The sequence below is a fragment of the Patagioenas fasciata genome, chromosome 1, assembly GCF_037038585.1.
Source record: "Patagioenas fasciata isolate bPatFas1 chromosome 1, bPatFas1.hap1, whole genome shotgun sequence".
NCBI classification, from domain to species: domain Eukaryota; kingdom Metazoa; phylum Chordata; class Aves; order Columbiformes; family Columbidae; genus Patagioenas; species Patagioenas fasciata.
In genome coordinates this window covers 63,586,716-63,730,894 of record NC_092520.1, presented here as the reverse complement: position 1 = coordinate 63,730,894, position 144,179 = coordinate 63,586,716, and the positions used below count along the sequence as shown (strand labels likewise).

The following is a 144,179-nucleotide window of genomic DNA, read 5'->3' as shown; positions in this document are numbered from 1 at the left end:
CTCACTGTTACCAAGCATCAGTTTGAACATGTACATTCTGAGAGGTTTTTTTGTTTGTTTGGGATTTTTTTTTTTTAATGATAACTGAAAAGTGTCTTGGAAACATTAAGGACAATAGCATGAATAGAAGGTGAAACTCCACTTGATATTTCCATTATCAATTGGTCTATCTAAAGTGAAAACCTCAAAGATGAAAATTTAAAAAAACAAACAATAGTGAAAGGCTTGGAGATACCAAAACAGAGCATAAGCAACAACAAAAATGTTAGCAGATGACACTAATGAAAGAGGCTGTTATTGTACCAAGAAATCAGAGGCTGTTTTATAACATTTATCCTTTGACACAGTACCTGAGATCTGTCATATACATGTTATGTACCTTATTTGAATGGTCCCTTGAAATCATTTGTGCTGTTTCATGATGTAAAATATATATTAAAAAAAAAAAAAAAGAAAATGAAAAGGGAATGAGAAGTCCGCATAGCACTACTAACTGAAACTAATTTTTCAGGATATTACAGGAGAAGACATGGCACCTGAAGTTGAAAAGCTATGAGACAGTGCAAATTAGTTTTGAAACAGGTATCAAGAATAAAATACTTGTTAGACTATCTAAGCCCTGGAAAGTGAGTTGATTAGTGCTAGCGTTGACACAATGAAGTTATTTTACCAAGTTGATAGACTGTAATTATTATCAAATGCGTTCACGGAAATTGAATCCTGTTTTCAAGTCAAACCCATCCAGAACCTGATTAGCTTTTAGAGCTCATGCTTGATTACCTTGACTTGATTAGGTAAAAAAGCACCACAAAACTAATGAACACTTTGGGCCATCAAATGATTTTTTTTTTCCAAGTGGTCTCAGTTAGAGTGGATGTCACATGAGAAAGCAACATAAGACTGGCGTAGACATTGATTCTTCTTGATGAGATTTACACAGAACTTGTTGACCATCTTTTGCCTGTGAAAAAGTTTCCAGATACACCTTTTTTCTTGAGCTTCTATCTATACGAACATGTGAAAGATGGCAGTATACTGATGGAAATGGTTTAAACATCCTAGGTAGACACAAGAGTTTGTGTACGTGGAACTGCTGGTGGTGCTTCTCAGACTCGGACTGCTTATAGATATTCTCATTAGACTGCGTGTGGTACCCTTCCAAAGAAAGAAAGAAGTATTACGGTCTAGTGTCAAGAGCCTGTGTTGTATCCACATTTCTCTTATTTCCCCAGGTAAAAATTGTGTTTTCTCTGAGAACATTACCTGGTAAATGGATAATACCTGCTTCCTGCTGCTAGTTGTCATATTGAACGTACAGCTGGAAGACTACATGGATTTATAGGCAAGGAGATGTTAAAAATTATTTCTAAATAATGAGATATTCAAAAGCTGTCTGAACATGGTCCTGCTTTAGGTGTCCCTGCTTGAGCGGTGGGGTTGAACAAAGTGATCTCCAGAGGTCTCTTCCAAACTTGACCACTCTGTGATTCTGTGGTAGCATCACAAAAGCTTGTCTGATCATTGTCTTCACTCAGAAAACAACAGCTCATGATGCAGTCATTTGATGGAAATGCTAGCCATTTTTTGACATAGATTCTTGCAGATAGAAGTTACTTGATGGTGGTTATCAGTTCAAGAGGTGTCAGCAGATACAGTCTGGGCTGATATTACATCTCCATGAAATTTAACAAGCTCATTTCTCATTTACACCTTGTACATCTGACATGGCTTCACAGAACTTTGTGAAAAAATCATATTTATGTTTTGTGCAGATGCCCTTTGGGAGCCAGTGTGTCTCTGCACTGTGTGTAAGCTTTTGAAAGGGTAAGCAAGCATTCTACTTGCGTACCACTAGGTCTGCTGGTTTGCATGGCAGCTGTGGAGACACTGTGGTGGAAAGATCAACCCGTCTTTGAAGGGTCTTGTTCTAGTGTCAGTGTGAAGCTGGAGCTCTGCCAGCATCTGTGTTGCCCCGAGGGCCGGTGAGGGCTGGAGGAAAGCAAGATCCCTGAGCCTCTCCTTCCCACCACTCTCCCTCATGGGTCTTTGCAGAGCTGACCGCCAACCCTTGAACCAGTGCACTTTAAACAATACTCTTTGAATAACCATTTTAATGCCTGATATTGGCAGATATTGATCGCAAAAATCCTCTCATGGAAGCATGTAGTGGAACTGGAACTGAATTCAATCAGATATAACATTTTACGTATAATGCATTGGCAGCACAGTTTTGCCCATGGTGATTTTCTCTGTACTTCTGCATCTGATATTTGCAAGCTGGAACTCAAAAAAGGCAATAGATTTCAAGCAATCAGCATATCCTTTAAATTGATGTGGCCTCCAAATTTTTAGAAGGTATAATTCACTGAGGTTTCACATTGCAAAGGAAAATGGTCATAGATTTCACAAACATTTCTGCAAATAATTCTTCCCATTTTTCTGCTACCTATCTTGTTGGTTAAAAATGGTCAAGTCTTTCACTGTCATTGGGGAAAAAAGAAGCAGTATTTTAGGATTTTTGTCTGGAAGTGTTCTATTTTGTTCTACTTCTACATTTGTGGGGCAAATTAATATAAATATAAGTAGGGTTTAGAACATGAAGATATTTAGATCTGTGAATGTTGGCTGAACTTGCTCCAGGTAAATTCTGCATGACCTTTACCACCTTGGAATATGGGACTTTGGCAAATTGCATTAACTGATTAAGTTGGAGGTTGCACATGTTGCATGTGCCTGAACTTTGTCACTTAACCAGAAAGAGGAGAAGACCTGACCCCCACATTATCTTACATTTGAAATCTGGTACCTCAGAAATACATGGATGTCTGCACAGTGCTGGTAGCTGCTAAGTGTTTCTACTGTGTTTAAACACGATCTTCTTGGTGTTTGGGGTTGTTTGGGCTTTTTATATGGAAGAAGAGCTTAGTTTCAGCATGGCCCTATGAAACCATCGTTTCTAGGAATGCTACTGCCTACCCCTGCTGTAAAGAATGTAAGAGGAGGATGAAGCAGTGAAGGGGTTTATCACTAGCAATAACTGCTTTTTATTTATATTTCTGAAACCTAGCTTGCACACTGTTTAACGTAGTGGTTCTGATACATATTCCAACTCCCACGTGCAGATAGCTAGTCCCAGTACAGTTGCACAGAACAGTGAGCTGCCTACACTCAACAAAGTTCCAGGTGAATTCATGTTTTTGTACAAGCTCCTTTTAGTAGGCAAGAAGAAATATGGTGTAGACTTGTCATAGGCTTTCTGAGAACACTTCTGTATCTTCATGGCTTAGTATGGTTGTTTGCAAGCCTGTTTCCAGCCTGATTTCTTGTCTTACATGTAGTTTTGCCATATTTCTCTGACCAGTGGGCAAGGAGGAGCCTTTTACAGGCTCTCAGAACACCATTTAAAGTAATTTCTAAGTAACTAGCAATTGGTTTCCGGAGCTGGAGGTGGTCTAAACTGAGCTCCAGAGTGACCATTAACTTTTTCTCTTTCAAGTAGAGCCAGTGATCATTTTTTCCCTCTGGGTGCACACTTGCATATCTTTACAAACAGGGTACTGTTAGATTTCTACCCTGCCATAAACTCTGACTGCAATACCTCATCTGTTACTGACCTGAAGTGAACTCAGAGGAGAGGGAACAGTAATAAAGCAAAACCCAGCAAACAGTGTGAAGCTTTTGTAAGATCTTATATAACTGAATTGGCTATATTGGGAACTTGCCTTCGGTTTTAATTATAGATTTAAGGGTGCACTTATCAGGCTCTGTGCCATCTCTTTGCTCCCTCCCTTCACTCTTGATTTGCTTTATATAATAAGCAGCAACTACAAAAAGGATGTTTTTCCCCTTTTCTTTCAGGAAGAGGAGAGGCCGACAAAAGTTCACTGGGGGCTGGGGAGGTCTAACGTGTTAATTGTCTCATGTGTTTCTCTGGTCTTGGGCTTTAGCTTGGTCCCTCCAGAAGGTTTCAAAGGTCAGCTGTGAGACCCCAACAAAGATCTGTAGTGTCCCAATACTGACTCAAGTTTCTTCCAAAAGCCAGGGTTGAGTGACAAGTACGTCTTGGAAATTCCAGGAAAATGTCAAGAGAACGGCAATCCTCAAATCTACCCAAATCTATCTCTTACTCACATCTGTTTCCCAGAATACACAAAAGTTGCTCTCACAGAAGCAGATGCAAACCAATGAGGTCTTCTGAGGGTCTCATGAAGCATTAACAAAAACTCAGTAGAGATTTGAGGAAACAGGACTTGGATGTCCAAAAATTACAATATATCTAAGTCAGTTTATGCTGCTTGAACCTCACTTCTCAGCTTAATCTTTAACTCAATTTGTATTCATCTTCCTGATGGCTTCTACCTCTCAAAGCATCTGCTGCATCAACTGTTACATGTGTATAGGGAAAGTGGCTTGTAAAGCAATAGGGGAGCTGCCCCAGCAAATTATCTCAGCTGTGTCTTAAAAGATAGACACCTGCTGCTTCATTTGAGGGTTTCCAAGCTCAGAATTCAGGTTTCTGAATCTGTTATTCATATCAGGAGCTGGTGCCCTGAAGGGCTACCTGGAGCTAACTGCCTTGCCACATCCAGGAAGGTCATGATGGAGCTGGTGGCTGTTTCCTTGCTCTAGCTTAGATGTTTCCAGCTTTTTTTTTTCCTTCTTGTGAATGGCCAGTGGTTAGTAAAATCAGCACAAAGGTGTCACAGGATGAGCTGGATTCCTTTAAGTTCGTGAACTGAACAATCTTAATCTCCAGTTTTCATAGTAAGTAGAGGGGAACTGGGATGTTGAGATAATAAAGATACTGGGAAGGAGTATCAAGGGGTAATGGGTACAAACTGGAACACAAAAGGTTCCACTTAACAGAGCACTGAAACAGGCTGTCCAGAGAGGTTGTGGAGTCTCTTTCTCTGGAGACATTCAAAACCCGCCTGGACACATTCCTGTGTAACCTCATCTGGGTGTTCCTGCTCTGGCAGGGGGATTGGACTGGATGATTTTTCGAGGCCCCTTCCAACCCCTAACATTCTGTGATTCTGTGATTCTGTGAGGGCAGGATACCTGGGCAGCTTAACACAAAGTCCATCCAGATCCACTAAGGCTGATCCACAGCCTAGAGCTAAAAAAACTCTACTTGTCTTCCTGCTGCTCTAAAACTCAGATAAAGCATAGCAGGGGAATTAAAATTTCATTGGATTAATAGCTTTTTAGGTCCAAGAAGGTTCATAACATTGTTCAGCACATCTCCTGTATTATAAATGCAATGTCATATCTCCTGGTTACCCTTTCACAGTATCACAGTGTCACAGTATGTTTGGGATTGGAAGGGACCTCAAAAGATCATCTGGTCCAATCCCCCTGCTGGAGCAGGAACGCCTAGGTGAGGTCGCACAGGAACATGTCCAGGCGGGCTTTGAATGTCTCCAGGGAAGGAGACTCCACAACCCCCCTGGGTAGCCTGTTCCAGTGCTCTGTTACCCTCACTGAGAAGAAGTTCTTTCTCAAATTTAAGTGGAACCTCTTGTGTTCCAGCTTGATCCCGTTACTCCTTGTCCTATCATTGTTCGCCACTGAGAAGAGCCTGACTCCATCCTCGTGGCACTCACCCTTTATATATTTATAAACATTAATAAGTTCAAGTTAGAAATATCACTAAGAAGGACAGCAAAACTTTAGGAAGATGGTGAACCTGATTCTTCCTTTCAGCAGACCACTTCACAATAGCCCCGTGGCCAGGTTTCTGCAGCAAAATATGTCATACCAGCAAAGTTGTAGATTGTGCTGAGTTGCGACATGTGAAATTACAAAGAAGACTTCTCCTCACAAAACTCCTGCTGAACAGACATAAAGTTTAAATCCTAAGACCTCACAGAAGCCACTGCAAAACATAGTATAGGCTCTTTGGCTTATACAGGTGTGTGTCCTCTGTCGTAGAGTAGGTGTGCTCATCCTTGATCCTGGCTCTCAGCTGATATTGCTGCATCCAGTTTTGCTTTCTTTTTTTTTGCTTTTTCCTAGGATGTGACTCAGTGCTTTTCAGAAAACAGAGCCTTTGTCTGCATCTTTCTCCCTGCCAGTCCTTCACATCACCTGCTTGATCCAGAGTTGGGAGTGACTCATTTTTCTCATCCAAACACATGTGCACACAATGAGCTGTCTCCCATCTAATGGCCCTCCACAGAAACTTATATGTAGGGTCATGACTGTGTTTTGTTGCAGATGCCCAGTGCCCATCTGTAGAGGACAGTCTCTGTCTGTCTCAAGATTTATATTGTTCTGAATGCTTTAAAAGCTTTGCAAGTGAAAGCAAATGATCTACGTTGGGTTTTTTTTTTTTCCCTTCCTCCCTCACTAGCTAATTTTGTATCTATTATTTACTGTGGGAAAGCTATGCCAAACAAGCAATCTCTGCATTTTGTTCTGAGACTGCTACAGAAGTGAGCTTGGACCTGTTTATGTAAAATTTTCACACCTCTCACTCACCACCTTATCTTTGGTGTTTGCCCCATATGTGAAGATGTGTTTTTAATGGGTTTTCTTAAACTGCATGGAGATACTTGTGGTGGGGTTGAGTAACTCAAACTTAGATATGAATGACTGAAGTTCAGACAACTACAGTACAGACATCCAAACTAGCTCACCTCTTCTTTTACCCTGTTAGTGTCAATGGAAAGATAGAAGCACTTCCAAGCAGTAGTTTGGTTCATCCTAAATTAGATAGCTCCTATAGGTCACATGCCTTGCAATTAAGAAAATCCAAGGACTAACAGCTTTGATGCAAATACCTGTGTTATGTAGATGTCTAACATTATGCTGCCTTGTACAAACCAGAAGCAGTAAACCAGCTGGTGAATAGAGCAGAGATGCTGCAAACCAGAGATTCAGGAATTACCAAATAAACAGACTATAACACTGCCACAAAATGGTAATGTTTTAGTTTTAGATTTTAATTCCTCTGCTTAGAGTTCACTCAACCTTCACCTTAGCTATAGGCATCTCTATATCTGGACAGTTACACAGCCAAGTGCAAAGTTACACACTGTTGTCTCATGGATTCCTCCAACAGCTTCTCAGAGCTGCCAGTAGCATCAGGAAAATTGTAGACAACTGCATTTACCAGTTGCATGTGATTGCACTGGAAGAACTGAGTTAGTAGTACTCAGGTCGACCAAAGAGGCTGAATGTATCTCCAAACACCTATTCAGATATCCAGACTGGAAGTGAGATAGCAGTGGAGTAATGGGACAAGATGATGGCAAGAACTTTACTCCTGGGCTCACCAGGATATTGAATGGCCTAGTAGGATGGCTGTGACCCTTTCTATTGGGAAACATACCCACATCATGTCACATAACTTCTCTGTCAATCCTTTGCATCAGTGTGAATTACTTGTAATATTTGTGACACTGTACTGTGCTCAGGACCAGTAGAGAGGACCCAGCTTCTGGACTCTAAAATGTTGGCAGTAAGTATAGGAAGATCTGAGATTTTCAGGACTCCAGAAAAACTAAGAGAGAGAGGTGAGGTTTTGTAAAAATATTTAAGTGACGCCTTAGAGAGCTGAGAATATTTGTTTCCCTCTTCTGTCTCTCAACAACCTGAGGACAATGAGCTGAGAGCCTGGCTGTAGAAAACAAACCTTGACAGTTTATCACACTTAGGTTGAATTTTGATGATACGCTCAACAAGGCTGAGCCAAACTTCTCACTGCTTGTTACGTAAAAGAACCTATTTTTCTTGTCTTTGTGCTCTAGGGACCTTGGAAAGAGATGGCCTTGGAGAAGCCCATTTCTGAAGACAAGCAAAAAATCCTGATGCCTTTCCGGGCTCTCTTGAGTGAGACATCGGCGATGTGTTTCGGTACAGTCCTAGGAACAGGCTAGAAAGCATATGACATTTCAGAGCATGACAGTCTTGCTGCCTTATTCCAGAAGTGGCACATCCTGTGCTGGCCTGATGACAATGTGTCCTCCTGCTGACTCGTTGGGATAGCAAGGATGGGCAGGGCTGCCAGTGGGAGGAATATCCTGGCCAGTTGGCAGTGATTTCCACATCTCACTCTACCCATCCAAGAATGACCAGAAGTAAAAGGCACCTTTCATTTTCTGCTGCCCGTTGTGCAAGGCAGACCACAGACTGCTGCTTGTGTTACTTAACATCAAAATATCTGCAGGCAATATTTTTTCTCCTGCTTAGAAGACTATCTTTAATCCACTTATTCCTGATCTGCCTTCTCCCTAGTCCTCACACTCCCTGAACACTGTAACAAATCTGCCCTTATTTATTGTTAAAACAATGTCAGTTTTTCATAAGACAAACCAGAAAAGGGTGTCACAGAGTTATCCAGCTCTTGTTCTACCTCTTTTTTTTCAGGAAGCATAAAATATCTCAGCAATTCCTCTATCTGACTAAAAGTAAACATTAAAGATGGTGCAAAAGAGAGCTTCACCTTTTTTTCTTTCAGCAAAAGCTTTTTTTCAGTGATAGCAAGCAAGAGGTACCAGAACTCTCTCAGTAGAGTTTCTTTGGAAGAATGAAAGTAGACATGATTGAAATGAGCCAACATAACATGGCCTTTGTTCATTTAATGTCACATTTTTCTACTTCAAATTTTATCCTTTTTGTGATATGAAAAACGATATTTCTCTCTTGAGTTTTGATTGTATCTCTATTCCATGCGGATGTTTTCAATTATAAAATAGGATAATGTAAACCCCCATGAATAAATCTAGTGAGTATTACTATAAGATTGTTTTCCCTTTCCTTTTCAAGCAATAAACCGATATTCTATGAGGAGGGAAGATGAGAGAGACATGAAATGGACTAATAAAAGATGAATTTTATGAATCTCTGTTCTGTTTCAAGACATCTTTTAGGTTTACAATATAACACATTGGTACTGAACTCCTGGGGATATTAACGGATGGGAAATAATTTCTGTAAGAGGCCTTGGAAACAGAGCTCAGCAGGAAATATTGCTTCAGTTGCTGTGGCCCTTTTTGGAAGTTGCTTCTTGCTAATAACTTGTTCTGTGCCATGTTTGTGACATCTTTCAGTGCCATTTCTCCAGACTTTTGAGAAACCTGAACGCTGCTGAACAAGACCGTGTCAGTACTGTTGGATACTAACTTTAACAAGCTGTCTTTGCAGTTCAGGACAAGAGAAATAAATACCTTCTGTCTCTGTCTGTTTCGATACCAGTTTCATCAATCTTATATTTTACAACCATGCACAAACATGTATGATCCTGTTCTGAGAAGATGGTAATGCCTGCACTTAGCACATGGTTTGGAAATCAAGTCCCTGAATGGCTACACCATTGAATTCTCACTTCCACTCCCTGAGACTTCACTACCAGTGAAAGTTTCCCAATTAACCACAAGCTGTAAGAGTGCAAGTCGTCTTTTATAAATTGGGAAAGAAGAGGAAGGATAATTTCTCTAGAGGCCCTGCCAGTGTACCTGGCCCAAACAAACCCCCTCTGCAGGGGTTCATTCCCAGGATGTGCCCATGGGGTCTGCTGACCACTGCATTGCCACCTGTGGTAGTGTGTGGATGGGGACATCTGTCCTTCAGAAATGGAGTGGGACCACCAACTGTTCCCACAGGTCAATGAACACAAACCTCAAGATAGCCAGAGGTATTCCTCTCCGCTGACCTGCATGATTTGGTCTGGTGACCTACTGCTTTTGTTTATTTTTTTAGGTTATAAAATATGCTTATCCAGCCTCTGTAAGCAAGTGTGCAAATCCGAGAGTTGTAGTTCAAGAAATTCACTCAATTAAAGGACTACTAGCCAGCCCTCTCCTGCCTTTAAGTACCTGAACCCTTTCAAACATACTTAGAGGTGCAGGATTGCACATCCTGTTAGGAACCTGCTAAGTCAGCCTGGCATACTAGCTGAATTTTTGAGGTATTCTGTGAAGATTATAATCCTCTTCTCTCTGGGAGCAACTTTATTACCCCAGGGAAGCAGCTGAGTCAAGATTGTGCCAATATTTCCACCACAGCATTAGCTCTCTCTTTTTTTTAAGTCTTCATGAAAAATAAGTCATTTTGTCCCATAATTAAGAACCAAATGAGTTCTCATAGCAGCAGATTTTGTTTATGACTTTCACACAAATATTTTTGACAGCGTTGACATTTTTACAAGTATGACTAACTACATATTTACTTGGTTTCTTTTTTTTTTTTTTCTTTTTTTTTTTTTGGCACTAAAATGTGCTAAAGATAATGTAAGCTAAAGAGTTCCTAAGTCTGGTAAGCAGTTTACTACATGCCAGGGAATGTTTTGATTTGTTTTAAAATAATAGTAGATCACCAAGATACTGAATTTGAAATGCACCTGCTGAGCTTGCATTGCAGTGACTATGATAAAGGATGTTCTTGTAGAAGACTTCCTTGGTAGCTGGTTTCATTCAAGCCTTTGCCACATTCTTTCTTTGTGGTGTTTAGTATGGCACAAATCTTACAGCTTTGGTTTCTTTCTTTATGAAAGGAAGTTCGCTACCTACTTCACAGGACTATTTGCAGCTTAAATCATTAGTACTCATGCAATGCTGAGGGAGGAAGGGACATTATAGCCTGGAAAGAACAGGAGTGTGACTGCACACAGCATGGGTACGCACAGTGCTCACAAGTCTGCATGTACATGGCTTTACCTGGCATGATTCTGTGATCTCAATCAGCCGAGGAAATACCCTGTGCCATGCAAATCACACAGCAGCACCGTCGCTAAAGGAATTGTTTCTCAAGACTTTGCTGCCCATGCCCAAGGGGTTTCTTCAGCAGCAGTATCATACTTGCAGCATGTGTGCTCCAGAGGTAATACCTGCCAGCGCCTCCCACACAGCAGCCAGTAAGATACTGGTTTATTGTTTAAGTATTAAGGAGATGAGTGGTGTCTTGGAAAATGTTGTGTGCAAACTGCAGGCAAATGCTGACATTTATGATGGCATCGCCTAATGGTTTTAATGAGTGTGGTAGCTGTGTATTACTGACCCCACAAACCCTCTATCACTGTACCCTGGTGCCACCTTTAGCTCTCTCTGTCCCCTCCAGTAGCTTCTGCTTTTTAGTATGCCAGTACTACACTCCTGCCGAGCAGCTGCCTGTTTGGCATGACTCATGCCAGACATTTGGCTATTTTGGACAAATGGGGATATGCTATTTATCCCAAATAGCTGCCTGCCTTGGATAGCACATTGTCCTGAATAATGGAAGTACTATCAGCCTAAAAATCCTTTAGAATTCTTCTGCCTGCACCCACATATCGCAGCAAAGAAACCAGGAAATAACATGTAAATAACTATTAATACAGCAGATGACGAGAGATACATTTTTGAAACGATAGCTTGATTCAAATTGGTTGTATGCCCGCTGAAGCCAAGAAGAAGACCTTCCATGGGTGCCGTGTCTGTCTGGCAACTCCTCCAGAGCCATGTGCTCCAACCTGGAGGAGCCCTCAGAAAAGGTGCATATACCCAGGTGGCTTCCCTAGAACCATCACTGGTCCCCGGCTACCCCCTGGCAGGCTTACCATGAAAACTTTTCTTAATATTTTTTTAAGCTGTTGATTCAGAGAGAAGAAAGAGCAACTTCAGGTTTCAAAATCTACAGGAGATACTCTGCCCAGAGAAACAAAAGAACAGACAGTTTGCATCGAAACAAGGACTTTCTTTGCCCCGTTTACCTGGGGATGTCATGTACAGGATGTGAAATCCAAGGGGTGTCCTGAGAGTTTATAGTATCTCAGGCACAAACCAAGGGGACTTGAATGAATTTTCTGTCTTGACACAGACCCTCCAGGGAGAGCTTTTTTAATTTTTTTTTTCTTACTTAGGTTTCACAATCTTTTAATGGACCCGTTGTAATTTATAGTAGATTGTTGCCTCATGATGAATGATGTAGTTTACTAATGATGGATTTGGTTACAGTGTGTGTGTTGTAGAGTGAGAGATGATTTTATCTTGTTCTGATGGAGGACTCAGGTTACCCAGAAGTCTTTATAGCTCTTTATCAATCCACCAGAGCAGCCACCAGTTTAAAACATGGGATTTTTCTACTTTTTCCTCTAAAACTTACTGAATTTTCAAACAGCTTTTAAACCTGATTATTTCAGAACATTGCTGCCCTATTGGCCTGTTTTTCATCATTTGCATCGGTCAAATTTCCATCTGTTTCAATGTGTGGAGTGGAAAGGGTTGGGTATGCAAAGAATGTGGGGTCAGACCCAGATAAACAGATACAGAGATGGACCCACAACAGGGCCAATGCCCTTGGTGAACATAAGGGTGAGCTGGTGATAGTGGCGGTAGCTAGCAGAGGAAATCAGTCCTGAGTGCAAGACTCTTACATGGATTAACCTGCCAGGCTTGTTTTTGGAATCTGTTCTGCATTCACTTCAATGACTCATGGGCATCCCTTCCCCCTCCCTGTCTCGCTTGAAGAGTTTTCATTTATTTTGCTTGTGTTTGGGAAAATATGTTTTACATTTCTAACATCCTTTATCATTTCCTGAGATGTAGCATGTTATTTTACATGTTAACAAGTAGGGTTGGTTTTGTTGTTGTTGTATTTGTAATCTAATTGGGAACTATGCCAATCTCCTATCAAATTAGATCCATATAATTTGGATACATGTATATGTAGCTAATTCACTGTTGTTCACTAGTACTATTCTGTCTATCGTTCTTTTCTTTTGTAGGCACTTTTTAAAAACCAATTTTAATAAAATGGGTTAATATTTCTTTTTTATTTTAAAGTGACAGGAAAATAAATCTTTGCCAGCAAAATCCTTTAAAATTTTAGCCTTAAAATATGAAATTAGTAAATGAAAATGCGGCATTCAGAGACACTGTTTTGCAAAGGTGTGTGAGCTCTGCCACAATCATCTGTTTGCCTGTGACAATAACCAGAAGAGTTCTGTATCTCTCATCACTGTCTTTTTCTGCACAAAGGTTACCAGTACACTATACTCAATATAGAATTTTCAAATTTTGAAACATTTTATTATTATAGTAATGGCTATCACCATTCCTAACACATACCCTGTCAGAAGGTTTAAAAAATTTATGCCTTGCTTCATGCAAAAATAGGGGGGGATGGGGAGGGGAAGGAAAAAAAAAAAAAAGGTCAAAACTTTTAAAATGTCACTTCTTCTACAGTTTTGCATAGAAAATACATTGAAGCAGTGGGAGGGCTCCTTGCCCATAGAAACAGGCTGTAAGAAAAGAATGTTATCCTGCTGCTGTAGTTTCCACTTTCACTGGCAGCTGCGGGCTGAGCAGAAAAGCACTGTGGGAGCCTATTGTTACCCCAGCTGGGTAATAGTTTTCTTATTTTACAGTCAGCAACCAAGGGGGGTTGGGGTGTCTCAGCAAAGTGCCTGAAAATATAACTCCTGCAAACAGATCACTTTCGCCTTTGCTATGAGAAAGAGGGATCCATAAATCTTTCATTTCATTTGATTCCTCTAGCAAGGTAATTAACTACTTCAAACAAAAGATCGACTTATTTTCCAAACAACTTTACTCTGCGTGGAAATGTTGCTCTGAAGGCTGTAAAATCCCAGATCCCTAATGGAGAGTTCAATAATATTCATCTCTCTTTCTTTGTATGAAATTCGATTGTTGAAGAGCAGATTTCGCAAGAGCAAACCTGAATGGATGATAACTCAAAATCTTACTAGAACAAAGTTTTGAGAGGAAATGGTAGGAGTGAGGAGGTAAACTTTGTAAAGCCTTTCTTTTCCTGATAGGGAAAGAGTGAACACCCCTACAGAAGTGTCATACGTGATTCTATGCGGTATGGTTATAGCTCACCAGTTTAACTCTTATAAGACTGTAGATTTTATGTAATGCTGCTTTACCCAAGCAAGGGCAACTATTTCAGTCACCAGAGCAACCTAAGTTAAGCTGTGGGGGGAATGAGAAAACCATTTAGCTCAGCAGACTTTCGTGATGTCTTTCATTACAATTTGCAAGACGAGGTGCAAAAAGAGACGAATCTTGCCTATGGTAGGAAAGCTGACTAGCTGAATGATTTATTGACACAACTTTTTGATAGCCTCAGGTGTCACCACAGTCCCCACAATGAAGTCCTGCCAAGTGCTCCATCAGAAACATGCAAAAATGAAACACACCCCAGCAGAGGACATGAGCAAAGATGCAGGGCCCAGTCGATGGGCAGGTGACAGCTAATCAGAAGACTGTTTTGATCTGAGGATTTACTCACTCACTAGGGCTTTTTCCTCTTGCAGAGTCTTTGCAGCCCTTTGGATGGCAAGGAAGACCTGCTCCAAAATAGGGTGGAACTGATTGTAGCCATATTCACTAATTAGGAGAACCAAGTTGGGCCTGGGACAAATCTCCCTCTTTAGAAGTGGTGCGGAGGATAGGCAGGAGGAGTATTTCCCTACCACAATCCCTAGCCTCTTCGAAGGACTCTTTCTCCATGTCAGGCTCATGCCAGAGGAATGACTTGACCATGCTCAGGCTTCTAATGTTGATGTACTTTGCTTTAATCATGTAACTGGTGGTGGTGGTAAAGTCTCAACATCGCTGGGTTCATGCTGCTGAGCCTTGACTGTTGTTTTCAGTTGGGCAGGTGGATTACAGCTTGCTTGGCTGCATTTTCCCACCCCTCCAGACCTCAGGGTAAACAGCTACAGTTTCTCTCCCTGATTTCCCTTATACTGTCTCTATCTGTGATGCTCAGTTAGTCAGATGCTTGCTTGACTGACCTGGCTGTTTGGGTTCATGCGATGAAATACAGAGGCACAAGTGATACAGAAAATCAGGTCTGATGTTCTGCCATTCCTTTCTTGTCTTCAATTAGTGCATCTGTGATTTTGGGGGTTGGTGGAGACACTACTGCCCTGTTCTGCAGAGAAAACTCCTGGGAATCACATATACTGAGCATAAGTGAAGCTGGGTTACCCTCAGCTATTTGCATCATGGGAAGATGATGCAATGCTTGGTGGGACTCCCTGGAGATGGCCTTACACTGCCAAGGTCAGAGCTCAAAGCCTTGGGAAATCTGTGGCTGTGCTAAATTCATATACATACCCGCTGGCACCCCCCACTATGCAGGGGATAAACCTCTCACTCTCTGAAGTGGGGACCTTATATCAGGCTGTCCTGCTTGCCAATACTGAAGGTGTTCCCAGCATCTATTCCTGGATCCCATGGCTGAGGTATAGATGTGTTCTCTCAGTTGTGGAGGGAGAAAGAAAGGGCTAAGGCTTTGAAAGGAAAAGAAACCAAACTCCACACATTTTTTGGATCATCTTGGACAAACACAACAGGATGGACATTCCAGGAAAGAATACTTCATTCTTTGCTTTCGATGCTTCTTCTGCAGATATTTGCAAGGGAAAGAACAAGCAAGGTTAGAGTTTGGCATTTAGACACGTGACAGTAACATTAACAACATACACTTGTTACACCTGTCAGAACAGAGTCTTTGATGAAGCTGTGGCTTGTGCTTACGTTTACAAGCCCAGTTCAAGCTCGGTTATTAAACAAGCAGGGCTTGGGGAGGAATATTCATAATAATGATGTTGGGCCAGAACTGAACAGGTCTTTTTGCAGACCCAAGGGGTAGACTTTCAAACCCTCACTCTGTATTTCAAGCTGAAGAGATTCTTGTCCTTTTTTCCACAAACTCCTGGTTCAGTTCTAAGTCTGACAGACCAGCAACCACTCTGTGGCATACCATACACAGGAGGAACCCACTTTGGCTTTTAAATCAGCCATGCCCAAATTGCGTGAACCACCAGGAGCAGGAGCTTGAGGCAGCTTGATAAGTAGACCCATGAGCTCTTTTCCCCTTAGAGAGCTGGACCAGTTTTCCTACTCAAAATCTCCCTCCTGTATGAAAGAGAAACCGGAACCTCACACCTGCAGGCATCCATTGGGTGGTATAGGGTAGTGGATTATGCTCTGCTGAAAAGACATGTAGATCATGTACCCCATAGGAAATTTGGGAGGTCTGGTTTTTGAACAGCTACTCTAAACTGGCCTTTTAGGGTCCAGTTTATGCAATTCCTGTGAATCCTCCTCAGCAGCATTCATTTAACACTCTTTTGAATGTTTGAAAATTTGTTGGAAGACTGAAAGCCTGGAGTGTGATGAGAGAGTAATATTTTAGATGAGGTCCTTCAGTGCAAATATGCACAGTCATTATTGTAAAATTGTTTGCTATTCTGCTATGTTTAGTGGATTTTAGGCTAGTTCTTTCTTTCTAAGAACATTTCCAGCTAGCTGAATAAATGATTGAGAAGCACACGATTCCTGTATATTATCTATTTGTAGTAGTGCTTCAGATTCCAGTGCCTCTGTGACTTTCATCCTAGGTAATAAGTGAACTCATTCATTTCAAAGACAAAATTGTTGTATTTCTTGACTGAAATAAAATTTCCAAATGAAAGCAGGGGACACAGAAGGCAAGACAGGAACAAGGAAGTTCATTGTTTCATCACTTCAGGAAACAGGGTTAAATACATCGTGTAAATGTGCACAATTACATGCACAGGTATGGACATGCACAATTTTCCATTTATATTATTAATTTAAATTTAATCTTCATAGTTAATTAAAACCTTCTTCTACTCTTTGTAGGATGTCAAGGATTAATTAGAAATGCCACCATCCTAACTGAATACTTGCTTTTACCCCGTGGGTGAGTGAACCAGGTGGCTAGCCAGAATGATGGACTCACACATGCAGTCGGTGCTACTAATCTCTAGATCAGAGTTACAGAGCCCTTTGTGCTGCCTGCTCTACATACACAGAAGAAAAGACACAAGATTCCTGTGAGAAGGTGCTTGCAGTCTATGGATATGTCTACCTGGACTTGTACTCTGTTGATGCCAGCAGCTGAGCAGCAGCAGTTTCACTACGTCTAAGAAAGCACAAAGATGGAGCTGAAGAACCTTTCTGAGGTTCTCCGTATGTTACCCCAGGCTTGGCATCACATCACCTTGGTCATGCCCTTTTGGGTCAGAGAGTGGAGAGAGCTTGCTTGAATTTGACTGCAAAATGTGCTGTAGGCATCCCCAGCACATATAAAAGTGAAGAAACAAATGGTGGAGCAGTTTGCCCATGGCCACACTGAAGGTCAGCAGGAGAAGCAAAAGTGGAGCAGACATCCCTGTGTCCCTCAACAATGACTCATCTCCTGAGCTTAGAGTCTGGTGCAGCTTCACTAAGCATATTTAAAGTCTAGGCAAAACTCCATCTGTTTCTTCCACTGCCACCTCTATGTGAGCTGAGTCGTTGGGTATTTGTGTTTGGTAGAACATGGGAACATTGTGTAGACTATTCTTCGGTTCATTAAAGTTTGAAATAAGTCGCTCAATACAGAAAAAGTCCAACATCATCCAAAGTAGGTCTAACTTCCACTGAAGGTTTCTGAAATGGTTCTATATTCACATTACCTTAATACCAAATCGTAGCCTCATGAGAAGCAGGCTTCCTCTTATCTGTCTTCAGCCATCTAGATGACCAGACTAAGCTAGATATCTATGCCCCTGCTATAGCAAATGGGGAGAAATGGGACCATATATTCTAGACATCAATACGAGGATGGGGTGTCCTTCGGTTATATAAACAGCTTAGGCAAGTAGTTTAGTCTAGTTATCCAACTTTCAGACAGAAATTATGCATTGAAAATAATCCTACAACTTCAGTAGTGTCGAAGTTTCACCCCTTGTTTTTATTTGTTTACATGACATCTTGATCATCAGTATAGAAACACTATATAAATAGATGAAAATCTGACATGTGACTCAAAGAGCTTGCACACAAATTTTTCACAGACTTGATCTTGTGGAAGCCCAGCAATTCAAGTGGAATTTGCCATCAGTCTCACTCATAAAAATAACTTGTCTGGTTATGTTTTGCTTGTTCATCAGGTTCTTAATCCTTAAAAGTTTTGTTTTAGCAATGGGAAGTATTTAATCAAATTTAGTAAAAACTTCCTTTAATCCATTTTTCCTTTTCAAGGTGAATTACAACATAGATATGATGGTAAGTCCTAGTACCCCTTTTAAAAACATAAGGAACCCTGTTGATTTACAGAAAGCCTTTTCAGTTTGGTAAAGTTCTGCATGTGTGCAAAGCAGAAAACTAGTTTCAGAAAACAGCAGTATCATGACTGAGATGTACATTGTCTACTGCAATATATTATTACTTTGATAACACTTGAAAACTGCTAAGGTTTTGCATGGATTTCATGTTAGGTATTATAACATATCTATTTTGTATATTAGAAAATCACCCTTTCTTCAGGAGCACTTTTTAATATGGTTTTTGGGTACTGTTTACTGCCAATTCTTATCCTTAGCTATAAGCCATTTCCCTTGATTTACAGGGAACTTTGTTCAAGATAAAGCAAATAAGTTGTTGATCTTTAGTCCAAAGGTGGCTCAGAGCTATATTGTGGTAGCCTTTAGAGAAGAACTTTATGTTTGACAAGTTTCAGTCATTTTATGCCTTTGGGACAACTGGATGGACTCAATGGTCTCCCAGCAGAGTGTGAGCTCTACTCAGAAATTTTAGTGAGAAGTAGACTCTGACAATGAAAGGGCCCCTTGAACAGAGTTCCCATATTACTGATTACATAGTTTGATCGACATGACTAAGGACCTACAAACATTTTATGGCTTTCTCCCTTTTCCACATTCTTCATAGGCACAAGTCGTCTTTAAAGCACATCTTCAAAATACATATTTAAAATTATTCAGAGAAATTGCTACCTAGATATGTTTGTTTTTCTCCATTGCCTAGAAAAGGAGTCTTTGTTGAAGAACTGCTGATGTTCAGGTTGGGTCAGTTATATCCAGGCCACACCACTGGATAAGAAACTTCCAAGAGACTTTCAGAAAATTTGGAGAGATGTTAGCCTCTCAAGGAGAAGTTGGATATGATTTTTGTGTATCACTCCATTACATTGAAGTGTGACTGTTCAGAAATATGCCTTGACAAAGGCCTGTAACCTCCAGCATTTTTGTCTTTTGTTTTATTTTGTCCTGAATCTACTTTTTCTCTTTATTAATCATTCATATGCCCAAGAAAATAAATGGAAATTTTCTAGTTTTCCTCTTGAATTTAAACAGATTTCATTTGCTTTCAGAACTAGTTTGAATTTCATGTTACTCTTTTCCTGTTTTCTCATATACTACCATGGACTCCATAGAAACCTCTCTCCCTGCTGATCTTACAGGAATATGGATGAAGAAGAAACATTTTTTTTTTCAAATAGAAACTGATGGAAAAAGAAATTGTATTAATTTAATATTTTTTAAAAGGATCTGATATCAAAGGCAAAAAGAATCAAAGCACGGGATTCATTTACCTAAATGGAAATGTTTAGAGCTACTCTAGTCATGTAAAATATCTCTTTAGTTGTCTCTATCTGCCACTGCAGGGGGGTATAGGTATGTCAGATACTTTCTAACATGTCTGCCAACATCTGACACTGGCATCTAAAATGGTTAACCAAATACTAGGGGGAATACCTTGAAGCAACACTGTGTGCGTATGTTTGGAAACTGAATCTTGCCTTTTCTTTTCAGTTTCCCTTGTGGAAATTTGTCATAGTGCCTTTTTTAACATATCATGTTATGCTTTCATCATGTTTTTCTTCAGGGAAATCACGTCTTTAATATATGTACAATATTGGTTGGTCTCAGGTATTTGTCAGGAGAGCTTGCACAGAAACTGACCAAAGATGTAACTCCCAACCATCACTCACATGTAAAGCTCCAGATATACACATTCTTTTAGCAATTACTGGGGAAAAATATCTCTTGAGATAACTTTTTCTGCTTGCTATCTTCCTGCTTGAAGCACACCTGGCTACAGACTGGTGATTAAAGAACTGGTAGGAAGAAGATCTGAGCCTAAACACGTGCAAGCTGAGGGAGTCAATGAACCCTGACATATGGTGTCCTGAGGGAAGATTCTTCCTACAGCGAATGATAAGGAAGGGTCACCACAGTGTCTTCTCTAATGTCTGTATTTTGACAAGAAGTAGCAATAAACTTTAACAGAATAGAATAATGGCTTTTATGAATGGGATAGAATAATTCTTTTATAAGAAACATGCCTCACCATGGGAGGATTTTGGAGACAACAAGGCACCTTCACTGCAGACACCAGTAAGAACCCAAAGTTTTGCAGAGGGCTGAGCCCGAAGATGTGTTCCTCTTTTTAGTGTTTCTCTTGGGCAGCTGTCAGCAGTGTCCTGCCTAGTAGGCTGGTTGTGCTCAATGTCCTTGGTACTGACTCTTCCCTCTTCTGTGTAAAGGCCTGGGAGTTCAGCCTAAATTCCTCTTAAAAACCCATATGCCTCAAATCATCACACCATCTAAGGTGTACGTGCTGTTTCTTCTTTCCTTCTATTCCTCCACTGTAAAGAACCAATATTCTATGAGAAGATTGAAATCACCACATTATTTTTATACAGACACATAATGACTAACATACACAGTGGATTTTATAGTCCTAATATTCCTTTGATGACTACCAGCCTGAGCTAGTAAAGCCCCTTAGGCAGTTCCAGTTGTCATCAAAGATCAGATGGGACTGTGCAAACTAAAGGTGATGAAAGTGTTGTATGAGATTGCTCTGCAAAAAAATCCATCTTTCATCCAAGTCGTTTCCTGACAATACCCCTGTGAACAGCAGTGAGAATTTTGTGTGAGCAAGAATTGGTTAAAGATAGCAATGCTAGATCTACACCCTGGGCATTGCTACTATACTCTTGCTGTAAGAAGAAGCGCTGGGATGGATCACACCCTTCATCCATAACAGCTACTAAGTTGATGCTCTTTCTGGCCTTAGTTTACATGAAATATTTCTCCTATTGTCTCTTTTTACTGTTGGAATATTGCTGAAAGAGAGAGTTTGCCCCTTTGTGGAATGGATAGTCTGCTCTGCCAAGGTAATTCTTGTGTGCAGGAGACCTTTGCTTCACAAGAACAACTATGGTCTGGTACAGCCACTGATGCCACCTGCCTCATGTTTAAGTCCCTCCTGATGTTGCAGTTCCCTAATGGTGCAGATCTACTCCTAGGAGTAGCTTTACCAAGGCTGCTGCTTCAGAGCCACATCCACTCCCACCAACCTCTGTTTCCCCAGCTTTGGCATGAGTCAGAGCAGAAGGCATCTTTCTGCTGGCTGTGTGCTGTTCTGGGGAAGGATGAAGCCAGAGAGCATTGCTTGGGCTCCTGCCTTCAGTGTCCTCCCAGGGGGAACTCCAGAGCTTTCTGGAGTGGCTGGGGGTGGCAGCACAGCTGCTGACTGCTCTGCACACCAATGTAGACCTACATGAGTAAGTGACCTCCTGCTTGGTTGCTTCCCTTCTGTAGATGAGGCTAATGCAAATACTCTTCTGTACCAGAGAGAGTTGCAAGCACTTTCCATCGCAGAGGTGGGTCCATAAGAGTTTCATGAGCCTGACAATTCTGCGGGTGGTACAACACCGACAGACATGTCATGTTTTTGCGGATGTATTTTTCCATACATGGAAAAATTCCTTTAATCTTTGTAAAAATTGACTTACAATAGAACATGAAAAATGCACTGCTTTTCCTATGTCTCCATTTTTTGCTTCCTTAGAAGTAAGAAACCAGAAGAATGTTTCCTTAGGCAGAAGCTTTAAAAAGATTTTATGTGTTAATAAGAGCAAAGATGCAGGTAAACAGGACATGAGTGGAGGGAACAACAAGCAAACCGGCCAAAGAACTCCTTCTCCTTTGCAAAGTTAATGACGACTGAATAGTAAATTGGTTTTTAATAAGTTTTGTATTCTCCTGGGATATGGTTAAAGGGTTAATTTAACGCTTGACCCATTAAAACTGCTGAGTGCAGTGAGAACCTTGTAAGGCTGATCAGATGATTATTTCTGGAAGATAAGTGGTTGAAAACTGAGCCTCACTAGTTCAGGTAATCAAGGGAAATCGGCATAAAAGAGAAGATGCGGCTGAGTAAAGACAGAACGGCTACCTGAGATTCTATTACTTGTTGTCTTTCAAGCATAATAATGAGATTATAGTAACCCTAAACTGGCTGAAAACAGAAATCTGGCTGTCTGTCAAGTTCATTGTGTTGAGTTTTACAACACTCCAGATCTGGTTCCTCTGAACCTAAAATAATTATACCAGGAAGACAGGCTCAAAGAAACCCTTTTCAACCTTGGACCTTTGTCAGGTTTTGGCTTATGACCAGAATACCTTTGTTAATCTCATGGGAAAGAAAAAAAAATTGTTAATGTTTATTATTATTTTTTCATCGTGTAATTCTTGAGAAAGTATTGCCACAAGTCTTTCCTCACTCCAGCTGTCATACTGCCTTGTGATTTTCTGAATGAACTCGTTATTTATCCGCGAGCCTTTTGGCTTCTTTGTGGTTATTTTAGTCAGAGTCTTTTCCTGTAATAATTTTTCACACCTTCAACTGACACATGCCCTCACACCCCATACATGTGGGGTAGGGATCCTACTTTTCAAAAAATAGTAAATGGCATGAGATACAGAAACAAGGAGTCTATTACATTAATCTCAAATGTAATGTTTCCGGTCTGGACTAGTCCCAAATTCAGATTATTTCGGTGTGGAGAGAATTGTCTGGGATGTGAGATCCTGTTTTGAGATAGCAGCTGTAAGGTTGTAGTTCAGGAAGGTTTTTAGGCATGTTTGAGGTCCATCTGGCTTCAGCTCTGTCGGGTGCATCATTCCTCCTGCTCGGTGGGAGGCTTTACCTGCCCTTCCTTCTGTCTTGATTCACGCTTGTATAAATGCTTTTCCAGGTTGACGTAGGTTTGGGCTGCTGGTATAAAGAGATGTTTGTATCTGCACCTCACTTCAGACTGTGAAGAAAACAACCAACTTTAAAGTTTATATATATCGTGTAAAGAGCTGTGTCAGGTGAGGGTGTCACCAGCCTGTTCCTGAAGGTCACGGCTGTTGCCATTCTGCAGGTAAAGTTTCCTGAGTGGGCCAGGAGTTGGGCATCTGACATGAACCTGGCTGCACCGATGTCCCATGATGGTCAGGGATCAGTGTTTCAACACAGCTCCGCTTTTACTTAGCATGGCTGGAAGAGCAAACATCTTACGCAAGCTTCAAGTCTCTGTGCAGCAGATGCTGATCTTCTGGCCCTTTGCGCTGGCAGATCAACTCTTTTAGCCCTATGTGTTTTGTGGTCTTGTGAGCTGATTCAGTTCAGCCTCTGGGGAACCATTTCCCCTGGTCTGAACTGTACCTTCTGGAGGGAGCCAGAGTGTAGGAATGTCTGCTTGCAACTTCAAAAAGTCCTTGAGACACGGATCAGGCCTTAAGCAGAAGTATAGACTTAGGAATGTTATTAAAAGCTTTGTTGAATGGGGACCTGTGCTTGTAGTAAGTATCCTTCAAGCAGACACAGAGACATTCAGTGTTTGTTAAGGGCTGTGCCCACAGCAGGCTCTCTCACGAGTTTTCATGGACTATGGGCTTGAGACATTGTTTATAGGCTGCCTTTATACCCTTTTTCAACTCCCGAATACTCATGTAGAAAAAAAAAACCCACTGGTCATCCTGCAAGGTCAAATTAGAAAATATTTACAGATTTTGAGTTTCCTTTGAAATGTATTTTAGCAAGTATAAGCAGCATTGCTATAATGGGAAAATTCTCCAACACACAACAGTGCTAGAATTGCTATTAACTTACCAGGTACTACTGTTCGTGGAATAAGAATAATAACTATCACTGATCTGCCTTCTGTGGTTGCCACGAAGTAGCAACCACTACTAAATATTTTTATGTCCAAAATATTTTTTAAGTCCTTAACAATGGACTTAGGAACCTAATTTTAGATGCAGCTGTTTCTTAAATGTGTGGTTTGTATCTCAGGGCTTTTCTTGGAAAGGCCACATCCTATATGGCTTTCTCATGTGAGCAATACAAAATAGTGCCATCACCCTAACCTTAAAATTGAACATATTTACTGACAGCAGGGAGTTTGATGAAGCACACAGTGGATGTACTTATAGCAGTTTTATCTTTCAGGTTTGTTCTAAAAATCGAGATTATGTTCCTCATAACTAATAACCGAGGCCCACAGAACTACCAAGTTTATGTCAAAGCAGAGCTAAATTATTAACAGCCTTTGTGGTGTCAGGCATGGCCTGGTTCTTATAAGCCGAAATCTATTCAGTTGTGGCTCTGCAGTTCATAAATCACTGACTGTGAGAAATGGAAATACACTGTACTATGGTATGTGTAATTAATACAGGGTCTGTGGTGCCAAACCTTCTGAGCCCTCCAAAAGAGAATTTTGAGCTGCTTCTTAATATAGTTCTGTGCAGAACCAGCTCAGGAAGATGGAAGACTGAAGTTAAATGGATTGGGGATCTTGGCAGCAAACCAGATATTTTTCACTGCAAAATGGTGGTTCATCAAAATGGAACCATTTCATGGAAGTGTATGTTTTAGCAAAGCTGCCCTGGGAAAGTTTAACCGACATAAGAGGGGAGTGCTGGTCATTATGGAGAGACACAACAGCTACAACAGCTTAAGCTCAGGGAGTGAGCAGAGCTTAATGCTTGCAAACGGAGCTACTAGCACAGGCTTCTTATCTGACTACACCTATTAAATTAAAAAAAAAAAAAAAAAGTAGTATTCATAAGAGTTCAGTTACTCAAGAAAAAACAAATTAAACCAAATTAAACATCTTGGGTGTGCAATCCTAAAACTCCTTCCCTTCCTGGGTAGTGCAGAGAAAGATGAGAAACATCACAGCAGAGCCCAAGCTGTCCAGAAGGCAGAAGGGTGCAGGATTTGGCCAGAAGGCTGCCCAAACACTGCCATGCGTGGACTTAGGAGTAGCTCACAGAGCCCACACTTCAGCCATTTTTGTTGTACATGCCTGTTAGATGAAAGGTTAATGTCCATCTGCATGTGAAATAGCAGGTTCTACTAAGGTAGAACTGAGAAACTCTTTCTTTGTTCTTCTTTTCTATAAATATACTAGTTTATATATGCCTGAAACAGTTCAGTTACTATTTTACACTAACATGGACGTAGGACCTCATCTTTATATATTTCTTTCTACAAAAATCTCGCTTGCATAAATAAGTGAAACAGGAATGTGAAAAGAAACAGGAAGACTCAAAGACCAGCCAGAGTCCTGAAAGTGAAGAGTTAAATATGCTTCATTTCAATCACCTCAATATTAGCAACTCTGGAAAAAACAAACAAACAAACAAACAAACAAACAAAAATAATGTTTGCAATATTTAGTAAACCTCTGCAGTGGTGTTGTGGCCAAATATTACGAAGGAGTTATGAGGAAAATGCAGAGTTAATAGAAGCGAACAGGAGCAAGGATTTTCAGAAATGACTTAATCTGAGGCTTGAAAACTGAAAGAACTTTTATCCTTGTTGAAAAACTGCTGGCTCCATTCACCCAAACATATTTATATAGATATTTAACTGATTTCACTAGTGAACAAGCTAATGTATTCTAGAACAATTTATTTTAAAACGTGAACTGTAAAATTATGCTACAAAGTTTATTAAACTTTCAGGTGTTACATTTTGACATACTCAGATCTTTCCTTTAACAATGACAGAATGCTACACAAAAATACTGCATTTCGTCTGGTGTAGGTCTTTATCTTATCTTGACAGATTATTGCTGGTTAAATTGTAGAGCTGACTTAAAGGCAGGACTCTTCAAGGGAGTGAGAAATTAAGGCTTCACCAAATGGTAATAAAGCTATTAAAAATGCAAACAGCAAACAGCTACCCTGTACAGGTTAGACAGCTAATCCAAACTAGCAGTTTAAAAAAGCAGAGCAATTACACTTTTATTTAAATGCAAGGAATATGAGCAAGAATAGAATGAGGTGCCTTGTTTAAATGCATTCTTTTGAATATTTATTAGAAATAATACATGTAGTTAAGCCACTTATCTGATTTCAGTGAATAAGTAAAATGCAAAAGATCAATTTTCATAATTATACTAAAGAAGTCTGTCTTTCATAAAAATCTCATTAATAACACCATTATTACTGAAAAAATATCTCAGTATTATTATTGTTATTCTAATTATCAGCAAAATGCTACTGATAATGTTGTCATAAAATTCCTTTTTAGTATCCTATTAAGGAAGATAGACTAAGTAGTGGTTTAAGTTAAATCTAGATCCTAAGTGGCATTTTAAAAAAATCTTCTTTGTGTATTTGGCTAAAATACACTATGTGTATAATTACATAAATTACTTCAGGTTTAGCAAACAAGAGATATATAGATAATGCATGCATGCATCTCTATTGTTGTATCTATAGGACTACATATCCAGCTCAGTCGGAAACACACCAAGACATGCAAGCAGAGTAACAAAATGTTGTCTAAGGACAAAAATAGTTTCTTAGGAAAATTTTAGCAAACAACCATTTTCAGTTATTTATTGTTATCAGAGGGCATATCAATACTATTTTTTAGTGCCCACCTGGATTTACTAAATTGCTAAAGAACTTGGGATCCTCTAAAAATTAATACTAGAAAGGGCACATTATCTTACACAGAAAGGAAATTTTAGCTGCTCACATTATCCAGCATGTTTCAAAACTAGGCCAGCGTGGGTTGCAGCACAGAGGAGGGAGCAGGAAGGATTTTAGGAGTTGGAACCTGACAGTTCTTCATCCTCATGTCAGACAAGGACCTGGAGAGCAAATACAGCTAAAGAAGAGAATTTGTTCCTGCCGTGTCATTCATGATACATGGGTTGGCACTATGTCCAGGAGCTCCATGCGTGGACTAGAACCTCGGCATGCAAGAATACATGACAGCTGGTTCCCCACCTAAAAAACTGATTAACAAATAATAGTTACAGTAGTCACCAAAGTCAATCAAAAATGTGTACACAGGCTTCATTGGGATGTCCAGGGTAGTGAACAGCTTTCTGAAGCAGGAGGTACCTGGAGAATGAAGAGATAGTTGGAAAAGTTGCACAAGTTTTTGTGGGAAGGCAGTCTGCCACCCTGCTGTCCTCTCTGAGCTTCTACACCATACAAAAGGAAATATGTCACTGGCAGGATAGCAATCCTATAGCTTATCTCTGGGAAGATAATATTGCAGGATATGTTCAGGTATCTTGAGCAATAGATTTTCATTTATTTAGATGGTTCTGACAGTTTCTGGTTCTGCCTTCATAGCCACAGCAACTTAAATAATAGAGGAAACGAGCTATTTTGATAGTACAAGAAGAGGCTAATGTCTGGGAGGCGATGAAAAGAGGAGGCTGAAGGTCACCTTTCTGCTCAGATCTTGATTATTAATAAATTTATGTCCTTTTACCACAGTGCTGATTCAGCAATGCCTACAGGCATGATTAAGAAGGTTCTAAGCAAGAGTTCAGGGCTTTTCCTGGACAGGGTTAGAAACAAGCACATGCCTAAGCAGATCACAGGCAAATTTTCTGTTAAGACATAGTATTTTTTGTTAAGTGGTATGATGTTCTGAAAAAAACTCCTGGCAAGTGAAATTTATTTGTATCTATAACTTGACTGCCTTCCCCTGTCTTAAAACACTTGAAGAAAATTAAGTTATCTAAGTAGAGAGAGTCAGGTAACTTTCAGAAACACCTTTCAGTGTATTGCAATTACTAGATGCAATAGAGATAGTTATACTTATCCCAATGTGTCACAGGTGGCATTTACCACTATGCATGAGTGTTAAAGCAAACAGAAACAGCTTTTATCACAGCAGAATGTCATGATCTGCACTTAGGGTTCAATCTTTCCATCCACTATGTGGGCACAAATTGACAGGTCTCAGAGAGTAGGATTGAATTCTCCACTTATTTTAGAAAGTGTTCTAAAAATACAATCAATATAGGGGGTTTTAAAAATAACCTTTTTTTTTTTTTTACTTGCTAGGGAGAACTGTGCATAAATTATGGATTTATTTTCTTCTACTTGAGAATTATGTAAGTTGTACGAAAAGCTCAAAACCATTTAGTACAACCATTGTGCTTTTACATCTGCGTATCTCTACTGATTTCTTTTTTCCTCCCTATTTCTTTTCTGCCCTTTCTCTTGTTCTCTCTCTTCCACTCTCTGTCTCTTGGTATCTCTCCCCGTGACTTTCACGCACACAGACACATACACACACACACTCTCTGGTAGTAAGGTTATATGCAGTAGGCAAACCCGTTTTCCCACTTGAAAGTGTCCCCATGGCTTACAGTATAATTTTTCTCAAGCTTTTATGGGTAACCACCTACCTCTGCAAGACAAATTGATTTCTGTTGATCTCTTGGGTGCACACTTAGGGCAGGTTTCACTTAGTCAATCTCTGCCTCTATCCCACTGTTTGGATTTATTGTGAATACTGTATGAGCAGTGGCTAATTTTAAGGAGGAAGAGTGCAAATAAAATAATAGTTGGAGTGCATGCTCTCCAAGACAAGAACTGCCTCTTTTTGTCTAGCACTATTTCTGCTACTGTAACAAAGTAGATCATAATTGACCAGGGAGCCAAAATTCCTCACATTTGGGCTAAACACTGCAATTTTCCTGTCCAAAAGCCCTCACTGGGTTTTCTTCGTAAAACCATTAAAACTTACATAACAGTGAAGTTTCTGTCCCCAGTTTGCCTGGGAACAGGGGGTTCCTGGGGCTGCGTGAGCAGTTAAACTTGGGCTCACAAAGCCAGCGACAAAACTCATTCAAACCCAGGTGTGCTCAAACCCTCTCAGTCCTTAATTTTATGATCACAAAGTGTCCCCCAAAATTATACGGATTTTGTCTACAAATTTGAGCACATGTGGCATTTTACAATATCTTTTTAGTCTAACTCAACTACTTCAATCTACATGTCAGAAGCTTTATTGCTGTAATCTCTCTTCTCTCCAACATTCACATTAACAAATTGATCAGCCTTGATGTGCTATGTACTTACTGAAAGGAAAATCTTATTTTCTATTGGAGATGGTACTTTTGAAATGTAAGCGCTTAGAGATGTCTTTTAATGAGTTGAGTGTCTTGTTTGTGACTGCATCTTCTGCACAAAGCCATAATTCCTGTTTTTCCTGCGACCAGTCCTTAGGCTGTTTTAAGACTCATATTCACTCTTCTATGTGTTCGGTCTCTTTTTCTTCTTTTTCTTCTTTTTCTTCTTTTTCTTCTTTTTCTTCTTTTTCTTCTTTTTCTTCTCCTTTTTCTTTTCCTCTCCTCTCCTCTCCTCTCCTCTCCTCTCCTCTCCTCTCCTCTCCTCTCCTCTCCTCTCCTCTCCTCTCCTCTCCTCTCCTCTCCTCTCCTCTCCTCTCCTCTCCTCTCCTCTCCTTCCTTCTTTTTTTCCTTTTCTCCTTTTTCCTTTTCAAACGAATTTGCATGTTTGTTTGTTGCTGATTTGTAAGTCAACAACATCTCAATAAGTCAGAAAGAATAATTTGAAAAAATATTTTCCTAGAAAAAGCCTAGAGTATATGTGTACATTCAAATGTTACCTTATCATGTTTTAATGAGCACAAAACCAGAAATAATATTTATAGCAGATATTAATCTGGCAGTGAACTCCTGAAACATCATCTTTTGTATTGAAGTGCCACAGCTTCTTAAGGCTACTTATATGCATGAGAAATCAAGTTTGGACACTTAGACACTTTTGAAGACTTGAAACAACACACTAGTGAAATAACTGCTGAATCCAGGAAATTACAGTGCAGTGTATGTGACACATAGTATCTGTCAGTGTTGCTGCAAGTGAATGTACTTCAGGTCAGATCGTGGCCAGCTACCACGCATGGCAGGAGAGACAGAGCAGGCTTCAGCAACTAGATAGTGTTTTTCTTTCTTAAAATAAACTTTTTGTGCTATACTGTTGATCTGGCTGCTGTGTCCCTATTATCAGGATGGGACCAGACAGAGACTTGAGGAAAAAGAAGATTTTATTGGTACTCTATGTTGTAAATTGCGGAATGTTAGGTTCGGTCAAAAAGAATACTCCAGCCAGTGTAAGCCAGGGCAGACTCATGATTGCTCTCGCTTTGCTCCAGGGAGCAAAACCAGCCCTTGGGAATATGAACAGAGCACCTTGGATGCATAAAAAGAAGCACTCACTTCTAAATACATGTCAGGAACTATTTGACACACCGCCCATTGAAAGTTACAGGAAAATAATGTCCATTAATGCTCTCCCAGCAGTCCTTAGACCAGTGGTGTCAAAGTCATTTTGACCAGGGACAACATCAGCCTTGCGGTTGCCTTCAAAGGGCCAAAAGTAATTTTAGGACTGTATAAATGTAACCACTCCTACAGTCCTACAGTTTGACACTGCTGCCTTAGACGCACCTGTAGCCCTTTTTCCACCTCTATTATCATGAACTACAATACTTACTTCCTTCAATTTCTAAATGTGATGTAACCTTTTAACTCCAAATCTATTATTTTCTCTCTTATGTATTTCAGGTTCTCCACAACAGTTCCTTTAAATGTCAGCATGGCTCCATATGTAATTTCTCTTCACTCCTAGGTGTGTTAACATAGCATTATGCAGAAAAACATATACCCCATCTCTCCAGGCCCTCCATCCCAATTTCTCTCCTGATATTGAAGGTCTATTATGACTTATATTTCTATTTGGCACTTTAAGGGAAGGGTATGTTTATAATTTTGACAATGCATATGCTTATGTTTAAAGCATATTTTCTGTATCCAAGTAGGAAGGCAAATAGCCATTATCAACCACTACTTATTAAATAAAATTGTACCTAGTAAACAGCCAACTTCAACCATTTTCAAGTCCAGCCATTCAGTTAGTATGGCATTTCCATCTAGAAGATATTTACCTTTAAGAAAAATTACAATAAGAAAGGTTATATGGGAAAGGGAGAGGAGGGACAGAATGATTCATAGGAAGAGTCATGGCTCCTGTGGAGCTATTCTTTGTTTCACAACACAATTTGTGCTGTAATCCTGTCTGCTCAAAAAAACAGTGTAAAAGAATCTGTTAATTCACCCCTCGTTCACATGGTAAGGGCACGTTGTGATCCCCAGCAGCTGAAGAAAGCAAATACAGTAGCCCATGCTCCTAATTTGACCTCTTTCTTTATGAAAAAGCATGTTATTGTAAACATTAACTCTGGCTAATAGGCCTCAAAAACACTGGCCTTTGTCATTGTTGTTACAAGCATCAACCTGCCTCGGCTGTGAGATTTGCCCTCACTTGATGGTCCATGGCTCTCTTAAAGCTTCCTCTCGCCAGGCCAGTGTAGCTGGCTAGCTGACCCAGCGTGTTCAAAACTGTGCTGCACAGATGTACTGGTGGCATGTCATCTCTATTGGCTTGGGATTCCACATACCATTAGGAGTCCTGGGGGAATGTGGTTCTTTTAGCTGCATAAACTTCACAGAATCACAGAATGGTTAAGACTGGTAGGCACCTTTGGAGGTCATCTGGTCCAACTGCCCTGATCAGGCAGAGACATCTGGAGCCAATTGTCCAAGACCACACCTGGACAACTGGCATATCTCCAAAGATGGAGACTCTACAATCTCGCTGGGCAACCTGTGCCAGTGCTCAGTCATTCTTATGATAAAGTATTTTCTTACATTTAAAATGAACCTCCTGTGTTTCAGGTTGTGCACATTGCCTCTTGTGCTGTCACTGGGCACTACTGAAAAGAGCCTGGCTCCATCCTCTTTCTACCCTCGCTTCCGGTATTTATATACATTGATAAGATCATCCCTGAGCTTTCTCTTCTCCAGGCTGGACAGTCCCAGCTCTCTCAGTCTGTCCTCATATGGGAGGTGCTCCAGTCCCTTAATCATCTTCATGCCCCTTCATTGAAGTTCCTCCAGTATGTTAATACCTCTCTTGTATTGAGGAGCCCAGAATTGGACACAGTAGTGCCTTTGTGGCCTCACCACTGCTGAGTAGAGGGGGAATAATCACCTCCCTCAACCTGCTGGCAGTAATTGCCTAATGCAGCCCAAGATGTTGTTAGCTTTCTTTATGACAAGGACACATTGTTGGTTCAAGGTCAACTTGGTGCCTAGCAAGATCCCCAGGTCCTTTTCTGTGGAACTGCTGTCCAACTGGTTGGTGCCCAACAGGTACTAGTGCCTGGGACAAGAAGTGCGGGACTTTGCACTTCCTCTTATTGAACTTCCTGAGGTTCCTGTCAGATCATTTCTCCAGCCTGTCAAGGTCCCTCTGGATGAAAGCACGACCCTCTGGCAAATCAGCCACTGTTCCCAGTTTCGTGTCATCTGCAAATTTGCGGTGGGTGCACTCTGCCCAATCATCCAGATCATTGATGAGGGTGTTAAACAGGATTGGATCCTTGGGGTACCCCACTAGTTACTGGCTTCTGACTAGACTTCATGAGACTGACCATCACCCTCTGGGCCCAGCCATTCAGCCAGTTTTCAATTCACCTCCCTCTCTACTCATCCAGCCCGTAATTCAACAGCTTCTCTGTGTGGATTTTACAGGAAAAAATTTCAAAAGCCTTACTGAAGTCCAGGTAGACATTATCCACTGCTCTCCCCTCATTTACCACATGAGTCATTTCATCGTAGAAGGTTAACAGGTTGGTCAAGTATAACTTCCTTTTGGTGAAGCCATACTCACTACACCTGATGGTTTTCTTGTCCTTCAAGTGTCTGGAAATGGTTTCCAGGATGACTCCAGCACCTTTCAAGGGATCAAGGAGAGGCTGACCAGTCTGTAGTTCCCTGGGTCATCTTTCTTGCCCTTCTTGAAGACTGGAGTGATATTTGCTCTTCTCTGGTGTTTGGGAACTTCTCTCAATCACCATAATTGATAAAGACCAACGAGAGTGGCCTCACAATGACAGTTGCCAGCTGCCTCAGCACTCATGGGTGCAGCCCATCAGGGCTAATGTGCTTATGTATGTCCAGTTTGCTTAAGTACTTCATGACCTGATCTTCTTCCACCAAGGGTATATGTTTCTTGCTCCAATCTTTCCCCTAGACACTGGGATTCTTGAAGGCCAGTCTTGCTAGTAAAGACTGAGGCAAAGGTGGTGTGCAGTACCTTGTATCCCACGTAAGCAGGTCCCCCATTTCTTTCAGCAGTGGGCCCACATTTTCCTTAGCTTTCCTTTTGTCACCTGTGTACTTACAGAAATCCTTCTTGTCTTTGACATCCCTTACCACATTCAGTTCTGGCAAATTTGACTGTGACTCTTTTCCACTGAATTCTGGGAAAAAACATTGGATTTCTGCAGCACACAGGATAATTGTGATGAAGAACACCAGTGTCCAAGGGATGATACTCCATGTCATCTTCTCTTTCTGCAGAACAGACTGAACATCAATTGAAGAGATAGTGACTGCTAGTCCTGCTACCCAAACACTATAGCAGAATTGTCAGCCTGGGTTGAAAGCATCATTAAACTCAGGTGACAGCTTGTTGGGATAGATTGAAGGGGTATTAGAAGTGTAGGAGCTGGGTTTAACTCTGCAACAAAGGCTGTGGCCAGTAGCCTAGTTTTACTCCCAGAACATGGTCACCCTGACATCTTTAATGTACACATGCTAGTTCACACCCGAATTACTTCTCCAATAAATCACTTGTTTTCCCATGGAGGGAAATCTGAGCACAGTTGATAGGGCAGCTTGCTAAAGGACATACAACAGATGAACCATTTGGTTATGGGATGCACAAACTGTGGCTCATTTTGCCTTGAGTCATCCTGTAAAACTCTCTCAGAGGTCCTGGCATGACCTGTCAGCCTTACATATGTGCCTGGGAAGATGATGAAACATGCTAAGGCACATGGAGGACAGGGAGGTGATTTGAAACAGCCAGCATGGCTTCACCAAGAACAAGTCCTGCCTGATCAATCTAGTGGCCTTCTATGATTGAGTAACTACATCAGTGGACAAAGAAGGGCTACAGATGTTATCTATCTGGACTCCTGTAAAGCCTTTGACACAGTCCCCCACAGCATCCTTCTCTGTAAATTGGAGAGGTATGTATTTGATGGGTGGACTGTTGGGTGAATGAGCAACTGGCTGGATGGTCACACCCAGAGAGTAGTGGTCAATGGCACAGTGTCTGGATAGACACTGGTAATAAGTGGTGTCCTAGGGGATCTGTACTGGGACCAGTACTGTTTAAAGTCTTCATCAGTGATACAGAGAGTGGGATCGAGTGCACCCTCAGCAAGTTTGCGGATGACACCAAGATGAGTGGTGCAGATGACACACCTGAGGGACAAGATGCCATCCAGAGAGACCTGATCAAGCTCAAGAAGTGGGCCCATGAGAACCTCATGAGGTTCGACAAGACCACCTTGGCTGGGGCAGCCCCTGGTATCAATACAGGCTGGCGGATGAAGGGATTGAGAGCAGCCCTGTGAAGAAGGACTTGGGGCTACTGGTGGATGGGAGACTGGACATGAGCTGGCAGTGTGTGCTTGCAGCCCAGAAGGTCAATTCTGTCCTGGGCTGCATCAAAAGGACCGTGGCCAGCAGGTCAAGGGAGGTGATTCTGCCCCTCTACTCTGCTCTGGTGAGACCCCACCTGGAGTCCTGCATCCAGTTCTGGAGCCCTAAGTACAGGAAAGACATGGACCTGTTGGAGAGGGGCCAGAGGAGGCCACAAAATTGACCAGAGGGCTGGAACAGCTCTCCTGTGAGGAAAGGCTGAGAGAGCTGGGGTTATTCAGCCTGGAGAAGAGAAGGCTCCAGGGACATCTTATCATGGCCTCTCAGTACTTAAAAGTGGCCTATAAAAGAGATGGGGACAGACTTCTTAGCAGGGCCTGTTGGGACAGGACAAGGGGTAATGGTTTTAAACTAAAAGAGGAGAGATTCAGGCTAAACATGAGGAAGAAATTTTTTACACTGAGGGTGGTGAAACACCAGCCCAGGCTACCCAGAAAGGTGGTAGATGCCCCATCCCTGGAGACATTCCAGGTCAGGCTGGACGGGGCTTTGAGCAACCTGATGAAGTCACAGATGTTCCTGCTTACAGCAGGGGGGTTGGACTAGAGGACCTTTGAAAGTCCCTTCCAACCCAAACTATTCTACAATTCTATGACCTAGCATCTACATGCTATTATGGCCCCTCCCATGCCACACAGCACATATTCCCAGCATGATCATGGAGAAACCTTCTCCAGAAGGCTCTGATCCAGCACCTCATTATTTCAGTCACTTTACTACTGAAAGCCCACAAAAATCTGCAAAGAGTGCTGTCTCAGGTCCACAGGGGGGCTGACAGAGACCTGGATTAGGCTACTGCAGGCAGTGTTAGGCCAGGGCAGGAGGGACATCAGCCACATCCACATCATGCAAAGGCCTTAAAATGTTCCCTCAGTGCAACCCCCAGCAGGTGTGAATGTAGCATAAAACATAGTCTCTGTACCTGTACATTTTACTTCATGCTATTTTTCTGACTGAAATTGAATACAACTATGAAGAAGAACATGCTGAGAAATAAAAAAAGATAGGAAAAGGAATAGCGGGGGGAAAGGAGCGTTGGGACCATGTATCTAATAAGAAAGCCATGTTATGAGGCCTATCAATGAGACACTGATTGCTTTCTCAGTCCTTCTTCTTTACTTGTTTCTTTTAAAATAGAGGATAATTAGGAAAAAAAAATATTAATAAACACACACACCTGAGTGAAGTACTCAGAACATCTGGGAAATTATATTTCTGGTATGAACGTCTTAGAGACTGCGTATAGGTGTTTATGAAGAGGGATGATAAAATGGATATTGGATCTGACATCCACTGGGGAGCAGAGAAAGAAGGAGAGAACAGGGACAACAGGCGGAAGAAGACATGGGCATTAGCAACAGTTTCATATTCTGACAGTTTCCAGGGTTATAACACTCAATTTTGATCTCACTGGCAATAATTCAGCCATCTTCACATTTAAAGGAAAAACAAAACAAAACAAAAAAGTATTTTAGTGAAAAACCCGTTGTATGACAATTGTTCTGACTAGCCTTAGCAGGAAGAGACATGTGGACTGAAGAATGGGTCAGATGGGTGAAACAATTGTGAGAGAGGAGTTTCAGAAAACACAAAATACGTAACTATCAGAGTAACACAGGTAATAAATTAAAAGAAAACATCATAGTATGGAATATAGTATTGCCTTGTTGGAAAGGACCGTTTTAGTCTCAGAAATATAGGTAAGTGGGACTAGGAGAAATACGGCAGTTTTTGTTGAAAATCTGAGCCGTTAAAAAGTGAATGAGAGGGAGAGACCAAGTTGCATTTCTAGGGAGCCCCAGCATGGGGCAGAGACAGAATGCTGCTCGTATACCCTAGTAAAACCGACTGATGGTCTAGAACAGAGACTACTGGGGAGAATGGGGATATATTTACTAGAAAAGCATGTCAATATTCTGTAGTGTGGTAGATGTTGGGAGAACTAAAGTTGATCCACAAATACTTTTTAAAATAACAGAAAAAAAGCAGTTATTATGCAGGTATATTAAAAAATAGGGAAAGTTCTGAAAAGTTTTGATCTTTTTCTGCTGATAAAAGAGCAAAGAAATATTTGAGAATAAGACTTTTTTGCAATACTGATGAATAAGTATTCATCCTAAGTTTGTTACTTCACATCATAAAGTCCTAGGAACAGCACAGCAGAAAACAACTTAAAATCTGAAATATTCATTATAACTGCTGGTTTCAGAAAAAATAGAAAAATCAAGGGCCCAGGAATCTTAAACTTCTGATATCAGATATTAAGCTTGAGCTGGGCAGGCTTGTGCTTGCCTATGAAGAAAATTAGAAACTATTTCCCAGTGAGAAAGCAGAAATTAATTCATAATTCTACTACTCCCATTTATTAGTTCCACTCATCCAGTAATGGACAAGAAAGAGCCCCATGTGCCTTGGGGGACTAGCTACTTGGGGACAGTGGCAAGCAGTGAATAATGAAGGCACAGATCCAACATGCAATAGGCTGAAATTGGCTGAAATAAGTTCCTGGAAGTATTTCTCAAATACTTATAAATAACAACAAAACACAAAAAGCCCTAAACTGTTCCAATTGGTTTGTTAAATAATAATAGCCCATCATTTGGTGAACATACTGTTTGCCATCAACTGTTTGTCCATCCCTCCCGCTGATGGGAGAGAACTCCGGCTGAGTGGACAGATGTTTCTTTCTGCTAACTTTGACAACACTTGGGTCCATAGTCCTTGACCAGAGGAACTAATTAAGTAATAAAATCAGCTCTTTGTAAGACAGGAAGAAAGAAAGGGTGGAACCACTGAAGAACTTGAGGCACTGATTAACTCACAAGTGTTTCCTGTATAATGCAAATCATTAATGCTTAATGCTCTCCGAGAGTAATAAACCAGAATCGTAAGTATAACAGCAATATCACAAATCATATACAAATCCTACAAGACTCTAGGACATCTTTCTTTCTTCATGAGTTGTTCAATGTGTAAGAAAAATTGTTTTAGCTTCTTATTTACTACTCTTTACATTTTGATTCTATACATTGCAACTGAACTTATCTGGCACATCCTTTGTAGCATGGGGAATGGTGAAATAAAATTAAGGAAACAGATCACCTTGAGTACCAAAATGTAGAAAACTTGCCAGAATTAGCACAAATGCAGACTATGATCTGCCTAATATTATAATAAATGAACACTGACTGTACCTTTCCTCTGCCTGTTAAACTACTAATTGATGTACTACTGATGAATAAAAGGGCTGGCATTTCAGCCATGAACTCCCTTCACCACTGCAGTTTACTGAGAGCCCCAAGCTACTGAGCTCATTACAGATCCCTTTGCTGAACTGGCTTTACAGGCAATTTTGTGAAGGGGCACCATCAGAGCTAGCCCACTGATTGGGACTCCATCGGCTCAGCGGGGCTCCGAGAGTTCAGGGGAGAGAGCACAGCACTGAGCTAAAAATATGTCTTTGCCTCTGTAGTGCTGGGAAGATTGCCTGGCTGTGCTAATTGGGAGGTACCTAGAGATCTGGGTGGTATTTTAGGCTAATCTTGAGGTGGGACCTCAGCAGCATATATGTGGCTCTGAATATAATCTCCTTCAGCACTGTCATTTATACCATTGCAGGCATTTACAATCAGAACCATCCTTGATTGACTCATGGCTGTCGCTGCACCCTCGACTCATCTTGCACAAGTGAGGGGGGATGAGGGAAGGTGAAATGGCTGTGCGCTGAGCTGACTTGGGAAACAGTGTCACAATTTTAGCATGGCGTTGAAGTTGTAAAATGGGAGAAACTGGCAGGACCAGTGCTTAGGGGGCTGCACAGATATATAGCCCTTCCTCAGAAATTTGCTTTAGAGTTGCACAACAGGGAGGGCTTTCTTAAACCCCCTCTTGTCGGGATTTATTTCTGTCTGCCTTCTTTTCCTCTATAGCCACATTTTTAATTCTCCGAACAAACAATATAGCTCTGATCTCAGCCATTCCCTAGCTTGCTTCTATTTAGAGCACAAAACCCCCATGTTCAAAAAACAGATTGGTCAGAGGAGTCTGTGCTTCTGGTCATCCCACAGGGACTTGGTAAGGCAGAGAGAGAGAGTAAAACAGTGACGGACTGAAAGCATGAACAAAACCAACAGAAGCAGAAGTAAAAATCTTGCCAGAAAAGGATAGAATAAAAACTTGAACATGGGAAAATTGAGCAACTAAGTATTTTTGCTTAAATAACACCTTGAACTATTTGTTTATTTGCCTGATCAGATATACAGTTTTACCAGAGTATTGCTTGCTTTACTGGTAGGACATATTTCAGCAAAATAGAGCAAAGTAGAATATTTCACTTCTTCAAATTTGACAGGATCTTTTTTGTTAGAGCAACTTCATAAAATACCAGTGTGACTGGGTGAGAAATGTCAAATGCTCATTGCATGAAATATCTCTGCCACAGACCACTGCACCAACTCTCAGTGACTGGCTGGAATACCTAAAATAAGTTTTATAAGCCTCTTCACATGACATAGCAACATTTTCACAAAGAGGTTGTGCTGGAGATCTTATAGGAGATCTGAATTATTACAGTATGATTTTCCAAATACAATATAATTATGATGAAGTTTAATGTGTTACTTTTGCCACTCAAGTGCTTTATAAACTTCACTGAGATCATTGCTTTGCACAGCATCAGTCCTCCAACCATGTTTCTGCAGTGACCTTAACATTGGACACAAACATGAGGCAACCTTCCAAGAGCAATATGAACAATGGTGCCCTAACCCAAAGCAGCATGGGAAATTTTAGGATGTTGAATTACATTTTAAGATAAATAAAAAGAAGATATTTCTAGGTTACGAAATGGTGCGTCTTGTCAGACTCTTACACCTATATTTAGAAACCCAAATGAAGAACCTTACATTTATAGGTGCTGAAGGTACAAATGCCTTTTATTTTCTCATTAAGCCCCTGTCCTTAAAGCTCTAACCCTAAAGTACCCCCTGATATGTCACCTTTCTTTTACAGCTTTTGCTATTTATTCCTAATGCCTTTATGACTAACATAATTCTAACAAGAACTTAACACAAACCACTGCTCCAGGTTTAAAGTAGTCTTAATTTTGCATAGCTGCCTGAGAACACCTTGCTGTAACCCTAGATAATGTTGAAAAGACTTCAGAGGAGAGCAAGTAGCATGGTTAAAAAACTGGAAAGCATTATTAACAGTGTATGTAGAAGAAAGGGAAGGTACTCAGTGTAGATAAATCATTTTAAAGCCTAGGTTAAGGGGTGATTTGACAATGTAAGTACGTATATGGGGGCAGAAGGATGGTTGTAGAGGACTATTCAGTCTAGCAGACAAAGGAATACATGTTACAACATGCCTGGAAGTTCAAGCTAGACAAATTCTGACTAAAAAAAAAAAAAAAGGCCCCAAAAGGTTAATGGTGATGGCAACTAACCACTGAAAATGTCTACTGAAAGGTGTGGTGGACTTTACATCCTTAAAATTTCTCAAAATAAAACATGATTCTAAAGTATACTCCAGTTTAACCATAGCTTTTTGATTTGAAAGAGGAATTAATTCAGGAAAGATCACAGGCATTCAGAGAACTAACAGCTATAGTACTTGCTACATCAATAAAATGTAACACATAACACAGCAGCAGACCAATCGTTCCATTTTACTGCTCAGCTAATTCTATCCTGAGAGTCATTGGCAATGCTTTTCCCAAGATTTTGCACAAAACCATCACTGACGCAGAACAACAAAAGAGATTTTGCAGGTACATCCTGATTTCAGATCTATGGCAGTCAATAGAAAAGGTTACAGTTGACTTCAGTGGGATTTGGTCCTGGGTCTTATTTAGGATTTAAGAAAACAGAAGCAATTTTGTTTTCTGGCCTTATGTGTAAGTAGGTAAAGGCTTAGAATATTTCTAAAGGCTTAGAATCCTTTTAATTACCGTGGGGTTTATTATGTCAGGCAGGTAAATTTTCCATGATCTGCTGCGTATAACGTTTGGGATAAACTTATATTGGGAATTTCAGCAGAAGAATGTCAGCCTTGTCATGAAAGCTAGAAGTTATTTTGCCTCTAGGAAATTATTTCTGGATTAAGTGTATAAAATGAGTCCTAGAATTTACTTTAAAATGTTAAAAATAAATCTGGGTATGGAAAATTTGTCACTGTTCTTTGCCAAATGAGGTAGAGAGTGTACTTCTGCTTCCGCTTCTGTTTTCCTGGTTACATAGGGTGATTTACCAACTTCAAAATGTTGGATATTTTATACTTTTGATTGAACTTCGTTCTGAACTCTGAATTATTAATACTTAATAATCATAAACTCAAATGTCTAGGTTCTGTAAATACATATAATCAATAAGTGAAATGAAGGAAAGTTAAAAAACAAAACAAAACAAAACAAAAACAAACATTTAGAAGCAATATCTTGCCATTTGATTCCACTGAAACTGTAAACTCTCCTTTTACTGGCAAACTCAGGATTTTTTAAATTTGATGGTGTCAACTTTTCCTAGCCCAGGGAGACAAACTGCATTCATGCAGTGAATGATCTGATAAATTCTCTTTAAAGTCATGCTAAAGTGAGATCTGGACAATAAATTTGAGAGATGCTCAACGTACAGTGGTAGAAAATAGCATCTCGAATGTATTAGCACATACAAAGATTGCTTTTTAAAACTGGTTCATTGTTTGCTTATAGGCTCCTGGTGGAATCTAGATACAGGAGACATCTTTTTTTTTAATATTTTCTGGAACAATAAAAAATACAAAGCCCAGTATCTGTTTTGCCATTGGGTCCTGCATTTTTCACCCACCTGAATCTCCCACCACATATGGGATGCCCAAGAAAGATGAGAAGGAGCCATAAACATTAAGTGATTGCATAATGGTGAGCACACTGCAGTTCATCTGTACTGGTGAAGGGAAGACCTGCACATTAAGTACGCACTCCTGTGAGTTATGGGTCATTTGCTCATTAGTGAAGTGACTAATCCAGTAGTGAAGAAGATGTCTAGTGAAAATAAATCGCATTATATTACTGACTGCTGTGATGGATTCTTTATATGCTCTTTGTGTTATCATTCAGAGGACGCTTTTTACCCAACCCTTGGTGTTGCAGCCATGTTATAAGGAATTTTATCAGAGCGAACAGGAGTCTTCATAAGGCAAGAAACAATAGAACAAGCAGGAAATAAATAATAACTAGATAACCAGGAAAAAGCACTAACACAATAGATGTTCAGTCATTAGTTTAAGCTGTCACATTTGTCCTGAAATGATCAGAACAACCACAGTGAAGCTGCAACAGCGAAGTTTACAATAAATCCACGCTTATGCATTTTGAAGGCCACTTCAGGAGAGTTAGAGGAATAAATAGGGAAATCGGGCTAAACTTGAAGCTGAAAGCAGGTGAGCTGGAAAATGTTTTCAAGCATTTACATTCCTTAAAATTTTCAAAGCACTTACTGCTGAAAAGAAACGTGGCTTCACTCACCCACTATTTAGAAAGATCTAACACTAATACAATAATCTAGATGGGATGCTTAATTATGATGGGTTTCTTTGCCCTCATATTGTCTTCCCGGACATGGTCTCATGAGCCAAGGCTGTTCTGCCATTTCAGTTCACGTAATGGCACGAGGTAGTTTCAACATGTGGAAATATCATTCTGCCACTGTCTGATCAGTGCTAAAATTTTACTGATTAGGGATCATTTAACCAGACCACATTGATTCTGGATATTCAAATCAATAATATTTAGAAAAACTGTAAACTCTGAAAACTAAGGTTCTTCACGACAAGATTTTATTATAATTCATTCTGTTAAGTGCATACAGGATGAAGAAGATGGGTAGATTCAAGTTGGCTTTGTTAACTATTAAGGCTTACTGACACATAAGGCTTTTGCTTTATATTTGTAGCATTCTGACTCTTTCTTCCACTTTGATTTCCCTTTGATACCTCTTTTGTTGGAGATGTTTAAAAGCAATTCTACCAGTTTGTAAGTAAAGCAGTTTCTAACAGTAAGCAACAAAGTTCTGCTTGCTTTGCTTTGCAGCTCTCAGAGTTAAGGCTAAGTTTAATTGGAACTAATCTAAGCCATCACAAAAAAAAAATAAAAAAAGAAAAAAAAGAAAAAGACTTTTTTTTTTTTCTGTACACATTGCCAAACAAAGCAGAGAGAGATTTGAGTTTTTCATTGTGGTTGTTTATGACCCTCTTTGGTAAGACTTGCTGAATTTCTAATTATGTGCTTAACAACTGGAACAGGCTCAATATATTAGCGCATTAAAAGTCTCCCTTGATCGCTTTCTTCTGAGTTACATAGCAGCCTCGATCAGCGAAGGTGTGGGATTGCTTTCCTGACATTTATTGAATTACCATTATTTAAATTATTTTACTTGTTTCAATGAATTTGTCATACATTGTATTTTACAATAGATTTTCTTTTCGCTTGTTATTTACATAAAAATTGCAATCCAGAAACAAGGCAATGAACACATGCATGTAAAAGTAAAGTGCAATTCACCCAAAAATCAACCATGAGCAGAAATATACCGAAAAGTGCAGATTTTTATTTTGCTAGCAAATTGTATTAGTAAGAAATATTTCAAATGAAAAATATTTTTATTAAAAGTGACCCTGAGTATCTCTGCTTAAGCATTTCTAATTCATTCCAAATTCATCTAATTTCACAGGGAAAGAAAGACATAATAAAAAAAACCCCTTTCTCAGACTAGTGGTGTGAGGCATAGCGGTGTAAAAGGCCTCGATCCAAAGCACACTTGAAGTCATTACAGTGACGTCGCTTTGCCTCAGATCAGGGCTTGAGCAAAGGACATATTGAATTTTAAACAGACTTGAGACCAGAATCTAGTTCAATATACAGATATTGTGCCACTTGCACTGAAACATATTTATTTTAGCAGGATTGGAGAACAGTTTTACCATTCTGTATCTGTAAAACAACAAGTTGTTTTTCTGAAGAAATCTGAGCAACCAACAATTTAGTCCCAAGAACTATTTTCTTTCACATTTTCATTACAGCTATTGTTCTTCTAAAAAAAAAAACCAACACAACAACAACAACCACCACCACTACACCAAACAGGTTTTTTAACAGTATTTTTATAGTTTGGAAAAATCAAATAATTCTACTCTCAAAACTGAAACAGGAAAAATACAATGCTATATATGCAAATGGAACAGAAATATCTGAAGGTTTTCTTTTCCATGGTGTAGACATTTCCCAATAACCAACAGTTATTTAAATTTCATCATCTCACGTTTTTAAGGTTTCTTCAGAAGTTAAGTTGATAATTTAAGATTGCTGACTTAGATCACAATACAGTAATTAGACAAAATTAGAGTAAAAAATGAAAGAAAATGAATCAAGTAATACAATACATTGTGTAGTACTTTTTTTCATGGGCAGCTCCACTGATAATCTTACAGTGCATGAATTATCAGGGAAGAAAAATGCTTTGGTTATACAACTCCGTTACAAAACTATCTTTGAATTATGGTAGCAATGCATTAGGTACTAGCTTTCACTGAAACTGCTACGTATGTTTTTTACTTCCACTCTGCAGATGTATTTTTACATTCATTTTTATCATAGCAGTGAAAATAGAAAAGATCTCAAGGGCTGCACTGTGGCTCACAGTGCTCTAGTGTTTTGGAGGAGTGTAGTTTGTTACGTGTCACTTGCTTAAAACACATCTTACAGTAAAATAATGACTTGGAAGACCAGAACAAAACCTGGGTAAAAAGAGTTAACACAAACTTTTTAAAATAATTGTATTCCTTATCAGAGCATGAGGCGAAATGAAATATAGAAGGAGGAAAAGAAGAAACCGTATTTCAGCGGAAGGAGTGTTCTTGTCCCTTCCTGGAGTCACCACTTTCCTCTAATTTTTAATTTCCTAACTGGGGTTTTCCGATCATTTTTCATGAAGCTGAATTGCTCAGCTATCCCTTCCGCATAATTTTAAATGAAAACTGGAAGAATAAGAAAAACAAGACAAAACAAAACCTAAACCCTGTATGCTCCATTTGCTGAATATATGGTTTTCTTCCCCCTGCGTGTGCATGTGCCAGATGGCACTACACTGTGTTGGATGATAATAAACATGAAAAATACAGTCAATGCATGAGCAGAGATAACTGCAGCTGAATGTACCAGGGCTGGGGCTGGTAGAGGGAAGGGGCAGATGTTCCAGCTGTGAAAGAAAAGCAAAGTTCAGATCCTCAAGGGAGGAACTGCTCTTGCTTCCAATTAGCTCGTGTTGGCAGGGGGATGTAGAGCCACTGAGAAAGGAGGTTGTCCCTGGTTATTGCAGCAACTTGCCCAAGGGGCAAATTTGTGATCATTTCCCTCCTGTCAGAGCCCAGCCCATTAACCTGGGGTGAGGGACATTTGTTTGGGGCTGTGGAGGGACAACAGGCCTGAGCAGAGGGTGGCTAACCCACCTCTGGACTCTCACCCCTGCAGTGTGAGGCTGGCAGGTCGTTGAGAAGGGATGAGGTTCAGCTGGCATCATGGACTGGAAATATGGCTACTGGAGGAGGGGAACTTGCCTGGGTCAAGGGTGGTAGAATGGCCTTGTGGGCCCCCATCCTCCCTCCATGTTCCGGGCCCTGGTGAACATGGTCCATCCCAACAACAAGTGGGAGCTGCAGTGTCCACAGAGTGGATCCCCAGTTCCACAGAGCCCCATGGCAACACCTCCACATGAGACATATGGAGGAGCAGCTGCTCCTCTTCGAAAGCCGCTGCATCCTCCTCCTTCATAATGTCTTTCTGGAAGTACTGTAGCAGAGATCCAGATGGAGACACACCCACTTACAGCAACAAGGCATTTGGCCCCCAGCCATGTGCATTGCTGCTGTCTTCAGCACAGGCACTGGCTGCACAATTTTGCTTTTCCTCTGGCTTCCTGTATTCAAGTCTGCAAGTGTGGGGCCCAGAGGGTACCTGAAGCACGCACAAGACTTCCTAGGCCGCAGATTTTGGGAGATCTATTTGTCTAGCAGGTAGAGTTTTAAGGTGCTGAACTGATAGGGGAAAGAGTCTTGGGCACATCCATTAACAAATGCCTGATGGTGAAGGGTGCATACAGAGCACATCAACTCTGTTTAAACATTTGCACGAAACAGGCAACAGTCTGAGTTCCTGCTGTTACTCATTTGACCCAGAGGGCAATGTAGTAGGAAAATGGTTTTCTTTTAATCTAGTACTTGTCCTTGGAAAACTCTCTTTGCCAAGAAGAAGGACATTTCCAGACAGAAGTTGAAACAGCACCTATGCAGTAATTTACTTGCCCCATTCACTTCACTCTGTCTTTGCTTTTGTTTGTTACTCTCATCTTTTCATTCTTACCAACCCGCTGCATTTTGAAAGGGGCAAACAAATTTAGGAAGCTAACCAACTTGTAGTGGATAATTATTTACTTTTAAATAATTCCATCCTTTGCCTCCTTTGTAATTTATGTGACATTATTACAGAGTACATCACTGTAGCAAAAGGGAAAGAGTCAGTTGAAGGAGTAGGAAAGAAACACTGAATTATTCTTGGTCCTGCAAAGAATGTAATGCAGAGTTTCTTAGTTCATTTCTCTTAGTCCGATGAAACTTTCTTCTCTGTTCCTGCGTGAATGCTAAACATAGTCCAGACTCAGGGGTGACTACTAAAACGTAGGACCACTCCATCTCCAAGCTAGATAGCACCTAAGGCTTGCTGTGGCATTGTCCATCTCTGCAGGCTCACTGTAGTAATGCTGTTGTTCGAGAAGCAGCTTTGGCTTCACCAATACTTGTAAATAAGAGACGACAAGGAGGGAAAGAAAGGTGACCCCCAATGTTTTAAGATACCGGTGGCACAGACCTTTGCTCCTTGAGTGTAGGCTCCTGACATGAGGGTGGAAGAGAGGGGAGTTTCCTCTGCTCACCACATGGTGATGACAAATGTCACCTACAGACAAAAGAAAATGAAAAGGAACGAGAAGTGAAACATGGGCAATGATTTAGTTGCTTGAAAAAAGCACATTAATCATCCAACATCTCAGCAGCTCAGCTGAACTGCAGTGAAAGTCCTTTTTTCATGTTGTGGTGAACCTGGGGACCAGTGCTGGGAAGCGGAGCTGGAGCGGGGCTGGCAGCAATATTTAGGAGCAGCAACTGCTTGAGTGCATTAAGAAATCGAGTACTAAAAAAACCCACAACTTCCTCACGGACCCGTAAATACTCATTTTAGTTGCCGGTTTAATCACCCGCAAAGACACTGCCTGAATCTTTCAAGTCCCGTGTATCTGAAGTTTTGGGAGCGGTTGTGAATAAATACTTCACTCACTCCTCACAGCGGCGTTTCTTCGGCGTTAGCTCGTTAGAGTGCCTGAAAGAGACCCGACAGAAAATAAGTTAAATGCAACTAAAATCGTCATCCGCTTCGACTCTAAAAACAACGAGAAAGGCGAGGCGTTCACCAAAAAGTTGCAAAAGGCGTTTTAGCGTCAGCTGCACCGCAGTTATTAGGAGCGCGGGGAAAGGGACTGGGGGATGTGAGCGGGCAATGTGTCTGGGATCCCAGTCCGCAGTTGTTGAAGGGGGTTTTTTTTCCCTTTATTTCCCGGTTGAGTTTTTTTTTGTTTGGTTGGTCGGGTTTTTTTGCCTTTCATGTTTGTTTAGTTCGGGGTTTATTTTGGTTTGGGTTGGGTTGTGGATTTTTTTGTTGTTGTTTTTTGGTTTGGGGGGGGATTGTTTGTTTGTTTGTTTTTCGGGGGGGGGTGATGCTTTGGGTTTTTGGTGTTTTTTTTTTTTTTTTTTGGGGGGGGGGAGTTGGTGACTCCAAAAGATGTCACGGCAAAGTGAAATCATTGCAGAGGGCTGCTCATGCATTCAGCCTGTAGAGTTTTCAAAATGTGATGTTTTGCAATGATGACATTAGAGTAGCAACCAAGGGTCCAAGACAGCAACGCCTGCTGCAGCTGGGCTTCGCTTTGAAATGCCCAAGACAATGGGGGCCACTGTTCTCCATCGCTTCGCCTTTCCATTCCATTTACATAGTCTGTTCTGCCTGATTGACCAGCTTGGGCTGTCCAAGGGACCAGCATTGTTCACAGATCACTTCAAGATGGCACAGATGACAAGATTCAGGTGAGAGATGAAGTGGGATGATTCTCAAATGCCATAAGAAAAAGCTACCCTGGGAACTTTTAACGCAAGAGAAACAGTCGGAGAATTGAGGCAGTTAAATGTTTTTTCTTTTTTTTTTTCTTTTTTTTTCTTTCAAGAAACCGATCGTATTTTGAAATACGGTGCCTGGACACATAAACTAGTAATAAGAGGTTCGTGTGTTCGTTGCGGTATTTGGTTTGTGCTCGGATGTGTTGTGGGGTTTTTGTTGGTGGTGATTTTTTTGGTGGTTTTTTTCCACTCCAGACTTCACCTTCCCCGGGTACGATGAGAGCCGTGCCACTGGAAACCTTTGCAAATCACAGTTTCCTTAATAAAATCATAAGACTTCAATAAATTAAGCTCATCATAGAGGCGAGTTTTGAAATTCTTCGGTGCCTCCTCCGTAACTAAGTGTCAGGATTCATTAGTTAATGTTCATAAAGGTTTTTCGACGTGAAAAACCCTCCCAGAAATGCTAAGCGCGCAGAGAGCGGTTCACAGCCAACCCTCAAGGCGGGCGGGACCGCGGTGTTTTCCCGCTCGGGAGCCGGGCTGGGAGCGGCGGGGAGGGAGGGGAGGCTGGAGAACGCCTGGTTTTCCCCGGAGAAGTTGCAAACTCTCTGCTCTCCCAGATTCCCGACTGAAATGTCACGGTTTATCCTGGTTTTTTGTTTTTTGTTTTTTGTTTTTTTTCCCCAGCCAGGTAAGCACACACACGGCAGCGCCCCTAAAATGAATTTCATTTGACACCGATGTTTTGACTTCATCTCTAAAAGACAAAATCTTTGTCATACAAGTATGTTTTCCCTGGAGGGATTTCCAGCACAATTTGCTATAATTTCTTCACACCTAACGGAACTGATGGGATCTAAGCAGTAAAACATATTCCCACAGTAGCTTCGCTCTCTCGCACTCTCTGTTACCCTCCTGGGGTTCGGATCACTCTCTAGTATAAATATTGCCAATAATTGTGCTAATATGGTGATTCTCAGAAGGAAGCAGAACCCTCTCCTCTTCGTATAGCAGACCTAAAACACATGCGACTTCTACTTAATCTCTCGGTGTGTTCTCTCCTAGCTGCTCGTCTTGCCCGTGCAGAGACTAATACACTTAATTACACGATTTACAAGAGTTTCCAACAAGGTCCCGGGGGTTGCTAAAGATCGACCCCCGCACTGCGACCAGGACTGAAGGTGCATGCCTGTCTCTGCAACGCAGGCACCTCGAAGGGAATGCGCGTTGAGCAGGACTCGGCTCTTCAGAATTATCCCAAAGTTCAGGCCCTTCTCCACTGTTTCACACACACAACATCCCCCCTTACAATTTCTGCTCTCCGGTCCCAGGTCGGTTTGGTCCCCCGCGTCCCCGCCCCGAGAAGGGGGTTAAAAGCTGCCGATGAAACTTAAGTGGCTCTGGAGTTTGTTTAATTTCCCTCCAGTGTTTACTGATAATTCGAGAGACGCTTATCTCGGGGAATATAACGATTAATACAACCGCAGGTTTCCAGATAAGTGATTGTGATGGAGATTGTTGGCGAGAAAATAGACAATTATCCGCTGTTAGCTTTACATAAAGATCGCATTAACTTGAATTAGTTATCAGACAAAAGAACATCAGAAAGCTGCACCTTTCTGCCAAGGCAACCGCTTGCAGGCGGTGTGCTCCGCACAAGCAAACGCACCGCTGCCTCCCCAGCATCTCGTAAGCATGAAAGAGGCGGTGGGCTCGGGGGCTCCGGGGGGGACGGGGTCGGGGACGGGAGGGGGGGCTTTCACGGTAGCGACACGCCACGCTCATGCGAAGGCACGGCCGCTGCGAGGAGCGGGGAGGGCTGAGCCCCGGGGCCGGGGGATCGCTTTAATATCAGCTGCCCGGCCGGGACGCTTTCATTTCCATAGGGCGAAATTAACATGGACGTGGGGCAGGCGCTGGGGCGGGAGGCAGCGCTCCCGAGGAAGAAGCAGCGTGGCTGATCGCCAAGGAAACCTCGCTGAAAGGGAAAGGGAGAGCATGTGGCTATTAAAACCCCCGACACAATAATAACATTAAAATAAATAAATAAATAAACCCATAATGATAACTTGGAGGCAGCTCGCCATTTGCATATGAAACCACCGGCCAGAAGCGCGGCCAGTCCCCTTGCCGCATTATGTGCTCGGCGGTCCCAGGTCCACCCCCCAGACTGAAAAGCCTTTTGATTATTTCTCCGCTCCCTAGGAAGGGCTGATTCCTCCGTAATTGATAGCAGGGAAGGGCCGTAATTAATTTCGCAGTGAAGTGCAGCTTCTTCTCCCGGCTGGAGGGGAAGGGCTGGAAGAGAGGAAAGGAGGCGAGGGAGCGGAGGCGGGGGGAACTCCTTCCGAGAACCCCCAATTAAAGGAAATCACGCCTCACCCTCTCCAGCACCGAGACACCCCCCATCCCTCGGCTCCTCGCCACCCCCTCGCTCCCCGGGGAGACAGGAAGGGCAGGGACCGTGGGCTGCTTTCACGGAGTCAGAAAGCATTCACCAAGCGTTTGTGTTGCGGGAGGTTTCTGTGGGAATCGGGTGGCTGGAGTAATTGTGGGGGGGCGGGGAGGGGGAGCGGGTGCACTCTCGGCTGGTTTCTCTCTGGAATTAAACGCAGTCTTCAAAATAGGGTGTTTGTCAGAGAATTTCAGTCGGGAGGAAACCTGCCATTTCGGATCAGCGCGTTTTCTGTGCTGGTTTTCCAGACAGAGCCTTAAATACCGTGTTTATACGCAGCGGGGGGAGAGGTGAAGAAGGGCTTTTCTTGTATGATGGGGCAATAGGGGAAAAAAGTCGGCGAGGTACTTCGGGCGTCGGGTTGAAGCCTAACCTAAGCCCGAGGTAGAAATCAGTCGGGAGGAGGGCGCGGGGGCACCTCAGGTGAACACATGAGGCAGCCGCGAAGGGAGGGGATGGCGGGTGAACCGGCGCTACTCCCACCCGGGACACAGAGTCCCGGGAGCCGTCCCCAGCCGCGAGACGTGCCGCTGCTGCCGCTGGGTCCCCGCTGAATAGAGCGGATAATGATCCCCGGTTCCCAAGGCAGGCTTGCTGCTGCCTGGTGAGCCCTGGATTTGTGTGGTCCAAGCCTTTCCCAGCTTGTCCCATTCTGTCACCGGGATAAGGGGCTCCCTCGGCTCGTTTGCACCTGCGTCGCTTTTGGCTCCTTCAGGAATGCGCTGAAGCTTGTAATCAGCTTTGTGAAGCCATTGAGTGCACGGCTGAGTGAAACTTCCAAAGCTCGCAGAAAACTGGCCCGCTGAATAGGAGTCAGCATGGGGCTTCTCTCCAAGCCCCTGGCCTGCCAAATTCCAGCAGAGCCCCTCACAATCAGTCCACACAAGCTTTACTGCTCTCCCCGCACTGAGAGAAGCAAGAAAAGAAAAGCTAAAATACCAGTCACCGAGGTTAGTGGTTTGTTCCCAGATTAATGGCAAAGGCCTCTTTCCCTGATGCAGCTAACCAATTCAATCAAGAGTTGTGTGTGTACATATATATATGTGTGTGTATACATATAGATATACATACATATGAATATGCATGCATGCCTACATATTTAACGAGAAAAGGAAGAGGGAAAAGGTATTAATTTTTATTTTTATGTGACCGCAAAGGCTCTTGTGGCAGCAAACAGGTAGCGGGACTGTCTTGCTGTCCCACAAGGTCACGCTTATATCATCTCAATCTTTCCTGCGACGTTATGGTTTTAAGACTTTGGATGAAGGTGACCCTCAACTGCCGTCTGGTATACCACCTGGAAGTGATCGACTACCAAGCAAAACTCCAAGGGAGAGTAAGAGAAAAGCAACGGGCAGGTTAAAGTTAAAAACAAAAGTCAACAACTACACCACCACTACTAATAAATTCAGTTTATGCTTAATATAACTCGGAGGGGCTAAGCGTGAGTTTTTTGCAGGGCGCTTCGTGCTGTATGATACTCGCAGGATGGATTTGTCATACCCGAGGGTCGCGGTCACTTCGCTCCCTCCAAGCTGGGGACCGCGCGGATGCTCCGCTGCATCCTGGATGGCTTCCACCCCGGGCAAAAACGTGCGGGGAAGGTCCCCACTCGAGGGAATCCCCTTATTTTGAGCATCCGTAACACTTGTGATATGTACCGATTCACCGTTACGTTAAGACTTTCACAGCATCTGGTTGCACTGGCAGGCGTGACGCTAAGCAACTCTGGAATACTTAGCACGACTTTGTCATACTTTTCATCCGGGTTCTGAAGGTCTGTATGTGGTTGAAGATTCACCTTTATTAGGGGAAACGATTACTCGAGTTATACAAACACTTTGCTTCCTAAAGCAGCGCTTTCACGGAAATAAACGCTGTAAAATACCCTTAATTCTGTTAAAATTGTGAGACAAGTGCACGGTGGCATCAAATCTGTAAGATTAACTGAGCAAGGCTTTATCTTCAGATATTGGGACTTTTTATTCCGTTTCTGTCCTTCTACGCGTACCTAAAGTAATGAAAACAACATTAATATGTTTTGCAAGTCCTTCTCCTGGGCTAGTGTAAGGGGGGAAATGGAAATTTCCAACATTTCCAGAGATTATGTCTCCTGAAGAGTTTTCCCGTGCCTTTTAATTATGTCATGGAAGTAAGGTTCTCTTCATGCCCACACTGAAAAGGGCTCGTCAGAATGGACAAAACCAACTCCATACAGTTGGTAGATGTTTCTTGTAAGCTCAGAACGATTTTGTCTCGCTCTGCTGTCATACTGATGGTGTCTTCTCAATTAATGCATCTTCAGGAATGTTCAAGAAGTCGATGACAGCAGTAGGTGTTTTCGCCATTGCTGTCCGACGAATCTGCACGGGTTCAGCGGTGACAGCTGATGGCACAGCAAACGATGGCGTAAGAGTTTATCAGCATCAGTGCATCGCACTCTGATCCCCAAGTCCTCCTAAAAGATAACGTTACACCCAGTGTAAAGAATTACGGAGTAAAAGCGTAGATCAAAACGTCTCATGTTGAAGTCTTGGCCCTTGAAACTGCGGCGGTGCAAGAACTTCTACGTGCGGCCACAAATGGTTTAAAGCCCCATCACTTTCTGCCTGTAAAGTTTATTTTCTTTTTGGAAGTTTGATGTGCTATTTTCGACCGTGTTGCTTCTTCCAACCATTCTCAGTGACAAGTCATGAGGATATGCAGTAATTCAGAAATTAGTGAAATTTTATTCTTGGTGGGGGCGTTGGATTAAGAGGCTGGGAGAGTGTGAAACAAGTCAACGTGTAATTGTATGATAAGGCTCTCACGAGGAATTTATTGGCCAAGTTGCTATTTCTATTCCTTCCTAATCTCGTTTAGCACATTCATTCTCTGCAATCTGTCTCCATAATCTTCTGTGACAGAATGGCAGCCAATAGAAGCATGCATGTTTGGAGAGAAGAGAAAATATGCAGAGGCGTGATAAACTGATGCTAATTATCCATATTTAGGACACCGAGTGCAGAAGATCAAGGTTTACAAATAACAAACCAGAGCCAATGATGATGGCTTCCTAGTGTGGAATATATTGGAGGGGACAAGATAAGGGTTTCACATGCAGAAGAGATTTATTGGTCAAAGGGTTCACCTTCCACTTTTCCACTTTTATATAGCAGTAAATTATTTAGGCTAAATTCACCAGAACATTACTCTTTTATTTGGCAATGTGCCATGACTTGCTCTTTCTTTGTGTCCTTTCAATGCAAATCCTTGTAGTGTAACATCAGTTGATAAGAAACAAATAATTGAAGTAATAGGTAATTCCCTTTAAATTGTGCATATAGGACAGTAAGGTAATCATCTAGTGCAGAATGAGACCGGAGTATAGAGCAGATAGCTGAAAGTGAAACAATATCCATCTCGGCTATTAAATTACATTTGTAGGAGAGAAAAATAACCTGCAGAAGACTTCTAGGCTGGACAAGAAACAACACTACTCTAGTCAGCTTTACACCATTTTCCTATAGGCTTCTCAAATTTCTTTCACTTTAAAAGATAGCTTTACACCATTTTGTCTTGCTTTTTCTTTTTGACTTTTTTTTTTCTTTTTTCCCGTAAAGCTAACGTTTAAATTAGGGATGCTGCATTATCCTTTTAACAAATGTTGGCTTTGAGAAATAATGAGGGAATTCAGTTTGGCAATATCTGTGTAGTATGGTTGAGGGTCAGTGGAGTGATCTGAGTAGTCTGCAGTAATTGTACTGTAAAGTTTCCAAAATGAGAACGATATTTGGTGAGTTTATGTTTGTTTAGAAATTCAGAAAGTATTCTGTATAGTGGCAAAATTCTTACTGCAATTTTCTATTAACATCTTCCTGTCAGGTGAAGATAACCCGTTCTTTGAGAAAGTCGCTAACTATTACATTGTATGTCAACACTCTGCTTCTCTGGCTGTATTTTCCTGTGTTGGTGGCACGAAGATACTCAGCAAAACACAGAACCCTGCTGAAGCTGAAAACATACGTCTCAGAGGCATGTATATTTCCATTTAGGAAAACTCTTCGAAATATCTGTCATTTGGTATGTGGAAAGATATTTACTCAGTGACTAGTCTTTTAAGACGAGAAAATTTCACGGACTTTTGTTTTACTGCAGAATGACTCTGGATTTATTTATCTCCTCCTCTGAGGTATACCTTTTAAATTGGTTCGTATTTTGTGTTTTGTGCATGGGGAAGAATACTGCAGTCTCAAGTTTAACATATTCGCAGGTTTCCTTAAAAAAACAAAAAATTCTAGAAGCAGTCGTGCTTTTTCAAATTCCCAGAATTAGCCGACTTCACCCAAAATGACCTCACAAAATACATCGTAGGAAACATAGGGTACGCAAGCAGACCCAATGCAACTTAGGTCATGAAAGTTGCCATTCGTTTGCGAGTGGACTGAAATAAATGGCAATAAAGACGAAGTCTATGGACCACGACAACCTCTGGGGCACAGTTGGATCCAGGGCTGCCAGGCGCAGTCGGTCCCTGCGCATGAGCCACCTCTGGGCTACCCGGTCAGGGAAACACGGGGGTGGATCCGGCCTTCACTAAAATCAAACAGGGGCCAGACCCGCCAGTCCTAAGACGGGAGGGGCAGCGTGCAGGCCCTGGCAGTCTGGTTGCCGCCGGTTCCCCGGCCTCGGTCCGGAACATGACTCTGTCATGTGTCCCTTCTCCAGGGACTAGAGGTTGTTACCTCCCCTGCGACGCGGTAGCCTGAGCCCGGAGCTGCTCCTCGAGGGCGTGGAGCTCCCCGCCCGCACGCACGGTGCCACCGTCCAGCCCCCCTCCATGTGAGATGAGGGAGACCTGAATCTGCTCTGCCAAAGACCCACGGCCATGGGGTAGCTGTCCCCGGGTGGCAGTGCCACGGCGGGGAGCGAAGGGGCCGTTCTCACCGATTTGTGTAAGAAGATATTTGGCGCTGGCAGGAAGGTGCGGAGGTGGGGAGGCACATAGGATAACCGGGTCCTGGGCTTCATTAAACCGCGTTTGAACACTAGTTAGGCTGATTTTCAAAGCAGCAGACGGTAATGCCTGACCCACTTTTAGTCAGCAGCCCCTTTGGCAGGAGGCGCGGCTGACCCTGAGCCGCCTCCCCAGTTGCCTTTTCCCCTCCTTTTCATGCAAAAGAGGTTTTATTCCTGTCCGTAGGAAAAAGGCAGTTTTCCGCAGCAAATCCGACCAGTTTTTTAAAGTAACGTTTCACAGTTTCGTTTGTCATCCGCAGAGAGACAACTAGAAATCCCTCTAATCCGGGTGTTCTTGCTAACCGCGGTGTGTTCATTGACAGAGGGAACGCCGAAGTTTCCCCTTCAACAGTTTTGCGGCTGTGCTTACCGTATGATGTCTGACAAGGGAAAGGATTCCATTCCAGGTGTTGTCCAGTTGTTTTACAGAACAGGAACGTAGCTTCTGTAATAGTTTTTTTGCCCTTTCTTCAATTTTTTTATCTTTATGTCTCATACCACGAAAGCCAAACCTGATCCCCCGTGAATTTTAGCTCCGAATTTCTACCTCCATATTTCCAGTCATCATTCAGTTTTCACGTCTGAAGAGAGTCCTGTACCTCGTATGCAATGGACATGTGATATTAAAACTAAAAGGTATGACAAGATGCTTGAGCTCTTCCTTATCTGAATCTGGTGCGCAACAATGTGTATATGGAGAGAGGTTTGCATTCTTCAGCAAAAAGCAGAAAATCATGATAGGACTTTCTCAAGTAAATGATGCCACGACATATATTTAGGGAGGAGTTGCCATCCACACTCTGACAGATTTTTATTAAAGATGAACGACTTTTTTTTTTTAATTATTATTTTTTTTAATTAGCTTTTGCTGGGAGTCACCAAGAATATTCTGAGGAGCAAGAGACTGTGCTTTGAACAAGGGACCCTGAGTTTATCCCTTCTCATGAAGATAAGTTTACCTTTCAACTGTAGTTTCTTCTTTCATCATTCGTCTAAGACTAGTCTAAGATAGATGATGAATACATCTGTCTAAATAGGAACCCGTCGTAACTGTGAATACATAAACGCGTGAATTAGGCATTATGAAACATTTAAAACGTGTCTGAGGCTCATGAACACATTTAATTTACCTACCTGGAACTATACACTGAATACTACAACTAAATAGCAAGCTCCTACCAAATTGTTCCGAATAGCTCATTTGATTTCCCAAGAGTGTCCTTTGAAATAACGCCATGTCATTGCTCTCCTTATCTTAAATAGCTGGATCTGTGACACGTGTATCATGATGAGATTGTCCCACTTATCCAGTGAAGTTTGGTTTGCGACGCCTATAAGGTGTTGCTGTATTCGGGAAAATAATGCATGGCTTTTCCCTACAGATGTCTAGTCACAAGAAAACTATTAGGAGACTATTTCACACTAAGCCGTGACTCAAAAGATGGTCTGCTAAGCGGAGCTTTGGGATGGAGGGTTAGCAGAAACTTCCTCAGCCTTGCTAGAAAGTTAGAAACTGAGAGGAACATGAACAGACGAAGTGCTTTTGAGGGCATGTTCTACTCTCGTTTCTTCGTTCGCTCGGCTGTTCCGCAAGACACGTGAGTAATGATGTGACACCAGACCATGGAAAGTTCCCGTTTGGAAAACGCACCGCACGCCTGAATCCCTTCCTCTTCGCCCTTACGGCTGTTCAAGGCACACCGCTGAGAGGTTTGTTAGACTAAATTGCACGTTTCCCTTCTTCGGCTCTTCGTGTAGTTTTGTGCGGTTGGTTTGGGGTTTTATTTTATTTTTTTTTCGGATGTTATTCTTCTTCAACTTATTTTCTGCAATCTGAGATTCACAGCTCTCCTCCAGACCTCTCCCTCCTGAAACGTGCAGGCTTCATTTCCCTTACAGCTGTGTATTTTAGAAGACGTTTCCCACCTAGTTTTCTTTTCTCTTTCACTGTCCTTCAAGGTAGGGAATAAACGAGTTCACAGTGACTTCGATTGTACAAGCGTCTTGTTTTTCGCATTATTTTCTGCGTTCTAACATCGAGGGAGGAAACATGCAGCTCTCACCTGCCGTGTGGCTGAAAAGCTATTTAGAGGAATGTAGGACTTATAATGCACGAAGTCACAGATAATGAAAATACCCCAAACAAACCCTAAAGGAAAGCAAAGCCCCTTTCTGCCTTCTGCTACGTACAGGTAAAATGAAAGGTAACTTGGAAAGCTAATCCGATCAATTGATCAAGTGATTACTCAAGATTTTTCCAAACTTTAAAGATATTAATGTGTGCGTAAGGCAGAAGGGGAGACCATGGTTGGGGTGTACGCAACTCCGAGGCACCGTGGATGGTTTCAGAGCCCCCAGCTTTCCTCACCGGGTCGAAATTGTGTTTTCGTGACGATACTTCGTTTTAAATTCCCGTGCCTGGAGTTTTATTTCTCTCCTCCCGCCTTGGTTTGCTTGTGATTGCAGGTCCAAACCTGCAAAGGCTGTTACTTCATTCTGCTAATCTGATTGCGATTAAACTATCCACTGTCCAACATTTTAGCAATAAAATCTTCCTAAACAATTTTTCTGCATTGGTAGGAAATGAAAGTCCATCCCCGTCCCCTTCGTCCTTCCGTAGATGAATTTTACTGCCCCAAATGTATGGTGCCTTTGTTCACTCCTAGTTCCTAGTTGCTATGGAGAGTTTTGCGCCTTGGTAAACTTTATCTCACCTCCTCCCGGTGAAAGCTATTATTTTCCTAAACGCACTTTGCAGACTCCTGTCCTCTCCTCCGTGTCGGCTGCACTTCCTCGACCCACACTGGTCTGCCCCGGGCTGAAGCCGCATTTTCCCAGTCCTCAAAGCTCAGTTCACCCACTAGCGCTTGCCCAATTGTTTGATCACCGCCAGATGCTCTCCTGCTTCTCCTCGGTTTCATTGTCCCCCTTTTTTTTTGTTTTTAAGGTTTATGAAGGATAGTCTCTCTATCTGAGAGCCGCAGTTAACCGTGGCACACGTCTTCTCCGAATCACAGAGAGGTGCCCAGGCTGAAAGCGTGGACAATGGGATTTTACCGAGCATGAAGCATATTACCCCCAAACCCGTCCTGACAGGCCATGCTAAACCACTTGAATGACTTTCTTGAAACAAGACCTTTCTGAAGGCTCCTCCCTTCAGGGAATTACACCGTCCAGGAAAGATAGGCATGAAACTGCACAGGGGCACCCCGAGGCTCTGTAAATAGGATGCAGGAGCTTCTTTGTCACAAGGCCCCACAGCTTCAACCCCAAAGCCAGGGACCAGCCCTCTTTCCCTGGGCAGCTGTTCCTTACTTGACACCAGATTTGGGCAGTTTAAAAGCCTGGGGGTTTCTCCGGTCCTTTCCCTTTGGTATCTCCAGACTTTTTTGAGGGCACATACAGAGGCGAAACTCAGTTCAAGCAACTCCTATTGTCTTCTGGCATATCCTACACGGGCATCGTCAGGGGTATCCCGATTTTATCATAGGCATAAGGGCTAGGAAGGACTTCCAGGTCTCCTGATAGCATTTCTTACCATCTTGGGGATACAGCAGAAGAGCGGGCCCCATACACTGTGCTGCTGTTACAGCAAAGCTCTTTGAGGGTCTCCGAAATTTAATTGGCTAAACTTGACTTTGGCAAAGCTTCCTCCAAGAGCAGAACGACTCGCTGCATGTCAAAGTGAACTCTCTGCTAAGGAAAGCCTCCTGTTGCATCTGTAGCTGCCCAGCCGGTGCCCGGGGCCTCGGTTCCTTTACCAGCCACCCTCCTTTTCGGGGCTGCCCCTGTCCCACGGCTCTTACTGACATTACTCAGCAGAGGCGTAGCGGGACCGGAGCCAGCAGGCAGGCAGGCAGGCAGGCCCTGACCGCCCCGTATGCATAACCTCTGCTTTCCCTCCCACCGCCCAGGCATGGGGTGGTGGACTCCCACCGCTCCCTCGAAAGCCCTCGCTGCAACCGGCCCACTTCACACCATTCCTCCCCTCCGTGTTCGGCCACGTTTTCTGTTTCGTTCCCTCTGCCTCTCTTTCGCTTTACCTCGCCGGAAGTGACTTTTCAGCCAAATTTTGCTACCCGTCTCCTCTCCCCCTCAGCTGTGTGACACCACTTGCTTCAGACCTCAGTTTCTCTTCCGAGAAGCAGCACCCACCCACACTCCTAACCTCAACACGAACCCACGGACACTCGCTTAATCTTGACCTATACCTCCCGGTCCCTGCCTGCCGGCCGCGGGCGCCCACTCTCCCCGGAGCTGCGTAGGTTTTCGTGGCGCTAGGGAGACGGAAATGGGTCACGCATGGCAGCAGGTGCCAGGGGCTCCGCTCGGCACTTTCCGGGGATGTGTCTCCGACTTAGGCCAGGGCTCCCTGCTTTAGCTCCCCGTTAGCTCAAAACACCGCGAGGTGAAGGGACTACTTGCTTCCTCCCTCCATAAAAAAGAAAAGTTGCTGTATGTCTCCTCCCCCCACCGTGTAGTGTCTGTGTGCGTGGGGTGTGAGCGGCAGTGCGGAGCGGCGGCGCCGATGCCCCGCGGGGCTCGGAGCGGCGGACGAGAAGCCCACCCGCCGCTGCCGACCCCGCTCGGCGGCCCATCGGGGGCGGCTCCTCTCCCACCCCCCGCCCCTGGTAGCCGTGCAGCAGATGGCCTACGGTCCGGGAGGGCGGCCTGCGCGCCGCCCGCCGCTAAACGCATGACTGGAGCCGGGCTTTGGTGTCGCCGGGAGCCCCACGGCCCAGGTCGGGTGGGTCCCGTGTGGAGTTTAAGAACGGCCTTTCCTGGCTGACAGCAGTGCGCTTGTTTTTCCCAGATATCTCGGCCCTGCTCCCCCGCCTCTCGCGGCCGCATTCACACCCCCCGCACCTCCCCGCCCCGCTTTCCTTTCCTCCCTGCTCCTCCGTGAGGGGCCAAAGGGCTGCGGGCGGGAGATGGGGCACAACCGCATCATCCTCCCCACCACCATCAGCCTCAGCCCCCTGCTCTCTCCTTGGGACCTCTTTTCCCATGCAGCGCCCCCCCGGCCCCGAAAAGCTGTGGCGTCTCCCTTCTCCCCCGAGCCGGGTCGGGGCCTCCCGCACCAGCCACCTGCTCCGCGGGGGGCTCTGGTTTCGCTGGCTTCCCTGCTGGCCGCTGGCTTGCAGCAGGAGCCGTCGGTGTTCCGCTGGGTGATTGTAAACGGGTTTGACTGGCCGTTCATCTCGGGGTCAGGACTCTCCTCGCTAATCCCTCGCTCTCCAAACACGGGTCCCCCTCCTCCTCCCCCTCACCCCGCTCACTCCCTCCCTCTCTCTCCCCGCTTCTCCGCTTTCATCCCCCTCTTCCTCTTGCATCATTCATCTGGAGCCCCTCCGACGGGACCAGGGGTATCTCGCTTCGTGGGACTGTAGTTCGCAGAGACCCACGGACAACCCGTGAACAACACCCCCGCAGGCCCACTGCTGCGCGGCCCCGGGGGTCTTGCTTAGCGAGGAGGGGCCTTCCCGCAAGATCAGCGTCCTGCACACTCACATGGACACACGAACACACAGACAGACACACACACTCTGTCTGACGCCGCCCGCCCCTACGAGGCTGCCCCTTCCCGGCGCTCCCCCATGTGTTGCTGAGCGTGGGAGGGAATGGGAGAGCTGGACCCTGCCCGAGAGAACGGGCAGAAAAGGGTCGCGGGGGGTCGGGTGAGTCCCCGAGAAAGTCCGGGGCATCGCAGGGTGCAGAAGAGAGTCTGCGCCCGGCCCGGGAGCGCATCCTCTCCAGCTAATGTGTCGAACCCACTGGCAGCTGCCAACTCGAGTGTTTTAACTGCGTTTTACTCTACAGAAATGCTCAGATTAGATGTTTGGTTTTGTTTTCGGCGGTGTGGGGTGGTATTCCGCGTGGTTTTAATTTTTATTTTTGTTTTTTCTTCCGTGGCTGTTTACGCATGGCTATAAAAAGCTGTAACAGCATCAGGCGTTCAGGTGCCTCTAGCCTGATGCTGCCTGCATGTGGTGCAGCTGGGAGGGAGGATCCTCCAAATCTCCCGCCCTGCCAAGGGTCATCTCGGGGGGTTTCTTGGCCCCCTATGGTCCCCCGAGCGCGTCGTGGACGCGTCCCCAAAGCCTCCTGAGCGAATTTCTATAGTCTTCCCTTTTTATCTTCATGGACAACTCCATGTGTGTCCCCATCTCCCCGGTTCCGTCGTCCCATCGACACCACCCTCCTGCGCCCCCGGGCTTCCTGCGATGTGACTCCGGTTGAGGGCGCGGGGGAGTGGAGATGGAGGGAAAGGCTTTTCCCCAGGGCCCAGCGCCACTCCTACGGGCTCAGCGAGCCACGCATGGAAAAAAAAAAAAAAAAAAAAAAGGAGGGAGGTGGGGACATAAAAAGAAAAAAAAAAGAGAAGGGAAAAAAATTAGGAATATTAGTTGGGAAAAGAGCTGTGGAGTTCAGGCCCGGTTTGCATTTTGGCTCGAAGTTTCGAGCAGATCAAACCTGTTACCACACTGTGCCTCCTGTCCTCCTGGCATGCCTACTGTCGCCCCCCTCTCGGGACAGAGGGACCCGCCGGCAGTGCGGTGACCGGGGTGCAGGGGGTTGGGGAGTACCATCCAGACCGCGGGGGCATGACCTCAAGACACCCACTACACGCAACCTGATTCTGCAGAGGAGGGCACCTCTGCCCCGCTCCCCTTCGCCTCATGCCCTGGATTTTCCTTCCTTTTACTGAACAGGAGTTAGTGCCTTTTTTTGTTGTTGTTGTAATTCTTCCAGATAGGTGATTTTAATAGCTCTGTCAATCATACTATAGGAGGAACATTTCATACAATTTTAGATGTAACGTACTTAAACCATAAATCGTTTAAACCTATTCTTAGTTTTGCATATTCAATTATTCTCTTGCATATAACCCGCACAGCAAAAAGCCCGAAGACCGTATTATTTTTTCTGTATCTAAGCCCAACTAGTCTGCCTAGCAAAGTTGTTTTAACTTTGTTTGTACAGCTAAACGTAAAGTTTAACCTAAGTTAAACTGAACCGCCAAACCAGTAAACCACGAACAGCATAAAATTCTGTCCTTATGGTGTTTGGGGTGTTGGGTTTTGGTAGCTTTTTTTTTTTTTTTGTCATTCACAGGAAGTATTGTATTTCTTTGAAAGGCGGGCTGAGAATATTCGAAGCTTATTTGAATATAGCCGAGATTGGGTCTGTTTAATCCCCTTGTGTTGAAAGTGCAGGTATTCCTATTATTCCAGGCACCACGCCATTGAGTCGCTAAATTGTGAGGGGAGGCGGGAAGACTCGTTAAAAGGAGCTCATTTAGAGCCGTGATATTTCACTATGAAGTCTTTCCGTAGTATTTCTGTTGTTTGGATGCGCGCAGATGTTTATTTGCTTTTCTTTCTTAACCGCTCCAATCAGTCGTGCTCAGCGATTCAAGATCGTCTCGTCGTGATTTTTCTCTTCCGCATTGTTAGAAAATGTGATTTTCAATAGCTATGACCCTTAAAGGAAAGGCACGTAACAAGGTTGCATCAGATGTATATGCGTCTGCAAGTGTACACGTACACATATACACACATATGCACTTCTTTTCGGTCATGATGCTATCTAGAGTGTGTGTAGATATGTATGAGTATGTATACACATGACAGATAAGGCATTTCAAGAAACGGTTCAACAGGTACTCAGCTTATCTTGCATATTTAACGCTACGCCTATTAATATTTTAAATTACATATAGGACCGTGCTTAGCTGGAGGTAACCAGCGCTACAAAAGTGTTCTCACAGGTTCTTGCTTTCTGTGTACGCGATTTGTATGCTGATTTCCAAAACGAGCCTGCTGACTTGCAGGATCTGCACACACCTCGTTTTAATAAAGACACAAATGGCAAAAAAAAAAAAAAAAAAAAAAAGAAGAAGGGGGAATTTTATTACCTGATTTGAAATCATCAGACAGCTTCCATTAAAATTTTACGTTCACTTTAAAGGATTAGTGATTTAAACAAAATTATCGAAAGGACTACGAAGAATTCTATATGGCAGTTAGTGTGTCAGCATCATAGGTAAAGTGCAGTCTCTAACATGCACAGAAACTGCTTCTCGTTGACCAGCTAACATTGCCCCACTCCTGGGTTGATGAAGTTCTCGTTCGCCAGCGCCGAAAAATAGTTCGAATACCCTACAGCCTACTGCGACAGACGTTACTGAGCTGGAAGTTTAAAGTTGTGGTTTTTTTTTTTTTCTCTTGTCAAGCAGTTATGACCAATTTCGAAATTTATTTGCTACAGTATGATATTTAAATGCAACGCTTAATGCTGTTATTACTATCAGACGAAGTTTACAGCAAACTTTTAATTCCAGCATATCGAAAGGTAGTGATCAAGAGCTAGGAGAATAAAAAAATAAATTACATTTCGAAGCGTTGGACGACATTCCTCAATGAACAGACACGCATCATTTTGCTCGACAGCTTTCGCCCCAGTCGCTGGAACTGACGCCCCAGTTTGCGCGGGGTGGGAGTGTGTGATCCAGCCGCTCCCCGCTCGCCCCCCGGGAGGATCGGCAGGGATGGGGCTGCTTCTCGGGCTTGGGGTTTAGAGGTCGCTTTTCTTTTCGGGCCTTTCAAACCGAAGCGCTTTCGCTTTTCATGGCGTTAATTAGAGTCAAAGCGGCGCGCTCGCCAGTGCCTTCGCGTCCCCCCGGGGAGGTCGGTTCCCCCCGGGCCGGCGGGAACTCCGGGCCGAGCGGGGTGCAGGGGCGGGCAGGGGCGGGTAGCGCGGCCGCAGCGCCCGACCTCCCCCCAGGGGGAAAGTTATGGCCCTGGGCAAGGTCCGGACCGTCACCCCGGCCATAAAATACACAGAATGACCGTTCACGGCTAGGAAGAGTAATTCAGTAAGTCGCCTTCCCTCGCAATACGGAACGAGTTATTAAGATAAATCTACCTTCATCCCTCCTGATTTACACGGATTAGGAGACATCGACATTTACTGCGGAATGGCACGTTATTCTGTTTGCCGCTCCCGTTTTAAACTCCATTCCGATATTCTAGGTTTACCTGCTATATTTCCAGGTATACCATGTTAAACACTACTGTGTTCTTCCGTTAATTTTTTTTTAATTAAAAAAAAAAACAGTTTACTTTTTCTGCTTTAAAATTTATTTAACTCAAAATTGAATGCATCCTTAGGTTTTCTTTTTAGCAGAAAGACTTTTTAGTAAACTATATACACAATCTGAATTCCCTCATAACGCCTAAATAAAAATTATTTCACAATGCATTTACAAGAAAAGGTACAAAAGAAAACAAAATTCAAGAGAAAAACAAACAAACAAAAATATTCCGATACGATAAAGTTTTACAAAACCCAGGAAAAAAAACCAAACCAAACCAACCAACCAAAACAAAACCCCAAGCCATTGAAACCTCCAAAAGAAAAAAAAAAGTTTTATAAATAAACTAAAAATAACAAAAAATACCCCCAAACAAAGAAAAAGCAAGAACATCTAAAAAAAAAACAAGAAAACTTTTAAGTGTTTTGGATTTGCCTTAGTACATGAGTAATAAATGAGAACTGTTTCCCCATCAACTTCGAGTTAATTGGGCAATAAAACGCCTTCTCAAGAAGCGATCCGTGACTGAAATCGTAGCGGTTCCGCGCGGTATAAAAGTTGGCATCGCCTACAACTTTGTGTGGTTATTATTGATATTTTCTGTCTTTTCGACGTCGTGTTTTTTTCTTTTATTTTTTCCCCTTTCTCTTTCTCTCTCCTCTTTTGCAAATAAACGCTCTATGTCTCTTGGGACAATGATAAATACTGTACAAAAAGTCTCGATAAAACACGGAAGTTCAATCTAAAACTAGTTTCATAAACTAGTCCTTCTAAAAAAAAAGGTAAGTAAAGCAATCGTTACCTTTTTTCTCTCTCGTTATTATTATTATTTATTATTATTATTACAAGAACATCAAAACATTTCTGTACAAAAAGGAAGAAAGAAAAAAAAAAGAGAGAGGCGGGGGAGGGCGGGATGGAAGGGGAGTAAAAGGCAAAAATAAGACAGGGGGACGCGGGAGCGGCGCGGGGCCGGGGCGCGGGCGGGCGGCCGGGGCTGAGCGTGCGGTGGCGGCGGCGGGCGCGCAGTCCTGCGGGGCTGCCCGGGGCCGTAGCCAGAGTCGGTGACGGAGCCTGTACCGGTGCCCGCGCCCGCCTCCGCCGCTCCCGGCGCCGGTGCTGGCGGCCGGCGGGGGCTCAGATATGCGTCAAGGGGACGGTGCCGTTCACCCCCGTGCTGGCGCTCTGGTAGTGCTGGGGCAGGGAGTGGAGCCGGCTCTGGGCGGCAGCGGCCGCCGGATCCCCGCCTTCCCCGGCCGGTAAGTACATGCTGATCATCTCCCGCAGGTCCCCGGGGCACGGGGCCCGTGAGTGCGAGGTGACGGGCGGGCTCACGCTGGGCTCCGACTTCACCAGCGAACCCAGGGCACCCAGCGCCCCCGAGGAGGCGGCCGCCGCCGCCGCCGCTGCCGCCGCCGCCGCCGCCGAGTTCTGGTGGGGCTGGGAGCCGTAGGGCAGGGCGCCGTAGCCCGAGGGCGAGGCGCTCATGTAGCCCTGTGAATTGGAGATGGGGCTGTACTGCAGGGCGCCCATGTCGTAGCGGTGCATGGGCTGCGGGTTGTGCGGGTGGTGCGGGTGGTGGGGGTGCGGGTGGTGCGGGTGCCCCCCGCTGCCCGGGTGCTGGCTGTAGGCGAGTTGCGCCTCCTGCATCATCGCCGCCGCCGCCGCCGCCACCGAGCCCGGGTAGGCGCCGTTGGCCCAGCCGTTCATGTGCGCGTAGCCGCCGCTGGCTGTGCCGCCGGGGCTCTCCAGCCGCTGCCCGACACCGCCGGGGCTGACGCCGACGCCCATGCCCACGCCGACGCCGGCCGGGCCTCCACCGGCCGAGCCGGCGCTCAGCAGCCCCCCGGCCAGCGAGTACTTGTCCTTCTTGAGCAGGGTCTTGGTCTTCCGCCGGGGCCGGTATTTATAATCCGGGTGCTCCTTCATGTGCAGCGCCCGCAGCCGCTTCGCCTCGTCGATGAACGGTCTCTTCTCGGCCTCCGACATGACTTTCCACTCGGCCCCCAGGCGCTTGCTGATCTCCGAGTTGTGCATTTTGGGGTTCTCCTGGGCCATCTTCCGCCGCTGGCCCCGCGACCACACCATGAAGGCGTTCATGGGTCTCTTGACCCGGTCCTGGTTCGCTTTGTTCCCCCCGCCGCCGCCGCCACCTCCCGCTCCGGTCTGCCCCGAGAGGTTCGTGGGGGCCTGGGCTCCGCCGGGGGAGTGCAAGTCCGTCTCCATCATCATGCTGTACATTCAAGTAGCTTTTTTATTTTCCACCGGCGCCAGGCGTGAAAAAAGAATCAAACATAGAGGAGCCCGGGAGGATGGGGAGCGAGCGAGGCAAAACCCGTTTGTATGAAGGTAGAGACCGCCGTGCAAAAAAAAAAAAAAAAAAAAAAAAGCAGGAGGAGAAGAAAACCGTGAGGAGAGTGATCGGCGACCGCGCCGGAGAAAAACTTTCTCCCTTTTGCAAATCACTTTCGGGGCTCGGCGGCGACGGGGATTCGAGCTGCTCAAACAGGTGCACGGCAAACTTGCTGCTTGACTTGGCGCGGAGGGAGGAGTGTGCGGAGCCGTCGGCGGTGTCCTCCGCTCTCCGGCGCTCCCCGGCAGAGGCGCGCACACCCCTCCGCTCCCGCTCTTATCCTTAACGGAGCTATTTTTTTTTTGTTCTTTGCTAACTTGGAGAGAGAGAGGGAGGGAGGGAGGGAGGGAGCGTGTGTGACTTGCATCCGCTGATCGCAGGTGAACGGAGCAGAAGAGAGAGGAGAACCCACCGCCACGCAAAAAGCAGGAAAAAAAAAAAAAGTATTTAAACGCTAACTAAAAAAAAAAAAAAGCGGGAGGAGGAGGATCGGGGGAGGGAGGGGGTGGGGGAAAGGAACCCAACCACAACAAGGGCCGGGCCCGGCAGCCGGGGCGCGGTGGCACGGTAATTTGCTGGCGGTGGTCTCCCTCCCGCGGCCCGGGCGGGACGGGACGGGGCCGGGGCCGGGGCCGGGTCGGGAGAGGAGGAGCCGCCGGGCGCGCGGTCGAGCGGCGGTTGCAGCCATGCGGGGCGCGCGCCGGGCCCGCCTTAAATCGCCTGGCGGCGGCCAATGGGGGCGCGCCGACGGGGTGGCGATTTGCATGGCGCGCGCTGAGCAGTGACGTCCGGCGGGGCGCGCCGAGCCCCGCGGCTGGGAGGGAGAAAGCGGGGGCGCGGGCGGTGGGGTCACGGCGAACCTCGCTCCACCTCGCCCCCAGCCCCGGCCCCGGATACCGAACACCCCCTCCCTCCCCGCTGGGCAATCGCTGGAGGGAGGCCTTGCATCGCGGGATGCCCCGTCCCCACCGGGCCCTCCCGAAACTTAGACGGCCGTAGAGCGGTGTTCGGGGGGGGGCTGGGGCACCCCAGGGTGTTCGCCCGGGCCGGGCAGCCCTCGTCGCTGCCGCACCTACGCCTTTTCCACGGGACTTCGCCCGTTTGGAGCTTTCGCTGGACGAGCGGAGGCAGACGGGTCCCCCCATCTTTAAAACTGCTCCCAGACCTAAACCCGGGCGCAAGGGGGTGTTGCATGCAGTCGTTGCACATGTAGTCTTAGGGTAGTTCAAAGCGTCTGAGACTAATAAAGGTACACAGAAACACGTTATACTTGTATAAAGTAGGCACAGGAGTATGGCTTTCCCCCCCTCTTCCCACTTACGACATGTCTGTCCTGTGAGATAGATTACAGTTATTTTGTAGAGCGGAGAATATGGTCCCTACTGAAATTCACACTGTAATCTTTAACTTCCCGTAAGGAACGGACGGTGTGCCTCACAAACGTCCAAACACAACAAACCACCACCCCCATCGTCTTCTGCCAGGTGGAGAAATCCCTGCTCCTCTCCCGGTTCGTGAGTGTTAATTTTCTCGACCCTAGTGGCCTTCCAAGGGGTAGAATCACGCCGTAGTTTCCCAGTTACTGATGTCACCACCAGAAGTTTTCTGCGGGAGGAGCACTTATCGTGCACAAAGCACCAGCCTCAGGAGCTGGGCTAGCATTAGACTTTTTTTTTTTTTTTCCCCCAAAGACTCGTCATGAAACAGTGATCTCATCACAATAATCTGGGTTTGCCGAAGAGAATAAAGTGCCTCTCATTTCTCACGGCTGAAGGCTCGGCCTGCTATCTGGGCCCTCTGAGCTCAGTCAGAGTGTTGCTGTCCGCTCGGGTGGTGGGGATGCTTTCGGGGGGACTCTGTTCCCTTCTAACCGGCCCTAGCGATGCAAAGGTAGGGGAGGGAGGAAGTGGAAACGGTGTGGTATAGGACCTGCACTGCTTCAGCTGATATATTCCCGAGCTGATGAGTTGCCACATCTGCAGGGACAAAACAAGCAAGACCAGTGTGATTGCTAAATGATGTATTAAAAATATAATTGATTGGGGTAGGAGAGGCGGGGGAGGGGAAGAGAAGATTACTGCAGAAAGACACGTTTCCACTTGCATGGAAAGCGAAGATATTAGGAGTAAAACCCACGAAATAAATGACACGGCTAGCACGTTATCCACCCAAAACCTCGGTGAAATTTGTTTGCCTGAAATTTGATATAAAGGTACTCGAAGGCCTCTTGACAAATAAATGGGACGAATCGGTGCGGGGCAACCTTTTGCAAACCAGTCCCGTGCACCCTGCGAGCAAGCGGACTCCATGGGAACACACGCTCACCCCTGGAAATCGGGGATACAGCCCCCACATTCCTGCCTCTCACATGCAGGGAAACCGCGGCCGAGGCTGACCCTACTCTTCCCTTCCTCGGTGCGAGGGGCAGCCTCTCACCCGCAACCCCCGGGGCCTGTCCTCCTACCGAGCATTCTCTCGGTGCGGGGCTTCCTCCTCCTCCCTCCTGCAAACACCGAGCGCCCCTTCTCTCCCATAAAAGTAGCCAAACAGCCATGAACACTGTCCTTGAGGGTGGATAAAGGCCGACAGGGAGCGGGGGACGAGAAGATGCTGTTGACATTAACTCCTTTGCCCCAGGCGCACCTCGATCCCCGACGGCCAGGGGTAGTATATCGACTGGGGAGGGGAGCTTAAAAGCCAGCTCGGGAAGCAGAGAGGGGCTTTTCTTCTGAGGTAAAGGTAGTACAGATCCCAACTGGTGGAACAGGGAGGAGGTCAAGCACTTTTGCGAGTGCCGGGAGTGCCCTGCGGGGGCTGGATTGGTGGAGGTGGAGAGCTGCGCCCAGAGATAAGAGGTCCTTGGACTTCTACCGAGGAAAGTGGAGTTGCAAACAGCCAGGAGTTTGGTGTGCAGGGAATACGGGAGGCCAGGGGGGTGGGGGTTCATTGGTGAAGACTGCAGGGAGGTAAGAGGAAGCGCGGGGAGGAGATCCTGCACTAGAAGCAGGACCAGGGAGGGTTCAAGGTCCGGCAGCAGTCCTGGCCGCCTCCCGGGCCCACGGAAAGGGCAGGTACTGGCTTGGCCGACTGGCAGACCGGCTGGAGTGACGAGTGCCTCCTCCCGCCACCGCTCTCTACCGCGTTCGCGCAGCGCTGAGGGACGCGTCCCGGCGGACAGCCACTTATCCCGCTACCGCCGCCGCGGCGGGAGGGCGACCCCTCGGGGCGGGGGTGTCCCGTCGCAGTCCCGGCCGGCTCTGTGTCCGCCGTGCCTCCGCTGTGCTCGGCCCCAAAGGCGAGGAGGGGGCGGGGGGCCGAGCCGGGCACCCCGGAGCAGGCGGCGATCGCCGTCTGCTGGCTGCCGTCGTGCCTCCCTCGCCCCGGGGCCGGCGAGCGCCAACCCTCACCGGGGAGATGCCGTGGGGAGATGCTCAGGGGAGATGCTGGTTGATCCCTCTTCAGCCCCGTCCGAAACGCGATGGGGGACGGAGGGGGCGATCGCTTGCATCTCCTCTGGCCCTTTACTGCAAAACACTGTGGTCAGCGCGAAATGCAAAGTGCTCCCGGTGAGTCGTTACCTGGGCCAAAGCGAGCAACCAGGAGGGCAGGAAATGGAGGGAGAGGAAGTCCCTTCCTGCCTCGGGGACTTGACAGCTCGGGAATCACGGTTTTGAACAAGAACTGCCACCCAGCCAGGATGGGATGGAGGAAAAAAGGCATCTGAATAAAGTCCCGCTTTCTTTTCCAGCATTAACAACTCTTCCGGGGGACCCGACAGCCTCAGTCCAAAATCAGATACAGACGCTCTGTGTGTTTTGTTGTCTTTTCCCAGCTTGCTGGGTAAAAGCATTTGGAGAATCTCTGGAGCTTTCGAGTAGGGGCTCACCCTGTGAACGGTACTCACACATATAATTCAAATTTCACAGCTGACCTGCTCTGAAAACCTCAATCAGCTTCTAATTGAAGGGAAAACAAAATATTGCTTCCCTACAGCAGAGCTAACGATTTAATCATTATATCAGACATTATAGCTTTTAATTAGGCTAATGCTGATACTGTATGGAAAGAGATAATTCAACACAGTTCTTGATGAATTCTGTAATTGGGTTAACGGAGGAGCAGTTGGGGGAAGAGACGTCAATATTCAAGCTGCGTATATAGCCACCAGGTTTATGAATGAAAGGGAACGGGGGGGAAAGAAAAAGGGGGAGTGAGTAAAGGGCTAAAATTCCTTGTCCCCTTCGCTCAGGAGACCCGTGCCAACCAACGGGCAGCGTGACAAGGGTAAGGGCTGTCCTGCCGCCGCCTCGGCGCGCCCCGTTCCCGGCCACTGATCCCGAACAGCTCGGTCTGTCGCGACAACAGCACGACACGAAAGGTGGCCCCACTGCGGCTCCCCGGAGCGGTTTGGAGAGTCGGCCCGGCTCCCAGGCCGTTTTCCCTGTATGTTCCCCCATAGCCGACGGGTCGCCCACGGCCGCGCTGGGAACACGCGGGGAAGGGAATGTCCCGGGCCACCGCCGCTGATACCACTCGGCGGGGTGTCCCGGGGCAAAGATGGGACGAGCACAGCGGGGAAACACCGAGGGTTGGGTACGAGGCGGAGCCGAAAGGTTTCTAAAGTCCTAGTGAGAATAGGCAGGTGCCCTCCGCACTCGAGGCCGGCGACGCTGGTGCCGGGGCTCGGCTGTCGGGAGCCACCCGCCCTGCGGGGAGCGGGTGCTGGGGAGAGGGCGCGACACTGAGCACAGATGTGTGCTCGGGAGCAGGCTGCTCTGCACAATATCAAAGCGGCCGGAGGGCATCTGACTACTCCGTGTAGGTACTTCCATTCATTTATTTATTTTGTCAGGTAAAAGGGCGGCTGGAGACATTTTTCTGAAATAATTCTGCATCAGCCCCGTTTCTCCAGTAACGAGAAATTGCCCCTTTCCGAAGAGTTTGTATATCCCAGCCTTTTTGTTTTCGTTCCTTTCTTTCGATTTTTTTTTTTACTGGCTTTGAGAATGGGCTTTATATTTTCGTTGAGCCTAAAAGCAGTAGTATCGATCTCTCGCACGTTTGATCTCTGCTGCAGCCGGCGGGCAACTCAACGCGACAGCGGGTCCGGGCAGGCGAGTGGGCCGGCCGTGTCGGGGTGTCACCTCCCAGCACCGAGGCCCACTCTGCAGGCACGGTGAAGTACACCTCGGTGGGACAGGGGGACACTCAGCCCACACCTAAGAAAATATTTCCTCCCCCACTGCTCACCCTTGCAGGATGTACCGAGTGCCTCCACGCCTTGAAACGGGCCCGATCCTTCCTCCGGTGGCATTTACGGCGTGGGGTCCTAATGCAGTTTTGCCAGAAGTATTTTCTAAAATGTTTGTTTATGCTACTTATTAGGTCGACTTCCAGCACAACATTGTTCTGAAAGAGGAAGATTCTGTATTGTGAACTATCCTTCTCTTATTTTGTCAGTAATTACAGTAAAATTAAACGGGTCATTGATAACATTCCAATGACACAACCCCCTGTAATTAACAGGCTGAATACACCTTTTTACATTACACAAAAGTTGTAATTTCCAAGTCTGTTCAGATTTTAAAAAAATTATTATTACTAAGGCACACACCGAGAATATGCGCTAATCAGAAGGCAAAACATCTCGCGGAAGGTGAGGGTTTGCACTGTGTTACTTTCGAGGATTTTCGTTTTCCATGCAAAGGAATGACCAGAGCTTTTACTTTTTAAAAGACGTGTTTTTCGAGAGTCCCTGTACACATAAATATCTACCCAGCAACTTACATTTTACTATAAGGAAAATATTTTGAAAGTACAGTTTTGTAAAGCTAATCTTCCAATGGAAAAATAAAAAATGCGAAGATACAGTGCTCATCGGACTGGTATGACACGGGAGTTATTACGACGTTAATATTTAAAATTGAGATGCTGAAACGTCAGTCACGAAAAAAAGAACTTCAAGTGCGGTATCCCAATTACAGCAGGGCAATCTGGCTGTTTATGTCTGTGGCGCATCGCATGGGGAGTTAGGTTTTAGAACATAATAAAGGAAATATTTCTGGTTTGCATCCTCGCCAGTTATCCCCAAATTGCGAAGGCATAATTCAGGGCAAGTCAGAATGAATTTGTGCAAAAAATAAACGAGGAAAGAAAGAAATGAAATAATATAGAAGCTTCTTTCTTGCAGGCCATCCTGTTATTGCAAATTAGATTAGCTACACAGGCTTCAATATAAACATGACATGAGGTTCACAGGAGAGCGAAAGTATCATCCACTCCAATCTCTCCTTTCATCGAAACATCCCACACAAATTACATTTTCTCCTTTAATACACTTTTCAATGACATTAAAATATCACTTTGACACGATTTCAAACCTTTCGGTCGCATCCAGTGCTTACTTCAGAAAACAGCAAACAGGGGGAAAACTAGAAACATCTAAATAATGTCAGACCGCTAGTCTGGAAGCTAAAGGTACCCAGAGGACATACACGACCCTCTTGCTCCATCCAGTGCAACACTCTGGCCATGGGAAGGAGGATAATAAACCCTAGTGAGGCGAGGAGAAAAACCCTTCTCACCCTTCCCACTAACTGCAGATGCCGGCGATTTGGCCGGAGCCGAGTCCCAGTGATTATTTGCCTTTCGGAAAAGGGATGATTTTCACAGACCTGTTTCTCACCAGGTCGCTGATTGGTACTTCACATTACGGCTTCCCTGGTAGTCACCGCAAGGCGGGATAATAATACAGCTACTGACACCTCTAGCAAATAAATATTTCAGAGCGCTATCACTGGCAAACCTGAAAAAAAGTGCTGGGGGCCCCGGCTGTTCATAGACTGTCCTGTTTAGGGAATAACAGCACTTGTAACTTTTCTGGGGCTACCTTTTACTTGCACCCCCAGCCCGCCCCGGCGCGCAGCCGGTGCAGGGCGACAGCCCCGACCCCGCCCCGACCCCTCCTCCCCGGGCGGGTGTCTCCCTGCCCCCTCGCCCTCCCACCCACCACAAGAGACCTTTTTCCCGAGGGAAAACTTTTGTCACGGGGGGTTGCGCAGCCGGCAGGCCCAGGGCGGTCAGAGGGTCCCGCAGCCCCTGAAGCCCGCAGCGGCCTCTCTGGCCCTCCGCGGGCCGGGCTCCGGAGCAGCCGGGGCTGAGACGGGGCGCGCCGAGATGTCTGGGCAGATTGACTTGATGGGAACGCAAACAAGAAGCGGTAGTTTGGCATTTTACTCGTCTGCTCGATACTGTATATTTGGGGACAGTTTGCATCCTCCCGCCCCCCCATCCATCCATCTACATACAACCCCTCCTTTAACAAAGAAGCTTTCAAACCGCAACCTTTTATGGCAGCCTGCGGGAATCAATGCGATAAAACGGGTTTTTAATGGGTTAATTGACTGGAGCCGCTATCATGTTTAAACACCTGTTTCTGAAAAGAGATTCAGCCAAAACCCGTCCCCTCCCTGATCAATAGATGCACAGCCTTGCCTGTTGATCGACCCCAAACACTACCGTCAAATAAGAAAGGAAAAATCAATTTCACCTTTTAAGCATCCCGATACTTTATGGCAATAGGGGGAAACTGTACAGCCACCTTGGAGATGGGGAGGGAGGGTAAGACGCCGGGTCGGACCGCTCCAGGTAGCCCTACATGCCAGGAGTTTCTTTTCGCCGGGACTTCACTTCGAGAGGCTGGGCACAGCCTCCACGTCGAAAGGTCCCGGCAACTGTCACCTTCACAAGGAACCGGATTCGGGGATTCCCCGTTCCCGGGAAAGATGGAGCAGTGCTCAGCCCGGCCGCATTAGCAATGCTAAGAGCCCATGTGAATGCTCGCTCCGAGGGGCAGAGATTAAGCAGGCATTAGTTGTAATAGCTGAGGGCTTCTCTGACTATTGATTTCCCTTTTTTGGCAGTATTAACAGCCAAGCCCGTCGGTCAGTCACAGCGAAGCTGATTCTTTGCCCAAAACACCTTTCACCAAATGGCACCCACGCAACGACATGTTAATTTTTGAACGTGTAACCGGAGCGAGCGCTGAGAGCTCGGGAGGCAGCGCCGGTCACCGCGACCCCGGCCCCCTCCCCGCCTCAGCCCGCCCGCAGCCCCCGGCCCCGGCCATCGCTTCCCTCCGCCGCCTGAAAACCCAGTGCGGCATCTTCCCCGGAAAGGCGGAGGAGGGCAGCCCAAAACACAGTCGTGTGTCCCCCCCGCAATCCGTGTCACAGCCGATAACCCAGTGATTGCAAACGGCTCTTCCCTCCTCGCAGCAAAAGTAACTCGGAAGCCCTCCCCTCGCCGGCTTCCCCTCCTCCCTTCCCAAGACAGGGTGAAGACCCCCTCAAAAGTTAGAGGCACACTTACAGTTGCTCTTCCAGCTCCAGCCTCCTCCCAACATAACAGCTCAAGGGGCAGCCTTATTATTATTATTATATTTTTTGTGTTGTTTTCTTTTTTTTTTTTTTTTCCCTCTCCTCTAGCCTAACTCACACCTTCCTCCGACCGTGCCCGGGAAGGCGCAGGGCAGCGCGACCCGGCCGAGGGCGGCGGGGCCAGCGAGCACTCCTCCTCGCCCCAGCCGCAGCTCCCAGGCGGCTGTGCCCGAGCCACGAGTGCCCGGCGACACACGCACACTCACCATTCGCGCTCTCTCCCTCTCTCTCCCTCTCTCTCTCTCTCTCTCTCTTCCCCCCCCTCACATACACACACGCACACACACACACACACACCCTGCACGGGAGAGAGGCAGAGAGAGAGAGAAGAAAATGAAATTTATTATTGATAGAAAAGACTCTAAAGACAATTTCAAGTTATTGTTTCGCTCTGGAGAGAAAAGAAAAAAAAAAGGAAAAAAAAAAAGAGGAGAGGGGCTTTTCTCCCCACCCCAACATAATGAAACGCCTTTTGTGTGGCACCGAACAATACCAAACAAGTATTCTAATAAATAGCCACTTTTTTGTTCCGTCGCGGCAGTGAATAGAATTGAGCAGTTGGTTTGAGAGCAGCTGGAGCGCCGCGCCGAGCGGGGAGGTGGAGCCCGGAGCCTTCCTCCTCTTTTTCTTCCCCTTTCCCTCTCTCACACGCACTTTCTCCTCTAACCTTGCCTTTCTCCCTCCCCGTTCCTGCTGGGCCACTCTCCCATTGCCCGTTTCTCCGGGGGAGATGCCTCCGGGAAGGGAAGAGTGTGTGTCCCCTCCCCAACGAGTGCTGATCCCCGCACCTGTGCGGGGCAGTGATCACCGCGGGGCTTCCCCCACCTCCGCCGCGTCCACCCCGGCCGCCCTGGGACCCCGCTGCATTGCCCCCCGCCGTTCCCTGCCGCTCCCCGGCAGCTCGGGACCGCGGAGCCTCCGAGCCCGGCCAGACTCTCCTTTGTTGACAATAAACTTGGATTTCCCAGGGAGGCTCAGACCCCCCCCTCCTTCGCCCTCTCACTCCCCGCTCTTTCCCTGCCTCCCATCGCTTTACCCGGGATGAAGCCGGGCTTTATCAGCCTCCCTCTTCGCCTGGGATCGCTGCGGAGGGTCCGCACCTTCTCCGCCCTGTGCCACTCACTGCGATAACCTCCCCTTTCCTAGACAGATCCGCTAGTTTTCTTCCTGCATTTCCCCCCTCCCCTTAATACTCTTTTCCAGTCCCTTTCTATCAACATGACAACTGTTCTAGGAAAGACAGTCGATAGAGGTTATTAAAATGGACACAAATCAGCTAAAGATTTCCAGGTAAAGCTGAAAGTAGACCGTTTTCTGTTCCGCTCTGGCTGTGTGAGGGTGTGTGCCTGTCTGTGTGTGCCGGGAGGAGGGAGGTGTGCGGCAAGGAGGGAGGAGGGGGACAGGAGGAGATGTTGTTGCCCGCTGCCGGGGTCGGCGGGAGCGGCCAGGCGGGTCGGGGCTGCCTTTTACCCTGCGGGGAGACCAGCTGCACTGGGGCCAGAGCATTTGGAACGAACACTGGGGACAGTCGCCTTTCTGTCGCCGGAGTGCCTTCTTCTTTTATTGGGGGGTGGACCTAGACCTCGTTCAAAAAATAAATTAATAAGTACTCCCCCCTCCTCCCCTCACCTCCGATTCTCTTGACAACTAGAGCCCTGCTTGTCTTGCAAAGGCTGCAGAAAGAACCCGAGGTTTAAATAAACCCCAGCAATTGCTGCAAAGACTTCTTAGCATGCAGAAGTTAACCTTGCCAGCTATTTTGCGTTGCTCAGTCGCATACAATCATTAGACATCTTAAATAAAAAGCTGTTGGCTTTTAAGCTTGAACCATCGTTGCCGTTTACAGACTCGTATTCGCGCTTGGAGGGGGAACAGGGCAACGGACAGGGGGGTATTAACGACCTGAATTAAACGTTCCATCCGCATCAGTGGGGCTAGAAATGGGATCGACCTCGGCCAAGGCTCAGCGCTCGCCCTCCCTCAGCGCCGTCCCTTGTACGTCCTTCCAGAGCTGCCCTGGGCTGGCGAATATCTAGAGGGACCCCCGGAGGTGGGGGTAGGAAGGGGCACCCCCACAGGGGAGCAAGGATGCCCTCGGTGTCCTTTTCCCGGAGTCCCTCCGTTTCCCTGGGGGGGTCTCTGCGCTGTGCCCGGCTGCACTTCTCTGCCCGCGCGGAAACATTTTAGCTCCCTCCCCCCCTTTCTTTTTTTCCCTCCCCTCTCTTTTAAGTGGATTTTTGCTCTCACTTCAATAACACGCCGGCTCTAATTAGCTGCAATATTAAGAAACGCTGCTAAATGACAGTTTTATCGGGTTTGTGCAGATAGGAGGAACGCGGGGACCCAGCGAAATACCCATCCAATGCGTTCGGCTCTGGATCCCTGCCAGCAACCACCACTCGCTCTTTTTATATGGAAAAATGGCAACATTTTGGAAAGCAGCTTTAAAACTTTGACTTATATTTTACATGCTAAATAACGGGGAGAATGGCGACAGCGTTACAGAAAGCTTCAAACCCTGCAAATATTTGAATGGGGCTTTTTTGTAAAGTAGAGCAGCTGTCAGTCAGCTGGCTTTGACAGCCTGCCACAATTTTGTCATTTAATAGTGGGTGTTAGGCTAAGTGCAAAACACTCTGGCAAACAGATGTCAAACCTACATCTCATATAAATGGGGGTTGTAAAATTGAATTTTAACCCACATATAGGGTTTTAAAACGCGGTGCCAGTGTGTAAACTGTGTACAAAATAGAGATACTGACAATCTCCCGTGTGGGCTTGTTTTTTAAAGTAGGCTTATTTAGAAATCTAACCTCCAAATTATGCTAAATCTTCCTACATTTCAAACAGCAGAATATGAGAACAGTGCTTGGGAAAGTCGAAATTAAGGACAAATACGATGGCTCAATGAAACGGGTTGATTGCCGTATATACTGAAAAAACGGGGCTCTTCATTTCCTCAGCTCGCTGTCGCTCTTCCAAATCTGAAGTGCTGGAAGGAAGGAAGGGCGGAAGGAAAGCAGGAAGAAGAGGAAGAAGGAAGGCAAAAAGGGCTTGTCAGGGTTCAGATTTGCAGCGGTGGTTTCCTACAGCGGAGCCGAGGGGTTTGATTTAGGAAAAGGTGGAGGGGGAAAGAAAGCCCACAAACGCAGTGAGCAGGCAGTTGCACAATCAGAGCCTCCGGAGGGTGAGGGAAGGACCGTGCAAGAAGGTGGCCAGACCTGCTGCAAAGGATGGCAGGCACCAGCCTAGGACCCGGCAAAAGAGATTAGGAACGCTAGCAGGGAAAAATATTAGTCACGGTTAATTTATTCTGAAGTTACTAATCTGAAATAAGAGCTGCTTTTCTTTTCGAACTAACATTTCCAAAAGACGTCTCTTCACCGAGATGTGATTTGCCTCTGCGCTTCGAGGGACCCCCCTGACAAATTTCCTTTGAACATTTAAAAAAGTAATAAATATTTATACTAAAAATTGTTCGTTGCCTCAGCTGGCTAGAACGAAGCAAGAAGAGAAAAGATGATAATTCATCGCACGAATGATATTAGATGGATGATATCAAATTCCCTAGAATAAGTCGGCACCCACATTGTCGTTTTGGAAGCTAAACGTGTAGCTTCCAAAACAGATCGACACGAGGGGATTAAATGAAACATTTAATTGAAAATATTTTTTCGTATTAATAATTAACTATAGTTTAAGCACACGCTCAGCTGATTTCCTTGTCGAGTACTCAGCCGCAATACTTGCACGGTCCTAGCTCATGTTAAATGAGTAGAGGAATGCACACGGAATGATTATTGATCATATGCCTTTACTGCTGTCTGCTATCTTGAAGTCCCATTTGATCTGAACTCTCCCTCCCGCCACCCCCCAAATCTCTGCTGTTTGATTACAGCGTTTTCCTCCTTGCAGGTTTTTGTTTGTTGTTTTGCAGGGGCTTTCAACCCTTCCGTATGCAGAACGACACAGAATGCCTGGGACGCTAGCTCACCCTGCCTCAGGTGTTCAGAAAACACGGGGGAGCCGGGAATGCCTCACCCCTCTCTCGCCGGGCGCGGCTGGGAGGTTCCCTCCGCTCCGCGGGCGGGGGGCGGTGGGCAGCACCCACGGGCTCCAGGAGAAGGGCTCGGAGCCGCCCCCAGCCCTCGCCAGGAGTTTTGGGTCAGCACAGCAGACACGCTGCTTTCGGGACAGACCTAAAAGTTGCTGCTTCTTATTGATCAGAAACCCCAGTTTTTGGTGGTTTTTTTTTTTTTAAAAGAAAAAAGTAAAAAAAAAAAAAAAAAAGCCCAGCGGTGCCGACAGTGCTCCAGACTGAGGTTACTGTGGACTCTTTGGGTCACAAGCACCAGCCCCGAGGTAAACTTTTTTCCATGCCTTGACAACGTCACCTACAGCCAAGCATCGGGTAAAAATCGTCGAAGAATAAATCAGGTTTTATTCTGGAACAACTGGCTCCGAGTTGTTGTCAGTCAATTGTAGCTGCAACGTTGGTGTGCAGCAGGTTGTTAAAATACACAGGCTGGTTCTGCAGCCGGTGCCTGGCTCTGGAGATGAGCCGGGGACAGTCTTTATTCAAAAACCTAACGGAGAAAACTGCCTGTAGCTGTTATCCAGCCCATTTGCCTGCAAAGAAACGCCATGGTAAAACCGCGACCCTTATTTCCAGACAAGAAACTGATCAACAAATCTGGGAAAAATATTTATTGATAGCCTTGATAGATAGTAAAAACCCCTCCTTTTGCCACCTAAAAATGGACATTGTGTTACCTCTAATGAGACTGCCTTCTTTACCAGTATACTTGTATTTTACTGCTTTCCAATGCAGAAACAGCTGTGCCTTTTTCAGCATGCTGCCACGAAACAGTTCTGAACCTCAGAAGTGAAATATAATTGATATAGATAAACAGTTTATCTCCAATATAGCAGTTTATTAAGTCTTGAAATTAGGTCTAGTGACAACCTGACTATCCTAAAATTGGTCTGAAATAGAGATCTGCACCCTCTCTAGTTGCAGTGTCGTCAGAAATGCAGGCATTCAACTTGTATTTATTCCCATACTTCAAATGTTAACATTAGTATGTTTTCAGGGTGAAAATGTTACAGCACAAATCCGGAAGTCAGCTGGAAAATTACTGTAAAATAACATGGGAAATGGAAATAAAGATGACTACAATTTGACTGTTGGATAGGATAACATGGGACTTGTGCTGTAGATAAGAAACATAAAGATCACTAAAATTGTGTCTTCCGTGGGCTTGGTTCCTGTGACTGCAGTGAAGTTATACCTGATCTATGTTGGAAGGAAATCAGAGGGAAGCTATAAGGTCTGTAACATGAAGACTGCAAGCTATAAAAATCAACAGGTGAAATCTAATTGCACTGCTGCACAGAATTCGGTATTTACACTCTTTGTGCTGATTCTCTGGTTTCGTTTTAGAGCACCAGACAATAATTGTTGGGTGTTTTTTTTTTTTTAATTTTTCTTCTTTTCAGGTTTTAGATCTGCCTCCCCCTTGAATAATGTCTGACGTTTGAACCATTCAAGTGCAGAACATGCATTCCAAGACCAAGGTGCAAATCAGTTCTTCAAATGGCTTGTGAGTAGAAAGTATGGGATGCAACATGATCCAGTCGTTGGAGGAAATCATTAAACTTGAAAGTAATGTTGTAAAATGGAGCATGGCTTAGCATCAGGTCTTGTGGTTTATCAGAGAGACTGAGGAAAACTAACAGTTCTCATTGATGAATGAAGCATTTAGATGCTCAGTCATCACTGTCCTGAGCCCACTAGAACATGTTATAGCTTTAAAAAGTCAAGTTTCTTTCTGGGCATCCAAGCATGTGTTCCAAAAGGTCTAACTTTTGCTGCTCATATTTTATATACATTTTACACTATATATTTGTATATCCTGGGGGAGGTGATAACACATTGTCCATTTGATGCCCTAGCTATAAATGCAAATAGAGGGTATATATTTTGTTCTGTTAGGTCTATATATGTTCCAGTGCAGGAGAAGACCATATTGAGGCATATCTTGCTGAGACAGTGACTGCTATGAAACTATTGGAGCCTTTCAGCTCCTCTTCCAGTGAAGATGATTCACTTTTGCTGGGCTTCTCCATTGTATTACCAGGACTGCTTTTGATTGATCCAGTGGGTTAAATTGCTTTTCTGTTCCATTAGGTCCAGCTGTGCTGTTGATTTGTTGCCCCAAGCTTCACCCAAGTGTCCTGATGTTCTGATTGTCCCCACCACAGAAATCCTGGGCTTTTGATTGGGACGGATGTCTTGTACCCTTTGTGAGAAAACCTGGAGGAAAGACAGAGGATGGTTTGCTCCAGAGCCCTCTCCTTATAGGCAATATGGACATGAAACAATTTATCTGGGAGCCGCGGACTCATTCCCTGCTGCAGACCACAAAAGCAGTTCACGCCATGCAATCAACTGAATGCTGACCAAGGTTAAGAAACAGCCTAAGATCCTTGGGTAAGTCCTTTAGACTTCAATATTTGTAGGGATCCAGGATGTTTACACATAGAATTCTCACTGAAATGAACAGAAGCTCTGCAGCTAAATCCTGGATTGAAGTTTCCTTGAGTTGAAGATTTGAGATAACTGATTTAATCTCCCCAAGCCTCCACTGAACCGTGGATACACTGGCTACCATAATACACAGGAACATCACAGAGTAATTATGACCATAAACTTGCTGATACATTGGAAGAGATATAAAAAGGTAACAAATGTGTTAAGGATTATTACTCTTTACCACCGTGACACTCACTGGGATGAGAGAGCAGGAAATAATGTTCAGAATATCTGAGGAATGTTGCCTTGTTTGAAATTATCTCTGCTACTAATGTGATGACTGTCTAGTGGAGTTGTGGATGCTGGGAATTCACATACTGATTTTATAGAGAGATAAAAGAGTGGAGTTTATATGGAATAAACCCCTTTTGAATAAAACAATCTGCATAAATGCTTTAAGAAAGCCTATAATTATGATAAAAATGTTGCTCAGAGTTAAAATTATGAAGCAATCAAAATTTATAAACAGTCTCTCATCGACTTTTAATCATACTTTCTCATATACAAACTGTAGAAAACATATAGTAGCAATATATAACAATACACATTTTATTTTCAGTAATTTAGGGTCCCATCCCATGCTCTTCAATCAGACAAAGCTCAGCTTGTCAAGCTCTGCAGGATTACTCTCAAATGTCAAAAAACATATAAAGGCCACACTTGGCTGATGCTTTATCCTGCTAGCAGCTGAACACCTCTGGAGAGGTTCTGTGCTCTGTCTGGACTAGATCCAAAGCTTTCTGTGCTCCTGTTCCCACAAAGAGTCTCTGGATCATGGCCTCTGCTCCCACTGCCTCCTCTGGAGATGCTCACGGAGTGTAACAAAGGAACTGACCCACACCTACCCTGAAATTCCCTTGTAGACATTGCTCTTCATTTGTGATTCATTGAGGAGAACACTTAAACTATATGCATCATGTAGGACTTGGATGGCAAGAGATATTCAAAGGAAGGAATATTTGTAATGGGAACCTTAGCAATTTGAATGGTAACCTACCACGTCTATAAGCTCCATTGTTTCCTTCAAGCTGAACTAGCTGAACACATTCAGGATACATCCTGATAGCAACCTGCCTCTTTCAGCAAGTAGTAAAATTCACTGGTATTGTTATTCCATGAAAAATGTTATCGCAGATAGGGCCAATTAATTAAATGTTTGCTTTTTTTTTTTTTTTTTTAAATGCAGTATTACTAGATTATTTTCTGAAACCGAGTAGCATGCAGAGTTTTCCACCTGAATTCCTTATGAAAATGAGATTTTCTATTGAATTGACTGGCACAGCACTTACTGGTAGGCTAACTGTTTGACTCTCCTTAATTATCAGAGTAAACAGCCTTTTTCTGCTAAAACACTGATTCAGATGCTGCTTTCAGTTAGACATATTAATAAGGAATAACTGCACTGAGTTTCACACAGTTTACATCTTTTTAATGGAGTGTAAAATAACGTCCATAAACACAGTCTTTCAATGCTCTCAAGAGGAGAGACTCTTGCATGACTTCCTATTGATTCCAACTCTCTCCAGGTCCTTGGAGCTCACTCACCTTTCCCTGACCAAAAGCCCAAACCAAAAGTCCTCAAGATGGTTGCTGCAAGGAGGAGGACTGGAGAAGGCTCTGTCTACAGCCCGTGGAGCAGACTCTAGGAGATGCTCATCCTTTTAGTTTGTGGAACAATACATGGACTTTGTGGGTCTTTCAAGGATATAGCGCTGTATTTTATGTCAATTCTGCATGCTGGAAGGGGAAACATGTTTTGGGCTTGAGATACTGGCAGCATTTGGCTGTCAAGTAATGGTATTCCTGGATGTGCTCGTCATGCTCCTCCCCATGGCCAAACCCTAGCATGGTGGGACTTCCCTTTTCAGCCAAAAACAATCAAACAAACAAACCAACTTCATGATCTGGGACTTCGTGATTTTGTGAGAGGCAGATTTTACTTTCTTCTTTTTATAGCTCAGTTTTCTGAGTCTTTGGTCTTTTATGGGTGTGCCTACAGAGGGATGGCTACAAGTTATTTTCTGTGATGAATATGACACTCCATTTAAAGGACTTATTTGCTATGAAATCTCTATATTTAAGTCTCTAATCACTGAATATAAATGCAAAGCCTCATTTCGTATCAATATGTTGGCCTAAAAATGTGGTTCTGTTTCTCACAACAGCTGAGATAGACTGTCATGAGTGCTCTGTGTAGGATGAAGGATAAAAATACTACAACAATACCTAAACAAACCTAAAGCACAAAACCAAACATTCTGTATACTTAGATTGAAATTATATTGAAAACCGGGAGCACGAACTACCAAGCTAGGCTTCTTTCTGTTTTCCAAACTGCAACATTTGTTTAAAAAAAAAATCTAAAGCATAATTGCAAATTAAAATTTCCTTCCCATTCTTACATTGACATTTGTGTTTTTCTCTTAACATCTCCCACATGTTAATGCAGCAGCTTCCTAGCCCTCTTGTTATATATCACATTCAATGTAACAGTTTAGCAAATTCTCCAATTGTGTTGGTGTTCGCTTTCACAGACATGGAGAGCAATTTGATGTGTCCTTTTAATGAGTCATTTTCATGCAAGGAGGAAAACAGTGGTTGGGGAAGTTATTAAAGCTTTCTGCTCATTGATTTTAAGACTCTCTACTGAATCTATGTTGCTTAAAACCCAGCTTGTTTTGTTAGAAGGGTTATTCAAACCATCTTTTCTTCTAAATCCTAAGTTTGAAGAACTCCAGCTTCCTTTTACTCTTGCAGGGGCTGCAAATTTGTCACTGAACTGACTCTGCCACAGAGCTCTGCAGTGAAATCCAAGATTTCTTTTAAAAAGTTTTAATACGTGGGTTGCTAATGATAACTGTCCAAATGTTAAGAGGATGCCAACCCATCTAGAAATAGTAGGGCAGATATTTATACAAGTCTAGCAGCAGCAGGAGTTCTCTTCTTTTGTAGCAGGCATTGACTCTAAACTATAATGGTGACAATAAATATATATATTTTTTAAGATGTGCTCCTGTTGATCATTTTAGCAATGGGTCTAATGAATATATGAACCTACTTATCTTGGTTGAATGCTGAGCTGGACACAGGGTAGTAAGCCTGAGAGAAAACTAATTGTGATGGACAGTTTCTTCAGAGGAACAAGGAACTCAGGACCCAACAAAATAGCTGTGAGAAGAGTATATCTGCCAGATCTCCTACACCAGCCACTGTAGTCACTCCAGTAGTCACCAAAACCCTATCTACGGTCACATGTGGTTTAGCACTAAGATTCTTTTGGGGTTTCACTTATCTGACCAGGTTCCAAGAGATGGCATATATTGAGATTTCAAGCAGTAATAAAGTGGTGCCCGACCTTTTGGCCACAATGGGCCACATCAGCTGTATCATGCTGTTGGACACAGGTGTGCTTTCCTAGCCCATTCCTCTGGAAGGGCAGCCCAGATATGGCCTATGGCTCCATGATGGAGGTAGACTGAGGTACACACCATCTCATCCCATCCCGTCCCATCCCATCCCATCCCATCCCATCCCATCCCATCCCATCCCATCCCATCCCATCCCATCCCATCCCATCGTTCAGCTTTCCATCAGATACACTGGTGAAGAGCTGTGGCACATGTGTCAGTGGGTTTCCTGATCTAAACCATCTAAATTCATGGCTGTTGGGTGTGCTGCTGAGCGGCTGCACACTGGAAGGGATATAATCACACTCATCCAAGGTGGTGGGAGAACATTCAACAAAAAAACACGAGGAAAGGTGGGCCCCATACCATGTTGCAGGTATGCATAGCACACACATTCTCACATCCACACAGCATTTGGCAGGGGGTGTGTGCAGGGGGTGTGTGCAAGGGATGCACTTTTGGTCACGTTGTTGGGACAGGGGATTGTGCTGGGGACCTTGGGAAAAAAGGTCACTGGACACAAAATGCCAGAAAAATTAATCCAGTCTACAGCTCCCTCCCTGGGGCAAGCTGGGGAGTGGGTCACAGGGAAGAAGCTAGAGCAGGGGCGTCAAACTCATTTTCACCGGGAGACACATCAGCCTTGCGGTTGCCTTCAAAGGGCCCAATGTAATTTTAGGACTGTGTAAATGTAACTACTTCTACATGTATACAGTCCTAAAATTACATTGGGCCCTTTGAAGGCAACCGCGAGGCTAATGTGGCCCCTGGTGAAAAAGAATTTGACACCCCTGGGCTAGAGGTGTGAATGAATGTTTTTTCTGGACTTAATCTTGCCTGCTGGACACATGCTAAGCACATTGGTACCACTCGTTCCTATAACTCAGTCTTGCAAAAGCAAATCTTGTTGCAGTAAGGGTCTGTTGGAAAGCAGAACCTATAGAATGTGATGTGAGTCGATTTAAAAGCAAAAATGTAGCTCAAATACATATATTTTTTTAAATTAAAGAAGAGTTTTCTAAAAGCACTGATAGCCCATAATTTAGTGGAAATGTAAGTGAAATTGGTAGCTGAAGCTACTGGTGGACACATTTTATAGACTGCAGGCCTAAGAATATTTTTAACAAAATACATAAATAAAATTAGAATTACTTATTAAACATCCAAATTCAATTAAAAAGTTTTAAGTTTCTTTTTGGGCAAAATTACATTGGGCAAAAACACATTATCTGTATATTACAATGACACAGGCCACTATGAAATCTTAAGAAGTCTTACCACATAGTGACACCACTGCAGTACATGCTGAACTAGCTAAAATAGGCATGAATTGACTAAACAAACTAATTTGATATTGGCTGTTATCCACATTTTAATTAGCAAGAGCAGACGGCTCTGGTGTAATCCTATTTAATGTCTGTGCTTGATACCTCCCGAATAGCTCAGCGACTAAGTTCATTGCTTGGTGTGGCTAAATGCATTAGCTGAAAGAACATCACTAGCATGGAGATTCACTTTCTGACACAGATGTAATGAAAGTGCATGGCGTTCTGCTGCTTTAACAGAGGAAAAGCTCTATTAACTTACAGCCTGTTGGTTGCACAGATGCCCCAAGGTATTTTGTGTAAATGCATCTTGATGTCTCGTGAGTTTTCCCTCCCCAGCAGAGTTTCATTGTAACAGAGATCACAGCGCTCCTGTTAGAAAATCACCGCTCTCCACAACACCCAGCCTAATCATGCCATTGATCACACTAAATCAGAGATTCGGGAATTCTCCAAAGGGCTGTTTGTGGCTAAGCCTTTCAGTGCAGTGGGCTGTGTTGGCTGGGTGTCTCTCAGAGGTGGATTTAGGAGAAGGGAAGGGAGGGCAGATGCTGCTCCTGCATCCTGCCTATCCATAGTGACAAGTCCCCAGGTACCACAGGGCTGTGGTACCTTCCCCTGCTCCCTGTCACCGGTGTTGCAGTTCACCACAAAGCAACCAGCTCTCGAGTTCTATTAATTACAGTGGCTAATGAGCCCCTCACATACCTGCATGCAACATGAAAAACACAAATTAAACTCTCATCACTTAAGACTTGAGAGTCATAAGCAGTGAGAGTTCTACCCTGCACAGAACCTTTTTTTCTCTGTACAAGCTACAGAGTCGGCATCTCACTCCTGCTTCCTTATTTGAATCTTTATGTTTGAACAGTATTTTGTCCTGTGTCCAAGTAAAAGGGCAGTGCCTTAAGTGTGCTTTACTACATTAGGATACATATTTTAAGATGTTTAACTGTTTCTTCATATGAGAAAAGCAATTTGCCGGTTGCACAGCAGGGACATGAGCATAATTGTCAGTGAACTTCTGTACATATACTTGGACAAATAAAAATGTACATAAACATAACTTTTAAATGTTTTGAAATGTAGAAATGAACTTGTGGCCAGGAAGGCCAATGGCATCCTTGGGTGTATTACATGGGGGGTGGTCAGTAGATCGAGAGAGGTCCTCCTTCCCCTCTACTCCGCCCTGGTGAGACCCCATCTGGAATATTGTGTCCAGTTCTGGGCTCCTCAGTTTAAGAAGGACAGGGAACTGCTGGAGAGGGTCCAGCGTAGGGCAACAAAGATGATTAAGGGAGTGGAGCATCTCCCTTATGAAGAAAGGCTGAGGGAGCTGGGGCTCTTTAGTTTGGAGAAGAGGAGACTGAGGGGTGACCTTATTAATGTTTATAAATATATAAAGGGTGAGTGCCACGAGGATGGAGCCAGGCTCTTCTCAGTGCCAAACAATGATAGGACAAGGAGTAATGGGATCAAGCTGGAACACAAGAGGTTCCACTTAAATTTGAGAAAGAACTTCCTCTCAGTGAGGGTAACAGAGCACTGGAACAGGCTGCCCAGGGAGGTTGTGGAGTCTCCTTCCCTGGAGACATTCAAAGCCCGCCTGGACACATTCCTGTGTGACCTCACCTAGGCGTTCCTGCTCTGGCAGGGGGATTGGACTAGATGATCTTTTGAGGTCCCTTCCAATCCCAAACATACTGTGTGATACTGTGAAAAAAATTCTAAAGTGATTACACAAGATTTTAAGAATGTTACTATTTCAGCTCCGTTGCTCTCTCTAAGAAAACTCAAACCCCACAAAAACCTAATTATGCTATATTTAATCTCTCCTGGGATATATTTTATTACAAAAGTCTAGAACACCTATTGTGTAGCTTTCTGCACATTTTAATAATATCTTTTTAAAGGAAGGATACATATTTCTGTTCATTGCAGCATTTTATTGGATGACAGAATGTATGGATTTCAGTGAGATGTGTACATATGTTTTTAAAAGAAAATGGCTGTGCATAGCTGGTGGTAAGTTCATCTGGTGGCAGAGAGAAATATAATTTGAACCAGACAAATGTTTGGGGACAGAAGCTGAGATAGACATCAGAAAAAAAATCTCCCAAATTCTAAAGTGAATTTTATGGTCCTGATTTGTAAGTATTTTCTTCTGCAGAGCTCCTGTTGGATGCAAAAAAGAGTTCAATGGGAGAAAACAACTGTATGAGAGGATGATGTGGAGTATATTAGATTACACCTAGAATTAAGTTAATGTTCCCTTGAGGTGGACCTTGAGAAGATGGTGAAAACCAGTACTAGAGATAGTAGTAACAAATTCATAAAGACTCCCTTTACTCCATCTATGTCCAGCAAATACCAGAAAAAAATACAAATGCATGCAAGGATATTAGATTTATTATGGGGATTACTGTGCTTGTTAATGATTTTCATTGTATTTATTTAGAATAAAGACACTCAAATAAATGATAAGGCTCTTTTCATTGTACTTCTCTGAAGTCCCTGTGATAACAAAAAGTTTGTAACTCCTTAGAGCAGCCAGAAGTGGCCAATACAGGATGCTTAATATCCAGTACCAGAGAAAAGAGTTATTCAAAATATGGCCATTCTTACCCTCCATCTGTACTTCCATCTCTCTCCACTCCCAAAGACAGATTATGTGTTAGGTTCTGCATCTCTTAGTGAAACCAAGTGTTTCCTACAGGCATGGCTGTATGTAGAGAATCTTTAGAAACTCAGAGTCCCTCACACTGAATGCCTTAACTGAAAAGTTATGAGAATCAATGGCACATCTTAGAGAACACAGAAAACAAAAACATAGTCCAAGTAATGAATGGAATAACTTTAATTGTGTTTCATTTGGGTGTATAGACTCAGTAAATCTCACTTATACGAATGTGTTTTAAAGTTAATTATCTACTACAATTTCCATCTAAATATATGAAAGAGACGTTTTTCTCATTCTTAGTCTTCTGTGAAGTCATTCGAGCGTCCGAATGATTGAGCTCTGGCATAAAACTGTTGACATTAAAATAAGGTGTAATAAAGAGAACAGTGTAATTGCTAGGAGGTCAATGAAGAGAAAAGGAAGCAGCTGGGCTTAATTTAACAGTAGCACTGCAAGTGATGCTGTGAAGTGAAACAGCTGTCAAAGAATGGCCATTTGGATGACCCACATTGAAGAAAGTCAAATAAGACATACCATTTTCTTATTTTCAGATAATCAGGATCGAGCTGCAGATGATACTGTGATTGAAATATATACAGACAAACTGAGTGGGATGCACCTTGCCAAAAGTCTGTGTTCTCAAAGTCTGTATCTGAGCTGGTGATCTGAACCCTCTGTAAAGTCAGTGGAAAGCAAGGGAGTTTTTTCAAGGGCATGACTGATTTCTTCCTGAAGTACATGTCTAAAATCTAGGTCTCTAGAACCACACTTGTTTAGTTTTGTTTTCCACTGGATATGAACGTAACCTGGAGTTAACAAGCTCAGATGTGGACATCTACAATTAGATGAAAGAAATCCCCCCAGAGGAGTCTCTGATGCTGGAAAGCCAGAAGCAATGCAGCAATGTAGGTGGAACAAGGAAAGACCAGGGAGTAGCAGCCTTCAACATCTGCCAGCTGTTGCCACACCAAGCTGTTAGCAGGGAACTTAAAGAGTGTCCAGCGACACTACATAAACTCAGCAATTGTGCCAGCCCTCAGTTTTAAAGGATATAGGTAGGGTATATACTGGGGTCCCAAAGTTAGAAAGAGGACTCTTGTTTCATGATCTGCATCTTTCTCCTACTCATTTTGCTCTTGTCAAGGCTATTAAAGGATAATTAATTTTCCCACGTTTACATTAAAATTAATTCATCGAACAGCTGAATATTTCTCCAAATTGAGTGCAAAATCTCTTCCCATTGTGGACAAGGCTTACAAAGTATTTGGAACAAGCAAGGGATGTCTTGAGTCAGGCGGGAAATGATAGTCACGTTTAGGTAGGGTTGGTAATTCTGTCTCATAAATGCAATTAAAAATCAGTTTTGTCCCCCTTCCCCCCCAATTCTGCCCCCCCCCCATATGCTTTTAATTCAGTTATCAATTGTGATTATAAACAAAACCTATCAACTCTGTGTATGCTGGAGTAATATTCAGTTTCTAGGGCTAAAGTCAAGCTCTTCCAATGGCTAATGCTAAAACTTCAGCCACACTGCTAGAATACACTTTTCCTGCAGCACTTAGATATTAAATTTTCAACTGAAAATTGCTTAAATTCCCTTGTCCTTTTTAAACTGCAGCAGTGCTTGCTGCTGCTACTGATGTACTACATAACTCTTTGTAAGACTTCTTCCGTCGCTTGACTCCACTGTGACAAGAAACAGAAATCAAAGCTCCAAGTACAATATTAACCAAATATTTTTCCACTGTGATTTTCAGCTATTTGGACATTTGGAACATTCATGTTTTGCTTTCTCTATTCAATTCTGGGCATCAGCCTGTTCTCCTAAGCTACAGACATCAGCAAACAGGTAGTTGAAAGTGCAAGTGTTCAGATATATATTAATGTATTTATTCTGTGATCATAAATTTGAAAAGGTTTTTTTGCAAGTACAATATAGAAGGTTAGGCCTCTCTTCAGTTGAACATCATATCTCATCCTCCTCCCTTCAGTACCTCTTTCTTTTCTACACACTTCTCACTAATGTAAATCTCTAATGCTCTGTAATGGCATACCAATTACAGAAAGCATCCCATCAAACCACCAGCATTCATGAGACTTTGATCTCCAGCATGCAGCAAAACCCAGCTCTTACCTTTTTTCTATCAATTTATTCTCCAGAGCTATCTTGGGGCATTAATACTTTTTATTTTTTATTTCTTCTAAGAAAACAAATGCTTGTAAATTTCAGACTTTTGTATGCTGACAGTCATGTCAGTTTATAGACATAAAGTTCCCACTTCGTTTCTTCTCCTTAAGTGCATGAAGTAGATTTGGTTTTGGACTATGTCTCATTTGTATTATGGTACCTTAACTATAGGTAATGGTAGAAGATATCTAGGAGACTTGGAAAGCTTGAAGCCCAGCTCTTGAACCATTTTTCATCTAGCTCATTTATTGTCTAACTCGATTTGTTTCCTTTATCATACACTAATGCTGTTGCATAACCTAATGCTACAGAATGGTTACAATATTACTGCAAATTTAAGAAGAATGGGAAAGTACTGAGCTCTTGATATGAGCATTGAAAAATTTCTAAACAAGTCTAAGAAATTTGAACTGATTAGACACACTGTTTGGGCCAAAGAAGCAGTAAAAAAGTATTCTGTGTAAAAATAACTGGTTTGTATCTCTTCTTGACATGTCAATCTATTGAATCTTCACACTCTTGGCATTTATTCCCATACGGTCTAGCAGCTTTGACTTTGTAAAAAGTCCCTGAAAGGTCAACAAGGGTGCTGCATGATGCAGTGCTTGCAAAAGGAGGGGTCTCAATTTGCTGATCCTAAAGATCCCCTTTTTTTCATAGTGAAAGAGGACCGCAAACGTAGATATGAAACAAGCCCTCTTCACTGGACAGGTAGAAGAAAGCAAATGTGCCTTCTATCTCAAAGAGGACTTCCCAAAAAAGAGTCTCAGTACAGATAAGTTTTTGCAATAGTCATTTTGGTCACCTAGAAATATCAGTATTACGTGACCTAGGTTATGCAGGTCATGGATGTCACTTAATGTCTGAATTTGTAGACAGAGCAGATGTCTGTGCTTGTAGTATAGATTGATACTTATGACAGATAGAAAGGCAGAAATCTAGGAGTTATGGTCATATTATCATACATTAATGCTGCAGGCCTCCAGGTAGTTTTCTCTGATGGTTCTTTGCATGGGACCATCTAATGAGGGGATGGCAAGGCCAGAAGATGTCAAAGTCCCTGCTTTAGGGGGGGAAACTGGTAGAAAGAGCACATAACTACATTGATAAGGTATTTGAGTTCCTCTTTAAAGGAACACCTGTACAGTAAGGGTAGATTTTCACTTAGCCAAAATGAAACCAGATTACTGGCTTGGAAAACTAATTATTTTGTGTGTTTACTTCAACTAGGAGTGGGAAGAAATAGGTGCTGAGAGGCACTGAGGTCCTATTAAGACATCTGTTGGAGATTCAAATGTAATGGTGCTTTTTAGGACTGGTAACAGCCAAGGATAAAAGCTATAACAGTTACAGATAGATTGTTGAATTCAAAAGTCACTCTCTAAAGCTCATATAACAACTAAAATGCACGTGCTATGGATAAGATCATGTGGGGAAGGTTGTATAAAAATAATAGTATTAAATAAAGGAGCTAAATAAATGCTGGTTTGTAGACAAAGATAAAATTCCTTTAAATGTCTATGCACCTTTATAGGAGGCCTAAAAACAAAAACCAAGTTGCCAGGCACTGGAGGAGAACCTATAATCTGCATTACTGAAGTACGGTAGAGTAACAAAACAATGGGACATTGTTTGCCACGCGCATAGCCATATGGAGAGAACAGATTGTGACAGAAGAGGTGTGGGAGTGACCCTGTGCCTGAAAAAAATTCTATAGATTACAACTAACCCAAATTTTTGAATGGGAAGGATCACGTGGCAGATTCTGCCTGAGGACAGATCTCTGCCTTCAAAACCACTGTGTGGAAGCCACTCTGGCTTTTACATCAGGAGAAAAGACTTTGGATTAAAACCTGACACCAATGAGCACATCAGTATCTTTAGGATTTTACTGCCTTTACTGGGAACCTGAGGCCACCAGTGTAATCCAACCACTCTCTGATTTTTGAAGCTGCAAGTGCAGCCTTTGGTGCAGTGGGAGCAAGATCTTGGTGCTGTGCAGTGCCCTCCCTACCTGAGCACAGCTGGACCCCACTGGTGTCCTCAGGCAGCTGTATAGATAGAAAGCTGGCAGGATACCCAGTGCTGTGTGCTTACACCTGGTCCAGGACAGCTTAGGTTAGTGTAGGCAGAGACACTGAGTTTTAAGGGATTGGGAGGGCAAAGCTTATCCACAGACATCAGAGAATCACAGAATGGCTGGGGTTGGAAGGGACCTCTGGAGCTCATCCAGTCCAACCCACCTGCTAAAGCAGGGTCACCCAGAGCAGATCACACAGGAAGGTGTCCAGGCAGGTTTTGAATGTCTCCAGAGAAGGAGACTCCACAGCCTCTCTGGGCAGCCTGTTCCAGTGCTCTGGCACCCTCAGAGTAAAGAAGTTTCTCCTCATATTCAGGCGGAACCTCCTGTGCTTCAGCCTGTGTCTGTTGCCTCTCATCCTGTCATTGGGCACCACTGAAAAGAGTCTGGCTCCATTCAACAGCTAATGACACCTAAGTACAGTAAAGAAAGCAGTAGAAAGGAACGGTAGTGATTAATAACAACACTAACATCAATAACAATAAAAACGAAACCACAGAGTGAATTAGCACACAGATTATTAAATAACTGCAGTATACTTTTTTTGGAATAGCTAGTTTCAGAGCAAGAAAGTCTCTTCCTGAATTGATTCTATCAGTTAAAGTGCAATCTTCTCAGTTTTCCACACAGAAGGTGATCTGTTAATTACTACATAATGCTGGTGAAACAGTATGAACATTTGTAACAGGAAACAAGAACTACTAAATGTAATTAAACATTTCTATAACACACTGTCACACCACCACTTTAAAGGCAACCAAGGAGTTCTGCTGGCGGGTCCAAGTGGCCCACGGAAGCTGGCCATGGAGGGACATCCCTGGGTCAGAGGCACTTGGCCTCCCTCCTCTCTGAGCCTGCTCCATGGGAGGGGGTGCATACCCCATCTCACACACCTTCCAGGACCATTTCAAGAATCCAGCTGCAGGCTGTCCATCACAGGTAGCATCACTTAAACCATTTTATTTTGAAAGCAAATTTCAAATTATCTTAAAAATCAAAGAAGAACGCAGGCAGTTCCTTGTGGCTGCTGACGCCACCTCCCACGGGGAAAAAACAATGAGAAGGGAAGCTGCCAGAATCCATAAGCAAAATCACCACTATCAGTACAGAAGAGATCTCAAAGGAGGTGTGCCCTGAGGGAAAATTTCCCATCTAGAATATTGTTCAACTGGTGTCTTTACTGCTTCTCTATTGAGCTTTCTGGGAAGGCTGCTAGATTTAACCCTAAGTTATTAATGTGAATAAGTGTTCAAAATCACATTTAAATGAGTACAGAATGAAATACATTTGCCTTAGTTTTTTTACCATCATAGTTACGAATGGTTTTAAAGGTAATATAGTAGAGGGAAGTTTAAGGAAAATCAAAGAGAGGGTATGTATTTTCTTTATCCATAACAAGAGGTATCTGTGCTATAGACTAAGTAAGTACACCCTTCTTTCTTGCCCAGTACTTCCTCTCCAATCAGCGCTACTTCCTTTTGGAATAAAGTCAACTGGTACAGTGAAATGAACAGACACACACTACTGCTGTGGCTCTTGAACCCGTTAGCAAAAACTATGGTTCACCTCCAAGCCCTGTGAATGGTTTAGGGCAAGATATACTGTCATTTCATCTGTATGTTACACAGATATATATCACCCTAGGAAAATTTATTGAAAGCACAACTCCTAAGTTCCAAAGGCACTAGAGATGAAAAAAGGCCTCAGATTTTGTGTTTGGACTGCAGTAAAAGTGCCTGTACATGGTAGACTACCTGAAGGGAGATAGTATCTGTTTCATTACCAGCTCCTTCAGAAGATTCCCTGGTCCAGTTCAGTTACACATAGTTTACTCCAGATGACAGAATAATTATGGTCAAAGAAAATGGGGATGAATATGTGGAGATCATCAGAGAACTCGAGTTACATGACCTTTATTCAGTTCTAACAGGTTAACATACCCTTTGAATGAGAAAGGTGAAAAACACTGCACAGAGAGATATAAAGGCTGATGAGCCACTTCTGTGACATTGCTACTAAAGCCTCTCCCAAACAAAAATGGTTAGTCTTCTCACTAGTTTGCTGAAGCTGGCTAATGCAAATTTATTACTGTCTTCACCATCAACCACCATTCCCCCTACAATTGTTATTTGCTCTGTTATTTAGGAACAAGAAAAATAACCAGAATTTCATTGCAGCTCCACTGATGGAAGGACAGGCCAATTACACCACTGGTGAGGACAGAAGACATCTATATCGTTTCAAGAAGTCTTCAGTTTGGGACAGTGTCTATTTGTATATATTCTGGATTACAGTTCCAAAATCTTATTCCTCCACCCAATGTTCCTAAAAGTCTCATCTCAGAAAAAATGAAAATAATCTATGGTGGCTTAATTTTGGTTTTGCTGTCATCACTATTACAATAATGACACAAGGTCCCAGCCAGAAACAAGGCTTTTGGAAGCATATAGGAAGATGCAGTGTCTGCCACAAAAAGACCTTATGGTCCCAGAAGTATCTGCAGGACCCATTCTGTAAAACACAGATATCTCTTTCAAATAGCGGTACTTGTGAGTATCTTTCCTCTATGTAATTAAATGGCACCATGCCAGTTTATACTCTCACAGCAATGAGTTTCTTCCTCTCTGGTACTGGCAACCTTTCTTAAATATGCACATTAATAGCATAAAGTTTGTTTCTTCTTGGTCATAAAATATTGAAAACAAGACAAAACCTCAAAGGGGATTTCTGCAGTTCTCCACTACACACCACTCCACAAGCTACACAGGGAGTCCAGCAGTATTGTATACCTTGTTGCTTCCTTTCTAGGAGTTCTCACTTTTTAGGAGAGCCACTGTTTGGAATAAAGAAAATGTTCTCAGGTGAAAAACAAGAGCATAATGGATGCATTTTACACATTGAAATTGCACAATGCTTTGATGGAGAAGATGAATTTAATGATATAAAAGGAGGTAGATTAGCTGACTGACATTGCATTTCAGGATTGACTATGCAGTGTATCTTTCCAATAGGATCTGTTATTGGTGTGCTGGTTTCATGAAAGAGTGAGGGCTTTGCTGCGGACAAGCTCCTTGGGGTGAAGGGAAGGTTAAAACCCTCCCACGTCGCCTTAAAAGGTTGGTGCTGAGTGGCAGTCTGCACTTAGGTTGGATGTACATGGTTCCACTGTATCCTTCTCCAGAGGACCACACTACTCTGAGGTGGACACAAAGGAAACTAACAGTGACAAACCACAAAAGAACTGGAGACAGAAATTATAGTCCTGTGATTTGGGCATGTTAAATTCAACCAAGAAGCTTATTTGGGGAACACTGTCATCCTAGAACCCCTTCGTAATCAAAAGAGAAGAACTGGCACTTCCAGAAAGTGATTCAGATGAAGAATGGAGTCATTTTTGCTCTGGTGGTTTCCCTTCTCTCTCAATTACCTTTGCAGAAGGCCTTGAACAACTCTGTTCCTAATTAGGCAACTACGTTGCTGCAATCTCAGCTAGATGCTTATAATTCGATGTGCTAAATTCAGGACTTAGGGCAGTATCTGGTTCACGTGTTTTTGATGCTCAACACAAATTCAGGCAGAATTAAACACTACAGTCTTTACTGCCTGTCAACCATGGCTGCTTGACTGTATGAGTGCCTGTATTAAAAATTAACAGTAAAGAATACTTCAACAGCAGTGACAGCTGGGACCAAGCCTCAGGACTCTCTCATGCCTGCCCTCACCAACGGGCTGCAAAATCGAGCTCGTTCTTATCTATTTTCTCTCTGCTCCGTGGCCTCGCATAGTGAGCAGAATGAAGAACTTCTCTAGCTTGATGGGTAGGATAAGCTCTGAGGAAAAGGGAATAGCGGTTCAAACCCCTTCAGTCTGAGAAAGGCTTAAAATCCATGTTTCCCACTTCTTGTGAGAGTGTTCAAACAATGAAGTTATTCTGAAGTGGCTGCTGCCTCTTCCTCCTCCATCATTAGCTGCTTGCTCTCAAGAGAGAACTCAGTGCTCTGGATTTCAAGTGGATGAAGGTGACTGAGGTTCAACACTTGTTCAGATCTAAACTGAGAGGTTTCCCAGGTGACTGGTAGGTGGGAGTCTCAGTGACCTCCTCAGGCAGTGGAGAGAGACAGGGTCCTAGCCGCTTTGAATGATTTCAGAGGTGGCCACCTTTCTCTATCAATTATATTTGGAATTGAGATGTCTACCTCAGATGTACTGAATCATCCTGCTGGACCAGGAGTTGCTTAGAAGCATGGCAGCACCCAAGCCAAGCAGTTCCTCTTGGCAGTCTGAATATCACCTTCAGTTCATTACACAGGTCTCAGCCATTTCCCTTCAGAAGGTATCAAAGAAGTGATGCTTCTGTGACAAATATATCTCACCTTCCACGACCTGTCACAGCAGCCCAAAATACAGGAAAGGCTGCTTTAAACAAAAGACCCCCAAAACACATTCAAGGCAATTAAGGCTTTTTTTTTTTTTTCATTTCACTTTCATAAAGAATCAGTGTGTTTGTGACCATACTATAGAGGCCACTGGGAAACTGGGAAATATATATTCAGCACATACATCCATGTGCTGAACGTTTGCCAGCCCTGCCATTCCTAGTCCATCCTTTATCATAGCAATGAGCATAACAGGTAGTGAAAGTGTGCTCACGCCACTATAAATAGCCAGTTGCATTAAGTATAAGATTTACATCTGCTTGTAGTTGTCTAAATTCAGAACCAAATTCCATGCGCTACACTCATGCCAGTAGATCCTCTATTCCATTCCCCCACCCCCCCACTTAATTGCACTCTTTTTTGCTAGCTACTTTTCCTCTTTCAGTCCTCAGCATGCAAATTATGCCCACTTTCACATATTTTCTGATCAATTTAGACCTAAAATTTATGCTGCCGTTCACGTCACTGCTGAAATTGACTCAGAGCTTTCCAAGGGAGTTGCACTTGTTGACAGCAGGTATGAATATATTTCTTGGATTTGAATGCCTTCACATGAAAAAAAATTGCAGAGCACTGTCAAAGCTGTGGCTGATATACTGCATAAATGTATAAAGTAAATAACCATACTTACTATGATGAATTCTAGTCTTAGACCCTAATAACCACCTTTTGCAGGTAATAAAGTTGCTGATCTTTTATGTGGAAAATATAAGCCTGGCACCCTAACATTTATGTATAAAAAAGCAAAGGCTGGTTATCAATATGCTCACTTAAATCACAAATTCAGTACATGGACAGGTGGTTAAAAGATTACCAATTACTGCCATATCATGATGGGCTCCTCCAGCGAGAACTTGAAGAAGGAAATCCCCCAGGACAGCTTGAGTCTGAGAAGTAAGTTCCATTTTAGACACTTTTTTAGGCAGAAGGTGCTGAGCCTCCTTTCATAGGGTATTGATCTGGAGCTTTGTATGATATATTGACCAGCCTGATATTGACCTTTGTCTGAACTGCAGCTGAACAGTTTTCAAAGCATCTGCTTACCAGAACAAAAGTGAACTGCAAAAGCATATTAGATACAAAGCACTGACCTCTCTAGACTGTTTTTTTTTTCTTTTGTTTCCTGTTTAAACATGAATTTGTATTCTGAAAGGCAGCTTACTCAGACTGACAAATTCTCTGAATGAAATGTTAATGATTTGGTCATACCATATAACTTTTTAGAGAAATTTTACTCTTTAAAAATTGTAGAGGCTTTCTACTTCACTAGCAAACTGCATAAGAAATTATTTCTGATATACAAGAAGCTAGTAAAGACCAAAATCTTTTACCACTGCAACTTTTTAGATTGAAACATTCAGTACTTCAAGAGGTAAATATTGGGGTTAAGAAATGAGTACAAATACCAGTAATGCATATGGTACTTTTAGACACCATGGTAGAATACGGGTGGAATAATGAGATGTAGCTACTGGCATTCTTTTAAAGCAAGTAGTCTACAGTAGCCCTGAAAACACGTGCTTTTCCTTGTTACTTCACACTGGCTTTTATTAAACATTTCACTCTGATCCAGCAAAGTGTTTAATAATGACCATGGCTTAAAAAAAACTGACAGGTCTTCATGGCTGCGGCCACACTGCACATGAAGAAATCATGCTGAGGAATGCTCTGAGCGCCATTCTGGGAGCAAAGGCTGCACATCAGTGCGGCTGCAGTGAGCAGCTGTGGTTGGACTGGCCCAGAGCCCTAAGTACCCAAGTAGGGCAGTGGGTGTTGAGAGTATGGTTACAGAAAGCCAGAAGTCTGCCCACAACACACATAAACACAACAAACTGGCCCTGAGAGCAAGGAAGATCTAGTAATCAGTTTTGCAATACAGGGTCACTATAACAGAATCATGGAATAGTCTGTGTTGGAAGGACTTCAAAGGTCATCTAGTCCAACCCCCTGCAATGAGCAGGGACATCTGCAACCAGATAAGGTTGCTCAGAGCCCTGTCCAGCCTGGCCTGGAATGTCTCCAGGGATGGGGCATCTACCACCTCTCTGGGCAACCTGGACCAGTGTTTCACCACCCTCAGTGTAAAAAATTCGTTCCTCATGTCTAGCCTGAATCTCCCCTCTTTTAGTTTAAAACCATTACCCCTTGTCCTGTTGCAACAGGCCCTGATAAAAAGTCTGTTCCCATCTTTCTTATAGGCCCATTTTAAGTACTGAAAGGCCACAATAAAATCTCCTTGGAGCCTTCTCTTCTCCAGGCTGAACAACCCCCACTCTCTCAGCCTGTCCTCACAGCAGAGCTGTTCCAGCCCTCTGGTCATTTTTGTGGCCTCCTCTGGCTCCTCTCCAACAGGTCCATGTCTTTTCTGTACTGAGGGCTCCAGAGCTGGACACAGGACTCCAGGTGGGGTCTCATGAGAGCAGAGCAGAGGCAGAATCACCTCCCTTGACCTGTTTGCCATGCTGCTTTTGATACAGCCCAGGACAGGATTGGCCTTCTGGGCTGCAAGTCCACATTGCTGGCTCATGTCCAATCTTTCATCCACCAGTACCCTCAAGTCCTTCTCTGCAGGGCTGCTCTCAATCCCTTTATCGCCCAGCCTGTATTGATACTGGGACCCAACCCAGGTGCAGGACATTGCACTTGGCCTTGTTGAACCTCGTGAATTTCACATGGGCCTGCTTCTCAATCCAAGTGATAAGTACAGTCCTGAGCATCTGCAGCCAACATGGCTGCACCTTTGCTGCTTTCAGCACATGAGCTAGAGAGCTTAAAGCCTCCATCTTCACTCTGAGAGACCTAACTTAAATGTGAAGCACCTGCCGGTATACTTCCCTGAAGTAGCACCTTAGACCTTCAGCAAGACATCAACGCGAAGTCTGTATGTAGAGCTGCGTGGTACCCTCATTCAAGGACTTCTCCAAAAGGTGTGGGCTTTGGTGGAGTCAGTAAGACTATTCTTGGAGCATCTTGGAAAGCATAACTGAATATTTTTAAAGAGCCAGTTCTTCCTGCTGAAACAGTTTCTGTGGGGGCCCAATAGAACTTGCTGCCATTTTAAAGAGATAACTGGAAAGGAGCACAGAAATGTTTGAAATTAAAAGAAGATTCCCTTAAATGTGGGTTTTGCTTAAACTGACACTTTTCATAAGAAAAATAAATAGCATTTGAATACAGAAATAAGAAAGGAATTTCAAAATACGAAAATACCCACTGGAAATGGGAAAAAGTAAAAATTTTCGAGATGATCTAAATTTCCCATCAAAACTCTACTTTTGAGAATAGAGCTTTTTAGTGAAACACCTAATATAATTCCTTGTGAAAACACAATTGAAAAAACCCATCAATGAACAGGTTTCACCCAGTCGTTGTTTTCTACCAGGTTTTGACAGCTGCCTAGCTGAATTAGCATCTAGAAGGCCCTGGATCCACTCTAGCAGACAGCAGTAAATTTACTCATGGTAAACAGGTATGAGTAAGCACATATACATGGGCTAATATCACGGCTCTGTTTATTTTTCTCTGGTAGGTAAGAAAGAAAGGCAAAAAAAAATCTATTGAAGCGGCTGAAGGTATGAGGGCTGGTGCCGAAGCCAGTGTTTAAATGCTTGTAGCACTCTCCCTGTGCCTTGTGCTGATTCCTAATCGCTCTTTTCATATTTAGGTTTTCCACAGAGTAGTCAGAGAGCACAATGAATATATTGAATGTTGAGGTCAGAAGCAGGCTCAGAAAAGACCAAGGATCTTTGCACTTGCCACTGGGCAGAACAACCTCCCAGAGGTTCAAATGATTGCCCCAGCTCTCAGATTATAGTGCAGAGACTTCCAGCTGCAGGTTTAAGAGGCTCTAAGGCAAATGAATACCATGGTCCTTAGGAAAAACAACCCCCCAGCCTTCAAACAAATGACCCAGCTATTTGTGAGCCTAAGCAGCTGGTTTCCATTTTAATCGAGAAGGGTTGAGTCAGAAAAAAGTCTAGGGTGGGGGAAGAGGAGGCGAGGTGAAGACAGAGCTAGAATTCAAGTTCACTTGGTTTGGGAGGTACAGTGAGGCTCAGAGGTCCCTGTGCAGAGGATGCTGCTGCTGAGGAGGAAGCAGAGCATCCATGAAAGTGTACAGGTGATAAACTGATAAGACCATTTGTGTCCAAAAGTGGTGCCAATCCTCACCACAGTAAATGGCCCCTGGGAGCCCAGAGGTTTGTGGGTTACATCCTCTAGCGTTCACATTATGCAGAAGGAGGAGGGCACAATGTAGGCGGGGGTATCCAAAGTTTTTTTTGAGAACAGTTACGCGGAATTATGCAGTAATGCCACCTTTTGTGACCCCCAAACTTAGCATAGCTGAGACCTTACTAAACCTGAACAAATGCTTAAGCAGGCCATTCAGGTGCACATCAGTCCCATCACCTCAGCTGCAGACATCCAGCCAAACATGGAGAAAGTAACATTTGACACCGAGACTCAACTCCCAAAGAACAGGTAGGGTAGTTTCCTTGCTCACTCTTCACAGAAGGTGAGGAGACAGTGCACAACAAAGTAATGGACTGATAGCACATGTATAAACTAAACGGACATAAAATAATGAATAAGGCAGCAGTACAAGAGGGTATGGGTCAGCAGAACTTAACTGCAAGAAGCCGGCAACTTCTTTGCCCAAGTCTCTGACCTCTATGACACCGATGCATCTACAAGATAAAAAAGTGATGTGCCTTTGTGTTCAGTTCATTGCAGTTAGCCTCTCATTATTATGAGCATGAGTAAGAACTTGATGTGGAATCTCATCACAACAAGTCTTCTAAGGTATCTTAAAAATAAAATCCTCAGTACAGCACCATAGAGACTGATAGCTCACCTGCAGAAGTATGATACCATGTCGCATGACACAGAACAGAAAATGGCACCAATCCATTAAACAGATTGCTCCTGACAAGACATGACATTATGGCAGAGTCTTTTAAAGAGCAAATTCATGTAATCATGTCTAATTAATTGGACAGAAATGCGAGACTGACAAAACTTACTGTTTCAGCTAAGCAAGATCCTCAGTTATCCACACTGTCAGAATTTATCGTTGCTTGTTGGTCAGATAAGACCAAGAACACCACTCTGGAGAGTGCAAATCAAGGATAATATCTGAGTAATAATTAGTAGTTGGATCCAGTGTTACAAGCAACACACATATTCTGTGATCACAGGGACATGACAGCAATGATCACTCATTTACCACGTACAGGAACAAGTGCCACATTGGAACAGCAGAGGCAGTTAAAATCCTGGATGTATTTACTTATAAGTATGGACACCCCTAAACTTAAAATATCCTCTGTCAATCCACTTGCTGTCAGGGCCACCTTCAGGACATCTACTCTAAGAACATTATTTAAGTGTCAAAACGCCAGATCCTACGAAGGTGGTTCAGGGCACACAATGCTGTCAGGTGGTACAGGTAAGCATTTCCAATGATCAAGCAGGTCGCTGGCCCATGGAGCGAGTCAGAGCTCACTGACAGAAGAAACAAAGCAGTGGATTGCACATGCATCCACACAAGGTGCTGAGCAGGAGTGCTGTGGCCCAATTCGGAGCTGCGTGTATAGAGAGGGCATAAATTCTACTGAGAAACTCACGCCTGCTGTTTTCTTGCTGGTACAGGATGCCTTCAGAAATGCCAGGCTACTAGGAAACTATGTGAGGGGAATTCAGGCCATCTTGTAGAATCACAGAACCATCTTGGTTTGAAAATACCCACAGAGTCCAACTGTTAACCTAACACTATCACTCAACCACGTCTCTAAGAACCTCACCTATGCGTCTTTTAAACTCCTCCAGGGATGGTGACTCTACCACTTCCCTGGGCAGCCTGTTCCAATGCCTGACAACACTTTCCAGGAAGAAATTTTTTCTAATATCCAATCTAAACCTCTCCTGGTGCAACCTGAGGCCATTTCCACTCATTCTGTTGCCTGTTACTTGGGAGAAGAGCCCAACCCCCTCCATGCTACAACTTCCTTTCAGGTGGTTGCAGAGAGCAATAAGGTCTCCCCTCAGCCTCCTTTTCTCCAGGCTAAACAGCCCCAGTTCCCTCAGCCGCTCCTCATCAGACTTGTGCTCCAGACCCCTCACCAGCTTCCTTGCCCTTCTCTGAACTCACTCCAGCAACTCAATGTCTTTCTTGATCCAGATCCCCATTGTGCAGCGTTGTGTAAGACACCTAAGCCTTGAGCTTGATGAGATTCAGGGACAGAAATCCAGGCAAGGAGAAAGAAAGAAAAGCTGCAAACTGATGAGTCTGGCAAAGAGTTACTTTCATTTTGCCTGGTGGAAATGAGATGAAAACTGCAGATGTAAGAGGAAGGTATTCAAAGAGCCAGAGGAGCAAATGCATTGGCAAAGCTCCCGCAGGAGGTGTCTGAAGGAGCAAAAGAGATGGCAACAATGAGGGGAGCTGCGGCGGTAAGAGTAGGCAGTGGATTTGTCTTGATGATTTAGGAGACAAAGGAGATGGGAAGGTATTTATAGAGGCAAGTAGGGTTGGAGAAGGTATTTTCAAAATAGAGGTTGCTAGAACAAGGTTACTGTGCTTGTGTCTTTGCCACTGAGTCACTGCGACAATTTCGCATCTGTAAAACTGAGATAATAATACTTACCTGTCTTACAGAGGGAGGGGAGTGTGTTGTGAGGATTAATTAGCTAAGGTTTGTACAGCACTTTGAACATGTAGAGAGCGATATAAGTGCTCAGTACTAAGATTATTATTAATGTGGAAGAAATAAGCCAGGGTGGGGGTGGAGAGCAAGTGAGCAAGCTTTTAAAAGATTAGAGGAAGGAAGTAACAAGAGGATGACAGAGAACAGGAAGGGATGGGATTAAGGGACAGTTTCTTAAATTAGAGCTAAACACAGGGAGACTTTACTGGGGGCTTAAATGAAGGAAGAAAGCAGTAGGAGCAGAGCTGTTAGAACTGGAGGCCTATGAGCTCTGATATTATTCTCCTCTCATTTTCTCTTGTTTTGTCAGCTTTACACCACACTGTGGGATTTTTTTGTCTTCCCAGAAGTCTTTATCCGGAACCTTGATTACAAGTAAAATAAATGCAAACTGTTGAATTCAAGCTTTAGCTCTGGCACTACAGCTCCCACTAAGTCAATGAGTTATGAGTCTGAAAGCAGAACTTAAAAAATAAGTAGTTTCCTATTTGTGCTATTTATGCAACACTGTCTCTCCCCACTCTCAGTAAAACCATAAGAAAGAAAATCAACCTCCCTCCCAAAGCCACCGCTAAAGATAGAAAACACCAGTATTTTTAGCAGGCCTACAAAACACAAAACTAAGTCCTTTTTTATCTCCTTCTTTCACTGAGGCAAAACAGATGGGGATATCCTATTTGCCAAGGGACTGTGACAGGTTGTCCAAGACTGGCAGTTTTAAATAGAGTGGATGTTGATCAAACAGGGAACAGCTCCAGGACATTCTGTGGTTGTTTTCTCCAAGGCAGTGAGCAAGTGCAGCAGTCACTCTGACTTTGTTATCGATAATTTTACAATGGAAAATTATTTTTCACTCTGTCAAACGACTGACTTCCACTTTGTGACATACAAATTACAAAATAACGTAAATTGTTCTGAATTTTACCCAGAATAATCAGAAAAAACAGGGGATATACCCTCTGCTCACCAAACAAAGGAGATACAGTAAAACCTTTTAACTAAGATATGCAAAGCAGCCTTCAAAGTCAGTGCACCTTACAGAGCTTATTTCAGCCCAATAAAAGCACAATTATTGAAACAGATTATTTTTCTTACAGACCAGTGTGTGCTCAGCCCTTCTTTGGGGCTCATGGGTTGAAGCTAGTATGGTTCTAGGTGTATCTTTTGATTCTCTTGGTAGCAACAGCACAGAGTGACCTTTTAACATATCCTCAGGTTCATTACTTTGTACAGCTGACTCTATGCATATAATCCTATTCATAAACATAAGGAGATAAAATTTCATAGAAGTAGCTCCTTTTTCTGCTCTGCATAGGTCCACAGAAGTAACTAGTGTATCAGGATAGGGTAAGTGGTCACTATTAATAATATAATGAATCTTTGCTTACGAAGGGGGTTGACTGAAGCAGAGAGTCTTTTTTTATAAAGCTAGTATTTCTGCAAAATAAACCTAAAAGCCCAGATATGGTTTCCATTTGCAGTGACATGTGATGCTGGTAGGTGGTAAGCGAGGTGTCTGAAACAGCCTGAGAACTCACCTTCTGACAGTGAAGATCCTTGAAGGCACTCAAGCTGGTTGTCTCCAATATAAAGGCTGTTCCCATTTGAAAATACGGTTCTGATGTAACAGGAGAACACATCAGAGCTTTTTGTTGGAGCAAATGCACGTTTGTCCTTGGAATGTAACAAAATCCAGTAAAGCAGAAAAAAGGGAAGCACTTTGTTGTTTGTGAACTCTCCTGAGAATAGTGTGAAAACACCTTGTACAGTTGTACTGATAGGGTTATATGAGCATTTATTCTAGTTTATTTAGGATGTTGACTGCAGAACTTTGTGGCTTTCCCTTTTGGGTTCAGGTTCTCAACAACTTTTTTCCATAGTAAATTATATTTTTCAAATTAAGCATGCTTTTAGCAAGGTCATGTTCTGTCTTTCCTACACTAATAGAACAAAACACTCGCATTATTTAACTATTGAAGCAAACAAAATGTCTAGCAGCAACAAGGAGATGAGGGTCCCCCAGCTGTATAGCTCAAATGAATGCAGAGATTCACTAAAAAGTTTGCATACACTCATAGAAAGGTGTTCTCTTCCAACAATTCCAGTCGTAGCCTACCACTACATAAGTCAAACTTATTCATTTGGAAAGCTTCATTGGCATTGTCAGCCTCAGCCAGTGGTTTGCATGAGAGACAGCTTACCCACCCCTTAATGGGTGGAGCATGTACTGCTGCTCTATTTGGAAGAACAGCAGATCACCACCGTGTGTGTAAAAGAGTGGTAAATATGGTGCTCTCCTGTTCCTTCCCTTGCCTCCCTTTTGGCTGAGGAAGGCATTAACTCAATGCTCCTTGCACAAGTCATAAAGCTGTTTTTTCCAAGGAACTGCTATCCAAGCACCATTTCAGCCTCCAGACCCCCACTCTTAACTTACACCTTCATTTTGCTGTTGCTTTAATGGGCCTGAAACCTAAAGAGCAATTAGCAGCCATATAAATTTTTGCAAAGGGGACTTGCTGTTATTATTAATGCTGTCAGGTCCATCCATCCCCCCATCTCAGGGGTTTATATGTCTGCACAGCATTTCAATGACAAAATACAATGCAGAGAGTGTTTACTGGACATTAAAAAATCTGCAGAGTGCTTCAAAGACGTGATGGCCGGGAGAGACTTCACGGTTTTTCTAACAACTGAAGTTTTAAAAAACAATCCATCTTTAAAAAGAGGCCAGGAATTCGTGAAGGTAACCTAAAATAAGAATTCTTGGTGAGAGCTTGCAAGTAAAAAATTGAGGGTTTGTCCATGTGAGGAAATTAACTGGCAGAACTACGGCAGTATAATTATAATGCTGCAGCAGCTAGGGCTTGTGTAACTCTCCGTATTCCTGCATAGACACTATTCTGGAATAAAAGTCTCTTTTTTTTTTTTTTTTTTGTCGGTAGACCTTACACTGCTTTGGAACTGACATAAACTCTTTCTGCCTCATAATCACTCGGCCCCCTACTACTGAAATCAGCCTTCCATTTTCTTCTTTGTGCAAATGCCCCTTCACCAAATTACACTTTCGCAGCACAACCAATGACTACAGAAAATGTCTGCAACTACTAATTATAGGCAAGAAGGAAGAAAAAAGCCCCACAACAACAAAGAACCTGACATGGTAAGGGATGTGTGTAAAAGAGTGATGGAAGGCCAGAGCCAAGACTACCACACATAATGTACAGTAGCAAGGGGAACGGTGAGGTGACCTCTGAGCAAGAAGATAGATTGCTGTCCTCTATCAGATGATCTGAATTTTCTTTCCGTACTTTTCGGGCTTTGCCAGTTTATTGTGTGTAGCACTCGCAGACGAGCCCTAACAAAGTTTGATGCAGTGATTTGAAAGAAAAACAACACACGGTTTAGAGAGAAAGCTGAGGAAGAGAGAAGACAACATAGCGCCTTCGGTGAGCAAATTTCAATTGGCTTTCAACTCAGTATTTTAGGAAACTTCAAGAGAAAATGGATTGAAGTATTTAAAGTGCATATAAATCACAATAAAAATGGGAACGTTTTTTCAGTTATCTACTTGACGAATAGTATGGAGGAACAATATTAAACTGGAAGCTTAAAAATTTCATATGGGATAACGCAGAAGCAGGTTTGGTCCAACTAAGCATCTGATATTGTAATAACCAAACAAAAATGGAACTTGAGTGGTTTATACGTGTTATCAGAGCTCTTCAGGTGAATGGAGGTCTTAGTAAGAGAATATACTTTTTCTGTAAACTGTATAGTCTTCTGATAAATGTTTAATATTAAACTTATCTAAAGTTCTAATAAAATAAAACATACAAGGACAACATCTCCATGAAATAGTTCAAGCTGCTTTTACTGTGGCTCTAAGAAACAGTATATATTGTGTTGGATATCACAAACCCTGTTCAATAAAAATGTGAGAATCTGAGTCACATAAATCAAAAAGTGGGAGTCCGTGTTACACAAATAAAAGCTTGTGACACACTAGATGAAACTGCCTGCAACACACTATGCAGACCGGTCCATCAGTGCACACCTGTCTGGAAAGTACACCAGACTGTGTGCTCCGTCCAACAGATGTTGCTTTAACAGAAAGCTTTTCTTGTTTAGAAGTTTGTAGTCCTGAACTTGCTATGTTTGCCAGGAATGAGATAATAATGAAAAATAAACACCGTATCTAAAGAAGATGCCCACAAATACTCATATTTTAAGTGATCTTCCTTTTGATATGTTTTTAGGCTTATATACTTTTTCTACTAAAAATGCTCAATGAATTAAGTTTATTGGTAAGAATATTAACCAAACATGACTATTTAAGTATATGTTGCAGAATATTTACCAGAAGTGAGTTTTTAGTAACCAGAAGTTCACCTCTTCCTAAATCCTTCCCTCTTCCTATCAGAAGACAGGAACATTGTGTGCGAACTATGTACTTGAGCATAGGCATTCTGAAGTAGAAAAATGCCTGAGCAAAACTACAAAGAATAAATGGTAACATCACACTTCCGGTCTTATGATCTCCCTCTTCCTGTTTGGACAAAACAAGCAGGGCTAAGGGTGGCAGTGAACTGACTTGCCAGACTGGTATAAAAAGAAGGATTAAGAGTCCCAGATTCCCATCCAAGCACTATGTGTAGTCAGTCGCATTCCCTGCTCACTACTGTAGACTTTGTTGCACTTAGAGAACACCTGTAAATGAATTCTATTAGTTAACCAATGTCAAGTAATTCCCAACTAGGAATGTATGACCAAAGTGATTATATGGGTCACTCTGACAAAAAACATACGAAAATTTGAATTGGGATGAAGCAATCAGTTAAGTACAACATTTAGAATTCATATGTTTTTGCTGACTTTGCATGCTGTTGTTACAAACCCCACTAAGTCACCATTCCTCTATCGTACTATTCCTATGGGGGTTCATTTGTCCAAACATGTTTGCAGGAAGGTGCCTCCTTTCACATAGATGCTGGCAGCACCAGTGTTCAAGCCAACCTGTGCAACCGAATGGTCCTTTATTGCTGGGAACTTCAGAAATGCTCCAGTATCTCAGCTTTTGTAACCACCTCACCACTAGGAATGTTATGCATCGCTATGTACCAGTCAGTCTGTACATTACCCTTACCACAATATTGGCTAATGTAGAAACAAATAATTTTTCTTTTTTTTTTTTTTTTAAAAATCCAGACTTGACTGACTACATAGTTACAAAGGATAACGAAGACCCTTGGTGACTGAATAAAATAGTGTTTAATGTAATTATCCCAAAGTTGAGTCTAAATGGTCTTTTTCTCTCCATCTCCTTACCTCTCTGACAAGGTGTTTACAAATAATTTGTACAGATCAGGATTTAGTCTTGATGTACATTCCATCTTCCCAGACTAGCTTAGTCAAATAGCCCCTTAATAGCCTATATCCAAGCAACTGTTTCACAACAAGAGATACCCTGTGGCCAGTTGGCAGAGGAATCCTTAGTGCATGGTGGAAAAGTGCTGCTGAAGCTGCTTCAAGAGGGAAGAATTAGCAGATATCATGTTGCTGAATTCACCCAAAGAAACAACCAGTGAAATGCACGGGAACATGAGAAGCTACCGGGTTGTACCCGTTGTCCATCTAGCCCACTATTTTGTCTCAATGGCACAAGGAGATGTCACTCAGGGATAGCAAGTGAGCCCACTCACTATTTGCAGTCCACTTCTTCTGTAGTCCCCTAGCACACAAATAGTTATAGTGAGGGTTTTAGATGGCACTTTGCTCTCTAGTGTTTTTAATACCTCTTTATGGACTTGCTGACCCTAAATTTTTCTGACTCTTGTTTTGAAGACTCTCTTAGGGTCTGCCTCTGCAGCCTCTTGTGGCAGCAAGTTCTGGAAGTTCACTGTTCAGCGGGTACAAAGAACTGCCTCTTCTTTGTTTTAAGCCAGACTCCTACTGTTTTCACTGAGTAGCCTCTATTTCACATACTATGGGATTTGGTGAAAACCAGTTCTGCATTACCTATCACCTCTGTGTTGGAACTTCACTCATCTGCCACTACCGCCCTTTTTTCTCCAAAACAAATGGAGATATGACTTCAGTTTACTACACAACTCTTGATTAGTCACATGATCAAGATCACCTGTATTGTGTGTATTTTATTTTAGTAGAGTATTTTGAGCCTCTTGTAATATAATGCTCTGAGCATCTTCAAGAAGCCTTAATTAAAAAAACAAACCAACAAATCAGTTGTAATGCTCATATTTCTCTCCACTTGTAAGCACAAGGGAGAACAGAATGCTCAAGTATTTCAATCTATTATTAAAGGTGATCATAGAAACAATACTGATTATGGGATTTAAGGGACTATACTCTAATGTGTATGAAAGTTAAGGAAAAATTGAAATTGTAAGATCATGTGGACCTCCTCTCAGGATCAGTCTCTCAGCATTAGGAAAGACAATGGGGATTAAGACACAACTGAGAATGAAAGACCTGACTGCCTTTGACTTTTAGTGAGATCTCTTCCCTAGAAAGATTTCATGATCACATCATTTCCAGATTTTAAGCATCAACTTAGATACAATCTAAGCATCATCACCATACTGTTGTAATGTAATTTCTTGGTATGGCTTTTCTTTCAAAAGATATTCTAAAATATGGAGAAAATTGAATAGACTTCACGAACATATGCCTTCCTGTGCATCAGAGAAGTGATCATGCCATTGTACTTGGCACTGCTGAGGCCCCACCTTGAATCCTGTGTTCAGTTTTGGGCCCCTCATCATAAGAAGGACATTGAGGTACTAGAGAGAGTGCAGAGAAGGGCAACGAAGCTGGTGAGTGGTCTGGAGCACAAGTCTGATGAGGAGCGGCTGAGGGAACTGGGGCTGTTCAGCCTGGAGAAAAGGAGGCTGAGGGGAGACCTTATCGCTCTCTGCAACCACCTGAAATGAGGTTGTAGCATGGAGAGGGTTAGTCTTTTCTCCCAAGTAACAGGCAACAGAACTAGAGAAAATGGCCTCAAGTTGCACCAGGGAGGTTTAGATTAGATATGAGGAAAAAATTCTTCCTGGACAGTGTTGTCAGGCCTTGGAACAGGCTGCCCAGGGAAGTGGTGAAGTCACCATCCCTGGAGGTGTTTAAAAGGCATTTAGATGAGGATTTTAGGGACACGGTTTAGAGCTAGGGTTAGGTTATGGTTGGACTTGATGATCCTGAGGATCTCTTCCAACCAAACCAGATCTATGATTCTATGATTAAATCATCCACTGAAGGTATCTCCTCTCCTGTAACCGTAAAAAACTACTTTCATAATCCTCAAACCAACCAGAGCAAGTTATCTCACCTAATTTTCTCCTTTTTATACCTACTGTTGTAGTGTATTTCCATAGAAATACTTAGGATATAGTTACTAGTGACACAAATATCTCTGAGTGCTATGTTCCGTGAAGTCTGGGGACCATAGACAGGGCATTATGTCAACATCCATGTCTCCACATGTGCAGTTGAGTAAATCCAGAATATATGCAGAGACTGTTTTTCTCAGCCCTTTCATTGCTTGTCTCAGCACAGTTGTTTAAGGACATCTATTTGCAAGGTGAAGTGTTTTAAGTCTTAGGTTTGTCTGAGTACTGGGAAGCAGAGAGGACCAGTTTCCTGATTCAACCTTTCAACTGCAGCTACAGCTAGAGGGACTTGCCAGGGTCCTTATCTGCAGCTGTTGCTCCCTTCTAAAGCTCCGATAAACACAACCAGCTGAGCTAGGCTAGTCCTTTGCCCTGGGTGTCAAAGGAATAATCACACCCTATCCGCTTACTCTGCCTTTGGCTCCTCTTCTGTCTTGCTCCCCTTCCCATGCTCTGCTTGGCATTGTAATTCCCTGGCTTTCTGACCTTTGCCTCTGACCTTCCTCTTGTTCTGCCCTTCAGCTTGGTACAACTCAATGCAGTTTCCTCTCCTTTGGTTTGGCTTCTGATCCCAGTTGTTGCCCAGATCCTTGCCTTGTATATATTTACTTTCCTATTTTTCTGACTTTGACTTGCCTTATTCTTGCTATCGATTGGGCTCTACACCCACTTCTATGTAGGTCCCAACTAAGGTATTGCTTACTTGTTTAAGGCCCCAAAGAAGATAAGTTTATTTCTTACTCTCCTTTCTTTTTGATAAATTACGAATATAACTCTTTGCTTTCAAACTGAGATAGGAACGATCTGTTCCTTGTGTCTGAGAGGAGAATATTTCTTTCTTTGCAGGATGAAGTTGTATTTCTCATACACAGCTCTCAAATCTGGAGGGATGAACACATGCCCAGCCTCTTACCTTTGACCCATGCTTCTGCCAGAAATTGTCTGGCCAACAGAGCTCAGCATCAAGCACCTTGACAACAGAGAGGTATTAGTTCAAGTGAAGACTTGCATTAATATGTCACTTTACAGGGACTAAGCTGGGAATGGGTGCACTGATGACTTCTCACTCTGACAAAGAGCTGACTTAAATAGTATTCCCAAATTGTGGAATTGTTATTTTGATCACATGTTCTCAAGTGCCTGTTCCAAAGCTTTGAGGATACTGTTAACATGTGAAGCAGGACATACCATGTAATACAACCACAAATGTTTCTTGCTTTAAAGAAGAAAGCAAGCTAACTCAATCATATTCTACCTTTTCCTGCACCCTGGCAACACCAGTGATTTCATAAAGTGGCAATCAAGAGAAATGTTATAAATACCATTTATGAGCGTACAGTTCATCCTTGTGTATAGGCTATATTTCCATTCAGGAACACATTTAAGCAAGTGCTTGAGTGCTTACCTGACAAGGGATAATTTCCAACCAGGGCCTCTGTGCACATCAGCTCTTTTGCTAGGGCAAGAGTGAAAGCTAAGATTATCTTAAAAGTTCACTTTAATTCTTCATTTTCACACTGTCAGTTTTCTGAGGAACCTGATCCCCATTAAGCTACACATTTTCCATGCATGGCTTAGCAATGACCTTTTTTTCAACAGCAAAACTCTGTCCTCCTTTTTTTTTTTTTCCCCGCTTCGAAGAAGGAAAATATCTTTTTGTCTTTTCTTTGTTAAAAATGTTTTAAAATTTGGTTTTGCACAAGGTCAAGAAAAAGGGGAAATTAAGTGGCGTGTCCGCCCACTTCAGTTAAAAGTTTAGCTACAAATTTCACTTGGTGATTACTGGCACCCAGAAAAAGAAATCCCTCAATCCCATTCACACATCACATTTATCACTGGTTGTAATTTTTTTTTTTTGGCAGATTGACTGACACTTGTCAGACCCTACAGGATCACTGTCCTTCAAAGAAAGATCAGGACCTGCTTCTGCTAATGCCATAATCCTCTCAGAACAGAGCTCTGATGACACACTGCCTGTCTTGTTTAACAAATAAACCTCATAGCAAGGGAAGAGCTTCTGTAATGAAAAGTGCTAGAAAGAGCTACAAAACTGCAGGCCGACCATTCTTTCAATCTCTGGACTTCATGGTTCCACTGCTAATCCATGTTTAACTCTTTTTAATGTCTTTTGACCTCACTCCTTGGTTCCCTTTCCCTTCTTTCCCATTTCCAGCTCAGTATCAATGACTTCTTAGCACTTTTTTTCTCACCAGGTATTAATGTACAATGTCTGCGTCCAGCACTGATGGCATATGTGCACCCAGCAACACCGTTTGGACAGATGTAAGAGATCTGCCCTTCAGCAGCAAGACTTAACAGCTTTTCAGTCCATCTAAGCTGTTTGTACAAAAAAAACCTAATGTCTCAGCACCCAGATTCACAGGGAAGAAATTCCTCAACTAGCACGTCTCACCTGTCTTCCAAGTTGCTCACAAACTGGGCAAAGAGAAGAAGCCTGTCATCCCCTTGCTCACCCTCAAACTTAGTGGTCATCAGATACAACTTAGTGGAGCAGGTGGAAGACAGAAACTGGAGCAGAAAAGCTGATGAAGGAACTTCCCTGAATGAAAGATGGCCTGTCTCAGCTGTAATCTCCAACAAAGTCTTTCCAGCACTGTGTCTCCAGAACATAGACCTCTCCTCAGCTGGAAAGCCAGGGTGTGAGAGACCAAAATTGTATCTATGCTAATGCACTGAGCAGCACTTCCCTGGCGGTGTGCTCTGGCAATATCCAACTTCATACTGGGGGATATGTGGGTGCATCCAAGCCCTATCCCCTGATGGTGTTTCCACTCAGCAGGGATATGCGATGTCTGTTGACAGTGGTCTGTAGATAAGTGCAAACATCTAAGAGCCTGGGGCATACCATGGTGTGTACTGAGAAATGTACCAACTGCCAGTGGCGCACACTGTACCACTGTCAGTGTGTGAACAGGAAGGTCTTATTCGCAAATAAAGCTAATACACACAGAAGCTCTAAAGTAAATGATGGCATCAGATGAAAAATGGGACATGAGCTGGCAATGTCCGCTTGCAGCCCAAAAGGCCAATCCTGTCCTGGGCTGCATCAAAAGGAGCGTGGCCAGCAGGTCAAGGGAGGTGATTCTGCCCCTTTGCTCCACTCTGGTGAGACCTCACCTGGAGTCCCTTGTCCAGCTCTGGAGCCCTCAGTACAGGAAAGACACATTGAAGACGGTCCAAAGGAGGCCACAAAAATGATCAGAGGGCTGGAACAGCTCTGCTGTGAGGACAGGCTGAGAGAGTTGGGATTGTTCAGCCTGAAGAAGAGAAGGCTCCAGGGAGACCTTATTGTGGCATTTCAGTACTTAAAAGGGGCCTGTAAGAAAGATGGAGAAAGACTTTTTATCAAGGCCTGAAGTGACAAGACAAGCGCCAGCAGTTTTAATCCAAAGGAGGGTAGGTTTAGATTTGACATAAGGAAAAAATTGTTTACAATGAGGGTGGCAAGATATGGGAATAGGTTGCCCGGAGAAGTTCTGGATGCCCATCATTGGAAGTGTTCAAGGCCAGGCTGGATGGGGCTTTGAGCAACCTGACCTAGTGACAGATGTCCCTGCCCATGTTAGAGGGACGGACTAGATGATCTTTGAAGGTCCCTTCCAACCCAAACCACTCTACAATTCTGTGATTCTATGCGCCTTTGCAAGCAGAGGAGTATTCACACAGGGCTGAATGTGGGTCAGTGTTCCCACAGACCAAAGTGAGGAACAAACCTTGCAATGCTTCCTTGAGTATGCAGTACAAATTCTCTTCACTTCAACCACTCCACAGAATTTGGAGGAAGGGTATAAGTTTCATCCATTAATCACCGTTAAAAATATGAAATAAACTCAGCTCATGGTGGAATATCCAATGTGAAAAGATGAGCAGAAAAAAGATCTTAGATTATAATCTGCTGTGTTGCATATGGACCTTTTCTTCTTTCACCAAGTGCAGAAAAAAAAAATTAAAATGTAACCACCTAATTGGACAACAAACCTTGCTATTGTGGCTGCATAAACATATAAACAGTGAGGTTTTGTCAAAGGCTGATGCAAAAGAACCACAAAACCAAATTCCGGCACCTAGATCTAACTGTCTTTTAGAACTTGGAGTTTTCATGCTTAGAAAACACAGCCAATTTCTGAATAAGAAGAAGCAAAAAGAGGGAATTACTTATTTTTGTTCCTTTTTTACTGAATACCGGAAGTGTTAATCTGTTCCCTTCAATTTTTTGTACTCCATGAAAAGCAATTTTGATAACTCACCAAAGACAACTGGAGAATTATAGAGTGTCCTCCATCCATCCAACTCTGTTTTTCACCATATCCCCATTTTCTTCCACCTTTCTTTCCAATCTGAAAAGGCTGATGCTAAGCTTCCTCTGTTCTTCAGTCCTCAATAAGAATTAATGAGGTGAAGACCTACAGGTCAAACTGCAGAAGTCTGTCCTCTGTTCTTACTCATGCATAACTGTTGTTAGTTTTTGACAAATTTTACTCATTTTTGTAACATTTAAGCTACTTTCTTTAAAAAAATATTTAAAATAGCTTTCCTTTATGTAGGACATACAGGATACTGGCATTTACCCACTTACACTGGTAAAGGCTGGTGTGAAAGTGTAGTGCTGTTGGAGGTGGCATGAATATGTCACTGATGGCTTTGTCATGCGTGAATAACATAGCAAATCCAACCTAATTTTGATAATATAATCATTCTAAACCATGATATACCGTTTTTATATATTCTGAGGGTAAATATTTTTTAGCTGTATGTGGTATACAGTTGAGCAAAAAAGCCCACCCCTAAATGACATAATGACATTACTGAGGCTTTTTGCGAAAATACTACTTACAAAGTTTAGCACAGTAGTTGCTATATATTCATTCCCTCTCCCATCACTTAATTACATCACCCTTTAAGGCAGACGTGTAATGTAATTAGAGATTTGAACAGTTCACAGCCAGATCACTTAAAGTAACATTGTTAATGGGCTTTAGAAGTTCTCCATTTAATATTGCCAGTGTTATAACTTCTAATTACCTTAATAATTAGGGCTGTGTCATTCATGATTGAGGTAACAGTTGCTAACGCTAATGGGTATTAGAGGTCTCTCACAAGGCATGTTTTGATGTTCTCATCCAGTTGCTTAGGGCAGGCAAGAGCTATTTGTCCTTAGAAACATAGTGGTTGCTACGTGGTGGCCTGGGCAGAAGCATCCTTACTAACCACTTTAATACTGCCCGCACCACTGCTGTTTTCATTGAGGAGTGACTATATAAAATGCATTCACCACGGACTACCCTTGAAATGCAAATGTGGCACCTATGGATGAAATCTGTTGAACTCTAATTGCTATTGTTGTTATTGCTGCAAATAACAGCATAAACTTGAATGTCAAACCTGACTGTAATTCAAAGAAATCCAGAGGTAACCCTTCCCCATTCCCAATCCCCAAAATTAGCAGTGGTTAAAATTTTCAAAGTTTAAGATGACACATTTGCTTAGACGTGTTTCATTGTGCATGGGTAATTCAGAAGAGTAACTACACCAGGTTAAAGTCAAAAGGAAAGCAATCAGGATTTGCAGCTATTTTGTCTAGAAGTAAGGCTAGTATCACCTTTTCAGGTATGTTTTTTCTAAAGACTTCTGGCATATACTAAACCCAAGTATTTTATGAAGAATAAGAGTCAAAGGTTCTTCCGTATTTGGCTGAAACTAGAAGTTCAGAGATACCAGTCAGCTTGTTGGCCATGCCTCACTTTGAGGCTTAAGAGTGTGGTCATGGAAGGGTGAAGAACTCAGGATTTACTCTACTGTCTTCCATATCCCAAATTAATCAAGATTTGTGTAATTGGAGACCGAAAAAAAGATTTGAAGAACTATCAAATAAAGGTAGATAGAAAAAAAAGGTAACTTAATTGGCCAGACATTCACCAAACTGGTTTTAAGGATCTCTAGTCAGCCCCTGAGGGCTGAAGACAGAACGAATTATCTTATTTACTTTGCTGTTTGGAGCTTTATTACACTTTCTAATACAACTGTACTGGAAAATCTTAAACCCCCAGGGATGTGGGGAGCATTTATTTCTTAGATTTGTTTGTTTTCCAGATATAGATTCAACTGATTTCCTGACTCAGGTTAAATTACACTGAACAGGTAAAAGGGCAACTCTGTGATGCAGGGAAGAATGCCCTGGGGATTGATTCATCCTGTTCCCACTAAAAAACCCCAGGAACTTAACATTTATTAGGCTGGACATGAAGGACATACTCATATAGATAAGATACACATGGTAAATTAGCCCTTTAAAGTACAACATTGAAATCAATACACTACATAGACACCACAAAGACACTCCCATTCCTCTTCATCTAAATTAAAATCTAGGTAAAAACAGAAAAAGAGAAAGAAAATAAACCCCAAACTCATGTATCTACTTGAGCAACAAGTGTGAAAATTTCCCTCCCTCATCAGGTAAATATATAATGTGCTCAGATCAGATTTAATTTCTACAGACTTCTAATATTAGTTTGGCAAATATCCTTGCTCCTTTTGTGTCCACTTCCAGTGAAAACAAAATAATTACAACAGTACTACCTTTGTCAGCCTTGACCTGCAAAAGTATTAGATACACTCCTTCACATAGAAATATAATCTCATCAAGGAAAGAATTCCCATTAGGAGTGATCACGTTTCCTGTTCACTACAAGATATAATTCCAGAATTCAAAAATCCCTATATTCAACTCATCTCAAACATTTTTAGAACAGGAGGTCACTATATGCATGAATATTCACATACATATATCTATGTGTTCATATATAGTGTATGTGCATGTATGTTCACACACACAAACACACACACATTGTAGTGACACTAGTGTCAAACATTTTGATCACACGCTTCTAAAAGTTTTCAGAAAATCTTTACTAGACATTTGGATACAAATCTATTTCATTAAATTTCAGAACTGCCATGACACAAATTCTACAGTTATGTCCCTAAGCAAAAGACAAAAGCTATTAGATCTTAGCTTACACGAAACTATGCCAAGATCATTTAAGGAGCATGAAGCTACCTGTAATGTGACAGAAACAAACACAAACAGCAAGTGATTTCAAGTACTCTATGCAATATTTACAAAAATGTCAATCCTTGTCAAACAAGCTGAACAAAGAACACCTGTACGCCTACTGTCAGAGAGGAACTCTGTAACAGATTTCCAGGTGCACTAACATCAGCTATTTATGGGCCTTTCACTCAATATTGCTATGACATTAAATACCTAAGCAATTTCTTACATACATAATCCTATGTCATAACTAGATGTGTATTAACAAAGTATGCATATAACAGTACTTCACATTAACTCTTTATGCTTGCATTTTAGAAGAATATTTAATGCAAGAACTTCCACTAGACTCAGAAAAATGAAAGAAAGTAACCTAGTGATTCTGACTTGACAAAACACAGGCCCAAACCATATGGAAGAAAAATGTCTTTTAGCTCATGTACTAGGAAAACTTTTGTCTTCTTCATGCACTGTACAAGGACAAACCCAGCCATTCCATGCAGTAGAGGGCAACATACTGGGGCTACCATTCCTCTAACTTCCAGATGCACCCTCTTTTCTGTCATGACTTTTCCAATGAGAGCTACCACCATGTGGGAAAAAGTCCTTCTGATATCAATATAACCAGACTACCAGTTTTAATAGCGTTTAAGGTGAAACTACTTCACTCCATTCTCCTTAATGCATCAAAATATTAATCACTGGAGTTACAAGAAGGCTGAACATCTGCATGTTTATGAAGAAAGCAGTGATAATTAAGATAAAACCATCCCCTTACTGATCTCAGACTGCTCTTCCAGATTAAAAGAATAAAATTAAATAATACGACAACATTAAACATCTCAGAGGTTGCTGAGGGTGAGCAAGTTCATGACAGGCACAAACACTGATAGCTGCACCCATCCAACACCTTCTTCATTGACAAATCACTATACGACAGGTGCACACGTATAGGTTACCTTAAGGATACTGCTATTTGCTATGTGCTTTCTATTTTTCTATTTGTATTGTTCTCTTTTGAACAGAAGTACACTACTTCATTAACAATTTCAACATCCTCGAAGAATATTGGAGAAGTGGATACTGTATACACATGCTCATGTGCTATGCGAAAATGGTGAAGTCAGTTGCAATTACGCAGGTCTGTTTCCTTGCAAAGAGTTTCAGCAGTTCATCATTAAATAAAACCCTATTTCTGCCCCTCTCTATCATATGCTTTAGCAAGTGCAGTTTTTTTCAAAAAACAAGTAATCACATTTGGGTCAACCTGTATGCACTGAAGTTAAGCACTGCTTAAGTGTTTGCAGGATTAGGGTTTAAGCTTCCAATTATCTCCATTGGAGCTGTATGTCATAAACCCCAATGAATCTTTCTTATCAGTTTTAGTTCTTTTGGGGGACTAAAAATGGCAAACATGAGTAGAGACTGAGTGTTGTTTCTGTTAGGCCTACACATCTAATATACCATAATATTTACTTTCAATATTATCATCAATAATTGAGTTGGAATTAGAGAATCACTATTTGACACAGTGACAGTGCTATATGTGCCAGCTCACTTTAGGAAACTGTTAACCTGGAGTTTTGAATGTAAAATTGCATAACTTTGTAAGACATAAATATAATATATATGTGTGTAACAGATTCAACCACATGTCACTGGAAAATTACTATCAATTACTAGTGAGGCTTTGCAGCTGGTATTATTCAGTATTTCACTGTACTGAGTTGCAGGAGTCCCTGCTTACCTTGGAAAATACTGGTAAGAATTGGAGGTTGCATGGGAATTGTTAGGAGGGCATTTTGTTCATTGTTAATTGCACAGCATTATTTTTGATCCAATACTCCATGAAATATGAATGCTATCTTTCAAAAAGGTAGCAATGGACAGATCTGATTAGCATTGGGTGCCTCCAACACTGTTGCTGAATAAGATGCCAAAGAATACGTATAATTTTGGCAATTGTTCACTAGCAAAAAGGTTCTTTAAATCAGAAAAGTCATCTTAGTGATTCAATACAAACTTTTTTTTCAACATAGTAATTTTATTCATTATTTTAGTCCTACTTCTGCAAGGGAAATAAGAGGTCCACAGTGTCATTTAGGCTTTACCAGCATTTGAAACTTTGTTGCAAAAATCCTTAGTATGCTAAATAGTTCAGAGTTCAGGACTATTTTCAGTGTGGACCTGGGTGTTCACGTTGCGAGTTTGCCTCTTATGTTCACTTGGAACACTACCTCCATGCTGATGATGCTTTGTGGATGTCAGAAAAACCCTTTATCCCCAACCTCCAGCCAACATACACAGCAGTATGACTGGCTCTGTTCAAGAATTCAACACAGAGCAGAGAGGAGGACGAAGAGGATCTTTATATGCACCATACTGGCACTCATATCCTAAAGCTGCCAGTATGACACACATCCTGTTTGAATTAAAGTCTCTTTTTCACCAAGTAGGTCCTATCAAAAATATTTTAAAAAATGTCAAGACTGCATTTTGTTGACCACTAAACCCTGCTATGGCCTTACATATAAATCATTTTTGAAGCAGGGAAATACAGGTATCCAATGTAATTTTTGTCACAAGATACTGAGATTAATTAAATCAGTATCTTGTCTATATCAACTTGAAAAACGCACAGACTGTTGGTGCAATATTACTACTTGAAATTTAGATCCATGCGTAAGAAGCTTGAATTTATTTTCTGATGGCAACAAAACCAGCAGTGTGTCCTGAGAGACACCATACAACTATTAGAAATCATCAACACTTGGCATTATTTCCTCAAAAAGAAACCACTCCTAAGGTTGTAAGGATCTGACTTTTTCTTTGCTTAAGGCTGTGTTTTACACATCTGCCAACATAAGTCTTGGAGTCACAGCCCCCTATCAACTAGACAAGGCCACTGTCATCCAGTCAAATGGAAACCTGGATGCAGAGGGTCAAAATAAAGTTTGGCACATGCCTGGTTGTGTTGGTTAAGATTTCTAAGCAAGCCAACAGTCACATTTCAGAACTCTCACTCAGGTTAAATGGAAAATAAAAGCTAGAGATTGGAATAAAATCTAACTCTCCTCGCTTTTAGTAGCATTTCTTAAGGCGTCATGTGTTACTTCAGCTCTCTGTGCTAAGAAATAAACACTCATCATGCACTCTGGTATATTCAGTCTTGGCAATGGAATCTAGGACTCGGCTGAAGGAAAGTGAGAAATACGGTCTTAACCCTCCTGTTTGTTTTCCATACAGAACAGAGGCAGGCAGCAGGGAAGAGAAGTGTTCATCATCACCCCTCACACTGTTCTGTAAGTATAAAAAATCATGGCCAACAACAGAAAAAAACACCCCAACATTTTAATACTGAAGTGAAGAGAGGGAGCAGAGAAAATGTGTATAACAACTGATGACCTCTAACAATGTAGTTTTCCAGACTGCTGCTGCGTAGGATGTACTGGACGAGAAAAGTCTGTCTGTTCGGGTACAAATATGCCAAACCATAACCTGCAGAGGGCTTGTAGGAATATTAATGGCACAGTCCATCCCAACAAAAACACTGTGGATAAGCCAGTAATTAGACAAAGATCTTGAAAGAAAAAACAAAAAAAAACACCTTCATGTGTTGTCTCATTTGGGTGTAAGCTGGTGCATAATGGAAACCTAAGCCAAGGAAGTGTTAACAGCAATTTTACAAAATTTCATCCTTTTAAAACCATGTTTCCATGTCTTCTTTGCCCACTCCAAACTGTATGTATAAGTGCCTGAAAGCAAAGGTATTTTATATTATGGATCTGACCAAATAACTCCTTTACCATTACAAATGGATCTAATCAATAATTCTGTAAAACCTCTGTGACACAGCAGATCAATTCAGTGCCATGATATGACACAGAAGGCCAACTCTGGCTTGCTTATAAGGCTGATGAAGCCTTTCTTCTGAAAACAGTTTTATATACATTCATAAAGTAATGGACTACTGGGTTAGGAAATGCACACACTACAGCTCAACAATAAAGATCCTGACTGTACAGCAAAGCGGTGATGTGGGGATTCAGTTCTGCTGCACTGCAGCTTCTCATAGTGCCTTTTCATAAAGCCATCGGTAATTTTAAATGTGGAGAAGTCGCAGAGTTTTTGGAAGGAGGGGTGGGAGAAAGAAGGGTCTAGATGGAAAACTTCTATTGACATCAGCAGAGCTGGTCCTACTTGGATCTCCTGTAGCCTGAAAAAGAAAGGACACTAGTAGGAGGAGGGAAGAGTACTGCAGAGAGAGCAAGGCTTACCTCTCAGCTGGAGCAGGGGCAGAAAGGAAGCTTTTTTTTTTCTCTAATGAGCTATGCTTCTGGAAATGTGGTCAAGCACCGAAACGCTGAGTCCTAACACATAAGCACAATGCTTGTGCAGTCATTTGGCCAAAAGATTTCATCAGTGTGCAACCTCTTGTCTTCTGTCTTCTAGCTGACACTTATGCTAGCTCAGTAGTCCCCAATGGTTCAGTAATGAGCCTGCATTATTTCTCATTTAACAATGTGCACTTAAATGGTCACAAATAAGAAGTGATATCACATTTGGTGGGAAAAAAAATGTGTAAGGCAATAAAATGTGAACTACAAAGAATATGCAGATGTGATTTTAACTGCAGAGTTGTAATTATGTGAATTGTAATGCTACCACCTATAACCTGTGTTCACTCTTTTTTTATGATTCTATCAACTTTTTTCTCTCCATTTAGTTGTTTGGTCAGCTCCATAGTGCACTGATTGTTTGCATGTTGGAAAGGCAGACCATCATCAGATCATTACAGCTGGCTCCATACTATGGCCTTATGCTTCTACCATTGTACAAGAAAATTAGGTTAATAGGGCATTATTATCACCACTACTGTACTTTTACAGTAATAGAAAAGGGCAATACAAATCCATTGTCATTACTGTTTTTAATTCTAGTGTGTTATGTATCTATTTAAACAATGGCACTAACAAAATTCCAGTGGCTTATCATTTAAGTGGAAGGAATCTGGCTGAGATAACTTTGATCTGACGTGTGTTTGTTTCTATTAAACACACTCAAATGCATACTGCTTGAATGTTATGGCAGGATCGAAACATAAGGGGAGAGAACCGTACTTACTAATTTAGCAAACAACATTGTTCTCTGTCTGATCAACATAGTTTTGCATTTTAGGAATTCAAGAGAAACACCTGGTTTTACCAAGACAATCTGGATTTAAATCCAAGCATTAAATCCATCCAGCAGGAGACCACACTGGTTCAATTGCCCTGTAAAGATGGTGTGTGTCATCTGCCAGCAACAAATATTGGAAGACATCCTGCCATTCTGTGTCTTGCATGATTAGTAACATGTAAGAACTGGGTCCATGAAGCTTTTTGTCCATGAAGCTTTTTTTTTCTTTTCCAAAATGCTCTGATACAAATTCTTCTTCAGTTTACAGTTTGAAACAGCCCTTTGAGAACCTCTCCACAGTAAATGCCCCCAAACATTTCTTTTGTAGATTTTCTTTGCATTTTATACAGACTAGTCTTAAATAGAAGAGAATAATATCTGAAACAGAGTTAGATTTCTCTTCATTGTCAGTAAAACGGTACAAGTACTGCTTCAATTTTTCAGTTACTCTATAAATAATGTCTCACTGCATTTTCTTTAGTATATAAAAATGCCTGGCTTTAGTATCTTAATGCACACAGTACCTTCTATAGAGAGATCAAGGCAAGTTCACCCCCATCTTCAAATTCTCAAATGCCTTAGGTAAATTACTGTTACAAATATTTGGGGGTTAGAAGTGCACACAGAAATTACTGGTAACATTTCCCCTTTGATTGCCATCATCATGAATAACAAACACTGTCACGGTAGAAAGAGAGCAAGATGACATGATTCCATATAAAATGACACTATAAAAAACATACCTGTAAATGAAAGCTTTGAGAAACTACTATCTTTTTAATAGGAAATATAGCTCACTTGAATTAATATGCAATATTCTCTGAGGGTTTGAATTAAATACAGACCTTAATAATTACCCTAATTATTTCTGTTGTGATTCTACCTTTGAGTCTACATGAAACAAACATCTAACAATTAGTTACAGTTTCATTTAATCAACTGGTTTTGAATAAATGGTTGTTAGTATTTCTTTTAACAAACTTGTTATTTTAGAAAGACCAAAGATAAAACTGTTTGTTTCAATATAGCATTGCACATGTCATTGGTTTGGACTTTTTTTTTTTAATTATTATTTTTTTTCCCAGCGGCTGAAGTCCTCTCTCTAGCCACAAAAGAACAGCAACAAAAGCTACAGCAGAAGGTGGAACACATTATTTGGTAACACATCTCAAACACAGCCTGGACAAACCACCTCTGAGGGTAAAAACATACATCACGTTTCAGCTTCCAAGCCCAATTTAGTCTTCAGTCTCTCAACTGAGCCTGTCAATTAGGGTGTCAATTAGGCCTTGATCCAGCAGAGCACCGAAGCATGTGTGTAATCTCAGCATGTGAATAACCCTGTTGCTCACCGCAAATCAGGATGATGGTGACGGGGGACAAATGAACAGGGCTACCAGTTCATTCTCACATACAGCAATTACACCACACTTTAAAATATTTTCTTGATGAAGCAACATACTGGAAAATTGTGGCATTTGTCATCTGTGCTGCTTTTGGAGCCAGTATAAAACAAGGCTGCTGTTCATCATTTTTTTCGGTTGGTAGAAAGAAGCTAGATATTCTGTCCTCTAAAACTATCTGAGAAATCACCTCCCTTTCAAAATACACCTGATTTAAAGTGGTGCCTCTCTTTATAAAGCGATACAATTATAATTAGTTTCTTACTTACAGTGCAAACACTAGATTTTCAGTATTTGACTTTCTAGTAGATTCAGCACTTGCAAAGCTGCTGCTCCTAGATGTGTAACTTGAGCTGATTCACTGTTTTGTGCCTGAGCTTGCCTGTACCTGGAAAGAATGGTCCTTCTCTTTTTCCATAATACTGAGGTCTCCGAATTTATAGAATTGTTCCTTTAGAGTAACCTTTTGCTGATGTTGCTTAGGCATGTATACTGTGACTCTTGAAGCAAGTCAGTAGCCATTACAAACTGATGCATATTACTCTCCAATAAAGCGAAAAGTGCAGCTCCAGCACGAGGTTCCCCAGTTGGAGAATCACACACAACTGCACAATGAGGCACCTACAGAAGTACGAGCTGAAGCAGGGCTGGGAACTCCAAAGCTCAGTCCATTTTGGCAAAGGACTCCACCAGGCTGTGGCAATAGTCTTACCCTCTGGATGTTCCCTTAGTAACTAGATGAGAAATACAGAAATGTCATCTTTAAGAACTTCTACCTGACTTCTTCTGAGTTTATTCACAAATCTTGGAGTTATGCTATGCAAACATGTCTCTGTCATGTTAATGACAGAGACAAGCCAGCCCTTACAGACATGCTTTCAATGCTACGTAAATGCAAAATAAAATACCATGATAGTACTGAAGCACATTTTCCTCCCAAGTCTGATCCTCAGCTTGAGATACCGACACCCAGACAAATTCTATCTTAAGTGTAGAGCAAGTAATACAACAATGAACAGAAAACTAGGCTCAGGGTTTTCCCACACTCAATTACAAAATGCTTCCACACTGGGTAATACCACTCACAAAGGACAAGGATCAAGTAAGAGCCTCATCTTGCTCCCACTGGAATTTGTAGCAAATCTTACGCAGAAACAGAATGAAACCTAAATTTGACACCAATGTTAGAATTGATGGACTCCTTTCTATAACCTGTCAAGTCAGTGACGGGTTGTTTGTACCCTTGATTGTTACAGGGAAATTACCAGATCAGAATTCTGAATCCCTATAACAAATGAACTTTTAAAAACATAACTCTTGCTTCTCAAACACTATGCCGTGTGTTTTGTCAGGATAGTATAATACAAAAGGTTGTGATGTATACATTAAGATTTAAATGCACTCTCTCTGGAAGTGACATGAAATGTGCAGCCTTTCCAGCAATTTTTACACAAGAAAATTAACTTATTATTTCTATCTGAAGATTAAGCCTCAGAAGTATCTAAACATCAATGTTTTTTTAGCTTCTGATAACTGCTGATCCTGAAATGTTTTTTGCAGCTTTCTACCGAGAGGAAAAAAAAAGTTTACAGAAAAAGAGTGGTATTGGCAAAAACTCCTCTGTCCAATGCATCAGCATGTTTACCCATTCACACATGGCCACAGTTCACCCAAACATCTTTCCTCTGTTGAATAAAACATCTTCCTCAGATTTTTGGGTTTAAGCTGAAGAAAACACACGGTGGAAGGTGTGCACAGTCCATCACAGAAGAAAGTCACCGAGCCAGAAAACAATTCTAAAATGTGTACAGTGCTACAACAGTTAAATCTCAAAGCTGCTGAGAAATTGCTTGGATGCTATGAGCAAAAAAGTGTGGTTCCAGAGTATAATCCTAGTGATACACTATGTTCTTTGCAAAAGGTTGTGAGGCCTTGGCCTAATAAGCATAATCTCATTACACTGCAAATAAAAGTTTCCTATTTATCTCCAGATTTCAAATGAATCTAATAAGGCTTATGATACAGTCACCCAATACCCTAATCATATTTCTGCCTATCTAAAAGCAATCAGTAATTGTGTTATAGCAGAACGTGCTGACAATACCTCTGACACAGAAAGGAGAATGAGAGCCCAGCTGTACTAATTAAATTAAATGCTAGGCTGATGGAATACATTTGCTGAAGCTTGGAGAGTATGGGTGCAGAATTAATAAGCATTACAGCTTAGAGCAGGAGATGATATCATAATGGATGCAAGGTTTTGATGTGGAGAGCCTCATTCAGATTCAATGTACCATAATGTACGGATGTGACAGCTGCTTAGAGAGGTGCAGAACCTTGAACAAAGTGCACAGGAACTTTCTCTCCCCCTCCTCCTTTTTTTTCCCCCTCTCCTCTCCAGCCCTCCTCCCCCCATCTTTTTTGTTACTTGCTTAGGAACTGTATTTTAATATCATACATCAGCTCCAAAAAATACACTCTTGAGGCCACAGCTTACTATTTATGATGATGCTACTGCTTTGCACTGTGGTGTTTTGTTTTTTTTTTTCCTTCCCACCTTCTCCTGTTTCCCGTTTTTTAAAAAAAGTCCTTGGAAAATCAGTCTGCCATGCAATATGTACGCGGTTAACCATGATTTTCCCTCTCTTATTTTCAATGCCAGAACTCCCGAGTGCAACTCCTGCGAGGGCAAGGGAAGGAAACACCAACCCCAGCCCACCTCACTCACTGCGGCCATGCTACTGGGGGTGCTGTGTTTGGCAATGAGATTAAAAAATCACTTAAACCGACCCAGACCCCCGCGTTTCCCCCGGCCGGGCCTCATGCCCGTGAGAATTTTGACAGGATATTAAATTTTCTAATCCCGAACCTTCCGGACTGACCCTTCCCTCGCCAGCAAATGATATCGGCGCCTGCCGGAGAGGCCCCTCCGCCTGCCCTCAGCATGTTTTACAGCCCTTCGCAGCACCCCCGGCACACACGGACACCCCCGCGCGGGGAGCTCTTTTGCCGGTGGGTTTCCCGGCAGCCACCGCTTTCCCCTCAGCCGCCTCCCCGCCGCCCCCGTCCCGGCAGCCGGGCATCGCTGCCCGGTTCGTGTCTCCCGTCCCGAGGCGCGGGGTTGCCAGGTGCCTTCGGAAAGTTCAGCCCCGTGCGGAAGAGGGCGCGGCCAGAGCCCGGGGCTTGAGGGGCTGCCCGGAGCCCAGACCCCGCTCCCCGCCTCGGGCCGGCTCTTCCCGCCGGCCCCTTGCTCCCCCCGCCTCCCGGCCCCCCCCCAAAAAAAAAAAAAAAAAAAGGCCTCTACTGAAAACACAGTGCCTATTAAGTTGCTGAAAACAGCAGATTTCCACTGATACGATACAGATAAAGCTGACCATTAAATCGCAATTTAACATCCCTAGGCAGCAGTGGCTGCTGACAACCTCTAAAGCTTGTAATCCCATTTAACCCCCTCCTGTCACGAGCAGGCCCACCCTTCCAGAATAATGCAGGCCAAATTAAACCTGACACGGCAACAAGAGAAATAAAAACCCCTTTAGCTTAAAAGTCATGCCACAGTGGGTAACCCTGACCTTCAGCTTCCCCCGCTCCCTTCTCCAGGGAGCCCCCCCAGTCGCTGGCGTTGACAGAGATGTGTGGGGAATCGCAAGGAGGCTGGATGTCCCTGGGGACAAATTAAAGGGAATTTTACTAGACAATAAAAGGAAATGTCACCTTTTTTTCCCTTTATTATTCCTTATTTTTTCTTTTTTTCCTCCCTCCCCTTTTTAAAAAGTCTTCCTTCAGTAATAAAAGATGAACCCCAATTGCTCCCCGCTGGCTGCTCCCTGCCTGGCCGAACAAGGGGTGTCCCTGCCAGTGGTGCCCCAGCTTGTGCCGTAGCCTTCCAGCCTCAGAGGGAAGGCTTAAGTCTCCAAAGCCCCACAGCTGGCACTGAGCAACGATTTCAGGAGGAAGCTGGCCGCTTCTAAGGTCCCCTAAAATGAACACAAACCCACCAAAAACCAAAATGATTTTCCTCCCTAGCTCAGGCTTCTGCCTCTGGTCCATCTGCTTTGTTAGGAGAGGAGGGGAAAGGCATGGCAGGGTGAGACTCGTCCTGCATTATTCACACACTGTTAGCCCAGGAGGAGCTTTCAGACCTCATCTGGGCAACGTTGCACTCATTACCCTGATCTCGTTTGGGAAAATAACGCCGTTCGTTTGACAGTATTTTCAAGAATACTGGACTATATGGACAAGCCTTTCTAAACAGCGTACAGCCCCACGAATACCCCAGCGCTTGCAAATGCGGAGGATGGCCTTTCGCACCTAATCTACACACAAGCAGACCGCTACAAATTGCTCTCCAGTTCTCCTCTCTGTTTACTGCCTCGAGAAAAGCCAGAACCCAGAAAGCACCTAGATGCAGGTAAAAGTCATGTTACCACTCTCCTCAGTTTCTTATTTCTCTCTTTGCTACAGATGCAATGGGAATACCAGCCTATAACCAGAATACAAATCAACATATTTTTCTACCTGTCCATCTATCTATAAATCTACACCTATAAGCAGCCAGACCTGCCCCTGCCATCCATCACACTTTGCTCAACATTCCCCAACCTGCCCTTATTTCTGTACACTGATCAGCATGCAAACAAGCTGCCTTGCAAAACAGAGCCGTGCCTGCAGCAGGAGAGGAAAATTCCCGGATCAAGTGGAAAGTTCGCTGCACAAGTTTGCAAGTTGTTCACAGCGAGCCTCTACAACCACACCACTATCTGCACCACACCACTGCCCAGACTCACCAGTCCTGTTCCAGAGGCCCCACGGCAGGAATGAACTTGCAGGACTTCTAAATAGCAGAGCACTGAAAAAACAGGCTCGTTACCTGGACACATGGCTTCTCATTACTCCATTGCTTCAGATGCCAGATCCCTTGGTGCTGCAGATCGGCTCAAAAATTTGAAGTACTTCTTTCTTTTTGCCCCTCTTTCTTTTATTAAAAAAAGAAAAAAAAAAAAAAAAGACGCTTGACTAAAGTTAGCTTAAATTTGTTAAGAATAAAACCGGCATAAATGTTTATTTCAACTTCCTAGCGCAGCAGTGTACCGAAGCCCAGCCCGCCCAAGCCTCTTTAGCAATGGAGTGGTTTATTTAATTTGTCAGTATAATAGAAGCAGCTGAGTGAGAGACAGAGAATGCAGTGTGGTATAAAAGAAACAAAGGCTAAAAGTACCACTATTTTGATTCCCTTTTTAAAATTACTTCCAAAGTGTGGTATCTATTGTGAAGAATAATGCTGAACAAAGCACTGTGTCTTGGCAATATTCACAGAGCTCATTCACAAAGCCAGTTCTGTCTGTACATTCAGAGGTAGAATACACTTATAAATGATGCATTGGAAGGACTATAGTTCCTATTGTATTCCCAGTGTAAACAAAAAGACAGACAGAAGCTGAATGGCATATGGGCAGCGGGGCCACACTTTATTCAACCATTCCAGCACCATTGTGAAGGTAAAATGCAATGGGAGTTCTCTCCCCCTCTAACTTCAAATCCAGTAAACACATGTTGGTTTAGGCTAACAATTTTTTATATATGTATTTTTATATATTTAGATATTTTTTTATATATGTATGAAAACACAGATGTGGTGGTAATTTTGTACACTTCTTTACAAAAACGATCTTTAAAGCAAGCTGCAGCGGGGGAAGGCTGTCAAGTTGTGGAGGTCATTCCCAATGGGAGTAAGGAGCCTCTGGAGAAAACTGGCTGAAAGAGGGTCTGTGTGGTTGCTGTGCAGACGGGTTCTTGATGCATAGAACCAAAATGGTCTAAAAGAGCAGTTGCAAAAGTTGGGAGGAAGGCTGAGATGCTCAGGATCTGACCTACCTGGACAAAGATGTGCTATTGAAAGGGGCAGTCTTTGTATGGACTGGAGTCTCCCCTTCTTTTCCCACCATTGCCTCCTGTTTATTTTCTGGCACAGACTGTGTGAACCTGCAAATGGAGATTGGCAACTTTGCCAGATGAGCAGAAATCGCCTTTACTAAGTCAGGCAGTGTCCCTGCTGAACAGTCTACGGTCAGAGAAAGTATCTTCACTGTGTTTAAGGGGAAGGAAAAACCACTCGCGTGGAGGAAAGATTAAAATTACATGTGTCCTTTCTGCCCTTGCTGTGTCAGCTGGTGCCAGGAAGTTTTATGATCACCAGCTCCTCTCCCTCCCTTTATATTTTCAGCTCTCACATAAAGGCTCACGTGCTGAAACTCTGCTCACTGGATTCAGTCTTTCCGATTCACACAGGCATGCCTGTGTCTGTGTGATACAGCATATCTGCCACACATCACACTCCTTGGTGGCATATGGAGGTATTTGTGCAAGTAAGTAGTACTATGGGACCAGTCCACCTTTTTCTTTCCTTTTTTTTTTTCCTTCTTTTATTTTATTTATTTATTTATTTATTTTTAATTGATCCTGTTGCATTTGCTCCTCGCTCACCATGGGCGATCACTGACTGAGTTCTGGCAACCAGATTAGGAACTGCTTTTTCGATTTTGCCTGACAACTGTTTTGTCCTCACTACAGCTGGGGCCAGGCAGGATTTCACACCTGTTTGAAGTCACTGGAGAACACTGTCCTTTGGGAGCCAAGACGGGGTTCCTGTTGGTATTGGACCCCTCTGGAGATGAGCCTAACTGACCTGTTATGGTATTAAAAAGCATGGCAGAATGTGCTTTGTTATGTAATAGAGATTTTGCAAGTTTCAGCCTTAGATAAGTCACTGTCTTATCAAGATCTAACATGATCATATAAATACAAGAAAGCTCCAGATGAGGATTACTCAGCTTGATCCCTAGAGCTGAGTGCCAGCATCTCTTTATGAGTATTTATAGTCTTTAATTAAAATTGAATGTGGAAACTCTGTGTCTCTGAGTACTTTCCTAAATTCTTTGATTCTATTCACAAGACTATAGTACTTGGATTAAAGCATGCTTGATGTTTCCAGGGAAAAAAAAAAAACTGTGATTTCACTGTGAACTGCTTCTTCCCAGAACTGATGCCAAGAAACCCAGAATATTTTAGGGACTGTGTTTAGATGTCAACCTCAATTACAGATGTTTGTGTCCTCCCACCAAGGTTTTTCTCCATGGGGATCAAGTTAGCAGAAGGAGCAGTTGGAAGAGGGTCTGCAACTGCTGTAGTACCATGGTCAGAGCTTGATCCGAAGTCCATGGGTGGATGTGATGAGCATAGTCGCTCTCACACCACCAGGCGCTGGGCAGAGCCCTGGGTGAAATAGCTGGTGACGTCGCATCTGGCTAAAGGTTGAGTTAAAAACAAAGACTGTGCCAACAACATGAATAGATGAGTGACCGACAGAAAAGAGCTTGGAACTTGGAAGAAGACGCGGATAGACTCACTGCTATTCAGGAGGTATGAAGTTGTTTTTCTCTTGTCAACTTGCTAGAAATTACGTCATTTTGTGCTGTGAATTTGAGATGCAGATGGGCACATTTTGCCTGTTAGAAACCTATTTTAAATGGCATTCAGAAAACAGAGCCATGACATGAATATGGGAGTTAATGATTTTTTGCACATTCTTTATTCTGTGTCTCAGGTAGTCACACTTTTAATTTCTGAGAAATTATTAAAGATGCACAGATCCCTGCTGGACACCACTAACCAAGGGCAAAAAACCATTGCTGAAGACACAGCAGTAAGTTATCTCTAGAGGTCGATAGAGTTTAGACAGATAATACAGACTTACTAGACACTTATCACAATCAGTGATGAAAAATTGAGTTTCAAAATGGGCCAGCCTTTGCCACTGTTTTCCAAATCAGTAGGACCCCTTCACCCCTAGATCTTTCAGAAAAGGCTGCTGTATCTTGACATGGAAGGGACCTCTGCACATATCTTCACACTGGAAGGAGTTGTATAAGCTACGCATCTATAAAAATATGTTGACTCTATTTGGCATGTTGATATCCTTTGATTCTGCAACTATGCCATGAAAATGAAAAATAATGTATTTCTCAGATGCATATTGTGACTGCTGGATTCCAATGCAGGTATGGTTGTCACTATTTTAACTTAAAGTATTAGAAGTAAAGATAAAGTCAACTCACAATATCTAAGAAGTGCAAAAGTATCAGTGGGGTGCAATCTATTATTTGGTGTGCTGGAAAGAGGAATGAGAATTTGTGTCTTTACATATAGGGACCACCAAAGACTCCCATTAAAGTCATTGGGAGTACTTTGTAGCCTGGTCAGCCACTATGCCACTAACATTCATTGTGTTCTGAAAGAAAATATTCTTTTTATTGCTTTGTAGTACTTAAATTCTTCAAGAGGTGAGTCAACACCCATAGCCGAGGTTGTTCTTTCAAGAAGAAAAAATTGTGGCAAGACTGGGCACACTAGGTGTTGAATTTCAGTGATTGCCTTAGCACACTGCAGGTCATATTAGAGTATAGGTGGAAAAGGAACATTGAAAAAAATATTAGAGGAAGAGATTTCGTGGTTCAAATTTTAATGCCTTATGGATAACACGATGTGTTTATGAGAGAACAGAAGTAGAAACTCCAACTCTGTATGTCCTATTAAAAACAAATTAATTGAATTCAAATTTCAACTACTTTCTATCCACAAAAAGACCAAGAAAAATTTAGAGAAATACTTTTTTTGAAAAATTGCATGGGGACTACTTTTGAATTACAAATACATTTAAGAAAATTACAAGATGATTGAAGATAATTCATTAATAGATAAAGACTGAAATAATTTAATACATTATTCATGATATATTATTCTCTCAACTCCCTTGTTGATGACCTTCTGGTTACTTTTTTTTAAAGCGCTAGTAAAAGCTATTTTTTACGAACGAGCATCCAGAATTCCTGACATAGCTAAAATAATAGAGTGTGGACATCACTGGCAGCACGAGCTTGTGGACGTCACTGACAGCATGAGCATGTTTCATCTTTTGCCCATGATTGTAAAACAACTTCTTGCATCAGGTCAGCTTGGTGTTACTTCGGAATTATACCAGCCTAACTACAATTAGAAAAGTGTCTTTTTGCCTCAAACATGGCACAGCTTCCCCTTGTTTTCCTTTACAAATGCGTACTTTATGAGCAATTCACTCAAACAGTGTTCTAAGTACCTGTAAGCGTTGAACAGTCTAACAGCATTTCACCCTTGAACACTAGTGAAGTCACTAGGTGTGCTGAGGAAACAAACAGCTTCAGGAGGAGTGGAGGGGGAAAGCCTGGGTTCCTGTGGATTCACATCCTTCATTCACAGAATCACAGAATCACAGAATCGCAGAATGTTAGGGACTGGAAGGGACCTCGAAAGATCACCTAGTCCAATCCCCCTGCCGGAGCAGGAACACCCAGATGAGGTTACTCAGGAATGTGTCCAGGCAGGTTTTGAATGTCTCCAGAGAAGGAGACTCCACAACCTCCCTGGGCAGCCTGTTCCAGTGCTCTGGCACCCTCACTGTGAAGAAGTTTCCTACAGCACCATGCCATATGGACTCTGCTTCTCTTCCCTATGCCTGGTGGCTTCCCCTCCACAACAGCCTGAGCCCCTCCCCAGGTCCTCAAGGGATCTCCTTCCCCACACCCCCATGCTGGAGTTCTTCTCCACTAACTCACTTTTACTATATTTTGACCACCCCACAGCATTTCTTACAATGCCCCACAACTTCCCAGATTTTTTAAAATCCCTGATGAGCCAGATCACCAGTTTCCCCTTTCTGTCTCCAGCTACCAGCTGAACAAGAAGCAGCATGTCTTGTGGGTGATTCTGTGCCGCATCTGTGCTTATTAACTGCACAGTGTTTATTTACTGGTTGCAGAAGAGAGAACATCTGTGTGTGTACTGCAATCTTCTGCCATTGGTGGGTAGGGATTGCTTTCGATTTCTTGCCTTTTCATTGCGGCTGCTTTCATTGAAACAAGTAAACATTCAGTATCTCGGAGACACTCTTGGTTGAAGTTGTGAAAAGCTAGTAGGGGTGAGAGAGAGCGGGATAGCTGAAGAGCAAAAATGCATAAGGCTACTCTTCTTAGGAATCTAGGCTAAAATATACTTAACGGCTAGATAGCGTTTTCAGACTATTAAGTATACTGACTTCTAGACGTTTGTTTCTTACCTAATTTCAAGTCCATGTTTAGCATTTCTTATCATCCAATAAAGCAGAAGAATAGGAAAAACAGACTGTATTCAGTTTATTGTCTGGTCCTCTATCCTTCAGTATACTGCTTAGTAAATGGAAATATACCATCCATTTTTTTCTGTTTTCAGTTTTCGTGTTTTCTCTCTCCGCCAATTCCTTTCTGTCCACTGTTTTATGCTTTACAGTTTTTTTAGTCCTCTTTCCCAATTACATTATACTAAACCTTCTCTGTTATAATCCTTCCTCCTGGCACCTCAGTTCATCACTTCTTTATTGCAGAACCTCCATTCTTGCCTTTTTATTCAATAGCTAGCTGTTACCTTACTTTTATTTTATATCCTTGCAAAACATTTTTCTCCTTTAACCATCTCTTTTCTGCCCCTGCTCCTGTTTTTCTCCATTTTGTATTCTTTTCCTTTATCTTTTGATTTTCTATATTCTCTCCTCATTATCCAAACCCCATTTTCTGCAGTAAAAGTCTGACAGATAAAACATTATTGCTACCTTATATGTTCTATTTGCTAAATTCATGTTTGAAAGAACATTTGCTTTGTTTCCAACATGTCTGAATGTTACCAGCTGGTGAATTAACATGAGCAAGTTTTCAAAGTTCTGTCTTCCACAAGAAAGGTTATTGCTTACTTCCTACAATCCCAAAGTAAAGCAAATTAATAACTGTAAATTAAACTGAGGATGATAACAAGATTTTGCACTTACAAGATACTTCTCACTCAGATATTATATCTGGATGGGTAAGTGCTACAAGTATTGCATTTCTTGACCTGAAAACTTAGGTTCTTTAAGAGCCTAGCAGTATGAAATTTTCTTTCCTAAATTCCTGTTCTAACTCTGTTTGACCCCCCACAGATCTGAAAAAAACAAGCCAAATCTGCCACAGGTAGCAGCTCCTTAGCCTGAAACACTTCAGTGTCATTCTACTGCTTTTACATGCAGCTACACGCGAGTTGAAGATTTCGTCTTGCGGGAGATGTCACTAGGCATAGGCAGGCAGGTCTTCAGGAGCAGATACCTAATATTTGGACTTGCAGTGATTGCTATACAGATTTGCCTTGTTGTACATATTGTTCTTCAATGCCTGGGGGCAGTGAGTAGCATACTGACATCTATGTGTTTCACAGAAGATGGAATGATGCTTTTTTTTTTTTTTTTAATGAATACTGTTGTTATTTTTTCTGTGATGTCCTTTGCTTTTTATGTTAATTATCTTTTCTGGAATAAGGACTTTCAGACCCTCTGCTCTAGAGCTACAGTAACAGAAAATCGAAGATAAAAATACTAGCAGTTGTTTCCTTGGGAAAGCAGACCAATCATATGATTTTCCATCACCTTTATATTTACTTTGGGATAAACAATCACTTAGCAGCATCGGAAGTATTAAATTGTTAAATATAATCCCAAAGGAATCTGCAGGGGCAAAGCCCATCAGTCTTTCACTGGACAAATGTGATGGCAGGTTGCACTTCCCTAAGGCTGTAATAGATGGTAACAGTCAAAGAAACAAAGGCAGAAGAGGCGTTCTGGCTTGATACAGAAGCCGATTTGATCCTAATGCATTTCAGGTTTTGACTACAATTAGCCAGTGTACATACCGAAGCAGCAGTGTGATGCCGATGGTTTCGGCAGGACAATCACCTGTTACGCTGAATCTGTGTGTACAGTTTAAGGTCTGTTGCGGTGCATTTATAATGGAGTCTTGCAGAGAAAGCACACAGTTTGCTATGTGACCATGGCTTGTCTTGTCTTTGCCTTGTCTCATCTTTGCACAGAAAAGAAAGGGAGCAGCAACTGCCCCTGTCAAAGCAAGAGTATGTTTCCAGGACATACATTACTTTTCCCCTTATGTGTCTGGAAGAGAGTCATTACCTTCAAGCTGTGGGGCTTCAACCTCTGCAACATACACTACTTGGAATTCCTGCTGTAAGACCATGGGATGTGATAGAGATCTACATTCTTGCTTTTAAAATGTGAAGACTTCCCTGAGTCATTGCTATTCTTTCGGGCACACCCCTTGGCAACTGCCTTTGGTGGTTATTTACTATGAACAGTGAAGGCCAAGAACTCCTATAAAGGTGGACTACAGAATAGTGATTTTGCTGAGTAAGAACCAGTGGACAAATCACCCAGAATGTGGCTTCTGCAGCATGTACTCATCCTTTTCATTGATTCATTGTCCATAAATCTGTCCCTTTGCTGACAGTTTCTAGTGTTTCTACCTATATGTAAAAAGCTCAAGACCTTCCAGATGGCTTCTCCTCTCACTTCTTCCAAGTGCAAAGAATAATTTCCTCAGACATCTGTGTTATAACTAACCCCTTCTTCACACATTGGTTTTGGTCCTAACTGTTGCCCATTCCCTTACATCTTCTGTCTTGAGTGCCAGTCCCACCAAGAGCTTCCTCTGTTTCCTCTCCTTGCTTCCCTCTTAGACTGCTTCATGGTCTGGAGGAGAACTGAGTGAAGAGAGGGTACATAGTCAAGGAGCGGAAGCAGGAGAGCAGGGACGGACGCCCTTTCTGGAGCCAGCTGAAGGGGTCGGTCACATCAGCACTCCCAACAGCTTGTCACCGCCAGCTGAAGTGCGGGTCAGGAGAAGAGCTCAGTGGATGTTCCCTGCCCTGCTTCAGGCAAAGACAACTGAGTTAGCTCAAGTCACAACTTGCACTCGCTAAAATAACCTCAGTTTGCCTTAGACTGGGGGACGCATAGATATAGTACTTTATTCCTCTATGTAACCTCCAGTGCTGGTGTGGGAACAAATGGTTGGGGATGGCAATTTCTGAAAGGTGTGGCTGCTAGCAAAGTGCAGCTGGATGAACTTGATCAATCTGAGCTGGTTTGTACGCTATATCTTTACAATTCAGCCCATATGTCTTTGTGTGCAAATGTTTCCTTACTGGCTTAAATGCATTTGTACTTTCCGTTTAGCTTGGAGTTAAATGTGTAAATTCAGCTAATAAAACTCAAGTTAAGCTCTAGTGCGTTCTGGAATAAAATTGCTGCATTTAATATAGACTGCTGCAACATTGTAAATGAAGGAAAAAAAGAAAAAGTAACAAAAAGATGAAATGGATGAAAGTATCAATGTGAAGGGATCAAATGCAACACATTTTCTACTTCAACAAAACAGCTGATTTAAAATTCATGTGGTAAAATTTGTGCCATTCTCGTAACAATAACCTGTACCAATTGAATCAATAGGGTTGCCCACAAATTCTCTTTAAAGGAAGGACTTAAGCTTGTGTGTGTATGCATGCTTACCTTCAAGCACAGAAGCATTACCATTGCTTTGGTGCTTACTTTAAGCATAGTCTTACATGCTGGATCACAGCTGAAGCTTGCAGCCGTGGGCCTAGAGTTACGGCCTGATGCTGCTGCAACTTGATGTTGTCCTCATCTCATTACAGCGTGATAAAATACTAGAGAGGTTATTATTCTGAATAACACAGCTCAAAGCACATTAATAAAATAAAATTGCTCTCTTTTCAAACCAAATGAAGTTAAATTGATTGTTTAAAGAACGTGTAACTGGATTCTTGTATTTGATAAAAATAACTGATATTATACAATAATTCACATTCTTTGTATTTGTGAGGACAAAAGGAATTCTTATCCCATAGATGAAGCAGCAGATGACTTAGCCAGAATGCAAACCAACCAGAATCACCACAGAAGACAAGAACCCAAATAATCAAATTGTCAAATAAACAAAAGTAAAGAGCTAAAAGCATGAGGTTACTATAAGCTATTTTCTATAATAACTCTCCCACTCCATGAAGGAAGAGAGAAAAATCACTAGTCTCTTTGTGGAGTACATCAAATCTCATTTTGTTTTAATGTGTTAAAGTGCACACTGAAAAAGGCAGAGTTGACTCCTGGGGAAATAATGTTAAATCAGTTCAGAAAAGCGAAGTTTGGAAAAATACTTTCATTTTCCTTTTAGTATTGCAACAAATGTATTCATCTGCCTAGATAGTCTGGCATTTTAAATAACTTCATGCTTAAGCTCTGTCAATTTGATCTCCCAAGGTTAATTGATTATTTCTATAACAGTCTTGCCAGGAAAGATCAGAGCGCTTACATCTTTCCATTAATCCTTGCTGTTCAGGGAAAGGGTACAAAATGAGAGTACTACGATTGGCTTAAATCTTTGCAGGTTTCTTATTTCTCCTCCTCAAAAGTTGTCTCATGTCTGCTTAGTTTCACATCACGGCACTCCATTTCATTAGTTTCACTGACATGGCGTTTCAAGTATGGTCTGATGATGAGAACATCAAATCTCCTTTCAAGCATCCATGGCCGGTTACCACCCAAAAGCTCCAGCCCCTTTAGTAAAAAGGATGATTGAGTCAAGAGTAGTAAAGGAGCAGTGAGAAATTGAGCTGATTTACCAGGAGAAAAGGCAAAAAGTTTCAAAACATTGTCTTCCTAAAACTGACATGCAGCATTTTGCTGCAGTAAACACCCATCAGCATGCGAGACAGTCTCTCGGGGCTTTTCGAGAAGAGACAAGCTTTATCAGCAATTGCATATTTGTTGTTGCCGTCCTTCTTTGCCGTGGCATAAGCGACACAATGGGGGATTAACCCTCACGCAAGGCAGTGTGACAACTCATCAGTTGAAAAACAGAACCTGGTCAAATGGCAGGTTTTTAAACCAGCATTAAAACCGCTGGCGTAGAGGATCCCTTAAAAACAACTAGACAAAAGCCCTGCTGTGGTTTGTGGGGAACCTTCCTTTATTTGAAATGATGGCAAATAGTGTTTTCCTGTTGGGAAACAAAAATATTTCCAGACCGCCAAAAGGCTGAAAATAAGTAGAAGAGAGAGGTTGTAGTCTGTTATCGGGCCCTTCTCCTGCATTCAACCTCTCCTCTCCCCTTCAATTCAGCTGGCAGTGACACCTATTAGTGGTTTCCTTTCCCTTTTGTTTTGAATGTAAATGAAGAGCTGGCTAGTTTAAAGAGATGTTGATTTAAAACATGCTTAGCAGTGGGGGTAAAAATCTCTGCCAGTGGCACTCCTGTGAATTGAAAATGCCATGGGTAAAATTCCCATCCTGGGGGTGGGTGCAGGATTTGCTCATTGGGAATGTGTGAAGGCTGCCAAGGTGTGCCAGGCTCTCTGCTTGCAGAAAAAAATCACTGCTGTCTTGAAACCTGAAAGGAAAAGCCACAGCTTTACTTAAGCAGCACTGGAGGTGCAGGATTTTATCAGGTTTAGTGTAATAAATGATACAATGAAATACTAGTGACCATCTCCCTTTGCAGTCGTTTACACTTAGATCAGCAACAGCAAAGTCATTCAGAAAGATCCAGGGCACCAAAATTAAAACATGTGTAAATTAAACACATGTGAAGTGCACAATATGTGGCAAATTAGTACAGAAAATACTGAGAAATGTGCATCTTCAGGATTTGCCTGCACACCGTGATGTGACAGGTATTATTGCCCTTTGTACAATTATTTAAACCCTGTAGGAATTCCCAGTGTCAGAGTATGTCAGCATACTGTTATTAGACAAGTTTAATTAGGATCTACCCTGCTGCTCCTAACAAGTATTTAATTAACTTCTAGGCAGGGTAATTAGCTTTAGATTGTGGCTGATTTTCTGCCTCACCTTCTGTTGACACTTGGCCTACAGTAAGGCAGCTTGCTTTGCTGACACTGTAATGGATAGTAGCTTTGGGAAGACTAATATCAAGGCTGACTGGTCTAATAAAAAAAAGGAGGAAAAAGAAAGGGAAAGGAAGATGAAGATAATAGACTAAATAATGACTACCAGGTCAGGGTCCGAAGGGATATAAAAAAAGCCACCCACCAGACAGGCAGACACAAAAACCTGGTAATGTGAAAGAAACACCCCGACTTCAAGCATTTCAGAAGAACAGAGAAAAAAGGTGTGATATTGAAAAATCAAGCAGAGCAAAAGGATTTGAAAAGTATTTATTTCGTGTATTTCCTTAAACTGGATAAATGATGAAGCTTAATTACTATTTACACGGTACTATTTAGGTGTGCCTGTACTTTTCTGAAAAAGTCTTTCCAATATAAATGTATTCTTGAATCCCTGCTCTAAAGAAATATGCCTCACTTCCCATCAGCACAGTAAAGAACATGTCACAAAGTGAGCATTTAAAACAATTAGCATAGACCAAATGAACCATAGCAAATTGGTCAGGTCACCGTTTAACCCGTTGGTGGCTTCTTGAAGAGCTCTGTGATTTCCAAGGGAGTAGCTTTTGATATATGGTATGCTATTCTTCTACCCATTCCTGATATATCATTAAAAATAATGGGACTGCATTCAGTGCCACAGCTACAAAAATTTTGGGGCTAGAGGGAGGCAACACTCAGGAATTTAAAACCCTTGCCCTATCATTAGGACAAAAGGGTTATAATTCTCTTTCATTTTGAAAGAAGAATAATTTTTTAAGAAGTCTTTTAATTTTTTGCAGGGTGCCCCAGGTATCAAAGCACTAGTTCTCCTAAACCTGCCTTAGTAACAGAAATACGCCAGCATTGCTCCAAAGCATTACCTCTTGCAAAAATACTACTGCTGGGACTTGCACTGTTTTTACAGAGTAGGGGAATGTTTTTCCAGTCAAGCTTGGCCTGATCTGGGCTACTCAGGGTAGCCCAGGGAGATTAGAATAGTCACCAAAATATTGTTTGAAAGGGGACCTATGTGTTTCATATACCTTTTCATTCTAATGTTTCAGATGACCTGTAAAGGCTCACGTTTGTTTCAAAATTTCGGCAGCAGCTCTGCTCGACAAAGAGGCAGCGACACCCTTGAGCTGAGTGGGGAGAAAACCAGACTTAAGGCTGCAGTATCAATGAAGAACAACAGAGGATGATGTACTTGAAATCCCTTCATGACGTCTGAAAACTTCCCGTAAGATAACCATGCCCTTTAGAAGGTGGACAAGGATTGCACTGCAGTTGTAGTGAGATGGTTAAAACGATGTACCCGCATCCCATGTGTTTGGAGCCATGAAACACACCCTAGTACCATTGAAAGCACCTACTAGATGCTTTTAGCGTGGTGGTGATTATGAGCATTCATTTAAACTAACAACCTTAGTTTTGGATAATCTTTACAATAAATAATTCATATTGGGTGAATAATGACATTGAAATAAATTCTGAAAAATTAAATAGATGTTTGAATTGATTTCTTTTTGAGATTGCAAGAATAATACCCTTATCACCAACAGAAAAATCAGATCTCTTGCACCTGAAATGGGCTTAATTGGGAGATGCCTCAGCTGACTGCAGCCTTATTTTGACCTAGAATTCTGATCTTATGTTGGTTTATGCCGTTCTATAAAATAAGAGTGAAACTGGAGTTAGGTCTGTGGCCCTAGGAAAAACATATGCTTCATTTTGTGAGTGTTAGAGAAAACTCTGTGGAGTAAATAATTATCTATTCTTCTCTCACACAGCCAGGCCTACTGAGAAAAAGGGAAGAACTGGAAAATATAGTGAAAGTGTTCAATAAATTACTAAAAGTATGCAGATCACGCTTTCACTTTCCTAGTCTGGATGAGTAGTGTTCAAGTGCACTAACTAAAAAGATTTGAGGGGTGTCAGATCAGACTTTGACAACTGAAATTGCCACAACAGCCAAGGGAATTTTAATATCTGTTTCCCTATCTTGAGGATGCTTGCAGTGCTGCAGCCTGAGGAGCTGGAAAGGCAGACAGTCTGCCTGGAGGCACCCGTGTCATTCCATAGAGATAACAAACCTCAAAGATACTCCTGAAAGTTTTGCAGGATTTACGGGCTGATAGAGCTGCCCCCTGTGTGTTTCCACATCCCAACCAACCCGGAAGGCCCTTTGAACTACCTGGCTGTCAGGTCCAGCATGGCCCAGCTGAGTGACACACGATAGCAGAAACTTGGTTTATTGCAGTAGAATGCAGTGGGTTGTTTTACACATGCATTAGTCACAGATACCTTTTGGTTTTGCAGTCTTACTTTAATATCCTTTTTTGTAAATCTGAATACACTGCCCTTGCTCTCAGAAGCAAGCATGACATCTTTACCGTGGCTGATACTGGTACTCATATCTTCAGACTCCTGTATTATGTTTATGTGGCAAGATCTTGGTAGTGGCGGTGGGGAAGCTGCAGGAGTGGCTTCTATGAGAAGACACCCGGAGCTGCCCCCGTGTGAGATGGAACCAGTTCCAGCCAGGTCCAGGAGGGCTTTTCTTTATCAAATTGCCTTTATCTTGACCCACAGGTTTTTTTTTGGTCTGGTGTTGTTTGTTTGTTTGTTTTCTTTTAAATCTTATTTAGAGCAGCCTGGTGGACACCTGACAGCCAGCCAAGGTCAACCCACCACGACTCCCAAGGGCAATGACTACTCATGGAGGTGCAGAGGGGATCTCATGGGTGGGTCATCATTCTTTCAGTCAAGACTTCAGCAAAAGGGGAAAGAAACAGCAAGAGGAGTCAAACACACAACATTGACATGTGTCAATGACAAAGCAATA

At 43.0% G+C, this 144,179-nt stretch overlaps 1 protein-coding gene and 1 long non-coding RNA gene across 6 annotated transcripts; one reads left to right on the top strand and one right to left on the bottom strand.

The window, feature by feature from the left end:
• Positions 1 to 42,266: 42,266 nt before the first annotated feature.
• On the bottom strand, positions 42,267 to 130,595 carry SOX1 (SRY-box transcription factor 1). Of its 4 annotated transcripts, none has more exons than XR_011738758.1 (2): positions 130,276 to 130,595; positions 42,267 to 46,456 (listed from the first exon to the last, which is right to left on the bottom strand). XR_011738758.1 is itself a non-coding variant. In XM_071807381.1 (2 exons), exon 2 carries the CDS (start codon positions 66,459 to 66,461, stop codon positions 65,358 to 65,360), a length of 1,104 nt encoding a protein of 367 aa, XP_071663482.1. In that variant the 5' UTR covers positions 66,462 to 68,549; positions 74,944 to 75,210; the 3' UTR covers positions 64,244 to 65,357. The 4 variants fall into 4 exon arrangements, 2 of the variants coding, with proteins under 2 accessions (XP_071663482.1, XP_065699171.2); XR_011738757.1 differs by lacking the exon at positions 130,276 to 130,595 and adding an exon at positions 74,944 to 75,210; XM_071807381.1 differs by lacking the exons at positions 42,267 to 46,456; positions 130,276 to 130,595 and adding exons at positions 64,244 to 68,549; positions 74,944 to 75,210.
• Positions 75,554 to 84,610, top strand: LOC139827795 (uncharacterized). Of its 2 annotated transcripts, none has more exons than XR_011738760.1 (4): positions 75,554 to 76,301; positions 80,511 to 80,614; positions 81,202 to 81,504; positions 83,133 to 84,610. It is a non-coding gene; the product is annotated as an uncharacterized lncRNA (long non-coding RNA). The 2 variants fall into 2 exon arrangements; XR_011738761.1 differs by having other exon boundaries at positions 75,560 to 76,301; positions 81,276 to 81,504.
• Positions 130,596 to 144,179: the final 13,584 nt, after the last annotated feature.

Coding starts and splice junctions, on each gene's coding strand:
- SOX1 (XM_071807381.1), bottom strand. CDS start 66,461: ATGTACAGCATGATGATGGAGACGGACTTGCACTCCCCCGGCGGAGCC.